Source organism: Lepidochelys olivacea (genome assembly GCF_965140295.1).
Source record: "Lepidochelys olivacea isolate rLepOli2 genome assembly, chromosome: 9".
Lineage (NCBI taxonomy): Eukaryota > Metazoa > Chordata > Testudines > Cheloniidae > Lepidochelys > Lepidochelys olivacea.
Window position 1 is genome coordinate 68,723,253 of NC_140419.1, and position 144,179 is coordinate 68,867,431.

Here is a 144,179-nt window from a genome sequence, read left to right on the forward strand (position 1 = left end):
TAAAGTAAATGGAAAGAGGAGGGTGAGCTCTTTCAGCAGAAGTGGGGTGAGTTATACTTCCCAACAATTTCCCTTCCCAACAATTTCCCTTCCCCTAACCTTTGACGCATGTAAGTATTATCCCCATTTTACAGGTAAGGAAACAGAGCCAAGATAGTTAACTGACTTGTCTGAGGCCCTAATGCAAATCCAAGATGAAAACTAAAATGTTTAGCTGCTGGTCCCATACTCAGTTCATCAGACAACGCTCTCTCTCAAATTATTTTCTTTTTAATTGCTATTTGTTCAGTTCTCTGAATGCAATAAGGAATGGAGGTGCCTCTTTGGCTAAAATCAACTTGAAACATCAGCCAAACCCCAAAGTGATTAGGCCTTTTTTGATGTATAAGAACTTTGCTGAACACTCTCCCTTATTCAGATCCCCTCCTGTTTACTTCATATAGAGCATGGTTTAGAAGTATCGAAAAACTGCCTGAGGTCTGTTCTGGCTTTTCTGTAGCTGAGACCAAGATACATATTGTCACCTGAAATGTCCACTATTTTTGTGAGTTTCAGAGACAGAGGTTTGGCTAGAATGAATTTCTTTGCCTATAACTTGTGAAAGCTCCTTTGTCATTTTCTTGAGAATTCATTTTGCTTTGTATTGTCCAATTGTTTGCTACAACAAAGAGTAACCTAGGGGTGGCTTAACACTTGGGGAAAGACAGGTCTGAGATGTTACTTGCCTGGATGTAGCAATTATAATAATATTGTAATCCTCGAACAGATGGCAGATAAGCTGGAAGGAGCTCCACATTTTAAGGACAAACCAGAAGGATGCTACAGACAAAGATGAGGCATATGGATGCTATGAGAAGGTAAGCTGAAATGCCATGGAGAACTGCTTGTTCCAAGGTCCCTCTCAAATGAACTTTGAAAAAAATCTCAATTTATTTGAAATGCTACAAGTTTGGAAAAGCCTGTGCTTATTTGAACATCCACATAGGCAACAGATGAACCAAAGGTGGGAAATAATCAGCAATATTGGCACAAACTAGAGGACTAAGGCTTCTTGTTGTTGTTTTAAGGTAATCAAGATCTCCCATCCATGAGTGCAGATTAAATACAATATAAACGTTTTGCGATCAGTCTGCTGAAGTCCGATGTTCATTGTAATGTATATATTGTGTAAGTGATATTACAGAATAAGCACAAGCTTTTTTTTAACAAAAACTCTTTCTAAAATAAAATAACTTCAGATTGGGTATAACAAGCTGGCTGCTTAAATTTGTCAGTCATCCTGGAAAAGTAGAATTGTGTTAACCTTAGCAAGAGAGTTTATATTAGTGTCATTAAGGTCCCAATCAAGAGTCCACTGAAGTCAAAGGGAGTCTTTCCAACGACTTCAGTGGTTCTAATATTCTATCATAGTATTAAAACCAACAATAAAATAACAATTCTGTGACTAATAAATCTCTCTATTAGAATACTACAACAAATAAAGTGCCTGAACAGCTTTGATCCTTACCTGTGGCCAGGCAGAGTGACCATACCTGAACTATGCCATTCCTGTGCACTTAAAATCCTGACACACGAAGCTTGAAAATTCACTACCATTTATTTGCTAGGATTCTAATGGAAAAACAAGCCTGAGAGCTGCCAATATTTATATATTTCCCTATGCAGATTATGATAGTGTGTGTGGGGGAACCAGTCAGTAAGACTTTTCTGAACCCAGACCCAAAATAGCACATTTAAAATCTCTTTTCTTCCTGGTAGATTGCTTAAGGGTTAAATTAATCTCTCCCTTGCCCTTGGCTTAAGTCACAAGCTTGGAGAAATTTGTAAAGAAAGAGGTTGTTTGTCAGGGGATTTTTTTTTCTTCCAAGATTTCAAATATCATTTTACTTAGGACAAAATGTCAGATTTGTTACAAGTGCATTAGTAAAAATGAAGCATGTGAAGATTTGTACGGGTAAGCTTTTGTTATACATAATGTAGTAGCACTTCTATTTTCAAAGTATCTTCCTTTTGCTGACAGTCAAAACAAAAATGACAAAGAATGCATAAGATTAAAAATAGAGACTGAAGACAAGGTAGTGGCATCTGGGCAAATGCAATTGAAAGATCAGGGCCTAAATATAAGATAACAGTTCTAACCACCTAGAAGACTTTTTACCGGGCTCTAGGCTTTGTTACTTTTTCATTTAAATCACATTGTGTGTTAAGCTCACTGAGGTCAATGGCAGTCTATTTCAGTGGGATTTGGATCTGGCCTTCAGTGACTGAGAAATGTGTTCTTTCTCAAACTGAAGAAATGGTAAGAAGATTCTCTAAACAAGTGCCCCCTAACAGTCCCCACTAGCCTTAAATCCTAGTTCTATATGTTAGATGTTCTTTTTCAGCCTTCATGGCTTTATCAAAGGAGTACATGCTTTTAAAACTAAATAGAAGACTTTCTCTTTAACACTGCTTTTATTCATTGTTTCACTATTTTTGTTCATGGCTCATTCAGCTTCCTTTTTCTAGTACAAAGGATCTTGGTTATGATTAAGGTGTTTATATAAATCTATTAACCCTTTTTGATCCAAGCGGTTGCCAACGTTGGGGGGCCTGTGGAGGAGTCAGGTGTCTTTTTGATGCATTCCTGCTTATTTACAGTGAACGTACAAAGTCCCATTTCCTTGAATTCAGGAGGAATCAAACAGGAGACAGTTTCTTTGCTCATAGCTCCTAAATTCCTTTCAGCCAGCATTTTGTCCCCAAAATGTTATCTCCTCACTTCTCTCACAGCCACATTCAAAGAGCTTGTTCGGGTTGTATCTGGTGCTTCTTTGCTGCCTTCTTTCTCATCTCCTCTAGTCTTTCTGCCTCTTCCACAGTCACAGAAACGTTCACAAAATAATAGCCAGTGTATCCCCTCCACCCACATGTGCCTTGCATGTGCGTTCAGGTATGTCTACACTGCAGCTAGGACGTGTGATTCCCAACACAGGTAGACATACGTGCAGTATTTCTGCTTAAGCTAGCATGCTAAAAATATCAGTGTGGTTGTTGCAGTCTGGCTCCTCTCCAAGTGTATACCCAGGATGTTGGGAGGCACTGTACTCGGGCAGCTAGCCTGAGCTGCCACCTCTACCACCAGGGCCACACTGCCATTTTTAGGCACTAGCTCAAGCAGAGCTACCATGTGCTGGTATACCCACACTGGGAATCACACCATCCCACTGCAGTGCAGACATACTCCTTGCCTTCGACAGAGACATATGCCAGTGTTTGGGGTGGAGGCCACTATTGTTTCAGCTACCTGGTTACATAAAAGAGCTTAATGGCTTCTTACGGCTCTCTTAAATGAAGGGCAGCCTCAGAGATGTGTAACCTAACACATAACAGTGTTACTCCAATATAGCCATCAGAAAGTTAGTTGAGAACTTTTCACTAAGCTCCCGAATTTGGTATTATCTGAGGACAGGTGTACAGTTTGGAATTATCTGATTCCTACACATGGTATTTCAATTATGTTGCTTACTTTAGTTTTTTTGTTCCTGTTTCGGATCAGCTGTCTGACCTGAAAATGATCCATGTTTAAAATGAAGGAAACTTGGAAAATTTGTTTTCTGGTGCATCTTAAATTTGAGGTTGGAGTTAATTTTCCAGTAAGCCAGTTAGGAACTTCCCATTGAATGTAGCACCAGAATGAAGTATTGAGGGTTTATATAATCTGTTACAAGGCAATCATTAAAATATTCAGACCAATATGCAGGGATTTTTATGGCTCTCTTGTTTTTGAAAGACAAATACGCAGTAATTTACTGTTATGGCACTGAACTGCCTGAGCTAAGGAAAATGCTCTGCTCCACCACTGAGATCCTGATGTTACTAGCCAATTGAAAATAAGTTAAACTGACTTAATTGTCATTGTAAATCATATGCAGAGCTGGTTAGTATGCTCACAAAAGCAGGACTACCATATTTTCTCCACTTAATGCATTTCTCCTATCAATAAAACATAGTTTTCCACATGAGATTGTATAACATCTCTGCATTTTCATGGAGAGGGTGGCACACACCTATGGAAGAAGTAGATTCTGACTGTGCTACGCTAATGCTAATAAATGTTGCTGTACAATTTAAAAGACACCTGTAAGTACTTTTCCAAAATGGATAATGTAGCTTCACTATACAGGTGACTCCACAAAGTCAGAGATTTCCTGTCTTCTCTACTTATATTATAGCATATGAAAAAGCATTCAGGGTGACCTCTTGAAATGAATTGTCATTATCTTTTTGGATCTGTCAGACTTTTAAGTCACAGGTTTTGGTTTTTTTTAATTTGTGCTTGAAATTAAAAAAGTCTTCACTGAAGTTAAAATTAGATGAAGTGACTGGGCAGAAAATCTATTATATACAACTCCACAGGTTAATCGTGTGTTACCTTAAATGAACACTTGAGCCTCAATCATTTTCACTTGAGAACAGTATTTCAAGCTAGAATGTGAGCAGAGATCAGCTCTGGTGGAACACCAGTTTCTTGCAGCTATGGGCATGTAGGACTAGTTTGTGCAGATAACAGTGAGGTATCTATGGTTTTGTGTGTGGTTTTTTGTTTTTCTTAAGATTGTAATATGTTGAAAAGCTAAACCAAATGTACAGGAAGACAGAACCATGCAAGGTTGGGTGGGGGCGGGGGAGGAGGTGGCAAGAAGAACTTTAGTCGACTTACATAATTTTACATGGATGCATGATGCAGGGTGTCAATGTTCCTTCCCCGCTCTGAACTCTAGGGTACAGATGTGGGGACCTGCATGAAAAAAACCCTAAGCTTATTTTTTCCAGCTTAGGTTGAAACTTCCCCAAGGTATAGACTATATTTTACCTTTTGTCCTTGGTCTTTTTTGCTGCCACCACCAAGCATCTAACAGATATATAACAGGGAAAGAGCCCACTTGGAAATGTCTTTTCCCCCCAAAATCCTCCCCAAACCCTACACCCCCTTTCCTGGGGAGGGCTTGATAAAAATCCTCACCAATTGGTACAAGTGAATACAGACCCAAACCGTTGGATCTTAAGAAGAATGAAAAATCTATCCGGTTCTTAAAAAAAGAATTTTATTTAAAGAAAAGGTAAAAGAATCATCTCTGTAAAATCAGGACAGTAAATACCTTACATGGTAATCAGATTCAAAACATTGAGAATCCTTCTAGGCAAAACCTTAAGTTACAAAAAGACACAAAAACAGGAATATACATTCCATTCAGCACAGCTTATTTCCTCAGCCATTTAAACAAAACAGAATCTAACGCATATCTAGTTAGATTACTTACTAAGTTCTAAGACTCCATTCCTGTTCTCTTCCTGGCAAAAGCATCACACAGACAGAGAGAGCCTTTGTTCCTTCCCCCCCCCAGCTTTGAAAGTATCTTGTCTCCTCATTGGTCATTTTGGTCAGGTGCCAGCGAGGTTATCCTAGCTTCTTAACCCTTTACAGGTGAAAGGGTTTTTCCTCTGGCCAGGAGGGATTTTAAAGGTGTTTACCCTTCCCTTTATATTTATGATACAGGGCATAGGGTAAGAAGCATTTGAATGTCCAACACTTCTCCAAGGCTCTACTCATCAGACATGGTCTCCATCCCTTCAGTGTATGCAATGGCTTAACAGGACTTGGAACAAATCCCTTACCCACTGCTGACTTGGAGTATTTAGCAGAAAATGAGTTGCTACATTAGAGATTTGATTAGTTAGGCAGGCTCTTCTCTTGGGAGTCAAAACCAGTACTGTAGAGAAGTGACAGTTGTGCTGTCAAGTTTAGGTAAATTACCTTCCCACACACCTGCTTACAACCTTGCCAACATACACCTGGGAATCTCTCCTTATGCAGCTCTTAATCCAGTTTTCTGGAGGCAGCAAAGAGCCCAGTCTGCTGCTTGTTATGGAGTGAAAAAGGAAGGCTAGGATAAAGCACACCATTTAAAAACATTTGTAACTGTCTTTCTTAAGTAATGAAGAGGTCGAGGGGACTTCTGATAAGAATTTATTCTCTCTCACATCCTAAGGGCCCAGCAAACCTGACCTTGAACTTTGAAAGTCAATAAGAGCTTTGCTATTGAATTAAGTGGTGCAGAACTGAGCCCTCAAAGAAAAGAGAAGACCCTCCAAAACCCAACAAGTCTCTGTTCCCCTCCTGCCTCCCTTTCCCCCATAACCTGTCACAACCTGAGCAGCCTTCACTCGGCCATATAAGGGGGCAAGGCATGGGGCCGTGCTGCCCTGCGTGGCCAAGTATGGGCTGCGACAATCCCCTCTGCAATGGGCAGATGCGTATTTTTGAGGTGGCACTCAAGGTTCACCTCGTAAAAATGGTTGCTAAATGTCTCTAGCAAATTACCTGGAGAAACAGAATTTCAGAGCAATCAGTAGCTCACTGCAAATAGACTGTAAAGCTTCATGACAAGTTAAGTGTGCTTCCATGGCAGCTCAGCAGCCTTATGCTACTGAATTACTGCATAGAAAAAGCTGCTCTTTCATTCTTGCACTACTCAGGCATCACAAACACACAAATCCACCCCTTTTAAAATATATTTTAATGGCCTTACCTTTATTATATCAAATGTTTATTTAACTCCAAGTGCTCAAAGTATTCCCTACCCCATAGACCATTGCTAGTGCCTTGAATGAGGTGTGAAAGGAAAAGGTTCTGTTAATAATAATGTAAAGGAACTACAATCTCTGACACTTATACACATATTGTAGTTGTAAGTTGTTAATATAAGTGCAATAACTATTAGCATCAGTGGTGGGAGATCGAAAATGATAGAGCTTTTCACTCCTGTATTACCAGTTCAGACCTGTTTATGTTGGCTTTTACCAGTGATGGTATCCAAAAGGTACTGTGGCTAGTGAAAAATGAGTCCTGATGGGTATGTATCAGCATCATTCAAAAGGATCTAATTAATGTTGTTGCTAATGGCATGAAGTCAAGGTTTGTATAGGCATAGATAATTTATGATCTTCCTGACTCTTGTGATTATCCTTTCAGAACAGGGATGAGGTACACGGGCAAAGGATGTGTCATGGGGTCTATACGCTTCCCATTGGTGCAGAAGCCAAAGGGTTAATGAAGCATCTGCCTTCTCAGCTGGAGCTGATTGGAAGGCTAACAGCTGATGTAAGGATAAAAGGGCTGCAAGGCAGGAGCGTGGGGTGGTTGCCAGAGACGCAGAGTGATTGCAGAGGGAATCCCCCCAGCAGGCTGGTGAGGAGCTGACAGACCAATCCAAAGAGGGAGAAGTAGGGAAAGAGGCTGGCGAAGCCTACAAAGGAGGGAAGGTAGAAAGCATCCCAAGGAGCAGTAAGGGACCGAGAAGGCCTGGCTCTGACTGTGCAAAACAAGGGCCCTGAGCGGGAACCCAGGGGAGAGGGCAAGCCTGGATTCCCTTACCTACTCTAGCCACAGGTTTTTGAGGAAGAAGGTCCTAAACCCAGGAGACCTAGGCTGAGTAGCCCTATGCTAAAACCATGGAACTTGGGACTCCCCATCACCCTGAAGGGAAGAGAGACTATTGAAAACCCAGCCAAGCAGGGTCAGATTATAACAAGGACTTAACAAACGTAGAATTGTGTGTGGCAGCATGAGGACTGAACCATATATATATATATATGAAAAGGTTTAATGGCAATGAAATCTTTTTAGTTTTATTTCTCTTTATTTAGCCTACCTTTAAAGAGTGCACTGCTGTGTAACTTGACCCTAGTGTTCAACTAGGATTTAACATTGTCTACCCTTTGTCTAAAAGCCTTGTAATCAGAACTCCTGCAATACCTAAGTCATAGTGGAATTCACTGAGGACTATGTAGCAGCTTTAAGGCTGATATTAATTATTCATAGTGTTTGTTACAAAACATGCATGCAATGATGAATTTGTGCATCCCCTCCCCCGAGCAGGGTGTACTTCAATAACAACCTTCTGTGGCTGTGAAAAGCCATGTTTGGCTCACATTAGAAATAAACTTTAAGGGGGGTACAGAGAGAAGTTTAATGATCTCCCTGTTTTCTAGCTGTGTATGGAAGGCCCTCAAGGAGGCAGGTAAGAAACAGTTCTGCACCATAAACACTTTTTTGTTCTGAAAAAAAACTGGGGATGAAATCTATTACCTGGGCTTCAGTGCAACATTTCTAATGAATACTAAAACACTGTATAATAAAGCCGTCTTGACAACTTGTGCCACCAACCTTTACTATACAGTTGACACAGATTTTTCCCTTGCCTCTAAAACAGTGTGCATATCAACATACTTTCAGGAGCATTGTCTCAATTCAATGAATTGTTTTTGCTCTGGTGGTGCCAGTACCAATAAGAGGAGTACTCTGCCTGCTGACTGGAATGGCAAATATAAAAAACACCTTGCCTGCCACAACTATCTTCCACCCTAAATAAGACAGCTGAATGCAAGAGAGAATCTAGGTCAACACTCCAGGAGAAGGAAGATGAGAGGATTCAGTGCAGATTGCTTGAAGAGTTGTTGTTTGCAGGAGGACAGACATTTGGTGGATAAGATGAGGAGATTGTTATGGGCACTGGGGCAGCATGATAAAGCATAAAGTTGAGAGTGAAACAGAATTGGGGAGATGACTAGGAGAGTCTAAAAGCCTACCAGGGAGTATGACACTGGAAAAAAGGGTATTTTCTGTACAAAATCCTCATGTAACTTACTTGTACATGCTTTCTGAGATTAGACACCTTTTAGGCATCCATTAATCAATTGTAAAACTTGCCCATTTGTATGATTAATCTTTATTTCTAAACATTAACTGATTAAATATTAAGATTCTCTTATACCATAATGCCATTTTGATATTTTGTTACAGGCTTTTTAATTGCTTGGGCTCCCATCCTAGCATCCTTGAAGTCTGGCACTTTTTGCTCTCACAGTCCAACTTTTCAGTTGGTCCAAATTTCTGGACAACTTCAAAACTGGGCAACATGTTCTCTCTGTTTTCTTCCCACTTTAACCTACCCCAATCTCCCAGTAGCTGGCATGCCTGGAAAAAAAGGATTTTGGAGCTGGATAAACCTCCATAGTGGAATCTCTCTAGGAAGTAATTACTCGATTGGAAATCATATTTCATCTTGAAAAGGCTGCCTGTTAAACTTGTGTAATCCAGAACAATTAGCTTTTTTTTAATTGGCATTACAGGTACAGGTACAGCTTTTTTTAACTGGCTTTACAGGTTCACGTACAGACAGTGGGGAGCATTTCAGAAACTATGGCAGCGTTTATACATGGATTTTAATTGATCAATATGTAGATTAGGATGCTTTCTAGAATCTGTTAATAGCCATGGGGACATAAAGCAGAGAGAGAGAGAGGACATTGTTACCATAGACACATTTTCTTATACCCTTCTCTAGTCAGTGCATTGACAGTGCATTTTCTAAAAAGTTCTTAGGAAACTGTGGACAGTCTGAAGACTGCCAGATATCATTGCTAACATAATTTAAACTAGTCTCAGAACTCTTACAGCTGCTAATTACTAAGAATAGATTGTCCCAGAAAGCTCCTGTCTAATATTTGTGTGAGCAAGAATAAGCTTAAGATCAGTTTTAAATTATGTTACATACAGAGAAGTTCCAGAACCAGGTTTGACAAAATAGGCTGATTTTATCCCAACAGAGGATTGGTGGGGGAAAAAATTAAGATCTAAAAGGAGAAGGCAGCCACAGAAGTTCTATGAGAATGAAAGAACCTTCATTTTTTAAAATGTAGACTACTTTTAAACATCTGATGGCAAGGCCGTGAGCCAGAATTCTAATTATTTTAAAGCCTGTTCTCTTTTGAGATGCCAACGTTGCTGCATAGGGGGTCAGAGAACAGAGAATTCTTTGTTAAACTATTGCACAGTAAACCTAGAAACCTCTCCACTGAAACTGGATACCAGTTGAGTCATTGAAAGAGAACCTCTTTCTTGATGCCATTTAACCCACTGAGGATCCTATGGGCCTTTCAAAATGCTCTTGATTGCAAAGTTACAAGAAGTAGGGAAATCTTGAGGGGAAGATTTCATTGTGGTTAATGTACAGAGGAGAAACAAGCAGGCTACAGTAACTGTAATTTACACAGCGTACTGTAACTTTAAAAACTTTGGTAACTAGAAGCTTGTAGGAATGTTATTGCTTAAGAGAACCCTGTCAACTCAATGTGTAAAGAGTTAGTACATAACTCAGTTAACTCTAATGGGAGCAGTTCAGCTAATCTCTGTGAAACTAGATTTTTGACATGCTCAGCTGTTCTTATGGGTAGAGTGGTCAGATAGCAAATGTCAAAAATTTAGAACACCTTTTTTCAGGGGGCATAGTTGCCCACAGAAAATAAAGCCCCTAATATCAGGATAGTCCCAATAATATCGGCATGTCTGTCTGGTCACAATATTTATGGCTGAGGGGATTATAGTAACTAAAATGGTTGCCTTATGGTGAAAGATGGTTTCTCAAAAATAGTAAGCAGAGATTTAATACAATATTTTTGTCTTAAAGAGTATTATCATTAGAAATGTTGTTCAGAAGCCCATGTAATAGATTTCACACTCACTACCTTTTCAGAAGAAATGCATCTGTCCTACAGAATTATTTCTTGGCTGCTTCCTTGAAGATCTTCAGCACATAAGCAAAAAGACAGGGGGTCATTAAATACATCTCTTTGTGCTCTGGTATTCTTTAAAGAATTTCATTTTTAACCTGAATTGAAAACAAGGTTTTCCACAGACACTGCTTTTTATCATCATTTAGGAAGAATACCCTGCTCTGAGCAGCAGTTGGTGATGGCATTGCCACTGGGTCTCAGCAAGAACAGATTGTTTTTCTATTCCCAGATGAGATTTTTATTGTGTTGGAAGCACATGCTTGATGCTAATTTTGTATATTATGTTTTGCCTAGTCCTACACATTCCCATGTATTAAGATGATGTGTTCATCTATAAAATGCTTCCTTTTCTATTAAGAGCAGAGGTGTCACCCAGATATAGGTTTCTCTAGTCCATGGCCTGTCAAATCGTTTCATACAGTGAACCACATCTTGATAGAGCATGTTAGTGGGGTAGTCCATTGAGCTATTGCATCCTACCTTCTCTCATGATTGTATAGCGTCATTATGCCATCTACAGCAACTGCCTATGTAAAGCAGTAATATTATTGAAGAAACTAATATAATTTTAGCTTCCTTTTTATGACTTAGCAGCTGGAAACATGAGACTAGACAGCTCTCCATAGATCATCAATAGCTCACAGGCCACTGTTTGGGAATTGCTGTTGTATCATGTTCAGAACCACCACATTAGTCAAAAGTCTGTCATTTGTGGTGGACATGCAATTCTGACATCACCCACCATTTCATCTTGTCACCCATTCTGGTAATCTTGTGCCAAAATAGAATTCCTGGTTAGTGGAAAGAAGAAATCCAAGGTTTGTGGCACTGAAAACTGACAGACTAGCTGTAATGCTTTTGAGAAACTTGGTAAATCCATCATGGCCTCGTGGGATGTCAAAATGTACATTCCCTTACGTCAAGGTACTGCCCTTAAGTGCTCTCTGGATGACTGAAAGCTCGCAGCAAACCAGTGTATGCACAAAGGAATCAAGGTGTTGGAAAGAATGTGTGATCTATGCAGTCACCCTGAGAATGCAAAAAGCAAAAGACGTGGCTAACGAGCCTCACTATTGTGCAGCTTCTTCCCTCGTAGAATAAAAGCAAAAGTTACACTTCATATAGGCTCATCAACAGATTCTGCTCGGTTACATGGGACTGAGTTATGCAGGGAAGAGAGTGAGAGCAGAAAACAGTTTCTTTTGCTCGATAGTAGATGCAGCTAAATTGGCAATGTGCAGGGGTTGACACAAGCAGTGTAGTTGAAAGAAATACAGGCGGTTCAGAGGTTTGGGTATTTATCTGGTGCTTTTTCTCCCTCAAGAGCAGGCTCTTATGAGACTTCCATTACATCCCTGTTCTCGGTATGTCTGAAGTACTGTGAGAATAGCTTTTTTTGCAATAATTCATTTACATTCTGTCCCATCTGACACCAGGACATTCAGAAATTCAGTTTAATTTCAGTGGTAAATGAATATTTCAGACTATTTTTTTTCTGAATTAGATTCTGCTTCTCGATGTGATTATCCTGCTCCAAATTCTATTCATACCTAGGAGAACCCTGAGAGTCATGAATTGAAAACATTTTCTTTCTGACCTGCATCTTGTTTTTTGTGGTGGTACTAGTGACTTTATGAGCACAATCCTGGGTGCAAGCAAGCATGGTCTCTTTAAATACTCCTTTCAGTCAACTTTTTAACTGGTAGGAGGTGACTTGTCTTGTTTTAGTTGTGCACGTGTATGCACTTTTGACAATCTGACCTGCTGAGCAACCTATTAGAGTTCCTCCTGCTATCTGCCTTTCAGGGATGAGTTCCTAAGGCATGATGGTATGAAACAAAGGTTGGTGTGATCTTGGCAAGGAGAAATGAAAACTGCAGATTTTGAAGTTGTTTGTAGAAATCCTCTCAAAACAGTTTTGTCTTGCAAGGTGTGGTGAAAAGGGGATGGGATTTTGTTGTGGTTGTGGTGGTGATAATGGGGAGTGTGTGCATGGTTTGTTTTTTGTGTGCTTGCTTTTAAAGTGGCTTATACAATTACAGGGCTACATGAATAGTTAATAGTGAAGCCCTGGGCCCTGTCAAATGCTCCCCAAACTTAGAGATGAAATATCGAATGTCAAGTAGAGGAGTAGACCTCAAATCTATGAATTACAATACATTTTTAATCTATATTGTTTCAGATATTATTTTAGAAGTGGTGTTTGAAGATTTGTCTATTTTAACAGAAGGATACGGTGTCATGGGTGTTGAAAGAGTGCTCTCTATCTGTTAATACAGTAGTTACTTAATAGATAAGGTGCCAGTATATGGCACTCGAATATGTAGTATGGTTCCTTAGACTTGTAGGACCAATTAAACTTCTGTTCTTCCATATGGTTCCTCTGTACAGCTCTTCACATCTGCTCTTTACACTGGAGGTAATAAACATAGGCTTTCAAGTTCAAGCTATCTAGACATAAGGTTATAAATGATTGCAATTTAAAATAAGTAAATCAGAACCATATGAATATATTTTAGAATCTCTAGAAAAATCATCTGTGGAGTAACTCCACTGACATTACTAGGGATAAACTTGACCTTCCTTGTTACCCATTTTTAATGCCTTAGTTTTAATTTGATCTTGTAGAGCCCTTACTTCTCTGTAGTTAAATGTGTGACTGTGCTGTGCTATCCTATATATTTTGTCAACTTGCTTTGATATTGGGTAGGAGATAATCAATGCTATTGGTTGCTATCGGTAGGTGCCTGCAAAAAAGAGGATATTAAATGGATTTTCCTTTTTTATTTCAAACTCGTGCATGTGTATTTGACAGTGTTTATTATTGACAACAGGGTTATTTACAGAAGTTCAGTCAAAATGTAACATCAGTCACGACATTTAGTTAATAACACTTAATAATCTAGATGTATTAGAAAATAAATGGATGACAGCTTGTGGCTGGCTATCAAGATGAAGGATTCAGAGGAGCAGGGAGAGTTGCAGAAATAACATGTAACATCTGTAGAAAATTTCTGTAGTGGAAGGAGGAACATGGGTGCTTACATACCATGGTGATGAGTGAAATATAAAAATGAATATAGATTTCCCCTCCATACAGGGCCACTACCTCAAGTTGCCCTAAGACAAATTGCAGGTCAACAGTTTGTTCCCACTAGTGTTTCAGTGGTTCCAGGAGATCAAAGGAGAAGAGAAAGTAAGTAATGAAGATGAGAGCATTGTCCTACAGGCACTATTGGAAAAAAGCGTATGAGACTAGATTGCATGGAGCTCATAGGAGGATTAGGACATTAGTGGCTATCAGTAAAGGTAGAGTGGGTACACCACAACACCGTATCTCAAGAGTCTGTCTGATCCCAGAAGATTCAGGTGCTCAAGTAGCCTCAATTTCCCTTTCTCCAGAGATTAATGTTTCACCCAGACAGGTTGTTAGTAGGATATTTGTGTCATATAAGAGTCATTTTTCAAGATTTGTAGAGACAGTCCTAGAAACATAGAAGTATTCAGCCTTCCTGCCTCTGGACGCCCTGCCCTGCACAATGGGTAAAGTTTTCAGTTTCAGTAACTGGCCTTTTTCCTCTGTATAGTAAAAGTTAATAAAATCTAGGGCCCAGCTGTGCATCTGCTGTTCCCATGGGTGAGTACTGAAAGTGGTTCCATTAAAGCCAACGCAGCTAGTTGTGAGAATAACTGCTCACCACTGGGAGCAACAGGGGCATAATCCTGCCCTTGGTAAAAGGTAGTGAAGTGCCATAATGATCCTGTGTCTATCTTCAGAGCTTTTCCTGGGCATCAGAGCAGGCTCAGATTAACCAGTGTGCACTCGAACAGGGACGTTGATCTTAGCAGGGTGTCATAAATATAAAGGGAAGGGTAAACCCCTTTGAAATCCCTCCTGGCCAGGGGAAAGCTCCTCTCACCTGTAAAGGGTTAAGAAGCTAAAGGTAACCTCGCTGGCACCTGACCAAAATGACCAATGAGGAGACAAGATACTTTCAAAAGCTGGGAGGAGGGAGAGAAACAAAGGGTTTGTGTGTCTGTCTGTAGTCGTCTTGGCCGGGGACAGAACAGGAATGGAGTCTTAGAACTTTTAGTAAGTAATCTAGCTAGGTATGTGTTAGATTATGATTTCTTTAAATGGCTGAGAAAAGAATTGTGCTGAATAGAATAACTATTTCTGTCTGTGTGTCTTTTTTGTAACTTAAGGTTTTGCCTAGAGGGGTTCTCTATGTTTTTTTAATCTAATTACCCTGTAAGATATATACCATCCTGATTTTACAGGGGGGATTTCTTTATTTCTATTTACTTCTATTTTTTATTAAAAGTCTTCTTGTAAAACACTGAATGCTTTTTCATTGTTCTCAGATCCAAGGGTTTGGGTTTGTGGTCACCTATGCAAATTGGTGAGGCTTTTTATCCAACATTTCCCAGGAAAGGGGGGGGTGCAAGTGTTGGGAGGATTGTTCATTGTTCTTAAGATCCAAGGGTCTGGGTCTGTGGTCACCTATGCAAATTGGTGAGGCTTTTTACCAAACCTTGTCCAGGAAGTGGGGTGCAAGGTTTTGTGAAGTATTTTGGGGGGAAGGACGCGTCCAAACAGCTCTTCCCCAGTAACCAGTATTAGTTTGGTGGTGGTAGCGGCCATTCCAAGGATAACGGGGGTAATATTTGTTACCTTGGGGAAGTTTTGACCTAAGCTGGTAAAGATAAGCTTAGGAGGTTTTTCATGCAGGTCCCCACATCTGTACCCTAGAGTTCAGAGTGGGGGAGGAACCTTGACATGGTGGCACAGTGGTGGGATTAACCTGAAATCATGTTGAGATCCAGTTGAGATTTTTTGAACTAGAAATACAGATTTTAAAAAGGAATTTTTAGGAAGTCCAGAAGGCAGCTTTGAAACTGAAAGCAGCTTGGTTTCTCTCTGCTTTGTGGCCAAGCAGAGACAAAAGGGGATTATCTTGTGAATTGCAGGTTTTCTTGCCTGGAGGCAGGGTACTTAACTCCTGCAGGGAAATTCACAGTCTTCCAACCCAGAGGTTTTTTTTTTCTTTTCTTCCTAAAAGTAAATAGGGGGTGTGTGCTCTACCCATTTGCCTGGAGACAAAAGTGGCAGGGTTTTTTTTTAGGATTTTGATTTTTTTTTCTGTTTTACAAGGAGCACAGGTTTGAAAAGAAATTTTTTTTTTCCTTTGGGCTGGGTAAGCAGTTTTCCAAGTAGTTGGAGGTTTTTTGCTTTAATTTGGGCCCAGAGCAGAGACAAGGGAATTGTCTTTTTCTGTAGGCTGACAATCACTATCAGAGAATAGGTACTCTATTCCAGCACAGCAAAAGTTTACAGCCAAGTTTTGTTTATTTCTAAACCTCGGGTGTAAAGTTAGTTAAAAACAGAGAGGTTAGAATGGCCAAATCCTCAGCTCGACTACAGCTGGAATTAGCCAAATTTCAGGCTGAGGAAAAACAAAGGGAACATGAAAGACAGATAGAACTCATGCGGCTGAAGGAGGAGGAGAAGGAAAAAGAGAGGAAGCATGTGGAGGAGATGGAGAGGATAAAGGCCCAGCAGAATATACCAACAAACCCTAGCAATCCTTCTCCAGGTACCACTTCCCATCCCAGAAAGTTCCCCACCTACAAGGCAGGTGATGATACTGAGGCCTTCTTAGAAAACTTCGAAAGGGCCTGCCTTGGGTACAACATCTCTACTGACCAATACATGGTAGAGCTGAGGCCGCAGCTCAGTGGACCCTTAGCTGAGGTGGCAGCTGAAATGCCTAAAGAACACATGAACAAGTATGAACTGTTTAAATCCAAGGCGAGAGTCAGAATGGGGATAACACCCGAGCAGTCTCGTCGGAGGTTCAGAGCCCTAAGGTGGAAACCAGACATGTCATTTACCCGACATGCCTACCACATTGTAAAACATTGGGATGCCTGGATATCAGGAGCAAGTGTTGAATCTCCAGTAAATTTGCCCTTCCTAATGCAAATGGAACAATTCTTAGAGGGTGTTCCTGAGGAAATAGAAAGATACATCCTAGATGGGAAACCCAAAACTGTAATTGAGGCAGGAGAGATTGGAGCCAGATGGGTGGAGGTGGCAGAGAAGAAGAAAACTGGTCGCAGTTGGAGCGGAGACCAGAAGGGACCACCCCAGACCACACCCTATTACCAGGGGCCGCCCAAAGCCCCACCTACCTCCCAAAGAACCCTCCAGACCCCTTATCGTCCCACCACCCCGTTCTCCAGCAACCCTCCTCGCCCCAGTGACCCGTCAGCTGGACGATGTTTTAAGTGTAACGAGCTGGGGCATGTAAAGGCCAACTGCCCCAAGAACCCCAACAGATTACAGTTCATTGCACCGGAATCACACCAGAGGTCCACAGGCCCAGATACCTCCCAGATACCCTTGGAGCGGAGGGAAACTGTGAGTGTGGGTGGGAAGAAGGTCACCGCGTGGAGGGACACCGGAGCACAAGTGTCAGCTATCCATGCTTCCTTAGTGGACCCCAATTTAATCAACCCAGAGATCCAAGTGACGATTCAACCCTTCAAGTCCAACTCTTTCAATTTGCCTACAGCCAAGTTGCCTGTCCAGTACAAGGGCTGGTCAGGAATGTGGACTTTTGCAGTCTATGATGATTATCCCATCCCCATGCTGTTGGGGGAAGACTTGGCCAATCATGTGAAGCAGGCCAAGAGGGTGGGAATGGTCACCCGCAACCAGGCTAAACAAGCCGTGAGGCCTAGCTCTGTTCCGGAAACTTCTATCAGGACCCAGTCAGAGGTGATGGACCTGGACCCCAGGCCAATGTCTGCAACAGCAGTAGTGGATCCAGTCCCAGAGACCCAGACGGAACCAGTCCCAGAACCGGAACCAGCCAAACAACCAACACCAGACCCCGTGTCAGCACTGAATCCAGTACTTGCAACCTCAACACCAGAGGGCCCCACCGAACCTGAACTGGCAGCAGCCGATAACCCTACACAAGAGGCTCAGCCGGAGCCTGAATCCCAACATAGTGCACCAGCGGAGAGCGGTTCACAGTCAACAGAAACAGCTCCATCCCCTATATCGCTTCCAGAGGGACCAAGCCTAGGTCCACAATCCCATGAGGAACTGATGTCTCCAGCATCAAGGGAACAGTTCCAGACCGAACAGGAAGCAGATGAAAGCCTCCAGAGAGCTTGGACGGCGGCACGGAGCAACCCACCGCCTCTCAGCTCTTCTAATCGATCCAGGTTTGTTGTAGAAAGAGGATTTTTATACAAGGAAACTCTTTCTGGGGGACACCAGGAAGACTGGCATCCTCAGAGACAGTTGGTAGTTCCAACTAAATACCGGGCCAAGCTCTTGAGCTTAGCCCATGATCACCCTAGTGGCCATGCTGGGGTGAACAGGACCAAAGACCGTTTGGGGGGGTCATTCCACTGGGAGGGAATGGGCAAGGATGTTTCTACCTATGTCCAGTCTTGTGAGGTGTGCCAAAGAGTGGGAAAACCCCAAGACCAGGTCAAAGCTCCTCTCCAGCCACTCCCCATTATTGAAGTTCCATTTCAGCGAGTAGCTGTGGATATTCTGGGTCCTTTTCCGAAAAAGACACCCAGAGGAAAGCAGTACATACTGACTTTCATGGATTTTGCCACCCGATGGCCGGAAGCAGTAGCTCTAAGCAACACCAGGGCTAAAAATGTGTGCCAGGCACTAGCAGACATTTTTGCCAGGGTAGGTTGGCCCTCCAACATCCTCACAGATGCAGGGACTAATTTCCTGGCAGGAACTATGAAAAACCTTTGGGAAGCTCATGGGGTAAATCACTTGGTTGCCACTCCTTACCATCATCAAACAAATGGCATGGTGGAGAAGTTTAATGGAACTTTGGGGGCCATGATACGTAAATTCGTAAATGAGCACTCCAATGATTGGGACCTAGTATTGCAGCAGTTGCTCTTTGCCTACAGAGCTGTACCACATCCCAGTTTAGGGTTTTCCCCATTTGAACTTGTATATGGCCGTGAGGTTAAGGGGCCATTGCAGTTGGTGAAGCAGCAATGGGAGGGATTTACACCTTCTCCAGGAACTAACATTCTGGACTTTGTAACCAACCTACAAAACACCCTCCGAACCTCTTTAGCCCTTGCTAGAGAAAACTTACAGGATGCTCAAAAAGAGCAAAAAGCCTGGTATGATAAACATGCCAGAGAGCGTTCCTTCAAAGTAGGAGACCAGGTCATGGTCTTAAAGGCGCTCCAGGCCCATAAAATGGAAGCATCGTGGGAAGGGCCATTCGTGGTCCAGGAGCGCCTGGGAGCTGTTAATTATCTCATAGCATTCCCCACCTCCAACCGGAAGCCTAAGGTGTACCATATTAATTCTCTAAAGCCCTTTTATTCCAGAGAATTAAAGGTTTGTCAGTTTACAGCCCAGGGAGGAGACGACGCTGAGTGGCCTGAAGGTGTCTACTACGAAGGGAAATGTGCTGGTGGTGTGGAAGAGGTGAACCTCTCCATGACCCTTGGGCGTATGCAGCGACAGCAGATCCAGGAGCTGTGCACTAGCTACGCGCCAACGTTCTCAGCCACCCCAGGACTGACTGAACGGGCATACCACTCCATTGACACAGGTAATGCTCACCCAATTAGGGTCCAACCTTACCGGGTGTCTCCTCAAGCTAAAACTGCTATAGAACGGGAGATCCAGGATATGTTACAGATGGGTGTAATCCGCCCCTCTGAAAGTGCATGGGCATCTCCAGTGGTTCTAGTTCCCAAACCAGATGGGGAAATACGTTTTTGCGTGGACTACCGTAAGCTAAATGCTGTAACTCGCCCAGACAACTATCCCATGCCACGCACAGATGAACTATTAGAGAAACTGGGACGGGCCCAGTTCATCTCTACCTTGGACTTAACCAAGGGGTACTGGCAGGTACCGCTAGATGAATCTGCCAAGGAAAGGTCAGCCTTCATCACACATCTCGGGCTGTATGAATTTAATGTACTCCCTTTCGGGCTGCGAAATGCACCCGCCACTTTCCAAAGACTTGTAGATGGTCTCCTAGCGGGATTAGGAGAATATGCAGTTGCCTACCTTGACGATGTGGCCATATTTTCGGATTCCTGGGCAGACCACCTGGAACATCTACAAAAAGTCCTTGAGCGCATAAGGGAGGCAGGACTAACTGTTAAGGCTAAGAAGTGTCAAATAGGCCTAAACAGAGTGACTTACCTTGGACACCAGGTGGGTCAAGGAACTATCAGCCCCCTACAGGCCAAAGTGGATGCTATCCAAAAGTGGCCTGTCCCAAAGTCAAAGAAACAGGTTCAATCCTTCTTAGGCTTGGCCGGTTATTACAGACGATTTGTACCGCACTACAGCCAAATCGCTGCCCCACTGACAGACCTAACCAAAAAGAAACAGCCAAATGCTGTTCAGTGGACCGGAAAGTGTCAGAAGGCCTTTAACAAGCTTAAAGCGACACTCATGTCTGACCCTGTACTAAGGGCCCCAGACTTTGACAAACCGTTCCTAGTAACCACAGATGCCTCCGAGCGTGGTGTGGGAGCAGTTTTAATGCAGAAAGGACCTGATCAAGAATTCCACCCTGTAGTGTTTCTCAGCAAAAAACTGTCTGAGAGGGAAAGCAACTGGTCAGTCACTGAAAAAGAATGTTATGCCATTGTCTACGCTCTGGAAAAGCTACGCCCATATGTTTGGGGACGGCGTTTCCACCTGCAAACCGACCATGCTGCACTTAAGTGGCTTCACACCGTCAAAGAAACTAACAAAAAACTTCTTCGGTGGAGTTTAGCTCTCCAAGATTTTGATTTCGACATCCAACACATCTCAGGAGCTTCTAACAAAGTGGCTGATGCACTCTCCCGTGAAAGTTTCCCAGAATCAACTGGTTAAAATCGGCCTTGAGATGTGGAAAATATTGTTAGTCTTTATGTACTTGGTAGTATATTTAGAGATGCATGTGTCTTATTAACTCTGTTTTCCTAGAGCTCCAGGAAGAAATCCCAGCCAGTGTTTCACCCTAGCTGAGATTTGGGGGGCGTGTCATAAATATAAAGGGAAGGGTAAACCCCTTTGAAATCCCTCCTGGCCAGGGGAAAGCTCCTCTCACCTGTAAAGGGTTAAGAAGCTAAAGGTAACCTCGCTGGCACCTGACCAAAATGACCAATGAGGAGACAAGATACTTTCAAAAGCTGGGAGGAGGGAGAGAAACAAAGGGTTTGTGTGTCTGTCTGTAGTCCTCTTGGCCGGGGACAGAACAGGAATGGAGTCTTAGAACTTTTAGTAAGTAATCTAGCTAGGTATGTGTTAGATTATGATTTCTTTAAATGGCTGAGAAAAGAATTGTGCTGAATAGAATAACTATTTCTGTCTGTGTATCTTTTTTGTAACTTAAGGTTTTGCCTAGAGGGGTTCTCTATGTTTTTTTAATCTAATTACCCTGTAAGATATATACCATCCTGATTTTACAGGGGGGATTTCTTTATTTCTATTTACTTCTATTTTTTATTAAAAGTCTTCTTGTAAAACACTGAATGCTTTTTCATTGTTCTCAGATCCAAGGGTTTGGGTTTGTGGTCACCTATGCAAATTGGTGAGGCTTTTTATCCAACATTTCCCAGGAAAGGGGGGGTGCAAGTGTTGGGAGGATTGTTCATTGTTCTTAAGATCCAAGGGTCTGGGTCTGTGGTCACCTATGCAAATTGGTGAGGCTTTTTACCAAACCTTGTCCAGGAAGTGGGGTGCAAGGTTTTGTGAAGTATTTTGGGGGGAAGGACGCGTCCAAACAGCTCTTCCCCAGTAACCAGTATTAGTTTGGTGGTGGTAGCGGCCATTCCAAGGATAACGGGGGTAATATTTGTTACCTTGGGGAAGTTTTGACCTAAGCTGGTAAAGATAAGCTTAGGAGGTTTTTCATGCAGGTCCCCACATCTGTACCCTAGAGTTCAGAGTGGGGGAGGAACCTTGACACAGGGCCTCTAACCAGGTTTGGGCCTAAGATTGCCACCTGACCAATCTTTAACTGGCCTGGCAGATTTTTTCCTTGTGTTCCTGGTTGCGATGTGCCAGTTATTTCTCCCCATTTGTAACTTACTTGTAAATTACAAGTGAAAAAATTCTGACACATTGCAACCGGCAACCATTGCTGTACGCATGCCCAGGGGCAACAGTGGCTGCTTCAGCTACAATGTGCAGGTTACATGGCTGCTGGGAATACTGCCAACCATTCTTGTGCCAGGCCCTCAACATGCTGATGTGGCATCTGATGCTCCTAATCCCATTTGTGCCAGAAAGCAGGACCTACCTAAGGCTTGCCAGCAGGAGCAGAGACCAGGGAGGGGGAAGCAGGAGCTCCTGTGAGGGACTCGTAAGGAAGCGCCCTGGGTTCAGGCTCCTGGTAGGGGGTGGGTGTAGGTGTAGGGGCTCTGGGGCAAAGGGGGCTAGGCTGGTGACAGGGATGCCTGGGAGGGGAAGAAGAGTCAGGCTGGTGTGGGTAGCAGTGTGGTTTTCCTGCCTCTCTGAGGTGGCAACCCTATTTTGTCCTCAACTAGGTTTGGCCCAGGTCCCCCACCTTTACCATCATGACTCATGACAATGGGGAGGATGAGCTAAATGTCAGTGGCATTGCGACTTGGCACATGGGGTAGCACCGCTGATGAGGTTTGGCACCTTAGGCATCTGGGCCTCTTCTTGGCAGCTGGGCCTCTTCTTGGTATCCTTGTGGATGGCTATGGCGATCAGAGCCATGTAAGAGGAGGGGTTTCTGTGGGGGGTCCAGTTTCTCTGGTCCCTTAAGGAAGGTGGGAGGAGCAATTTCTATACTGCTCAGGGCCCCAAACTTCTTTAATCTGGTCCTGCATCAGTGATACACCATGCGCTAATCATCCACACAATTTATGTCCCTTAGGTATAAAGACCTTCCTACTTCCTCCGACCATAGTCTCCTAACTACATTCTCTCCTTATACCTAGGACAGCGGGGGAAAGAGCACCTTGTCTTACAGCCAGATTTTGCCATTAAGTCACTGAGCTGGAGGCAGCCCATGGAGTTAAGCAATCCAAGGAGAAACACTGCAGGCTCTGCTGCTGGTACAGATACTTGTGCTGTCCTTTCCTCCCTTTGGGATACTTAGTGCCTCCAATGTTGGTAGCAGGAAGCAGTCCCAACGTGGGGGCCACAAGGTGTCTAAGGCTTCTTATGCCGTTTATCCTTGCAGGAACCCATGCTCATTCAACAACCAGATATACTTGGGCCTGTATATTGAATTGCACATATACTAGTGATGGGTTGCACCTTGTGTCTTTCACAACTGCTGTATTTCCACCATTTAGCCCCACGATATAGCATCACTAAAGTAAATAGCTTTTAAATTCCTTTCATCTAGAAAGAGATGAGTTTTGGAGAGCTTCTCTCCCTCCTCCCCGGGCACAAAGGACCTACAATTCTGGGCTTGCAACATACCTTCTGGTTGTGGTAAGAATTGGGTGGCATCAGTCTAATGCAGTACTCTTTGTGATAGAGATGTAATGCATTTCATTGGCATAAGTTTAATTTGAATAACACTGTTGGAATCATTAGTAGTTCTCTTATCCATACAAAGATAATTGATCTTTTTGAAGCTCTTTAAGTGCATTATGAAACTTTGATTGTTACATTCCATTGTGCTGTTTTCAGTGTTAAAATAGCAAAGCATTAAGTGGTACTGTATGTGACATTGACATTTAATAGTTTCATTTTTACAATACTCTTTCCTAGGCTCTGGTAGCCTATTATTTCAAAATGCAAGTAAGAAAAGCTGTCCTGAAAAGACAACTATAGTTATTGTTGTACACATTTCTGTGCAGTACCAGGAAAAACTGGCAGTAAGGTACCGAAACAGCTGCTGCTGTCCCTATTCTCACTATCTTCTTGGGGTGGCCCCCTGCCTGTTCTGGTACTAGTTCCTGTGCCTGGCAACACAAGAGTTAGGTGCCATGTTAGCCAGTACTCCTTCTGGTGGGCATTTCTGAGCTGACTCTTGTACTCTGGGATTGAAGATGCAGAGTGCCTTTCAATTTTACTGAGCATTATTTAGGGGAGGAAAAGTCTCAACCATCTGGCCCTGAAGAGGAAGATGGCCTTAGAGGAGTGAGAAAGCAAAGAATCTCCCCCCATGAAAGGATGGCAGAGGTGCAGAGAGTGCTGTCAAGTTCCATTGCCTGCTCATGCGATGCTGTGCGGCAGCCTCCTGGCTAGAGCTGGGCAAATCACAGATTTTTTATTATTATTATTTTATTTTTGTATTTTTTTTGTTCAGTGGCAATTCCAAAAAATCAAAAATAATTTTTTTATATATCTTGACTTTAGTAAAGATTTTGATACTGTCTTGCATGACCTTCTCATAAACAAACTAGGGAAATACAACCTAGATGGAGCTAGTATAAGGTGGGTGCAAAACTAGTTGGAAAACCTTTCCCAGAGAGTAGTTATCAGTGGTTCAGTCACGCTCGAAGGGCATAATGAGTGGGGTCCCGCAGGGATCAGTCCTCGGTCTGATTCTATTCAATATCTTCATCAATAATTTAGATAATGGTATAGAGAGTCCACACTTATAAAGTTTGTGGACAACACCAAGCTGAGAGGATGCAAGTACTTCGGAGGATAGGATTAAAATTCAAAATGATCTGGACAAACTGGAGAAACGGTCTGAAGTAAATAGGATGAAATTCAATAAGGACAAATGCAAAGTCCTCCACTTTGGAAGGAACAATCAGTTGCACATGTATAAAATGGGAAATGACTGCCTAGGAAGGAGTACTGCAGAAAGGGATCTGGGGGTCATAGTGGACCATAAGCTAAATATGAGTCAACAGTGTAACATTTTTTTGCAAAAAAAGCAAACATCATTCTGGGATATATTAGGAGGAGTATTGTAAGCAAGACATGAGAAGTAATTCTTCCACTCTACTCCACGCTGATTAGGCCTCAATTGGAGTACTGTATCCAGTTCTGGGCGCCACATTTCAGGAAAGATGTGGACAAATTGGAGAAAGTCCAGAGAAGAGCAACAAAAATGATTAAAGGTCTAGAACACATGACCTATGAGGGAAGATTGGAAAAAGTGGGTTTGTTTAGTCTGGAAAAGAGAAGACTGAGAGGGGACATAACAGTTTTCAATTACATAAAAGGTTGTTACAAGGAGGAGGGAGAAAAATGATTGTTTTTGACTTTTGAGGATAGGACAAGAAGAAATGGGCTTAAATTGCAGAAAGGGCAGTTTTGGTTGGACATTAGGAAAACTTCCAGTCAGGGTTGTTAAGCACTGGAATAAATTGCCTAGGGAGATTGCAGAATCTCCATCATTGGAGATTTTTAAGAGCAGGTTAGACAAACACCTGTCAGGAATGGTCTAGATAATACTTACTCCTGCCATGAGTGCAGGGGATTGGATTAGATGACTTCTCGAGGTCCCTTCCAGTCCTATGATTCTACGTTCAGCTCAGATTTTTTTGGTGAATTGAAAAAAAGTCCGTATCAGGGATTCACACCTGGGTGTCCCATATCCTAATCACTGGGATAAAAGTTATAAGAGTAGGCAGCAGCAATATCACCAACACCTCTCCCTCCTCTTCTGGCCACTTTTCTGAATGGCTGAAACCATTTGTGTCAAATTTCTGAATGGTTTTGCGTGGATCGAAACTGCCTTTTATGTCAAATAAACTATTTATCTGAAAATTTCATCCAGATCTGTCTAAGATGGCAGTTGTCCTGTGGGCAGTAAAGGAGCAGAGAATTCTAGCTCCCTCCCTTAGCCCTGGTCTACACTGGGGGGTGGGCGGATCGATCTAAGTTACGCAACTTCAGCTATGTGAATAATGTAGCTGAAGTCAACGTACTTAGATCAACTTACCGTGGTGTCTACTGCTGTCACTCCCCCATCGACTCTGCCTGTGCCTCTCGTGGTGCTGGAGTACAGGAGTCGACGGGAGAGCACTCAGGGGTCGATTTATCGCGTCTAAACTAGATGTGCTAAATCAATCCCCGCTGGATCGATCGCTGCCCACCGATCTGGCGGGTAGTGAAGACATACCCTTAGGAAAGAAGAGCCAAGTAGTGGGTTAGGCTCTGCTTCATTCTGGCACTGCTTGGTTGAGGTGCAGACTCCCAGCCCTGAAGACTTTCTTTAAATGTTTGATTTCTTAGAACACAGAACAAGAGGGTTCCATCCTTTGGTAACTCACACCTGTCATACAAAATCCCACATCTTTAAAACCTCTTCTTAAATATGCCATTGTGCATTAGCCAGGACAAACGGTGGATAGCAAAGAGAAAAGTTCTCTGAAATTTTCACAAAGGGACATCTGTAATAGGCAATTGCCAATCTTAGACCTTATTAATATCCTCAAGTTTGCCGTTGGTTTTGATTACCTACTTAATGGCTCAACTCTTTTAGGACACTGTTTTCTGGTTGCTTGTGCGGGTCTTTGGCTAGTAACACACTACAAGTTAAAGAGCTTGCATGCACAAGAATGCCCCTCCCCCAAGTATCCATTATCTTGTTTTAATTTGGGGAGGTAAAATAACTTATCCAGTCCATAAAATGAGCAGTTGAAAATGATGTTGGCATTCAAAATGCATGCTCTATAACCCAGAATGGATAGTGAAGGTGGGTGCCCCAGTGGCTGGGATAATTGATTGTTCCCAATCCCATGATTGTCATTGCCAGCCAGTATGAAGGACTGTAGCTAAACTCACTGGAATCGTCTTGAGAAAATGGAATTAAATCCATCCCAGCCTTCCTCTGTTAGGACAAAGTACTTCTTTCTTTACAGAGATGTGTGAAGATGGAGTTGTGAGACCCAATGATTGGCATAACAAGGTGAAGATAGGAAAGTGTTCCCCTCCACTAAAATGAATCCTTTATTTTATTTTTAAAAAGAAAGTTAGACGTCTTGGAAAACATGTGACTTTTTAATGCATCTTCTCTGGTGCATTATTTTAGAAATACACAACAGTAGTCTTCCTGGCAAAGAAGTCCCTTACCTAGAAGGTTTTATACAAGTGTGATTAAATATTGGAAGAAAGACAGACATAATAATAAACATCAGTTAAGGAAGAAGAATCAAAGCATGAGGGAAGAAGTCAAGGCAAAGTTGGATCTATTTTTTCACAAAGCGACATCATTGGAAGTATTTATTGTATATTTTGAAGCTCAGCTGTGTCTAAGACAAAGTGGCACATGGGAAATCCTGGCTCCACTGAAGTCAATGGGAGTTTTGCCATTGAATTTAATGAGGTCAGGATTCTACCCCCTGAATCTTAATCAATATCACTTTTAGGTGTGATTGTAACTGTCAAGATTATCTAATTAACCTATGGTTGAAAATACTGGGCCATTTTCTTCCTCGTCACACTGGTGTAAATTCTAACGTAATTCTAATGTAAATTCTTTCATTAATGAACCTACTGTGGAGTTAGACCAGTGTAGCAGAGGGAACAATTTAATCCACTGGGTTTTGTGTCTGTCAATGTCTACAGATGCAAGAAGTGGACATCTGTTTTAGCACGAGGGAATAGTGGCCAAGAGTTTGGCCTTTTTAGAAACTATTTTATATTTCATGACAGTTTTAAGCAAATACTAAATACAGAAATGTGCATACTATACTTTCATTGTAAATGTAATTCTCTATCAGAAATGTTTGTTTATATACCAATACAGCATAAATATGCAAATTTAAAGAGAGAATAGTTCCCAGGATTATAAAATATTATTTTTATTTCAGGAATACATATAATATTAATTCTGCCCTCAGATGTCACCATGCAGCTTTTCAGTGGCTATTATGCATATTTATATGCGACAGAATTTGGCTCTGTAATTTGACAACAGATTGTACTAAAAACGTATGCCATGGATTGTATTGTAAACTGCTCAGTAAGGTATCATATTTACAATAGCTTGCTTTAGTGGTGTGGACTCTGTGGCCATCCAAAGTAACTTGAAATCAGCCAGTTTTGTTCAAGCTTATTTTGGGTTAGATTATATACCCAGCTTTACCAATACAGGCCAGTGTGCAGTATCATGCTGCTGGGCTTTGTTATAAACAGAGAAGGTGGTAGTTATGGAGTGAGGTTTTGTTAAATGTTTATCAGTAGGAAAACAGAAGTGCCAATTGCTTTTAATTGCACAGTAATTTTATTATTCAAAAGATGGAATTTACAGGGAGCAGCTGCAGTTATAACATAACCAGCTCTTTTAATGTGCTTCTGATTTTTCCTGTATTATGACAGGTTTCAGAATAGCAGCCATGTTAGTCTGTATCCGCAAAAAGAAAAGGAGTACTTGTGGCACCTTAGAGACTAACAAATTTATTTGAGCATGAGCTTTTGTGAGCTACAGCTCACTTCATCGGATGCATCCCACTGACTGCACCCAATGAAGTGAGCTGTAGCTCACGAAAGCTTATGCTCAAATAAATGTGTTAGTCTCTAAGGTGCCACAAGTCCTCCTTTTCTTTTTTTCCTGTATTATGTTTTTTAACAGTGATAAATTGCCTGTTTTATTCAGTTTCTCATATACAGTAAGAGTATAATGTGGGGAGATCTGAGATTAAAAATGCAGTATGTTTGTTGAAAGAGACATTTGTGTATTTAGTGGCCCTGATCTGCATTTAGAATTCCTTACATTAAATCAAGTTTAATTCTTTGTGCTCTCTCAGTAAAGAATTTTAAGGCTTATCATGTGTTTTTAGTTGGATTTTCACCTGTTGTTTGTAAAGTCTCGCCTTTCTCCCTACCCCACTACTCCCGCACACGCAATTTTGCTATTTTGTATGCATGGGAATGCAGCCCTGCAATGAAGACACATTCTGAATTAATTAGCTATTTTCTATAAACTATGCAAATAGGTGATAGTGAGGACAAAATGGTAAGCAATAAGGACTCATAGACTCCAAGGACAGAAGGGACTATTGCGATCATTTAGTCTGACCTCCTGTATAACACAGGCCAGAGAACACAAAAGGCACTGAAATTTATAAAGGCCCTAATCCCATGAGGTGTTTACAGAGATTACAGATGCACTACACCATGGTACGGATGGACGCCAGACCGTCTTTATTTCCTGTTTATGTATCTTACCTCCGTGCTCTCTTCCCCTAAGTGGCCACAGCTAGCACTATGTGCCTCTTTCTGAAAAGATAAGTGTAATGAAATATTTATCCAAACTTTATATTAAACAGCAACATATAATAGTGAAATATCAACTCAAAGCTAGAATAAACAGCTCTATGAAGGACAAGGTATACTGGGGTTCTCAAACTTTATTGCTGCCCCCCACTTTTGAAATATTTCAGGCTGTGATCAACCCCCTCCCCAAAAACTGATAGCAAATTACTGTACATACTCATAGGAGCATACTTCTGCACAACTGCTGGCGGCAGCACTGTGCGGCCACAGTGCTGGCTGCTGCTGTACCACCATTCCCCCTTGAGAGTCTCCCTCCTCCCACAGCAATATTTTTTGTGACTTCATGACTCCCGCAAATTTTGAGAAATGCTGGGGTAGGCTGCCTGAACACTCGGCCTTGTGTCAGGGATTTATTCTTCTCTTTTGTCATTTGGCTACTAGTCTTCTGACTTTCTTGAATTCTCAAGATCTCATGCAATCCTCCAGGAAGGCAGGGGGACCAGATTGCAACAGAAGTGAAGTGAGATGCAGGGAGTTATTTACTGGGAAATGCCGTGTAGACAGGGAACACCCTCTGCATGGAGCTTCCAGTCTGCGCAAGCTTTCTTCACAGCAGGTTATAGGCCTTCCCAGGATGAGAAGGGGCTAAGCCTCAGTGGCTGAGCTTCACTGATGTCACTTCAAGCAAGTTACTTTTATGCACCAGACCCCCAAGTCTTTAGTGTGTATTTATTCTGAAGTAAAGTGTTCAGGGCAAAATGAGAAATGTTGCAAATTCCTTCTTTTCAGGGGGGCATTGATGCATGCTATTTGCTAGCTTGGAAATGATAGTGATTAGACTTTACTGAGCTAAGAACACTACCACGGTGATTTATTTGAATGATTTCCCTTGTATATTTGAGAAAGGTAAAGGTTATGTGCTGGATTCCTGAGCCAGCCTGTCTACATGACAGTTTAGCATAAAATATGGTTCCAAAGAGAAATGTCTGCTTTTGATAATTCATGCCAGATAGATATAATATGTTGTTGTAATTAAGTTTCTCTTTTAATTTGAATCATCTAATTAAACAAATATTTTTCCTTTGGAGAAAAAGTAAACAATTTGATGTTAATTGCTTCTATTTATTTCTCAGCACTGGCATATACCTAGTGTAAAAGCAGCTTAATACTTCCAGTACAGTACGGTACATACATAACTAACTTTCTTTGCTAGTTATGTTATTTGATGGGTAAATGGTAATTGGTATAAAGGAGAAAAGAAGCACTTGTGGGCAAGAGACTACTTAGGGGATTGAGAACCTAAAAGAGAACAATGATGTCAAATTTCTTCTTGAGTTGGGCTTTTTCTTTTCATATGTAAGCGGGGGAATAGTCCCACTCCTGTGGGAAACTTTCCTGGCTTCTGCACTCCCCTGGTGAAGTGGGCTAGCAAAAGGATCTGAGTCCTCGCTCCCACTTCCTTTACCCAGTGGCCTCCCTGCCCTTGAGGACTCCCCTTCCACTCTCCTGTCTGGCAGAGTCCTCGTAACCGCAACAAGGCTGGGCCCAGGATTCCTGGGAGGTTTGACCCCCAACCCTGCTGTGGTCACCTAGGACAGGGGCTAGGGTGTCCCCACTCCGACGTACTCTCTCTGCACTGGGCACTTCTCTGACCCACTGACCATTACATACGAGTTAAAGCAAATACAAGTTATTTAATCAACAATTAATTTTAAAGAGAATAAGGAAAATGGGAAAGGTTAAAGGAGACACATCAACCCGCTCTGTGGCAGGGAACATCACAAACAGTGTCTCTGGAACGTCAGGGCAGTTCACAGTCCGTTCCTTGTAGGTCCCAGGCCTCCTTGTCAGGCCCTGGCTGTGCCGCAGGGATGCTGTGGGTTGGACACTCGCTCTGGTGGTGGCCACATGCTCTCAGGCTCTAAGTGGTAGGACCCTTCTTCCCAGTGTCGCCCCCGCCCTGTCGGGGTTGTGATCCAAGCCTGGCCTGCAGAGCCCCTTGGCTGAGGCGTCTCCCCAGCTGCTCCCCGCACCCAGCTGCGGACTGCTCTAGACCCAGCTCCAGCACTCTGTCTCAGCGCTGCTGCTGCTCTGCTGCTTCTCTGGCCCCTCTGGCTCTGGTTGCTGCAGCTCCCCTCCCAGGACAGGTCTGCTCCGCAGGCTGCTGCTGCTCTGCTGCTTCTCTGGCCCCTCTGGCTCTGGTTGCTGCAGCTCCCCTCCCAGGACAGGTCTGCTCCGCAGGCTGCTGCTGCTCTGCTGCTTCTCTGGCCCCTCTGGCTCTGGTTGCTGCAGCTCCCCTCCCAGGACAGGTCTGCTCCGCAGGCTGCTTCTGTGACTCTGCTTTTCTGACCCCTCTGGCTCTGGTTGCTGCAGCTCCCCTCCCAGGACAGGTCTGCTCCGCAGGCTGCTTCTGTGACTCTGCTTTTCTGACCCCTCTGGCTCTGGTTGCTGCAGCTCCCCTCCCAGGACAGGTCTGCTCCGCAGGCTGCTGCTGCTCTGCTGCTTCTCTGGCCCCTCTGGCTCTGGTTGCTGCAGCTCCCCTCCCAGGACAGGTCTGCTCCGCAGGCTGCTTCTGTGACTCTGCTTTTCTGACCCCTCTGGCTGTGGTTGCTGCAGCTCTCCTCCCAGGACAGGTCTGCTCCGCAGGCTGCTTCTGTGACTCTGCTTTTCTGACCCCTCTGGCTCTGGTTGCTGCAGCTCTCCTCCCAGGACAGGTCTGCTCTCTCTGGGCTGTGCCTCTGGCTTTGGGGCTGCAGCTCTGCTCCCAGGACAGGTCTGCTCCGCAGGCTGCTTCTGTGACTCTGCTTTTCTGACCCCTCTGGCTCTGGTTGCTGCAGCTCCCCTCCCAGGACAGGTCTGCTCCGCAGGCTGCTGCTGCTCTGCTGCTTCTCTGGCCCCTCTGGCTCTGGTTGCTGCAGCTCCCCTCCCAGGACAGGTCTGCTCTCTCTGGGCTGTGCCTCTGGCTTTGGGGCTGCAGCTCTGCTCCCAGGACAGGGTCTGCTCTCTCTGGGCTGCTTTTCTGGTCCCTCTGGATCTGGCACAGCTCTGCTCCCCAGCTTAGCTTGGGCCCCACTCTGTCTGACCCAGGCAAAACCAGCTCACACCGAGGATGGGACCTCCCTGGCCTCCTGACTCTCTGATTAGCCTGCCCACCCTGTCATTCAGGCTGACCTGGAGCATTGGCCTCTCCCCATTGTTCCCCACTGTCAGTCTCAGGGTCCTGATTTCCCATAGACCCTTCCCCTTTTAGTACTGGGAGCTAGCCAAACAAAACACCCCACTGAATGTTAGTAAGGGGGCAACGGTCCCCATACACATAGGTGAAGTGCTTGTGAGTGACAGAGTTAATAGGAAGGGAAGTAAAGTGGGATTCAGATCAAACTCCCGATGCTTAATAGGCAAACTGCAAATCTATGAACTGTCTAATTCCTTTATAGTTTGTTCTCAGCATTCTCAGATGGTGCAGAGTTTAGTTTATAAAGATATTATCAGACAGGAAACTGACCCATTTAAAAAATAGGCTGAAAATTTGTGTTTGGGTGAACACCATGGAATGGATTCCAGTCATGGTGTCAGGGACAATCAGAAGAATTAGGCAGAAAAGGAAGGAAGGTGCTTTTGCAGCAGGACTGTATGTGGTGAAAGGTTTGCTTGGAGTGTTACTTGATAATCCTGGTTTTTGCTGCTGCAGGTCATCTTAGGGGACATTCTCCCACAAACACCTATTTCAAATAGCCAAGTTATTGGCCTCTGAGTAATATCTAAATATGGATGGCTAGCTATCTTCCCAATAGGTTAATATCAGCAGTGCATCTTTGGGCAATTACTTCATTGCCAGTGATGGCAGATAAGGTGCATAGTGCTATTTTGCAAGAGGCAATGGCCCATGTATGTATGCTGTGGCTTATTCACTAATTTGTGAGGAGGGCGGGGGGGCACTGATTTTGCAGGCTTCCAAAAAGAACTTCTGAGGTCAGGTCAAACTGGACAGTCTCTACGTAAAAGAATAAATGGACACAAATCAGATGTCAAGAATTATAACATTCATAAACCAGTTGGAGAACACTTCAATCTCTCTGGTCACGCGATTACAGACATGAAAGTTGCAATATTACAACAGAAAAACTTCAAATCCAGACTCCAGTGAGAGACTGCTGAATTGGAATTCATTTGCAAATTGGATACAATTAATTTAGGCTTGAATAGAGACTGGGAGTGGCTAAGTCATTATGCAAGGTAACCTATTTCCCCTTGTTTTCCTAACCTCCTCCCCCACCCCCCCTTCCTCAGACGTTCTCGTTAAACCCTGGATTTGTGCTGGAAATGGCCCACCTTGATTATCATACACATTGTAAGGAGAGTGATTACTTTACATAAGCTGTTACCAGCAGGAGAGTGGGGTGGGGGGAGACAAAACCTTTTGTAGTGATAAACACCCATTTTTTCATGATTTGTGTGTATAAAAACAAACATCTTCCGTATTTTCCACAATATGCATCCGATGAAGTGAGCTGTAGCTCACGAAAACTCATGCTCAAATAAATTTGTTAGTCTCTAAGGTGCCACAAGTACTCCTTTTCTTTTTGTGAATACAGACTAACACGGCTCCTACTCTGAAACCGCACAATACTGTGTCCCTCTAGCTGCATAATATTAGCAATAATTTCGCTGATTTAAGAGGAGCAACTAATCTATCCAGGGAAGGTCACTTCAGATATAATGCTACTGTTATAGAACAGGTACTTAGCTATCCATGGTGCCCTGTAGGATATAATACTAATTCTTATATAAACTATACATGGATGTTGCATTTGAAACTGATTTTTTTCTCTTTTAGCTGAGCAGTTTTTTAAATCAAACTCTTGTGACTGACATGCATACACAAAAACTGCAAACATCATGTACTATTGCAAAACCCAGTATTTGTGAACAAAAGCACCTCTGTACTCCTTTTTTTTTTTTTGCAAATATTGTCATCCCCCAACTTTTCAAAGTTTCATGTAGCAAAACTAGTATTTTCCCTCATCCAAATTGTGTACTACATGCTCAGGCAAAACTTCCATTGACTTAATCTGCTGCCGAAAAGAGGACTGATTTATCATTTTGGTGACCACTCATATGCAAGTATTTCAATATACAGATTTCTGTTTTGGATGAGTAAAATCTTTGACTAAGGAGTAAGCAAACACAGTAAGAAATCAGTCTCGATTCAAAATGTCCGTCTTCTGAAATTCTTTAAGAAAAACTGCAGTGCTCAAAACTTCCCTGATCTAATAACACCCACAACTATTAAGCTAATGTGCACACACGCACACACACCCTCTTCCCAAGTTGGCTTCTGTGGGCAAGTCTACACGACAAAATTAAGTTGAACTAAGTTATGTTGACGTACAGGCCAGCACAGTAATTGAGTTGGTTTTACATGCTCAAACTAAGCTCCTAGCATCAGTGGTGCACATCCTCATCAGTAGCTCTTGCACCAATTTGACTGCCAGTGCAGGGCATTGTGGGACAGTTTCTGAAAGGCAGCAACAGTTGATGTAAGTAATGCAGCATCTACACCGACACTGTGTTGACCTAACTACATTTATTTAACTCCACCTCTGTGAGAGGAATAGTGCTCAAGTCCAGTGTAGTGGGTGAGTTGCATCGGTGGGAGCACCATTTTAGTGTACATGCTTATCAACATGCTTAGATCAACATAAGCTGCCTTAAGTTGACCTAACTCTGTAGTGTAGACCAGGCCTGAGTAGAGATTCATTCAAAGTCAATGGTCATGCCAGTAGAAAACTCATTGTTCCAGTAGGGGAGAGATATTCGATGTTGATGGCCCTGGATGGCTCTGTCATAACTTCTCAGATGTTTTTCCACTAAGTGTTAAACCTCTGCTACAGAATGGATGCTGTAATCAACAAAGAAAGTTACAGTATAACATAAGGGTTACACTCTGAAATAGTTCCAAAACAAATCACAGCCTCTGAACCAAAACGGAATTCACCAAATAACATGGAGGCTACAAGTTAACAGACACATCCCCAATATATCACACGTGGCTCATTTTTTAAAAAACTCTTTACTATAAAATTGCATTTATCTTAAATAGTGACACTTACCCAACCCCAAAAAAACAGGACCTGAGAATTCATGCCCCCTAAACTGAGGCATTATTTCCATAACATAGCATGTTCAGGTCCTTCAGTCATTCATACTTCATAATTTTTATGAACACTGAGTAGACTTATAAAGTATTAGAAAGCTTTTTCTAATTAATTATTTTAAAAATATTGTTCAAATACCTTCAAAGTTTTGACTAAAAGGACATTCAGAGTTTAAGCTAAAACTGTACTCTTCCTCACAAGGTAACTGTGTAATATAAACACTTGCTTTTTTTTTTCTTCTTAACCAGACCACTGTTCAATAATACTATAGTTGAAAGTATTTTATCATCACCAACCCACTTCATTTCACAGCCCCTTGTTAAGTGAGACCACTTGGTCTTTTAAACACTCGTCTGCTTGACAATTTTCTAGTTTCCTAGTCACATAAGTAAATACCTAGCAGATGTGCAAGTGTACCTTGAGGTAAATAGATTATGGATACAGAGCCAGCAACATAACCCTCCCCATCCAATTTTTCACTTGCTTATGTAGCTTGTTATTTCATGCTCACAATTTCAAAGCCTTATAGCTCTGTTCTTTCAGCTAAGTGTTTTTTTTCCCTTCAAATCTTTACATGGCTTCTGTGTGCTTTTTAACAATCACTTTATCTTTTGGCTGATGAACCCCTTATGAATATAAATACTGAACTCTAAAAAATATATGCTAATAATTAAAGAATCACAGGTGTACCTTGCAGGCAGTTCTCTTTAAGTCCTGCTACCAGTATGCCTGAAAGCCTTTTTGTACTTCAGCCAAATTTGGAACAGCTAAATCACCCCACTACAGGTAAGAAACGAAACATTGTGAAAATGCAAGAACTCAAAATATTTGCAGTAAATCAGCACAGTTTTATTTAGAGTGAGTGTCTAGGTAACTGCATAGCTACAACTTCCACAGCCTCAACTTCCTATCATGGAAGAGGTGTGATAAAAGAGGACAGAGACAAAATTGTATTATTAAACATGGTGTTGTGTTATACTAGCAGACACACAGTAGAATCCAGTGTCCCAAAGGTACTTAGATATAAATCGCTATTGTCTTTCCCAATGGCTTCTCCTTAAGAATTAGTAGGGTGGTGTGTTGATTTGTGTATTGTTTGTTACAAAGCACTGACTTATGTGTCTACAGCAGATGATGACATCTTAATGTCCTTGATGCAGCATTTCCTTCCTGGGTACTGTTTTGTCTATCAGTGACAAAAAGCAGAAGAGCCTGTATTAACTAAGGCTTCAGACTGCTCCTCCATTCAGCATGCCCTGCTAAAGGAAATTAGTAGCCGGGTCTTTCTTTCTTTCGCCTCTTTTGTGATAGGATCTTATTCAGCACCACTCCTGAGTGTTTTCCTTAGACTAAGGAGGCCAAGCTAATTGCTCGTTCCTGCTTGTGGTGAATTTCCAGTGCAGATATGCCATAGGGAATGGACATGGTGATCAGATAAAATGAATTGATAAAGGATTTAAAGGAGGCATTCTTTAAAGGAGCAGAGAATGGTGTTTTGGGGCTCCCATGACAGGTACAGCAGGGAATTAACCAACCCTTCTTTATAGCCTCCCCCACGCCCTTTAACCGTCATGCGGGGGCAAGGTCCCAGGAATGGGTTGGCTGGGCCCTGAATGGGAAAGTGGGAGGGTTGATGGCAGCCGCTGGGTATATATTGAAATGATTATGGAATTACGTGCACTGTAGAATGTTATCTGCTGGGTACTCCTAGAAATTTAAGAATAAAGTTGCAGCCTAATTAAACCCCATCCAGTGCTTACTGTCCTTCTTCCTGCATAGCTAGATAACATCTCAGTGTTTAGTGTCCCTCAAGTGTATGTTTCAATATGGGTAATTTTCCGGTAGGCTATAAGAACAGTGGTTGGCTTGGGAATTGTTAGTTCTTTTTTACTTTGATATTTTATTTGCAGTTGTATTGTGTTATTATTTTTGAGGTTTTATGAATGGTTCATTTATAAACAGACAACACGTAACTGTGAAGTTGGAAGATTCGTGCACAAGAAACAAGCATACTGCCCTGAAGACATTAATAAACTCAATATAAATAGCTTTGAATGTGATGGAGAAGCAAAGGTAGAAATACATTCATCCCAATGCGTACATAGACTTGTATTACATAAGCTAAAAACTGTACTACCTAGATTAAGACATTGTTTCTATAATAAGTGTTTTTATATATAAAATATGAATGTATACCCTTCTCACTGTTTTAGATTCTTCTGTTAGTCTGGGAAATTTCACTGCAATAGGCATGAGATTAGGTTATAGAAACTAGACATTGAAAAGACTTAATAGCCTTTTTACAGTTGTTTCCTCCTCTTTTATTACTTCCTGTAGTCGTTTCATGCTGTACATTATTAAAGCTAATAACATGTAACTTGAGTTGCCAGGGATAAGCGGTATTATATGATTATTGTAGTGGGAAACCTGTACATTGTAATGAGGACTTTATTCTGTAAAAGAAATGCATTAGCAGTTGCATGCACTCGAATCAATAGGAAAACAGCAAATACTGACAGTGATGGTTGTGTCTTAAAGGATGTAAGATTAATCCAGAGATTATTGCATAGTGGTCAGAACAGAAGGAATGTGAGTCAGGACTCCTGGGTATTATTTAAGACTCTGCCACGCACTTGCTGTAGAACCTTGCAACAGATTCTACCTTTGGCTTCGAGGGCATGGTTCCCATTGTAAATTAAAGGAAGCAGCACATGTCTTGATGTGTGCAGAATTAGTATCTTCTTTTTAATATTAATAAAAGCTCCAATTGTAAGACTCTTCTTGGGTCGGCTAGCCTTGTCTGGTGCAGAAAACAGGTTGAGTATATCCGTGTTCTTTCTCAACCTCCCCTGTCTATTAGTGGCTAGTCAGTACAGCCTTTGTTTTTTGGGGAGCATGAGGACTCCAGTTGTGCCCTTCCCCTGCATGGCTAGATGGGGAAGGAGGCTCTTTATGCCTTCCCCCATCTTTTGAACCCACACAGGAGCCTGGTGCCACCTGGCCTTGCAGTAGGGGCTGAGACCCCCTGATTCAGCTAGCTACTTAAGAATGAGTGAATGAAAGAATGAAATTAAAGCACATAAGTAATTCCATGAAGTCTCTGGGACCATCCATGTGCTTAGACATGTCAGCTGCACTAAAGTCTTAACAAGTTGAGATTTGTTTTCTGCTTCATTTTAAAAAAAGCCGTCTGTAATCTGGGGTTTAAATTAAAGGTTTCAAATGATCATTTCAAAGTCTCATAAATGTTCCATATGTCATTTCCCCTGAAATTATAATCTATTATCTCGCTCAACTGGAATAATAAAGCTTTGAAAAACTAAATTTATCCCAGGTGCCTCAGCAGGTTGTTTCTTCATTATCAGTTAATCATTAATGGCAGCTTTCCATGGGGTGGCTGCCAGTTCTCGTGAGCACAGCTTTCAGAAATGATTTTTTAATCTTAAACATAGACACTGATTAACAACAAGAACAAGAGTGTTGGGGTGCGGAAGGGGGTATTTGTTCAACACTAACCTAAATTATGTATGTGTAAACTAGCTGGATATATGGTGTATTTCTCATGCTAGAGATGATTGCCGAATATTGATACATTTCAGCCTATAAACCTTATACTACGAAATAATTTTCTTCACACATAAGCATGTCTTGTTGGCTTAATGGAGTGGTTTTTGCTTTGGATTTAAAATGTTTTAGCTTCAAATCCCACACACGCTGTTGTTGAAACTGCAAAAATTATTGCCTCAGTTACTGTGAGAGTCATATAAATTCCTTGATAGTTGTTAGTTGTATCATTTATGATGTAAAGTGCTGAATAAGTTTCTAAATTCATGTTTCAGCAAATCATTTCAAGTTAATAGGACTTAAACATGTGCTTAAGAACTTTGCAGAATGGGGTAGACTTGAACGTGTGCTTAAGTGCTTTTTGCATTGGGTTTAAATGAAACAATTGATTTTTAAAGGCTATTGAATGCTTATTTTAAACTGACAGGAATCTCTAAAATTGTGTAATAATGTTTAATTGATGATTTGAGGGTTCTCTGAATTATGCTCCTCTGACTTTTTTTTATGACCAATTTATATCAGCTTCTTTAAGGTAAGTGACTATCCCTAACTCTTGGCTTTATTTTTCTGTTTAAGATAGACCACTAGCAGGATAAATTTCAAAAAATGCATGGATGGATCTGCCAGTACTAACCCACAATAATTCTTGCTGAGTATAATAATAGTGATGATGACCTCACCTTTGGGACCCTACATATCTCAACTCACCTTTACTGAAAATTTAAGCTTTGCAGATGAAAAAAAAAGTCAATAATTACGATTGCAAATGGTCATCACTATATTTTCAGAGTACAAATGCAACATATAGCCTACATCCTGAAGTGTGTTTACAAAAGAGCCTTATTTCAATGTTATTTTGTTAGAATATTTGTACAAAATAATGAAATTGTTGCTACAAAGAATTCTAAATTCGACTGTACATGTCAAAAATATCTTTGAGATGAGCTCGAGCCAATCCTGAATTTGGTGAATGTTGGAATTTGGATCAAGATCCAAACATTGTGGTAGGCACACTGTGTAAACACATAATAGGATGTAATCCCTTCCCCTCAGTGTTTACAATCTAAAATGGCAAGATAAAGGATGGGAGGAGACCAGTGTGTTATCAGTTTGCATATGACACCTTACATGATACCTTTTAGATAGGATGAGATGCTCTCTCACAGTTGGCATTGAGGGGCTCCTGGAATCACAATATGTTATATTTAGGAGACACTTCTCTATATCTTGATCTTATTGGTCAAGCTCCTGGCCAAGAGGCAGGCTGGATCATGACCCTCAGAGTGTGAATATAGAAATCACCCATCCAAATAGACAACAGAAATTTGGTATCTGATAGGAAATGACCAATTTGCATTTGTACTCTATGTACTTAGGAGTCAGGGAGTTAATCTGTCGCACATTGAAGATTGATTCTAATTTGGATATCCAGAAATGGCTGAAAGAATTTCTAGTATGAGAGCTAGGTGAATGCTCATGTGTGCTTCTGAGGTTCCTGTACCAGTAAGCCCATATGGGTAAAATATCAGTGTCTTGCAGATTATTTGTAGTGGACGCTTGAATGTAAGTTTGCGATAGGCGGAGGTGCAGAATGGTAAGGATTGTATTGTTTGTTTGTTTTTTCTTTTAAATAATCTAATTCATGCCTTTTTCAGATTCTCATAGTAAGTGCCATTTTTCCTCTTGGTATGTAATTAAACTGCTCACTGAAAAATCTCAATCAAACAATAGCAAAACTTCATTGTGAAATCTTGATTCAGGCTCATCTACCTTATGGGAGACAAGAGCTCAATGGAGACACTTGCGTGTGATACAAACAATGAGTTTTGATGCTTTGTTTTATATAACAGTGGGTTTTTATTTTATTTGTTTATTTTTGGGAAAATCACATATCCTCTGTTAAGGAAAGGGTTTTTTTATTAAGAGAAAAGGTAATATCAGTCAACTTCTGTGTTTGAGTTAGCCCCTGAGCTGGCTCATGTGTAAAGCAGTTAGAGTTTGCGACATTTCTACAGACATTGTAATGGTGGAAAGGCCATGGGCAGATGCAAACAGGAGCAGTGGTGTTGCTGAATTATTTGATAGGCATTTGGAGTACTCTGAATGTTCAGTAAAAGACACTAGCACAGAATGATGTTCTCCAAGTATCACAGTAATGGACACAATCTGTTGCTGTAAGATTTTGCTAAACTGCCAGTTAAAAGTGTTGTGTTTGCCTTATAAACTGGAAACTGAGCTTATCCTAAGAAATAGTAATTTGAAAAACAATAGCTTGTTTGCACGGCACATTTAATACCTTCACACAAAGTTGTCACTCGGCAGGTGGTGCAATGGGAAACTGGAGTGATTTGTTCCCCTCAGGACTATATTGCTGCCACACTTGTAGAGCACTGCAAGCATCTCTCTTCTTTCTTGCCACTTCTCTATTCAGCGTCAGTCACATTGATAGCATTCTTCCAAACCTCATGATCATATGCGAGGCTGTCATACAGATTGCTCTCTCTGAGCTCTGCTGATATCCAATCTGTGTACCAAATCTTTGTTATACACTTTGGTCATCTTCCATTCACCATCATTGCAAGAGCCATCCTTGCACTATAACTCTTGGGTCAATGTAGCCTAGCCACCCTCAACTTGTCTTCAGCTGGAGCAACCCATGTTAGACCCAATACAACATCATTTCATTTCCTGTCATGGAGTGTCCAACTGTTTGACCATCTCAACATCTTCATTTCTGTGGTGGAGAGCATATTGTTTTTCTTCCTTGTGGCTGGCCAAATCTCTATACGTGTGTTAAGTTGGGTCGAATTACAGTTTTATACACTCTACCGCTTAACTTTATCTTTTTGTCACAGAGAACTGGAGTTGTTTCCTCCATTTGAACCAAGCAGCTTTAGTATGATGCCCCGGCATCACTCAGGAGGGCAACCATTGTCAGCAATCATTGCTCTTAGATATTTAAATTCTTTCACTCTTCTAAGCTCTCCATCTGTGTTGTCCTTTATGCTAAGTCCTCCTCCCTCAGTTATCATAGTCTTGGTCTTACCAATGTTCACTGTAAGTCCAGCCCACTCAAAACTATGTTGCCACTGTTCAAAATTGCCAGGAGTACTAAAATAGTTATAGCACTGTAATAGTATTAGAAACAAAAATGTGGCACTGACCAAGTTGCTTTACTTAGTTCTGCTGAGCCTAGATTTGTAACCTTTTTTTTTTCTTTTTGGTTGTAGAATAGTGAAGGTGAAGAATAGAAAGGTGAAGTTGTTGTCGTATGAATTAGTGACTCTAGACTCTGTCTAGAGAACTTGATTAGTTTTACTACAGTCCCCAATTGTCTGTGATGTGATCTGGGCACTTTTACTTCAATTTGAATTGGAATGTACCTATTTCTGATTTGTCCTGTCAATCCATGGCAATGAATATCAGTGTCATAATGCTTCTTTCGCAGTCACAGTTCATGTACATAATGTGCATCTTTAGCGAATACTACACACAAAACTTTACTAAAATGTGGTATTTGGCTTAGAACTCAAGCAAGTGGTGTCACATTTCATGCACTAGAATAACATATTTTTAAATGTGTACATTGTGTGTAAGCGGTGGTGGTATCTGTGTCCCTGAGATGACAAATTGTGTAGATTTAAGGCAGGCAGAGCATCTGAACAGTGGGAAAGGCTTTTTGGTAACAGTGCCTTGGTTAGTAACAGGAGCCCTGCCCTGCCCTGCCTATGAAGTTTTTAGCACTCTTAGTCTGAGTTGTACTGATATTTAAGTATTGATTACTTCAGGATTTTCTCTGTATGCTTATGAAGTTAGTTTTGTTTGAGGTGATGTGAATTGGGTGGTGGTTCCTGTCGTTGTGGATGAGCACTGTCTGACTTCTGACATCAAGGGAGGCAGAACTGGGCCAGAATTAATAGGTTTATCTCTTGGTCTAAAACCAATAGAACTGCAGGATCCTTTCTCTAATTGTTCTGCAAGAAAGCTGATGTAGGCTAATGCTGACTGTGGTACATGTCCAGAAAGGGTTAAGCATCCTGCAGGACAAATGACCCAAATTCAACCTTTAGAGAGATATGGGTAGATAATGTTTGTGATTTTGTGGAAACCTATATATTGTTAGAGATGAACAGTTCCTGTGTATGCTGTACTCTGTTAATTCAGAAATCAAAAGGAGATCTTAACATTTAAATGAACTGTAAATATAGTGATAGCACTGTATTGATTTCTTTTTGAAGTATTGTCAGGGTTCCTTCCCCACTCTGAACTCTGGGGTACAGATGTGGGGACCTACATGAAAGGCCCCCTAGGCTTATTCTTACCAGCTTAAGTTAAAACTTCCCCAAGGCACAGATTCCTTTCTTGCCCTGGGATCGCTGCCACCACCAAGTGATTTAACAAACAATCAGGGAAAGGACCACTTGGAGTCCTAGTCCTCCAAAATATTCACCCAAGCCTATACCCCCTTTCCTGGGGAAGGTTTTGAGCATATATTGTTAGGGGGCTTATTCCTTCACCCACTTACTTCCCTGGTCCTTCTCGCATGAACAGAGAGCAACAATACCCGAAGTCCAAAGGTACAAACAATTCAATGTTTATTGGGGTGAACTTCCAGCAAGCATGATTCCAGTTTCCTTCCTTAGTGCCCCTCTTCCCAGCTCTGACACCACAGAGCCTTACCTGTGTCCCTGTTCCCATTTCTGCCCTTAGAAAAACATGATTCCAATTTTCCCACCCCCATTCCCTGTTCCCATTTCCCCCACCCACTTCCTGATTGACTGCAGACTATATAGTAAAACTTGAGTTCTGCTTAGCTATACCTTCACCAATTATTTTCCTGAAATTTAACTAACCAATCCTAACATATTGTAACATGATTATGTAACCAATTATATCCCACCACCTTAATTAGTTTACACCTAGCACAATTAATTATACAGCAGACAGAAACAATCACAGAACCAGACAGAGATTATACAGACAAACAATAGCAAAGTGGGAACTATAATGACAAAACAATACAGAAGTGAGGATTTCACATCCCAGCTATTGATAAGTGAGTTCTTGCCAGACAGGATGCTATCAAACTAAGTTTCCTTTTACATTTTCTAGGCACTTCCCTTTCTCTGGAGGTGATAGGCATTATCAGGACAGGACTGTATTCCTAACAGCCCAATAGCACCTTCATTCAATGTGACTAGTTTGGAATGTGAGGCTGTGATCGTTCGTGTCCCAGCTTATGGCTGCCTCTGCTGCTTAGCCAAAGGCCTTAGCCTAAGAACAGGGCCTCAGACTGTCACAGTAAGAGAAGGCCCTTACTCTGGCAGACAGTGATTTTGATTCTTTCTTTTATACCTCTATAACTAGCTAAGTGATAAGAATACAGCTAAATTCTTAGAGTATAGGCCTTTACAGACAGGCCTGAATATCTTTATCCTAACAGATATCCTCACCAGTTGGTTACAAAGAGACTACAGACCCAAACTCCTGGGTCTTAGAACAATGGAAAAATCAGTCAGGTTCTTAAAAGGAAGGATTTTATTTAAAGAGAAAAGGTAAAAGAATCACCTCTGTAAACTTAGGCTGGTAGTTAACCTTACAGAATAGCAGAAAATTAAGAGAACACAGAGGAACCCTCTCTAGCCTTAATTTCAAAGTTACAACAAAACAGGGAAAACCTTCCTCTGGCAAAGGGAAAATTCACAAGTTGAGAAAACAAAGATAAACTAATACGCCTTGCCTGGCTGTTACTTACAAGTTTGAAATAAGAGAGACTTGTTGAGAAAGATTTGGAGAACATGAATTGATGTCCAGTCCCTCTTAGTCCCAAGAGCGAATGGCCACAGAAACAAAGAATCCAAACCAAAACCTCCTCCCACCCCCACCAGATTTGAAAGTATCTTTTGTCCCCATTGGTTCCTTTGGTCAGGTGCCAACCAGGTTACTTGAGCTTCTTAACCCCTTACAGGTAAGGAGGAATTTAGGTTACCCCTATGGTTATGACAAGTTTATAGAATATCACCTGCAAATGGTGGAAAACAGGCAATTGCCTTATGTTAATCCATGTAGCTAATTACCAGTGATGCTTAGGCAATAGAATCATAGAACTGGAAGGAACCTTGAAAGGTCATCTAGTCCATTTCCCTGCACTCAAGGCGGGACTAAGTATTATCTAGACTGGGGTGGGCAAACTTTTTGGCTAGAAGGCCTTATTGGGGAATAGAAATTGTATGGCAGGCCATGAATGCTCACAAAATTCGGTTTGAGGTGCCGGAGGGGGTGCGGGCTCTGGGGTGGGGCTGGGGATGAGGATGAGGAGTTTGAGGTGTAGGAGGGTGCTCTGGGCTGTGATCGAGGAAAAGGATCAGGGCTGAGGCAGGGCTGAGGGGTTCAGAGGGTGAGAGGGGAATAAAGGCTTGTGCAGGGGTGCAGGTTATGGCTGGGGATGGTGTGGGCTCTGGGGTGGGACTGGTCATGAGGAGTTGGGGTTCAGGAGGGTGCTCCAGGCTGTGATTGAGGAAGAGGATCAGGGCTGAGGCAGGGGTTTGGGGCATGGGGAGAGGCTCAAGGGGTGCAGGCTCTGAGTGACACTTACCTCAAGCGGCTCCCAGAAGCAGTGGCATGTCCCTTCTCCGACTCCTATGTGGAGGCACAGCCTGGCTACTCTGCACGGTGCCCCATCCACAGGCACCCCCCTGCAGCTCCCAGTGGAGCACATAGGAGCTGGAGCGGGGCCATGCCACAGCTTCCGGGAGCCGCGTGGTGCGGCCCCTGACCCTGCGCCCCGGCTAGAGCGCTGTAATGGGACTGAGCCACGCGATGTGGCCCGACCCTGTGCCTTGGCCAGAGCAGGGCTGAGCCAGGTGGTGTGGCCCCCGAGCCCAGCACCCTGGCCGGAGCGGGGCTGAGCCAGGTGGTGCTGCTCGCGGGCCAGCTTAAAACAGCTTGCGGGCCATGCTCTGCCCACTACTGATCTAGACCATCCCTAACAGATGTTTGTCCAATATGCTCTTAAATATCCCCAATGATGGAGATTCCACAACCGCCCTAGGTGGTGTGCTTAATCACTCTGACAGTTAGGAAGTTTTTCCTAACGTCCAACCTAAATTGCCCTTGCTGCAATTTAAGCATTGCTTCTTGTCCTGTCCTCAGAGTTTAAGAAGAACATTTTTTCTCCCTCCTCCTTGTAACAACAACCTTTTACATACTTGAAAACTGTTATCATGTCCCCTCTTCGTCTTCTTTTTTCCAGACTAAACAAACCCCATTTTTTCAGTCTTCCCTCATAGGTCATGTTTTTGTTAGACCTTTAATCATTTTGTTGCTCTTCTCTGGACTTTCTCCAATTTGTCCACCTCTATCCTGAAATGTGGCATCCAGAACTGGACACACTAATCAGCACAGAATAGAGTGGAAGAATTACTTCTCGTGTCTTGCTTACAATACTCCTGCTAATATACCCCGGAATGATGTTTGCTTTTTTTGCAACAGTGTTACACTGTTGACTCATATTTAGCTTGTGATCCACTATGTCCCCCAGATCCCTTTCCTCAGTACTTCTTCCTAGGCAGTCATTTCCCATTTTGTGTGTGAGCAGCTGATTGTTCCTTCCAAAGTGGAGTACTTTGCATTTGTCCTTATTGAATTTCATCCTATTTACTTCAGACTATTTCTCCAGTTTGTCCAGATCATTTTGAATTTTACTCCTAATCTCCAAAGCACTTGCATCCCCTCCCAGCTTGGTATTGCCCAGAAACTTTATAAGTGTACTCTGTATGCCATTATCTAAATCACTGATGAAGATATTGAATAGAAGCGATCCAGAACTGAACCCTGTGGGACCCCACGCATTATGCCCTTCCAGCATGATTGTGAACCACTGATAACTACTCTCTGGGAACAATTTTCCAACCAGTTATTGTTTACTTAGGTCTACTTCAAAGTCAGGATGATTTCCTATTCTTGGCTAAGGACTCCGAACTGTCAAGAGAAGGCCTAGAACTGTATAAAAAACCCTTGGGTCCTGATCCTTTTTTATCTCAGATCTGCTTTATGCAGGGGAAGCTTGCGTCATAAGACTGAGATTTCCAGTCCCACCTGGATCACCCTGGATATGAACATTGGACTATAACCTATGGACTAATTCTGAAAGAACCCTTTGCAACTACAAAGCTCACCATCTCTGCTATGTAAATGATCTCAAAATTGTACTCATGTCTGTATGTATACTGATCTTTTAACCAATACTTTTTCTTTTTTCTTTTTTAAATAAATTTTAGTTTAGTTAATAAGAATTGACTATAAGTGTGTAGTTGGGTAAGATCTGGAATATTCATTAACTTGGGAGGTAATGTGTCCGATCCTTTGGGATTGGTAGAACTTTCATATTTGACTTGGCTGTCTGGGAGGCAGACCAAGGCTGCGTTGCTGTAAGGGAACTGTTTCTGGCTTCAGTGTAACCAGGTATTGTAGAAGCTGTTTTGTGCTGGCTTGGTAATCTAAATATTGGAATATCCACCAGCCTTGGGGATTGCCTGCCCTATTCTTTTGCAGTTTGCCCTAACTGAGTAACCTCAGTGTGCCCCCCACCCCCCTCGCACCCCGGGACCCTGGTCACACTGACGTATGGAGGAGGTAAGACTTCAAGGAGTTACAGGGTGTTAATATGAAAGACTGAGCTAGTTAGCCCTGTACATTTATTTCTGATTCATTTTGCAGTATCTTAATGTTCCCCTGTCTTATATCTTTTAAGATACAAGATGACCCCTATTGGCTTATTTTTTAATACACTGTATTGCTACTACATAGCAATTAGTCTCTTTGTTTTTTTACTATTCTATCAGTATGGGTTACTGGTTCCCATTTGTTATTCTGGACCATTATTTACCCTTTGTAAATGTCTTTTAATATGATGGCAATAGTACATTATGAAAAGAAATAAGCGGTTACAATCCATTTTGGAAGATTTCTGCACCATAGGGGATGATCTGCAGTGATCATGGAGGGCTACATTTCAGATAATCTTGTTCTCTGTGGGTGACTATTTATTTTCAGCCTCGTAATAGGTGGGGTATTTATCATTTTTAAAATGTTTCCATCATAGCAGTGTTCTCCTGCTGTTACTCTGACAGCCCAAGATGAAGCTTGTCCTGCATCTAAAGAAAACTATGCAGGATGTTAGGATATAGATATTCAGGCCTGTCTGTAAAGGCCTATACTCTAAGAATTTAGGTGTATTCTTATCACTTGGCTAGTGATAGAGGTATAAAAGAAAGAATCAAAACCACTGTCTGCCAGTGTAAGGGCCTTCTCTTACTGTGACAGTTTGTGGCCCTGTGCTTAGGCTCAGGCCTTTGGCTAAGCAGCAGAGGCAGCCATAAGCTGGGAAGTGAACGGTCACATCCTCGCATTCCAAACTAGTCACATTGAAATAAGGTGCTATTGGGCTGTTAGGCACTATCAGGACAGGATTGTATTCCTATCACCTCCAGAGAAAGGGAAGTGCCTAGAAAATGTAAAAGGAAACTTAGTTTGATAGCATCCTGTCTGGCAAGAACTCACTTATCAATAGCTGGGATGTGAAATCCTCACTTCTGTATTGTTTTGTCATTATAGTTCCCACTTTGCTGTTGTTTGTCTGTATAATCTCTGTCTGGTTCTGTGATTGTTCCTGTCTGCTGTATAATTAATTTTGCTGGGTGTAAACTAATTGAGGTGGTGGGATATAATTGGTTACATAATCATGTTACAATATGTTAGGATTGGTTAGTTAAATTTCAGGAGAATGATTGGTTAAGGTATAGCTAAGCAGAACTCAAGTTTTACTATATAATCTGTAGTCAATGAGGAAGTGACTGGGTGTGGGTGGGGATGGGCATGTGGGTGTGGGAGATGGGAACAGGGAATGGGGGTAAGAAAATTGGAATCATGTTTTGCTAAAGGGGGAAATGGGAACAGGGAATGGGAGTAAGAAAGTTGGAATCATGTTTGGCTAAGGGCAGGAATGGGAACAGGGACACAGGTGTAAGGCTTTGTGGTGTCAGAGCTGGGAAGGAGGATACTAAGGAAGGAAACTGGAATCATGCTTGCTGGAAGTTCACCCCAATAAACATCGAATTGTTTGCACCTTTGGACTTCGGGTATTGTTGCTCTCTGTTCATGCGAGAAGGACCAGGGAAGTAAGTGGGTGAAGGAATAAGCCCCCTAACATCTTGGTGCCGGTGACTCGGATGCATCGCATTGGATAGGTGAGTGGCAGCCTGTAAGTCCCCCTCCCCAACAGTCCGCGCAGCTGCTTGGAGAGGGTATCGCGAACTCTCGTGATGGTAGTTGCGGGTTCTGGCAAGCCAGGGTAAAGGATTTTTTGGATAAATGGATAAGGGAGGACCAGGGCCCATACCAGGTACAGGGGTCAACCTGGGATAAGATTAAAAAGGAAATGGAGGAAGTGTTAGGGGACCCAGAGGTATGGTGGGGTGGCTGAGGAGCCCACCCTCCTTGGTATATGGGTAGGGGAAGAAGGTCCCTGCCCATGGGGACTGAATGCCTCCCAGGGAAAAGAGGCACTTCAGTCTGCTTGAGAGGTTTGAAGTAAGGGCAGCATTATGGGAAGCTGCCAGAAATCTTTCAAGTTTGGTGCTGCTTCAGCAAGGGCTGCTGAAGGGTTGTAAATTAGTTAGGGATAGTGAAAGATGATTTGGCACAAAAGGGTTTAAGGTCAAAAGCAGAGTTAACAGACCACCTTTAAAGACTGTATCTGAGACTTGGTCCTAGGGGAGTGGAGGAGAAAAAAAATAAAAGTTTCAAAGTGCAACCTGCCTTTCCACACTCTTTTGTTTTTCTGAAGTTTTAATGGAGGGTACTTTGGATACTTATGTGAGATGTCAAGAAGGAAGTTTTTGTTTAATGATAAAACCCAGTTATATACATGTAACTGTATGTGCAACTCTGTGCAGTCACATTGGATGGAAGCTTGGTAATTAAATTATCCAAGGGGGTCAGGTAGAGTGGCTACTATCACCACTATGCTTCTGTCCACAGAAGCCTTTATAGCTATTCTGAGGGAAAATGGGCCCTTTTCCCACAGAAATGGTCTATAGGGGACTGCTGCAGGCAGCAGGCAGAGAGAGAATCTGATCAAAATTATTTGAATTTTGGGTAATGTAATCAAAATCACTAAAGGATGGAAGAGGTTTCTTTTGGAACTTAACTTGGCTGCCCCTAGTTGTGTCTAGTTGTACAAGATGGAAGTGTAATCGGGGTACAGTTGTGTAAAAAGAGTAATTACAGTGCAAGGGATGTTAGGCAAAACAGAATTTTGTGTGTATGTGTGCACAGGTAAAAGAAAAGGAAAAGGGGAGGAATGATGGGAACACTGAGCCTTGGGATGGCTCTGGGGGATCAGATTGTTGCTTTGGTGGGTTCTGCATGAAAACTTTGTAGGCATGGGGGAGGCAGTTATACCTTGTGTAAAATTAATTTGGCTAATATGATGTTATGGAGGTTAAACTATATGGAAGGAATTTGCATTTTCCCAGGACATGTGCAGTGTATATTGGAAAAGGAGTAAAAGAAATGCAAATAAAACATGGTACTTCATTAAAATCCTAATAGGGCTCCAAAAGGAGCCACAATAGGTTGTGCTTTCTTTTTCAGATCGCTGTGTTTTGGAGCAGGAGATGAAAGTGGAAAGTAATCAGAACTCTGGTGGAAGTAAAATGCTTCCCTTTTAAGACAGTGTCTGAGCTGCTAACAGCTTTGGATCCAAAAGCAAGCTAGTAAGCCTCTGTGTGTAAATGCAAATTACCTAGCTGATGGGCACAAAGGAGCTGCAAATAATGAATACATCCAGTCAGCAAACAAGCTACTAGAAGACTCAGATTATGGCCCTTCAGGAAAGGGAGGTGAAAAAAAAACACAAGTTAAGCCTGAAAATAAGGGGGACAGGTTAACCTTAAGGGGTGTGTGTGTGTGCGTGTGTGTGTGTACAGTGCTAAAATCTGAAGCTGTGTCTCAGCTATTACCTGAGAATAAACTTAAAGCTTGGTACAGCAGAGAAACTATTGCAAACTTGGTCTGTTATACAAGAGGGGAAACTGAGGTACACCATCTCATGAATTTCATAAATGACCAGTGAGTGAGGTAATTCACTAGCCTGACTATAGAACAAAATAAGGACAGTCTGGAGGTAATTCTTCTGTTTTTTCCTGCAAGTAGCAAGGACATTTGTAAAAGAAAGTGGTATTATTATTAAGCAATAATCTGTCCCCACCAGGGGGGTGGAAATTGTTTCTTTTGTTTTTCAGATACTCTACAAGCAAGCTGGTGCCAGCGGGAAAAATAACCCAGAATACCATGGATCTATGTTTTGTGTTGTTTGTCTGTGGTGTTTGTCTTGTTGCTAGCATTGTTGTGTTTTAATGAACAGAAAACCTCATGATGTGGGTGGGGGATGGCTTCCAAAGGCTGGCCTGGGGGGGGGAAGATGTGTATGGGAATGCAAATTCTCAACTAGGAGGCCAGCACCTGTGTAATAGCTACCGTGGTACCTGGAAATGGAATGGCAACTAAGGTGGCCCCCACAAGCCCTATGGAAATAATGAGAAGGGGAGGAGCTCACTGGAAATCAATGGGGGTGTGTGTAAAATAGTGTAAATTAATAGAAGATGTTTGGATGTGCCCCTCTCCTATGACTATAGAGGAGCGGGATCAATGGCGTATGCAAGGGGTGGACAATTGGGTGTACTGTGTATAAGGTGTTTTGCTGGGAATGTACATATTACTGGGGGCACAATTACACCAGCCCATAACCAAACTACACCCATCTACATGCTGCTATGTGGACTTTGGTGCACAAATGGATCTGTGAATCTTATTGCTGTGAATAAGCCAGGGCTTACTGCCTGATTCCATACCAAGTGGTCAAGCTGGTTTGGACAATATCCCATTTCTCTGTGAACATTCAATGGACTTGTGATATGGACAAAAGCATACAAAACTTGAAGGAGCAGCTTGTTGCAACTGCCAGCAACTGGACACAAGATCGTGACCCCATCGAAGGAGGAGAGGCAGTATTTTGGGGGTGTCTCGGATGTTGGACCATACTGCAGTGGTCAGAACTCGGTGTTGCTGTGGATTTTGTATTGTTAACGGTACTTGTGTTACGTTGCATAGGGAGATAACCTATTAGGAATGTAATAAGCCCTCCAAACCCTGCAGTGTACTAGACAACCCGGACCCAACCTTCTCAGGCCCACTCTAATGGGAAGTCTGGAACACTAATTGGAATAGGTGTGGTATGCCCGTATGAGAGAAGGTGCAGGGCACAATACTACACAAGGGGCAGTGGGACAAATGGAATATCGACACCTTCCACCTTGATGCCTGGCCCTATCAGGAAATGTGTCGCCATATGTCCTATGCTTTTCCAGGGATACACTTCGGGTATTATTGCTCTCTGTTCATGCGAGAAGGACCAGGGAAGTAAGTGGGTGAAGGAATAAGCCCCCTAACACAGGATAAGGAGGCAGATGTAAGAAGGCAGATAAGATTTGATAGTCCACTATGAAGAACTAGGCATAGTATAGCAATCTCCCTGATATTTTAATTTAAAAAAAAAAAGAAATTTCAAAACTTGGAAGACTCAGTTGAAGTTGTCAAGCTTGTAACCCTGTCAAAAATAGATTGGGTAATTCATAGAACCAATTTTTAATATACTTGAAATCTCTGTATGGAGTCTTTTAATTTACACTATCTATCCATTTGAATGGAGGTTGTTATATAGTGGAAATCAATGTATTTTATACATTGTTAGTTCTCTCTGCAATCAATGCACAGAGATTTATGAGGGTAACTATTATCAATGCTAATGGGAATTGACTTAAATCCCACATAGGGAAACTAGTTTCTAATGTGCATGTGTTTTTTTCCATGACACAAATATAATTATCCTTCCTGCATCATGGAAGAAATTCATCAGAGTTCCTTATGTAGTCAGCAAGACATAATCCTTTTCAAACCAATTTAGTCAAATGTATTTGTCACTATGTACCTAGCCCAGGGGTATTTATTCAGGCCTTACTTTCCAGAGGAAAACTTCTATTGCCTTTGAATAAAAGTAGAAAAAAACCCCCACTTTTTGAAAATCTGTATACATTCAAATTACCCTATGCTGGATTTTACTAACAGCACAATTTCATAAAACTAAAAGACTAGTCAAGATGTGGGTAGTAAATAAATAACATACTGTGAAAGGGAAATGCAACACTTAATTAAAACACTTGATGCTTACAAAAAAGAGACCTTTTTAATACCTCTTCTTAAATGTAATAAGACATCAGTGTTAATGACAACAGTGCTGTCCTGCACTAAACAATACACTGAACATCAGTTTTCAATAGATCATGCATTTCTCTACATCTTCTGAAATGCTTTCTAAAGTTGGTTTATATATTTCCTCACCACCCCACCTTATAATCCCATTTTGTGTTTGATATATTGTATGTGCTGTCATTGGGCAAGCAGATAAATTGTTCCTCTCTCTAACATTTTTATCTTCTTCTCCTCCATAGTTCTTTTCATTTTACTTATTCCCACTCTTATGATGAGTATCATTGCTCTTTCTTCCAATACCAGTGTCCTTTTTCTAACACAAGCATTGCTCCTCTGCTGAGCTGTAGCAGAATTCAAGGACCTGGCAAGTCGTCTTCTCTGTGGAGTTAAAATCAGTGATGTAGAGTCTGGGTATATTTCCAGTGTAACTTGTTTTATTTACACACGTACACCAGTCCTGGAACAGAAGCAGTCATAAACTGCAATCTCAGCCCAACACCAGTGTCTGATTGCTATCAAGCTGCTCTGACCCAAGAATTGACTCTAATTAAAGAGATTAAGGGAGAAAGCAAATTGTCTAGCTGCTCACCACAGCTCTCCCAAAGGACCCTTCCATAACCAGATTAACTACCATACAAGCATTTTTTTCAAAGTCTAAAAACCTACGTATTGGCCCTCTTAGATTAATATTTTAATTTTCACCTTCACCCACCCTGCAGAAATAGGTAGCTCTTTTGTATATGGTTCCCATTGGATTGTTTTTGTGTTTTGATTAATTTACATTGTACATTTTAAAATCACATGTTGTATTTCTCTAGGTCCATATCATCACATCTTAGATCCACAGGATATTTTGCTGAGGTAGGAGGCAAAAGCGGACAGCAGTCTGCTAGTCAGCAGTTTAGCATTTCACCACAGCTTTCCCATCTGTCTGTTCAACCAAAGAATAGAAACCAGTACACTATACTTCACTGAACAAAACCCACAATAGTCCCAACCTGTGAAGTAAAACCACAATGGACCATTCTAAACAAAGAAGCCCTAAATCTGAACTAGTGGAATAAACATTTAGAGACTTTCTGCCTTTAGATCTGAATTCATGACTCCCTCTGAGAATAGGAGTTTAGTCTTGAATAAATTGTGGAGATGTGATAAAGGATCAAAACATCCAACAGACACAAGAATTTTACAGCATCTAAGCCAAGAGAAATTCACAGGCTCTACATGGTATATACAGCACAACACTCCTTTCTGTACACGGGGAGAAAAATAGTAAGCTGTAGAATTAGAATCTTAAATCTTCCTTTCAACCAAAATTGTTAGCTGAACAAATATAAGTTGTCTTTGTCCAATAGATATAAACAGTAACCTCATAACATAACAAAATAGTGATAATCGACTGTCACAAATTAGCTGAAGTGGTAAGTGATGATCAAATAGGAGTGAACACTTTGTCACTGTAGGCTAGAGGCAAACCCAAAAGCTTTCTTTCTTTACCAGATTAATTTTTATATACTAATGAACTAGAACATAATATCAGAGGTAGGAATGTCTAAAACACAGTTCCCATGCATTAGATCCCTTGTCTCTGACCTCCTTAACTAAAAAGAAAGGTACTGTTAACCCTCAAGGTCCCTGCAAATTACAGAAAGCTTTTATATTGCATCTGGAAAGAGCAGAATTTGCAAAGTGGGTCAACTAGGAAATTTAATGCAGACATTTTGAGAGTGCCTTCTCAGTCCCAACCCCTGCCACTTCTATTGTTGGTTAATGTGTGTTATGGGACAAGGGAGTCAAGCTCATTTTGTGAAGAGGGCTGAATTCCATTTTTAATTATGGTCTGTGGGCCAGGTATACACTTAGATTCCATATTCCTCTTGATCCACAGTGCATTTGCCCCACAGACATCAGTGGGAAGTTAGCACAGAGATCAAAGGCGAAGTATGACTCTCTTGTAATAGCTATCTAGTTACTATCACTATCTGTTGTTTGTTCGGTGGCTAAGGATTCGTCTATGCAATAAAGTTGCACTGGTTTAGATAAAGTTTATTTCTTTTGACTGACATTAGTTAAACCAGTGCAAATCCCTGTAGGAACAGTCTTATTTGAATTTGAGCAGCTTATTTGGGTTTTGCTCAAATAGATTCCCAATCAGTATAAAATAAACTGAAATAAGTCTCTGCTTTTTACACTGGTTTAACTAAATGTGTTTAATATAACAGCTTGAATAAAACAAGTGTAACTTTCTTAGGTGGACAAGGCCTTATTGTAATATTGAGCATCACTGACTGGGAAAATATGCTGTCTTCTCCAGTCATTGCTGTTTCTGTCCACTGTTTCTTTTTTATGCCAAATTCCCTTTTTTCCTACTCTTCATCTTCCATTTCTTTGCATGTCTTCTCCCTCCTTTCTTCTGCATTTTTTTCCGTGTAGCAACTCTCATTTTCCAGACTCCATAAGTTTCATTTGCACACTCTTCACTATTTCATCTGTGAAATGATCTGCATAACCATGCAAATTGGCCCTTTAAGACAGAAGATGGAAGTTTCCAGGGTCATGCCACTCCATTCCTGGGGCTTTTCTGAAAACTGAAGAGGCAGCCACTAGGAGAGAAGTAGCCCCAGGGAGAGCAAGTTTATGATCTCAGGAGAGCCCAGGATGCTAATTCTCAAAGAGTAGATGAGGAAAAGCTCCTGCCTCTATCTCAGCCAGCCATAACGATGTGCTCTACAAGGGTAGCTGCAATTTATAGGCTTTCACACATGATCAGGTTATGAACAGCCTTTCTCGAACAAGGGAGGAAATTGTAGCTACTGCCAGAGACAGGGAGAACTTTACCTTGTTTGGACTTTGCCACATGACTTCTGTGCAGAGGGTTCTCTAAAGGAAAAAAACAACCTAACAAGTGGTCGTATTGTTTGTTTTTAGATAACTTAATGGATGTGGCCTTTGGCTAAGCTACATTCATCAATGAAGCAGTAAATTCTGTCGCTGTTGAAGTCTTTCAAGTTATTTCAGTTCTAGAATTCCAATAACTATCAAATGGCTCTTGATCTAGGTTTTTTTGTTTGCTTGCTTTTTGCCCAACTCTCGACCATTTAAAATACTGGAATGTCTTTATGTTGAACATTCTAGTAACAGCAGAAGCATCTGAAACTGCAAACCTTATAGCTGCATTTTTTGATTCAATCATGCTGAAAAGGTTAGTATGTGAGATGAACTTGGATAAGAGTATCCTTCTCCTCAAGTGTAACTATATGCAAACAGTGCTAGTCCTTATGAGATGCTCCCTTCTGCTGAGACTTCTTATTGAGCTGACTATGGGGGGAAAGGAATGGATTCCCTACCCCATATGGAATTGGGCAGTTTTCTGGCTATCCTCCAGTAGGCTTTTTATTTTGATTGAGGAAGGTAGTAGTCCCATCTAATTGCTTCCTCAGCCACAAATACTGAAGCAGCCAGCTGACACCTTCTTGAGAGTCAGGAGGCATTGAATAGGGTGGTGGTAACTCTTTCCCCTCCAAAAATGACTATGACATGGGGCATCATGAGAGCAAGTGGCATGTTTCCTTCAGGATCTGAGTTCTTGATATTCAAATAATAGAGTGAAGAGGAAGAGTTCAGTTCACAATCACTCATGAACTGAACTACTCCATCACAAACTGAATTCTGTTGTTTGCATGGCTCTGACTTTTAGGGGCAACTTTTGAGTAGGCCTCTTGCAAATGCACTCATTTGTACCTGCAAACCTCCCTCCCCCACCACCCATTTGTGACTTCAGCAAGTCTGCATTTACGCATCCACTCACAGATTTTGTGTATGCAAGTCTACATGGATACTCTTAAACTTTGCAGCCAAAGATGGAGGCCCACTTAAAATGTTTAGAAGTAACCATGACAGGGAATAAGACATGTCTCAGCTTGTGAAAAAAATGTTTGTCCATCAGGTGATTGTCCATAGCTATTCCATTCTTCATGTGCATGTGTCCCAGGCACTCAGATTGGAATCTTTTGGCCAGAAGTGGTCACCCATTTGCCCTAAATGTCCTTGTGCCCCATACTAATGGCATTAAGGATGGAGCAGGCCCAACCACCTCTCAGTTCCTCCTTAACACCTGTCTAAAATTCCTAAAAGAAATTGTACATAGTGTGTATATAAATAGTATTAGGATTAGCGATAATATAGTTAGAGTAGGTTTTCCTGCCAACTGGTAGTTTAAAATAATTTTATAGTCTTTGCTTTATTTTGGAAAAAAATTAGGCTCTTATGAAAAACCTTCAGTATACAATTTTCCACAAGAATAAGGTTATGCTTAGACCCCATCCATAAAGTAGTCTCTGATTTTCATTTGAATCAAGTGCTACACTAAGCAGTTTTCCTTCTCAAAGCACATACAAGTCAGGGAGAAGCTAGACTGCATGCCTTACATGTCCTTAGCACACTCCTGTTCTATTTAGATAGGGTGAGAGAGTCTTGAGAAGACTTTAAACAGTCAATATCATTTGCAGACAGGTTAAAGGGGCAAGCTATTTCAACCCAAAGGCTTTCAAATGGGTGTCCAGTTGCATTACACTATTATGAGCTAGCCAATTTAGATCCTCAGCCATCATCTTCTGCTTCCTTGAGAAGCATACCCATCTCACAAAAATGCAGAGCAGCAACTTGTGGTTCAGTCTAGACCTCTATGAAGCACTGTTCTCTAGTTGAAACAAACATGATCTGGTGCTTCTTTTGGCAGATTTACACTGCAATGTTTGTTTAGGTAGACTCAAACATCTACCTCCATGTTACCAGGTCACTGTTTGTGAGTCACCAAGAGTGGAATATATGGACAGTCATTCAAACAATAAGAAACAATTATTTGCCTTACAGTATCTGGTTCTTTGAGATGTGTTGTCCACATGGATTCCACAACCCATGAAGGGCAGTTGGGCCTGTTCCAAACTTTAAGCCCTTGGTACATGGCACAAGAACACTGAGAGCTCAAGCATGACCCCAACAAATATTCCGTCTAAAAGATTCTGATTTTAGGCATACAAGGCATGGAAGATTTTAGGCACAAGAGTGGAATCCATGTGGACAACACACCTCAAAAGAACCACACTTACTGTAAGGTAAGTCACCATTTCATTTTGTGTCTGTCAAATCATGCTGTTATGGAACATGATTGTGTATGTGAGGTATCATTACTGGCATGCTACTGTTAGCCATGCAAATGGATATTTGAAACTTAGCAGAATTTGTTTATGATGTTTCAAGCATGGAAGTAATTGTCTGAAGCATGAAAAGCAGTGACAGGTTGCAGCATGCGTATTGCTAGGAGTTGCCTAGCAATAATTCATTGCCATCAATGGCTTTGTAGAGCGGGTTCGTCGGGCTCGTCCCTCTCCGGGATGGTGGGGAACCACACAGCCTCCTTTAATCCTTGCATGGCCCCTTGGGGAATTGGTTGGGTCGCAGGAGTCCTGACTCAAGCCTTCTGGCAGGGGGCTCATACACACAGGTAACAATTAGCAGATAACCAGCCTAGGCCCTAGGTCAGTGTGGGGCAGCAAAGAATCACAGCTCAGGCCCTTGGTCAGGGGCTGAGCAAACACAGATAGCAGTTAGCAGTTAACAAGCCCAGGTCCTGGGTCAGGGTGGGTCAGCGATGAGTTCAGGGCTCAGGCCCTCAGGCAGAGGCTGAGCAAACACAGGTAAATAGCACACCCAGGCTTCAGGCTCCGAGGGCCTGGGAGAGGGGGAGACTGCCACCCGTGAGTTGGGTGGTGGGGGGGATGCAGGCCCTCCCACTACACTGCGTCCCAGTCTGGGGTCCTAGCAGTGGCCAAAGGACCGCTGTTGTGTCAGTGGGGATCCTGGCCACAACACATTGACATGCGTTCTGGCTGTGGTGCATCCAAACTCGGGTTGGCTGCCCCCGGGCTACTTCCCTACTCCCACTCTGGAGGTACCTGAGTCAAGGTGGAGTCCTCAAGGGGGTCGATCACCATTGGATCCTCGGGGTAGCTGGCGAGGGGTAGGCTCGGCAACTCTCCCACATGCTGATCCATGTTGAGTACTGGCCCGTCAGGCCAGTCTCCAGGTCCGCTGCTGGTTGCTGGAGTCTCCCCAGCTGGAGCTGGGCCGGAGGCATCTGGCCTCTCCAGCAGCTGTCTCCTGAATCAGCTCTGAGGCTGGGCTCTTATATTTCTTGTCTGGCTTCTGACTCTCTGGGGGGTGGGCTTGGAATGCTCTGGCTCTGCCCACTCTGGTGTCTGGTGGAGCTCATCCCTCTCCAGAGCACCGAGGAACCACACTGCCTCCTTACAGGCTTTTAAGGAAGTGAAGTGGGCATATAATAATAAAGCTCTCTTATATAGTGCTTTGTGGCAGCTGATCTCAAAGAGCTTTACAAAAGAGATGAGCATAATTATCCCCATCTGTCAAATGGGGATAAACGGAGGGGCAAATCACTTCAGCTCAGTGTGCATGGTACAAAGATAGAATAAAACATGGGATCATTAGAGAAATCCAATAAGTGTATCAAAGGAGAGAAGAGTAAGCAGGGGAAGGTCCCTGTATTTTATGGTAGGCACTATAAGGACAGAATAGTCCTAAGATTTGGATGCCCTTATGGCAACTACCAGTCAATAGAGTTGGATGAGCATAAGTGAGGGCAAAATTTTACCCAAAGCCTATATTGCAAAGTACAAATGTTTTCATATTCATGTTGGTTTTAGTAAAATGTACAGAATAGTAGAATAATGTTCATCTGTATTGTGAAAGTTAGTGCCTCATTTACAGGCATGAGAGAAGTTCATAATGTGTGAACATCTGTCTGTTTGTGTACCTTGCATATTATTTGGGTAGAATTAAGGTTATATGTGCCCTTTTGTAATATAGATTGAAGAATTAAGCATATGCATAGAGTTGCACAACTCCCATTATATCACTTTGTCACTGCGTCTTGCCTACCTAAATTCGCCCCATAGATTCAACTGTATACAATATAATGTTCACTTGTGGTGCTAAACTGTTGTTCTCTGATAAACAGCTGCTGCATTCCACCCCAGAGAGAGTTGCTTTTCCATGGTGAGGGAAGTGATATTTGTAAACGTAGCTGGTAAAGTGCATTGGGATCCTTCCAAACAAAATGTGACATATAAATATAAGACAATAATTAATAATTACTTCTAACTTAAGTAATAATCACCTTGTATTCACACACAGCCCCATGAGACCTATCTTCCTTTTCTATATATTGCAGCATGAGAGTTTGAAAACAAGGCTTTATTATGGAAACTGTTTAGCAACTGTAACTGTAGCAGTAGCTGCCAGTTCCATTGTAATGAAATAACATACAAAGGATAGTATTTTCAAGTTTTGAGAAACCTTACACGTAAAACTGGGTGACACAATGTGAATTTTCCTCCACAAAGCTCATTGTAGGACTTTGGCTTTAATTTGTGACCCTGGGGATATTTTAGCCAGGCAAATGATGTGACAAAATAAAACTCCGTAAGTGTCGTGTTTAAATAAAACCAATGGAGAGAAGTAGTCAAATAAACCTCTGTCCCACTATCCATTCTGGCACTATTTCTGACTCATTCCATAGCTCTTTGTTCTTCCCAAATCCTTGTTTCACTCTATAGTTGCCCTACTTCAAACATGTATAGGTCCCATAACCTTTTAGGGGTATTGAGTGCAAGTCACTTGACCCACATATACTGCCTGAGAGTGGCATTTTGATTGTTCCTCTGCTATAACTCCATTTGCTGAGCTGCTGCAATGCATTGGAATCAATGAAATTTGAGGATGTTTGTGGTACTTGGCACGTGGTACTTGGCCAGATCTTGTAATTACTTCCAGGTTGGCACAACAACCAAGTTGTTCTGTCACTTGTCACTGTATCTTCCTTGTATAGACTATCTGTGAAGAATAGTATTGCCTGTATTTTGGAATCATCCCCATATATCCATGTCCTAGTGCTGGTCCATTCATGCATAGATGCCCATATACATTAATTCCAAAGATTAATTTAAGCTGATGCTAAAACTCTCAATCAGAATGTGTTAAATTTCTGCCTATCTGTTGCAGATCACAGAAGGGGAGGGGTTGATATTCTCTGCTTTTAAGATAGATGGTTGACTTGTCCTTCACAGGAGGAGAAAAAATTTCCAATCATTTTGCACCACTGGAGTCTGGCTTAAGCTGCTGGAAGATAAATGCCATTGGAAGAAAGCAGATATGATACTTTTCAGTGTAGACAGACATCCCTGCTAAAACTGGGGACTAAAATGTGCAAAACACAAATCTAAAAATGGCATATCTGGAGAGTTTATCTACCTTTAAATTACTGTCACTGTTAAATTAGCAGGTGCACTGCTTTGCACATCTGATGAATATTTTCCCCCATTCTCTTTACACAGTGAAATCACTGTGTCACAAGAGCTTTGAAGTATATAATTACTTACTTATTTTCTTCCCACTGAGTTTTAGCATACCTCTCTCTTATCCAGAAATGTTCCCACTCATGATTTTATTTTAATAGCTCCATAAAGTTTTTGGGGTCAGAACAGAACAATTGTCACCAGGAAAGTAAAACAGAGAACTCAGCTCTAGAGCTGTATAGTTTCTCCAGTCCTTCTACTGTAGAGAGAACCCTGTACATATTGGGAGGCTGAGCATAGAGCACTGGTCTGGGGTTCAGGAAACAGTTCTGTCTGGGCCTTCTGGGTGACCTTGCACAAGTCACTTCAGCCTGTATCCCCTCTGTCAAATGGGGAGCCTCGCCTCTGTAAAGTGCTTTTCAGAGTTGCCGATGAAAAGTGCAATGTAAGAGTTTGGTAATATTCTTATAGAAGTTACTAAGGACAAGCATTGTATTATTGTGACCGAATGCAGCCCCATATTCACGCCATACAAACTATTGTAATAACCTTAGTGCAAAATATGTCTTGTGAGGTACCATTTGAAAACTGATAACTCACTAGTCAATAATAGTATGATGGAGTGTGTAGCAGCATTATATGTAAAGTTATAAATTCCCTTTAAATGATGATGGTAGCACATGTTCAAACCCATGTAGCCCAATTAGGCATGAGGGGTCAAGCAGGTCTTAAAGGAGTGCATGTTTACCTCAGTTTACATGTAAGTTGTAAACAGGGTCCTCAGACAGGGAGAAAGGGAAGATGGGTGACAAGGAAAATCTTCATTTTTTAGCAAACAAAGGTAAGAAGAAACAGCATGTAATTTCTTTCACCGCCAGACACCATGCCATTTTCTTTTACTGTTTGAATAAACTTGGGTTTGAGCAGTAACTTTCAGGAAAATTCATCTCCAAGAGGGACTGGACTATAAAAGTGAGAGGCAAAAACACCCCGAGATCTCTCTTTTCACCCAAAAAGACAAAAACAGCTGTTGGGAGCTGACCCTGGCCTGAGAGTTTGGTCAGCAATGTTACTGGAAACACGTGGTAAAGGACTTCCCCTTGAACCAAGTCTAGTTGGTTAAGCCCAGAAACTGTTTTATCTTTATTTCTCTTGTAACTATTTCTGACTTTGTCTTATGCTTGTACTCACTTGCAGTCTATCTCTTTTATAGTTAAATACACTTGTTTTAGTCTTTAATTAAAACTATTGCAGCATTGTAAATTGTTTGGGTAACTTTATTTCAGGTAACAGGCTGTTGTACACCGACCCGCTTAGTGAGGCAATGGACCTCACATATCTGGACTCTCTAGGAGAGGGCTTGACAGGGCAAAATGAGGAAAATCTGGGACTGGGAGTGTGTTGAGGTCACCCTGCAAGTTGTGCCAAGGCTGCTGGGGCCAGAGCTGCTGGAGCAGGGCTGTGGCTATACACTTACACTCAGGGTATGACCTTCATGCTGTTTGTCTGTGTGTGAGCAGCCCAGGTGGGAGATACAGTAGCAAAGCATTGTGAGGCACCCCAGGTTGCAGGGCAAGCATGATACAGTCCCTCACTGATCTGGATTGTACCCCAACATGTCATAATTGCAGACAGGAGAAAATTGTGGACTATTGGGACAGTTGCCTAGAAAGTTCAAAGATGTCTCTCGATTAATTCTTGTGGGTCAACATTTTCTTTGTGCTCCTCTTCATCATCCTTCCTTCCAGCCACTTATAGTTACACTTTGGCAAGGTGCAATGACACCACATACATAGTATTCTCCTGCTCCTAAATGGGAGGATATGTTTAGCTCTAAGATCAAGGCCTCTCCACATAGTGCTTTCTGTCATGCAACAGAAAGACACAAACTGGATCTACTTTTGTGTGACCCTTTTCAGTCTTCACAGTTCTAAAGAATCTAGGTCTTATAGCTTCTTTTAAATCCAAGTCTTCCACCATGCACCGTTGCTTAGATACAGAGGACAGTTAGAAATATTCTGAATAAAAGAAAATGGTGTGTCTTTTTCCAACTAGGTTCTCTGACCAAAGAAAAGAGAAAAAATCAGTATGAAATTAAGTTTGTTGTTTCTTTGGACACATGCACATTCAGTCTACCTAACTTTGCAACCTGGCTTTCAATTTAAGAAGTTTCTTTCTTTGATAGCAGATGAAGTCCTTAGTATGAGTGAATGGACAAAGACACCAATGATTACAAAATTGTCTGAGAGATTTTCTCAGCTGAAAAGCATGGAATACTCTTTAGAGAGCATATAACTGAATGTAAGGAAGATTTTTAAGAAACCCATGCTCTTTAATTTACTGAAGAGGGGGTTATCTATAAGGACCCAATTCTGAGGGGTCTTTAGAATCCTTGAACACAAGCAATGCAGGGTATGGCCTTACATGGCAAATGAATCTGACCACTATTACAGCCGTATTCCTGTGAACCACTTTTTAAACAGAGAATTAATTCAGTTTCCAAAAGCGCCTATGCAGCAGGTCTGTGTAACAATTTGTAATGTAGAGTATATAAATTTCAGTCAATTAATTGAAATTAATTTAACATATTGATGTGCAGGGTATTTGAAAGCTTCTGTGATTTTGATTATTTTGGTTTCTTTGCTTTGGAAGGAGCTTGACCTTTCTACAGAGAAATGTACCAGAGCAAACACAGAAGGTACTGTGGCACTGATTAAAGATTAGGTGTCCACCTTAATTTGAATCACTGGATTTTTTTCTAGTTTATGTCAACTTTAATGATAAAAATACATATATGGCTTGTTCTCACTTACCCTATGTTACTTGCGGATGTCTTTTCCTGTTTGTTAATTAGGTGTCAGGATTTCAGTCATTAATGTAAATCATTAATATGTTATGAATAAATGCTGTACATGTGTACAAGGGCACTTAATTGAATAATTCAAGCACTAACTGAAGCACCAAGCGCCTTAGAGTGGATAGGCAAGAGCTTCATTTTTTAAAAAAAAATTGATTGACATTGTGGACTATAATATCAATGACAATTTTACAACACTAATAGTGACTTGTGACAATAGAATGAAAGATGGTCACTTGGTTTCATCATTATTCAACAGAATTCAATGGATTTGATCTGTGTTTCAGTTGTGTACCAGTCTCTCTGTTAGCTCATCACTCAGCTGGATGAGATTGATGTAACAGAGGGGATTTGATGGCCTTGGGAACCTCTGTTGCTAAATGATGACCAAAGCAAATCTCTGCAACCTAACTCCTATTCTCTTCAGTGGGAGTGAAATTGCACCTAAACGTGGTAAAGGATGGAGGTATGGGGTGGAAAGAAAAATATTACAAGTGTGCATGCAACACTGAGAAAGAGTAAATGTTTAGGGTTTACTTGGTCCTGCCACAGCACAGGCCACTGGACTTGATGACTTCTCAAGATCCCTTCTAAGCCTACATTTCTATGATCCAATCATTCTATAAGGAGCTGTAACCAATATGTGAAGAAACTATGTTTCTCTGCTTTCTCAGCAGGTTACTGTGTTTTGGATCTCAATGGAAGAAATGTATCTGAGGCTGAAACCTGGACAAAATGGAGATAACTGTGGAAGAAGGGGTCCATGCAGAGGGACAGAGGAAGATTATGCCTGCATATTTCACTGGGCATGTAATTCTGCCTTTTTTCCCAAAAGGTAAGCCGTACCAATGTCTTACTGTTTACTTCCATCTTCTAGAACCCTGGGCTGCAGTGGTGGTTTGAATTTGTTTTTTTTTTTTTCCCTCACCTGACATGGCTGATGAAAGGTTATGATTATTCCTTGTGGCTCATGAACTTCATCATAGTAGTCAACTTTTTCACCTCTGGTTTATATTACTTTAATGAGAACTCCCTGTGGATGCCACGGATGAGCTTCCAGAAGCTCCAGCTAGCAGAATGTGCCTTCCACTCCTTGAATAGGATGGATGACCATGAGTCCATGTGGAACATTGCACTAGTGACATATCCAGTTCCAGTTGCATATTAAGGTCTTAGCTTCAAAACCCTATATGTTGGAGGACCCTTTCAGTTAAGAGATTGCTGTCCTCTTTATGCCTCATTTTGAAATAATCTGCTGGGGAGTCTCGGCTCTCTGTGTGTGATAAAATACTTGATTTTGTGAGCTCTCAATGGGGCATAGTTGTTCCAAGAGATCTGGGATTTTTCAAGCCTCAGATCATTTGGCAAAGTTATAGAAGGCAATAAAAAAGTTTTCATTACAAACCTGTCTCGAAGTTCCAAAGTCAGAGATGAATAGAATTTAATTAGTTTGTGACACTTTTCTGTTTTCCTGTAACTCAAACTTGACAACATGCAGGCCCTTCGCCCACAGTTTGAATTGGGTCCTCTTTATTTTACAATATTTAAACTAGGCATATATCCTGATCTTTGTTACTCTGTGAAACCTGACAACTTGTCATTGTGAGTCTACCTGCTTTCTTTTCACACTTGTAAATTAGACATGGAATTATTTCATTATAATTCTATTAGTCTATTTATTTTACAGTCAGTCATGAAAAAGCTCAGAGAACCACTTTTAGAACAAGACGTAAGAATACATTATAATGTGTTACAGGGTCAGGCCAGATGGCTACAAGAGAGTGCTTTTTTTGAAGCAGAAAAGAATTTTATTTGTGTAACACTTACAAAGAATCACCAAAAAGGATAAAGCAAAACTATGCAACAAAACAAAGGCAAACACAAGGTATAACACAGCAGCCTTCAGGAGGGAGAAGTGTTCAGGCTAGCCTGGGCCCAGAGCGGGGGGTCTTCCTCGACACTTGTGGTCTTCCACCCTCCTGAGTTACCTGGTGGCCTAGAGTGGGGGTGGCTTCCTCGACACTCATGGTCTTCCACCCCCTTGAGTTACCTAGTGCCACGCCCAGTGTCACCAATTATTCCTCTCCTGAGAGTGCCTGACAAGATGGGCATGGCTGCGGGGTGGGCGGTTTGGGGGTGGGGAGGGATGTACACCACGTGTGATAGGTGACAGTAATGATGGTATCCACAGCAGCAACGGCTGGGGCTGGGGTCTCTCGCTCTTCCCCTCAATCAAAGGGTCAGACGGAGGGAATTGGATGGGGTCACTGAGCAGAGAACCTCGGACAGCGCCCACCGCTCCTCAAAGGCATCAAGGAAGTAGGTGGACGCCACACAGAGGAACTCCGCCCGGATACGTGAATGTACTGAGGATTGGAAAACGGCCCTACAATCGCAGGACGCTTCATTAGCCAACCTCCTCTCTCTGGTTTTATAAATGGCTGTTTTAGCTAGGGCTAGGAGTAGGTTAACCAGGAGATCTCGCGATTTTGTGGGGCCACGGATGGGGAGTGTGTAAATAAAAAGGTGAGGGGAAAAGTGTAGCCAAAAGCATAATAAAATATTCGTGAGGAGCCGGAAAAGGGGCTGCAGCCTGGCACACTCTAAATATACGTGCGCCAGGGTTTCCCTCACATTGCAAAAAGGGCAAATATCCGGGACGGGGGTGAACCGTGTCAAAAACACGCCCGTGCTCACAGCTCTGTGAAGGAGCCGCCGACTAATGTCTCCGACGGGCCTCGGGACCAAGGTGGAATACAGGCTGGCCCACCGGGGTTGCTCACCCTCTAAAGGTGGCAGGAGGTCCCGCCACTTTGTATCAGGGCAGGACAGCAGAGTGTGGGTGTAAAGGGTGTGAAGCGTGAGTGTGTATAGATATTTCCATGGCGCGATTTGGAAGCTGACCAGCTGCAGTTCATGCAGCCGGCTCGCAGTGAAAGGGTGAGGGGTTTGTTGAGATCTACGGGGTAGGGGCCCAATTGAAAGATCCGGTGGGCCTGGGGTAGAGGGTGGGCAGGGTGCGCCCTCGCGCAGGGCTCGGTTGAGATAAGCCTGAGCAGCGGGCGTCAAGGCGGCCTTCACCTCCTGAAGTACGCGCCGGGGAGTACGAGGTCTGGAGAGCCCCATGCACCGAGCAAGCGTCACGGGATCCAGCCAGTCTCCCCAGTTGTAGTCCAGGAGGTCTCCGACTCTCGTGATTTCCGCCAGGACCAAACTCTGGCGCACCGAGAGGGACTCTGCCGCCTGCACACGGAGCTGGGGGTTGTGTAGCAGGGGCTCCACGAGGAGATCTGCTCCCACGGTGGCCGCCACGGACCTGGCCATTGAAAACCGTTTCCAGGTCCGGAGGAGGTCCTGGTAGAAGACCGGCAGCCTGGAGAGGTCTCGCGGAAAACCTCTCGGACAAAGATAAAAGAGCTGCCGGTCGTATCGGAGCCCTTGGAAGCTCCATGTTGAACTACCTGCACTATAAAGGAGTCTCCACAGGGCCTGGAGGCGGAAGACACAGACCTGAGTATGCAGACAGTTCAGGCCCTGCCCTCCTTCCTTCAGGGGTAGATGAAGAACCCCAACAGGCGCCCAGTGCGTTGCTGACCAAAAGAACTCTAGAATCGATGTCTGGAGGTTGGTCAGGAAACCCGGGGCCGGGACCAGGGTGTTGAGCCGGTACCAGAGCGTGGACAGGACTAGTTTGTTAAGCACCAGTGCTCTCCCTCGGAGGGAGAGACATCGGACTGGCCTCTTTCATTTCTGCTCTATCACCCCGCCCTCTAAATTTTGCCAGTTCTTCGGCGGGGAAGGGTGCGTGGCGGAAAGGTAAACGCCGAGATAGAGCAGTGGACCTGCACTCCACCAGATGGTCTGAAGTGCAGGTGGGAGGGAGCCTACCTGCTGCCAGTCCCCCACAACCAAGCCAGAGCTCTTGACCCAGTTGACTCAGGTGGAGGAGGCTGCCGAATAGATGGCCTGGCATGCCTCCACTCGCGCCAAGTTGCCCGGGTCCTGGACCACGAGGAATACATCATCGGCGTACGCTGACAGGACCAGCCGCAGCTCCGGCTCCCGCAGCACCAACCCTGTCATCCTCCTGCGGAGGAGACAGAGGAAAGGCTCGATCACCAGAGCGTACAACTGGCCCGAGAGGGGGCACCCCTGCTGCACTCCTCGCCCGAAGCTGACCGGTTCAGTCAGGGTCCAGTTGAGCCTAACCAAACACTCCGCGGAGGCATACAGCACCCGGAGAAAACTCACAAACTGAGGTCTGAATCCAAACGCCTGCAGAATGCTCAGGAGGTACCCATGGTCTACTCTATCGAACGCCTTCTCCTGATCAAGAGACAGGAGGGCGAACGACAGACCATCTCTCTGCTCGAGTTCCAGAAGGTCTCGGACTAGAAAGAGGTTGTCAAAAATGCTGCGACCCGGGACAGTATAGGTCTGGTCTGGGTGGATCACGTCCGCCATCATGGACCCTAGCCGCAGCGTGATTGCTTTCGCTACGATTTTGTAATCCGTGCTAAGGAGTGAGACGGGACACCAGTTTTGTAGATCGCGGAGGTCCCCCTTCTGCGGCAGCAAAGCGAGCACCGCTCACCTGCACGACAGAGGGAGGACCCCGCTCTGCAAGGACTCAGCCCAGACGGTGACTAGGTCTGGGCCGAGAATGTCCCAGAACGTGCGGTAAAACTCCACGGTCAGCCCGTCCATGCCCGGAGATTTATTGGTGGGCATGCGACGGAGGGCTTCCGAGAACTCGGCCAGGGTGAGAGGCAGCTGTAGTCGGTCTCGGTCGCCCACGCCAACCGTGGGAAGTTCCTCTCAGAGCACCCCACAAGCGCCTGGATCGGTCGGATCTGGGGAGAAAAGGCTTGTGTAGAAGTCACGGGCCCTCCCACACATCTCCTCTGGATCCATGAGGGGGGTGCCGTCTTCCGCAAGAAGGCAGGTGACGTGTTTCTTGGCCCCCCTCGTTTTCTCCAGGGCATAGAAGAAGCGGGAGCCACGGTCCATCTCCCGAAGGAGGCGGATGCGGGACCGAACGAAGGCACCTCGGGCCCCGTGGTCCTCAAGGGCCCGGAGCTCCTCCCGCTTCTCCCGGCACGCTCCGCAGAGGGACGGGTCCTCGGGATCGGCGGCCAGGCGCCTCTCCATCTCTAAGACCTCCCGTTCCAACTGCTCTATTGCCGCATTTCGCCGTCGGCTGGTGCCTCGAGTGTAGTCACGGCAGAAGAGCTTGGTGCGCACCTTCCTGAGATCCCACCATCACCGCACCGAGGGAAAGGCACGCCACTGCTCTCGCCAGGCCAGCCAAAACTCCCGGAAGGACATCACAAAGCTCTCGTCCTCCAACAGGCTGTTATTAAAGTGCCAATAGGCCGGCCCCGGTCTCTCTCTACGGAGGGAGACCGTTACGGTGACTAAATGATGATCGGAGAATGGGGCCGGCCGAATGGTGGAGGAGTGGGCCTGTGAAAGATGGAAACGGGATAAGTAAATATGGTCCAACTGAGAGTGGTGTGACCGATGGGCCTCCACCCGGACAAAGGTGAACGTGGAGGTGTCATCTGGGTGATGGTCACGCCAGATGTCCACTAGGGAGTGATGTTCAACTATCCCTTGGAGAATAGTCGCGGCGGCCGGGCTCGGTTCAGCCCCTGAGCGGTCCCGTTCCTCGAGGGTGGTGTTAAAGTCCCCTCCCAGGACCAGGCACTCATGCGAATCCAGGGTGCCGAGAAAGTCGGACACCTGCTGATAAAATTGTGGCCGCCTGGAGCTCATTTGCGGGGCATAGATGTTAACAAGATTAACCACGAGCCCTTCCATACGGACTCGAAGGTGCAGCAGGTGGCCCGGCACGGCCTCGTTGACCCCCAGCACCTCAGGCCGTAGGTTGGGGGAGAACAGGGTCGCCACTCCAGCTTGCCAGGTCGCGAAGTGGCTAAAGTATACCCCGTCCCCCCACTCCAGCCGCCACCTGTCCTCGGCGGCCAGGTCCCTATGGGTCTCCTGCAGGAAAACTACAGAGTACCCCCCTTCCCGAAGGTAAGAGAGCACCTGGGACCTGCGGAGAGCCATCCTACAGCCCCTGGTATTCAGGGTCGCAATAATAAGAGGCGTCATGCGGAGGGCTGGGGGGGTGGGGGTTTCGTGTTGGCGGGGGTGTTCAGGGCCCCTGGCGGGTTGCGCAGCAACCCGTGACCCATCCCGTGGGTGAGTAGATCGCGTCGGAAGCTGCGGGCTCGCTCGTAGGCCGCAGCACCGCGCCTTCCTTGCCCCCTGCCCTCCTTTATAAGGGCCCTTGTGGCCTGGAGGATTTGATCAAAGTCCCCCCCATAGCTGAAGAGCCAGCTGTGCCCTATTGTGGGCGCCACGGGTGTGCTCCAGGAACTTCCGTAGTGCATTCCGCAGCTCATGGGGGGGTGGGGTTACAATTCCCGAGGTGTTCCCTGGTGGGACTTTTAATACAGCTTCGTGGTCCGCTAAGGCGGGTAGACAGGGTGCGGACCACCGACGGGGCGTCTGACAGGCTGGGGTTATTAAATTCATTTCACGCCTTGGGGTGGAGGGGGATGGCAGGGGAAAAATTGCCACTCCTAATGGGTCGCGGCTAGAAAGTGCAAAGACTGCTCCCTGGGGGGAATCTGCAAGAGGCGGAAAGGAAATAACCCCAGGGGCGGCATTAACATTGCAGGAGGAGGGGACTTGGGCAGGGACAGGGGTGGGGGCAGGGGCAGGGGTAAGGCTCTGGGGTTCAGGAGGCAAGCAGCTAAAGGAAAGTGCCTCCTGAGCAGAGTCAAGGGTTAAGGGGTAAGGGAGGGGCTCCCAATAATGCTAGGCGCTGGCTCCATGGTGGTCTTAGCGGCCATAGCATCAGGTGGTGGACCACCTTCTGCAGGGTGCTCACCCGGGAAGGCAATTAGGGGGAGGGAGCATGGGGAAAGGGAGGCTGGGGTAAGGTTGCCCAGCTCGAGGCCAGCTGGCAGCAGATCATCCCCTCCCTGGGTGACCAGGGTCAAATCTAGGGCCTCAATCTCCGCATACATGGGGGAGAGGCCAGCTCCTGCCACCCCGGGGGCCTCTCCTCTAGGGCCCGCCTCAACGGTCGCATCGGGGTCCACGGGGGGTTCGGGTGGTATCCAGGCAGAAGGAGCATCCTCAGAAGTCTCGGAAGGGAGGGTCTCCCGTGGAAGGGGGATTCTGCCCTCCAATGCCAGTCCGTCTTCCCCTCCCGACACCAGCAGATGGATCTCGCTCGTGGCCATGGCGGGAGGCTCGATAGCAGTGCCCCCTTTCCTGGTCTTCCGGGGGGCTTCCGCGTCGGATGGATGCAGCGGAGCTCGAGCCTTCCACTTGCCTCGCTTCCCCTGGACTAGGGTCCAGCCCTCCATAGCATTATCTGGGGGTTGGTTAGCAGGGGTCGTGTCGGGGGGCAGAGGCGATTGTTCAGGGGTTCGGGGGGGTAGCGGTGAGGCAGCATGAGGGGCGGGGGTTTCTCCTTGGGGCGGGCCCTTTCCTATACCCGGTAATATCCTTGCCACACCCTCCTCCATGGGCTCTGTTGGATTGGTACTAACAAGGGTGGAACTCCCTTGCTCGCCCAGGTGTTGTAGGGAAGGTATTTCTTGGGCCCGGACAGGAGCAGCGATGGGTCGAGTAGGAGGAGAGTTGGTTTCAGGTGCCGGGCAGCCAGGGGCGTCGGCAGCGACAGGGCCGATGTCCTGCCGGGTCTCGGGGGTTTCGGGTGCCCCTCCCGCCCTGGGCCAAAGGGCAGTCTCTGCGGACATGTCCCACTGAGCGGCAGAGGTAGCACCGGGCCTCTCCGGTAGCGTAAAAGACCCGATAGCGGGCTCCCTGGTAGGGGACTAGAAAAGACGCCTCAAGCGCCTCTTCGTCACGCGCCCCTGCCGGTGGTAGAAGCTGCACTTGCCGGCGGAACGAAAAAATGTGATGGAGGGTGGGGTCCTTGCAGCACAACAGGAGAGAGCTAATGACAGAGACAAGTTTCCCCAGGGTGGAGAGAGCGGGTAACAGGGCAGCATTGGGTAAGAAGAGAGGAACAGAGGTAAGGACGAGGCGAACGCCCAGGTCTTCTAACGGTTCTAGGAGGACAAACACCCCCCCACCGTCAGGCCCCTCTCCACCGCCTCCTGGGCGGCATCCGCCAAAGCTAAGAAAAAAACGACCTTCCCATACATCTTGGAGGCCGCCACAATAGCCGTGGGGCCTACCACCTTCGCCAATGCCTGCACGTATGTCTCCACGTGGGGCGAGGCGGGTACCAGGAGGCAACGGACGCCGTGCCTCCTGGTCAAGGCGGGGAAAGGGCCCCGGCCGCTGGTGATGGTGGCGGAGGCGGGGGGGGGGCGAGATGACGAGGCGGCAGGCAAGGGGGAGTCCGTTGCCGCCCGGGCATACGTCCTGGGGGCCGGGGGAGGGACAATCGCAGAGCTGGTGGAGGGAAACGCAGGGAGGGGCGCCACGGTTGATGACGAGGCCACAGCGGTGGGGGCAGCCTCTGCCGTGGAGGTTTTAGCGGGGCCCTTTCCTTTCCTCCCTCCCTGGCCCTTCCGGCCAACCCTGGGGGGTTTTCTAGAATCTGGGGGGGCGGTGGGTGCAGCAGCAGCAGCGATCACCCCGGAGCCTCCTGCTGCCGGTGCCCCAGCAGGGGGGGTGGCAAGTATCTTGACAATAGTGGTGGTGGGGGGGCCTTGGGGGTCGGGCAGGGGTGGTGGTGGGGGAGGGACAACTAATTTTATTGAAACGGTCTCACCCCTCTCGTTCCCCGCCATTGTGAGCAGGGAGAGACAGGGAGACACCGGAAGGAAAAGGGGGGAGGGGAGAAGCGGAGCAGCCGCTCCTCCCTATGTGCTGCAGGCGGGGGGGTGGGGGAATGCTGAGGGGGTTGGACTGGGGGGGGGAACAAAATCGGGGTCTGGTAATAGGGGCAACCTGTGGGATAAGCAATCCGGCGGGGGGTGCAGACCCACACACGTTTGTCCAAAGAGTCTCGGGTGGTCGGCTGTTATGTCCGGTCTGGAAGGCAAAGTTCAAAGCGAACAGCAAAAGCAAAAGACGTTCCGTTTCCCAACAGGGAAGGTTTCAGAACAATCAAGAACTTTCTGGAAACAATTAAGGCAGATAGGCTGATTCGAACACCTGCAGCCAATCAAGAAGCTGCTAGAATCAATTAAGGCAGGCTAATCAGGGCACCTGGGTTTAAAAAGGGGCTCACTTCAGTTTGTGGCATGCGTGTGAGGAGCTGGGAGCAAGAGGCGCAAGAAGCTGAGATTGAGAAGGTGTATTAGTGGAAGACTGAGAAGTACCAAGCATTGTCAGACATCAGGAGGAAAGTCCTGTGGTGAGAATAAAGAAGGTGTTGGGAGGAGGCCATGGGGAAGTAGCACAGGGGGTTGTAGCTGTCATGAAGCTGTTACAGGAGCCACTGTAGACAGCTGCAATCCAGAGGGCCCTGGGCTGGAACCTGGAGTGGGCCCAGGTTCCCTCCATCCTCCAACTCCCTATTTGATACCTGAGAAGTTGACCTGGACTGTGGATTCCACCAGAGGGGAAGGTCTCTGGCCTGTTCACCGATCCACTAGGTGGATCAGCAGAGACTGTGGGGATTGTTCTTCTTCCTTTTCCCCATGCTGGTCGGTGATGAGGCTAACTGAGTGAACGGCAGATTTGAGCCACAAAAGTGGCCAAACTGAGAGCTGCTGTGAACCTCTGAGGCGAGCAAATCTGCCAGTAAGTGCAGGACCCACCAAGGCAGAGGAGGAACTTTGTCACAAATGTTTTAGATTAAGATAGTCCACAAACTTCGTCTCCATTATATTAAAGGCCATATCCTATTAACATAAAAACATAAGAACGGCCATACTGGGTCAGACCAAAGATCCATCAAGCCCAGTATCCTGTCCTCTGAGAGTGGCCAATGGCAGGTGCCCCAAAGGGAATGAGCTGATAGGTTACCATCAAGTGATCCATGCCCTGTCACCCAATCCCAGCTTCTGGCAAACAGAGGCTAGGGACACCATTCCTTCCCATCCTGGCTAATAGGCCCATCAATGGCTATTTTCCATGAATCTATCTAGCTCCCTTTTGAACCCCGTTATAGTATTGGCCTTCACAACACCCTCTGGCAAGGAGTTCCAGAGATTGACAGTGCGTTGCGTGAAAAAATACTTTCTTGTGTTTGTTTTAAACCTGCTACCTATTAATTTCATTTGGTGGCTCCTTGTTTTTGTATTATGAGAAGGAGTAAATAACACTTCCTTATTTACTTTCTCTATACCACTCATGATTTTATAGACCTCTATCAGATCCCCACTTAGTTGCCTCTTTTCCAATCTGAAAAGTCGCAGTGTTTTTAATTTCTCCTCATACGGAAGCCGTTCTATAACCCTAATAATTTTTGTTGCTCTTGTCTGAACCTTTTCCAATTCCAATATATCTTTTTTGAGATGGGGCGACCACATCTGCACACAGTATTCAAGGTGTGGGCATACCGTGGATTTATATAGAGGCCATATGATATTTTCTGTCATCTTATCTATCACTTTTTTGGCTGTTGCTGAATATTGAGTGGATTTTTCAGAGAACTATCCACAATGACTCCAAGATCTCTTTCTTGAGTGGTAACAGCTAATTTAGACCCCATCATTGTATATGTGTAGTTGGGATTATGTTTTCCAATGTGCATTACTTTGCATTTATCAACATTGAATTTCATCTGCCATTTTGTTGCCCAATCACCCAGTTTTGTGAGATCCTTTTGTAGCTCTTTACAGTCTGCCTGGATCTTAACTATCTTGACTAGTTTTGTATCATCTGCAAATTTTGCCACCTCACTGTTAACCCCTTTTCTCAGATCATTTCTGAATATGTTAAATAGGACTGGGCCCAGTGCAGATCCCTGGGGGACACCATTATTTACCTCTCTCCATTCTGAAAACTGATAATTTATTCCTACCCTTTGTTTCCTATCTTTTAACCAGTTACCAATCCATGAGAGAACCTTCCCTCTTATCCCATCACTGCTTATTTTGCTTAAGAGCCTTTGGTGAGGGACCTTGTCAAAGGTTTTCTGAAAATCTAAATATACTATATCCACTGGATCTCCTTTGTCTGCATGCTTGTTGACACCCTCAAAGAATTTTAGTAGATTGGTGAGGCATGATTTCTCCATACAAAAAACATGTTGACTATTTCCCAACAAACTATGTTCATCTGTGTGTCTGACAATTTTGTTCTTTTTGATTGTTTCAACCAGCTTGCCCGGTACTGAAGTGAGGCTTACTGGCCTGTAGTTGCCAGGGTCACCTCTGGAGCCCTTTTTAAAAATTGGCGTCACATTAGCTATCCTCCAGTCATTTGGTACAGAAGCTGATTTAAATGATAGGTTACAGATGACAGTTAGTAGTTCCTTCAGAACTCTTGGGTGAATACCATCAGGTCCTGGAGACTTATTACTGTTTATCAATTTGTTCCAAAACCTCCTCTAATGACACCTCAATTTGGGACAGTTCCTCAGATCTGTCACTCAGAAAGATTGGCTCAGGTTTGGGAATCTCCCTCACATCCTCAACAGTGAAGACGGATGCAAAGAATTCATTTAGTTTCTCCGCAATGGCCTTATCATCCATGAGTGCTCCTTTAGCATCTCGATCGTCCAGTGGCCCCACTGGTTGTTTAGCAGGCTTTCTGCTTCTGATGTATTTAAAAAAAAAGTGCTTCAAATTCTTTTTTGGTCTTTCTAATTATATTTTTATACTTCATTTGCTAGAGTTTATGCTCTTTTTTTAAAAATTTTCCTCATTAGGATTTATCTTCCACATTTTAAAGGATGCCTTTTTACCTCTCACTGCTTCTTTTACTTTGTTGTTTAACCGTGATGGTTCTTTTTTGGTTCTGTTACTATGTTTTTTAAATTGGGGTATACATTTAAGTTGAGCCTCTATTATGGTGTTTTTAAAAAGTTTCCACGCAGTTTGTAGGGATTTTATTTTTGGTACTGTACCTTTTAATTTCTGTTTCACTAACCTCATTTTTGTGTAGCTCCCCTTTCTGAAATTAAATGCTACAGTTTTCAGCGACTGTGGAGTTTTCCCTGACACAGGGATGTTAAATTTAATTATATTATGGTTACTATTACCAAGTGGACCAGCTATATTCACCTCTTGGACCTGATCCTCTGCTCCACTTAGACCTAAATCAAGAATTACCTCTCCTCTTGTGGGTTCCAGGACTAGCTACTCCAAGAAGCAGTCATTTAAGGTGTCAAACATTATCTCAGCATCCCTTCCTGAGTGATATGAACCCAGTCAATATGGGGATAGTTGAAATCCCCCATTATTATTATTGAGTTTTTTTTTATTTTAATAGCCTCTCTAATCTCCCTGAGCATTTCAGAGTCACTAACACCATCTTGGTCAGGTGGTCTGTAATATAGCCCTACTGCTATATTCTTATTTTTCAAGCATGGAATTACTATCCATAGAGATTCTATATTACAATTTAGTTCATTTAAGATTTTTACTTCATTTGCTTCTATGCTTTCTTTCTCATATAGTGCCACTCCCACACTAGCACAACCTGTTCTGTCCTTCCAATATATTTTTTTTCTGGTATTACCATGTATCATTGACTAACCTCATTCCACCAGGTTTCTGTGATACCTATTGTACCAATATCCTAATTTGATACTAGGCACTCTAGTTCGCCCATCTTATTATTTAGACTTCTAGCGTTGGTATATAAGCATTTTAAAAACTTGTCATTTTTTGGCTGTCCCCTATTGCATGACGTAATTGAATGGGATTTTTTTTCATTTGACTGTTTCTTATCAGATCCTCCCTGTATTTTATCATTTTCCATCCTTTCCTCCTTATTAGGACATAGGGAATCTCCATTTATAGATCCTCCCCTAAGGGATGTCTGAACCACATGCTCCTCTGCACCTGTCAGTTTTTCCCCAGCCCTTAGTTTAAAACCTGTCCTACGACCTTTTTAATTTTAAGCGCCAGCAATCTTGTTCAATTTTGATTTGGGTGGAGCCCATCCTTCCTGTATAGGCTCCATTATTGGTGGAAGCACAGCATGGATGAGCATGCAAGCAGGAATCTTATTGACTCTGGGCAGGATCATGGTGAGCAGTGGAGAACTAATTCCTAAGGTCTGTTCACTGTGTTAAGGGCCTGTTTGATCTATTTAAATTATTTCTGCAGTTTATTCTGTTTTAATTTCTACAACTGCTTCTGAATGGAACAATTTTTGGTGCCAAACCACATATTATCATCATAAAGAGGCTGTGATTTCTCAGGATGTTTGGTTTATAAAAGGTTGTTAAGAACAAGAAACAAAACCGGTCAATGTTGTTCAAACAAATTGATGGGTCAGAGCCTCAGATGTTGCAAATTGGCATTGTTCTATTGACTTTGGTGCTAAATATTTTTGAGGCCTTATTTACAGTGAGGATTTGCCCCAATTTCAGCCATTGGTGAACAGATGTGACAGAGTAGCTGCTCTGATGTAAACCCTTAGCATAGACAGGGTGCATTATGGTAAACTCCAATCTGTATTCAATCAGCTTACCCTTGTTTCAAGCCGGGGTAAGGTGCACTGGCAGAAGTAGCAGTTTTCCCTTCTCCATACTAAGGCTACACAAGTAGCTGGACTCTGATGGTTGAAATCAGGGCAAACTCCCAGTGTGGACAAAGCCTAAGGATAGGCTTACTTAGCCCCTCTAAAGGCAGTTTGGTGACTACTGCTACTAGCTTCATCTAATTCACAAGGAGTCTTGTGATGGACAGTCATAAGCAACTAATATTTAAATGCAAGAATAGTAGTGTAGATATATTTTTTGTCTTATTGCAGAGCAGCATTCCAAGCCTCTAAATGTGCTATGGCTGCCTCTTCGTTACAAGTAATCCCAAATTACAATGTTTCAATAACTGCAAAGATCCGTTTTTGAGTTTGTTTCCATCTGGCAAAACTCTATCCCCACCTGACTTTAACGCTTGAACAACAGTTTGAAATACCGGAACCAATGAACAGATTTGGAGATGTAAAATACTTTAATAGTCCTAGTTCAAGTATATAAAACAAGCTTCCCTAGAGAGGTTTTTTCATGTTAATTCATTTATTTATAAGATAACTGAAGCCATAGGTGTTCTGCTTTAATGAGGCATTAGTTAACAATTATATAAAACACTAAAAATAAGATGTTGCTGAGGCAAAACATGGAGAAGATGTACACAGAGTGAAAGAATATTTAACTACAAAACGATGCAGATTTAAAACGAAAAAGGGGAGTTCTAAAATAAAAGTGCAATTGACAGATAATAGGCATTACGTGTTTAAAAAGATTATGTTAAGAGAGACAAAACTATGTATTCTAGTATATGAAATGGGTAACAAAACCAGGAGTACTCATATGAAAGGTGGCACTAGGGATCATGCTGCTGGCTGTACTGATAAACAAGAACATTTTTGGTTTTGATTAAAATGTGTTTTAAAGTAGTGTGGAATGAGCCTTCCCCCTACTATGTAATTTTGCATTCCCTGTGATTTATGAAATCTCATTTTAATTGCAAACCAGTGGTTCTTCTCATGTATGTGCTTGAGCACTGTATAATTCCACAGACAGCTGAACTAGCACGGTTGCTAAAAGGAACAGAAGTGTTCAGAAAACAAGAGGTATTAAACCTGAAGAATTGATGACATTGAAAAAAAGCATTCCAGCTCTCATGTTACGATGAAACTGTCACTCATTTGTTGGAATGAAGTTTCCAATAAAAAAAATACTAACACACCCTAACTAGCCTTGGAAGCAATATTCTGTTTTATGAGCGTGAGATCTAAAAGTTAGGGTAGATGTTCTCACACTTCCTCGTAAGATGTTGTCTTGTGGACACCTCTAAGCATTTGGAATAACTCTCGAGCATATGGAGCACCTTTCCTTCACTCCATCATTCGATAGTGTAACACTGCCAGCCCTGGGTCGTTTGTGGACAGGATCGAACTGGGGACCTTACTCTATGAACCTCTACAGCATGAACTAAAAGGCAACTGGCTATTCGCTAAGGCTGAAGAGCAGGCTCATTTTAGCTCTGTCTCTCTTTACCTGATCTCAGTGCCACTAGATAGGACAGAACACCACACCCACAACCATTAATCAATTAAGAGACTATGTTTTAAGCTAGCTAGCAAGGAACTGTTCAGTTCTCTCAGACTATCTCATGTCTTTTCCTATAAAGACGTCACATATAAATAAATTAACTTGTGAAATTAATTAATCAATCCATGTTGGATACTTACCATGTTGTGAAATGGATGTGGCCAGTATTTCAATTTTACTTGTTACTTCAAATAAGCACAACTTCAAATGTCACAATCCAATAGATTTTTTCCTCTGTAAACTATTAATTTTTATATTTCTGGTCAAGCACATACTGTTTCCATTATAAACAGGGTTTTTTTCCATGCCCATTATTGCAAAAAAAATTGCTTTGGGGTCTGTTTTGCATGTGTGTGTGCACGCGTGTGTACGCATGCACACACATGCATGCTTGGTCTCTGCCTAAAACATGTGTCTTTTGGTTTGTCTATTTATTTATTTAAGTACATTCAGTGCCATCAGCTGTTTCTTTGCAATTGGAGAATGGATCAAAGCACACATTTCCCATTGTAAAAAGCAAAGTTTTAACCACATTAGGCTGATTTAATCATGAACATAGACCTCATTAAGGACTAATACTCTGACCCATGTATTACTTTTCTGTTCCTGTTTTTCTTTAACTATGTATGTAACTGGACTACTTGTATTGCAAAGTGTACATTAGTAAATATACCCAATTTTCAGTGTGGCTGGGTTTCTATTGCTATTGGAACCTTAAATTTTGCAACTTCAGACTTTCCGTAACCCTACATGTTGCAATTAGAGTTTTCTGAAGCTAATAATACATATGATTTGTTTATTATGCCTCAGGACTTGGATACCTTGCCTCTGGCCAGCAATTAATTTGCTGGTGAACATTGCAGAAACATACAAAACCCACAAGCACAGCAAATGCAATTAGAAATTTACACACAGTGCCGTTTGGTGTGAAGTATGACTGAAGAGTACTTAGGAATCTGGGACACTTGAGGAAACTAGTTGTTCAAGGAGTTAGCTGACTCCTAACCTATTCAATGCAGATGGAAATATTTTTGTATTAGTGCTTCAAATGTTGCTACCAGTGATTGTGTAATGGTGGGTAACTTGAAGAAAAAAGTTTGTGCAGACCAGAATTTAGTGACTGATGCAGCTGATCACCTTGAGCAACATTATAAGGAATAATCTTAACAATTAGATAACAAGGCTCTGGTGAGATACCTCTGTTTCTTTGTTGTACCTTGTGCTTCATTTACAAATTAAAAAAACAAACAAAAAAAAACCCTAAAAAACCCACCAAAACCCCAGCCTCTGCGTACTGCTTTCTGAAATAGAAAACTAACAAATGCATTTTACACATAAGCACATCAGTATTTGTCCCAGACATGTGGGAAGAAAGGCTAGATGTGAGCAATGTGATTTAATTTGTCCACAACTTTATTATTTAATTAATCTGGTAATAACTAATATAGTGCGGATTATGATTCCTTCCGTAACTGTTTTCACCTTTTGGAGGGCTGACATCAACTCCCCACCTCTCCATAGCTAGTCCCTGTCCTATTGCCCTCCCCTCATACAAAGGTTAAGGGACTGTGGAAAGGAGGCTGTCTGACACTAGGAGCTCTTTCCCCATTTTCCAGCTTCTTTAGAGGATGCCTTCCCCTAAATCCACTTTCAATTCCAGTTTATTAGGGAACCAGATCCTTTCTGAAATTATTACATTAGACACCTGCCATGCAGAGGTGCCAGCAATTAGCTTGGCTGCTTCCCCGCATCCCAGCCAGCTTCTCAGATAGTTAACAATTCCCTCCAGGACATCAGCCAAAAGTCCATCTGCTCCCCAGCTGGAGATGTGTACCTCACCATCCCTGAAAACTCAGGTACTAAATATGATCTCTTTGGTGGATAGTTACCAATCCTCCACAATCCAGATGCATCACATGTCTCCTGGCCTTATGAATCCGTGGAGGCCCTCAGGCTTCCTACTATATCCTCCACTCGGCATTCAAGCTCAGTTTATTGTCACCCCCCAGGAAAAGGTTCTGGATCTGCCCTAAATCTCTCTGTGTCCTGATGATTAAGTCAACCTACATACAATCTCAATTTGTTTTCAGGCTGATGCAGAATAATCATTTCAGGTGGATGCTTCCTGGCTGCCAAAAAGTTCTAAAAGGGGCCTGAGAGTTCCCCCACTTTGCCATGTCAGTTCAGATTTGTCTCACTATTGAGGCCCAGATATGAACTTCCATGAAAACTGGCTATATGCCTGTGGGCCCAATACCTGCAGACCCAAACATGACCCATTCTCCTATTCTCCATATAGTGCCCCTCCATATCTTTCATTAACAGAGTGAAGATGAATGCAGGTTAGTTCAACAAGTTGAACTTAATTGAACCTTATGGACTGCTCTGTCAACGTAGCAGAGTTTCCTCCTGCCTAACTCCACATGTTCCCTTTCCCATCAATAACAGTCCCTCCAGGGAACACGGGTCTTCCGACTCCAGTCCACTGTCCTCATACATCTTCCCTATTTTACAAACATTTTATTATGAACATTAGCAAATGGACAACTAGATACCCACCCCATGTCCTGTCAGTCAAAAGTTACCAGCAAGTAGCTGAGCTGGAATGTGGTTTGTACCACATACTCAGCTACAGTTGTATAATCTTTGAGAAAGTTTAGTCTCTTCAACAGGTAACATCTCTGGGAGTGACCTATCTCTGTCGCCTCTCTCCAAGTCTAGTAAACTTTCTCTTTCTGTGGGTCTCCTCCCTCCCTGTGGTGTTGGCTTCTGGGTCATTCTCTGTTGGCTCTGTGAGTGTTGCGTCTGCTGACTCTTAAGTGTCCCCTGTTCCGTCGGCTCACTTGTCCCTCTTGTGTAGTTGTCTCATATGACCTGGTGCTACTACACCATTGACAACTCCTTTAGGCTGGAGCCTCATAGGAGTGCCTGTCAAAGTAGTCTTTGACTAACCTGTTGTACTCTAGTGCCTGCTTTCTCTGATTGTTATCCATCTCCTCATAGCAGATTCCCCATCTTTCTGATAGCAGTTCTCCCCCTATTGATAACGGGTTTTGGTCCCTCATCCCATAGTGCCTAAATTAACTGTTTTGGAACCCAGTGATTCATGTGTGCCAAAAATGCTAACAAGGGATCTGAACCAGAAGAAACAGCCTTGTGTAATAATCTCTTTGTGTTTTCACTGCTGATTCCACCTTACCACTACTCTGTGAGTAAACTGTGGAGGATGTATGGTGGTCAAACTCCTATTTGCATGCAAATTCCTTTAATTCTTCCATGGCTAATTGGAGACCATTTTTGGTAAATACAGTGTCCAGAATGCCATATCACACAAAGTGGGCCCTCATTTTGCCAATCACTGACGTATTAATTGTATCAGGCACAGCATCAACCTCCCAAAAGATAGAATATTAGTCTATTATAATCAAGTACTACTTTTCCTTGAATGTAATTAAGTCCCCCCCCACCTTTTTCCAATGGTCAGGTGGGCTGCTTATGTGGTAACAGAGTCTTTTTGTGAGTGATTATAACCTGACTGGCAGGAGTCACACCCTTATATCAAGGAGCAAAGCTGTGTATTTGTTCTTGGACAATAAATACATTCTCAGACCCATCTAGACAGCAGTCTACGCCCAGAAGGGAGAAATGTTTTTTTGTGCAACATCCTTATGTATTGAGGGAGGAGGACAACGGCTCTCTGTCCTCAAAAGATGATTCAAACATCTTCTAATCTTGTACACTCAGATCATCTTTGATTTGAAAATATGGTTCTAGCCCTACTGATACTTGGCTTTTGTCACTGTGTCAGTATCACTCTCTTGTCTTCCTGTAGGTTGATGTCCCTTTCTGTAGCCTCTTTGATTTCCATCAGCGTCACTGTTGAAACTGGAAGATTGAATTCATTAGCATGCTGCACTATGTCCCAATCTCCTGCCCCTAGCTCACTGACATTGGGCATATATGCGCTAATCAGGGTTTCAGCTAGGATCAGTAACCATCCTGGACAAATCTGACGTCTACCTGGAAGCACATCAAACTGCTCTGCAATCTCTTTGGAGCACTGAAAAAGGAGCTTTGCTATGATTGTCTCTAGGGTTCTGTGGTCTTATTGCACTATTACTGGATGCCCATAGATGTACTAATGGAATCGCTCCACTCCAAATAGAGGAGCTAGAGGCTCTTTTTCTATTTGGGCATACCCCTGTTCAGTCTCTGCTGGCATAAGTGAGACTGAACAGGCTCTGCTGGCATAAGTGACTGTCTGCCTCTGCCCAAGAGGTGCACCCAGTCCTTTCTCCAGTCCATCACACGGGAATGTCCATGACTCTCCTGGCTGGCAGTACTTTGGGACAGGGGCATCCATTATAATTTCTTTCTGCATATCAAATGTTTTATGTTGGGGACCTACACAGCCCACTCAACATCCTGCCTTGTGAAATGACAGGTTTCAGAGTAACAGCCATGTTAGTCTGTATTCGCAAAAAGAAAAGGAGTACTTGTGGCACCTTAGAGACGAACCAATTTATTTGAGCGTAAGCTTTCGTGAGCTACAGCTCACTTCATCGGATGCATATGAAGTGAGCTGTAGCTCATGAAGTGAGCTGTAGCTCATGAAAGCTTATGCTCAAATAAATTGGTTAGTCTCTAAGGTGCCACAAGTACTCCTTTTCTCCTTGTGAAATGGTTTATAGGTTCATTTATTGCAGCCAGGTGTGGGCAGAACTTTGTCAGGAAATTTATAATTCCTGTGCAGTGCTGTACCCCTTTCACATCCACTGGAGCTGGCAGGTTTCTGATTGTATTTGGATCTGCTTTCAGTCCCTCTGTTGTGAGCAGATGTCCAGTGTATGTCACCTCATGTTCTTTGTGTCAGATTTTGAGGGGAGAGGGTTCAGTTTTATGTTCTTGTCCCTGTATCACTATAGAATAGCTTGTTGTTTTCTGACATGGTCTCATTCAGCTTCTGTATCATTGCTCCCTTCATCTACAATGAAGATATCTTCTGCAATTATTTTCACCCCAGGCAGACTTTCCAGTGCTTGGGTGAGACTTCTCTGGAACACCTCTGGTTGATGGGCTTATGTCTATGAATGTGCACAGCCAACTGTAGTGACCAAATGATATTGCAAAGGTTGTCAGCATGCTGGACTCCTCACCCAGGGTGTGTGCCAAAACCTGGTCCTCCCATCACAGACCATAAAGATTCTGCCTTTGGAAAGTTCTGGCAAGATGTCATCAATTACGGGCAATTCATAATGACATCTTTTCAGTGATTGGTTCAGTGGCATTGGGGCTATGCAGATGAGAATGTAAACATCAGATAATTTAATCTCCACCATGCTGCTGGGCTGTACTAGCCTCTACAAGTGATCCCAGACCCCTGCTCTGCAGACATATTAGCCCCTTGCGTACTGGATTATGTAGTGTCACTGGAATTTTCCATCACGATAAACATACAGATTCCACTGTGGGGTCTATTTTTAGGCACAGTTTTCATTCAAGGCAACAATCACCTTTGAAAACACCACCCACATGATTTTAAAATGGAGAGGCCTTTGCTCTATAGCTATACAATTTTGATGCTGCCCCCGATCAGATCTGTGGCTTTCATATCTGTATTCCCAAAGAGGAGTCTCTGGTCCTTACTCACCAGAACTAAAAACTTCAGTTGGTGCCATTTATTACTTTTTTAGGTTAGTTACTACGAGGTCACATTTTCCTAGAGGCTACATTATGCTCTCATTGTACATTATTAGAGCGTGCCTGCTTTTTGTAATGGGTCTGTTAGGGTCCAGTTCACCCTGAGGAATCACACTGGAGGCCTTGCTATCCATCTGAAATCACACAGGGCATTTGCCTATTAACATTGTTGCATACACAGAGGTTGGTATTGTTCCTTGTTGCTTCCCTGTCCCAGTAGCCTGAACCTGATGTGCTTCAGAGTCAAGGAGAGAATCATGATCTGCCATCCCCTTACTGTTACAAATTTGACTGAATCTTGCTGGGACTTTCCTTTCCTCTTGCGCATATTGGTAAAATGATTCAAATTGCTATATTCCTTGCAATGCTGTCCTTGTTCAGGGCACTTTTTTACCTGCTCATGCTGTCTCTCACAATAAATGCATCTCACAATAGGTATGGGACCTGGCCACATCCCCCCCCTTTGCTATTATCTCATGGACTGTATTTTTGGGGGTGTTGAAAACCCTCAGAGGCACATCCTTTCTCTTGAGGCTTCTGGTACAAGCGTCTCTCCCCCACCATCTAATGAAACTGTTTATTGTGAGATCACCTTCCCAGACCAGCCATTCCTGTAGGTGGTGATCCCAAAGCCACAGACTATCATGTTCCAAATCAAGGAGTCTTGCAAATCCCCAAAATTGCATGTAGCAGTCAGTGTGTGTAAGGCAGGAACATTTCCTGCTGTGTCGTACTCCTGTATGGCCAGATCTGTGTACAGTCCAAACTCCTCATTCTACCACGTTCATTGATTGGATTAGGTTTGTGTCTGCAAAATCCAGAGTTCTGGGGGCTTTAGACCAAGTTGCATGGCTCATGCTGCCAACTGCTGCACTTCACCAGTCACCAACTCCTGTGTCCCTGAAGGAACGGATAAGCAAGAAGCATTTAGCACATAAACTACTGAATTGTGTCGTCCCGAGCAGGGGTCTCCATACCCGACTATGCAGTCGGATGACACTGATCGGCCTAACCTGTTGGGCTCCCATTGCAAGCCATGCTGTGGATGTAACCAATCCAACCCTGAACAAATAGGATCCCATGTCATCAGAGGAACCTCAACAATACAGGCTTTTTGACATTGTCATGAACTGAAATTTTCTTTTTTTTCAGGTAACTCCCTTCCCCAGGAAGAAAGAGTGGAGCCTACCCTTGGCAAATTGGTACTGCTTTGACGGGGCAAATCCTAGCCTCTTCACATTTTGGTGGTAGTATGATTCACCTTACTACCGTCCATCCCCCCTCTTTTATTGCACTGAGTCTGGGTTTCAGATCCCTCTCCGCTTTCTGCCATTTCAGAGCCCTAAACTGGAAACACCTTTTTTGCTGAGCCTCTGATTAGTCCTGATAGAGAGAGCCCATTCAATAGGCAAGGCACCACAGATAGTAGTGTCAAATTCTGAGCGAGCTCATCTCTGCCCTTGAGTGCAGTAATTTCCCAACTCCCAACATGCATCTGACTGTACAAGATGCTAGTTACTTTACACTATGGCAAAACTGATCAGTCCAGAACCAACCTTCTGGAGGTCCAACTGCACTGAATGACCATCTCACGGGCTCCCAGAACCAACTCTCAAATTCCACCCCTCCCATACGCTGAGTGTCTTGATGAACTGGCAGTTACCAGTGTGGATCCCTGACTTCATTCTTGTATGTAGACACTACCATGATGATGGGAAAGAGCTTTTATAGGGTTGTGTTTCCATCCCCTCCCAGATCCAAGCAGCACCACTTGCCCTGATGGAAATCCCAGACTCAATGTTCCCAGTCCCTCTTCACTGGATTCAGATCAACTTTCAGGTCCAACTCTGGCAATCCTCCCTTCAAGGAAGCCCTGCTGCACTGATTGAGGGATTGTCCAGTGCTCAATAAATCCTCCATCTCTTAATTTTCTCTTAATAAATTAGCTCTGGCCACGAGTGAGGTAGTAGCTGACTGCCCAAGTGCAAAATACCCATCCCAAAGGCACCACCTGGCATGTGAAATTGAAGATGTCCAAGCTTGTAGTTTATGAGAAATAATTTTCTTGGATGATGCAGCCCTCTTAGCCAACTCCTGCAATCCTATTAACAGCATGTAGAGCTACTCACCTGTTTCTTATTCAGTCTCCAGTCAAGCCCGCCTAGGGGGGACAGGGCAGGGCAAGGAGGACTCTGTTTTTTCATTTGCTGGCAGTACTCTAACCTACCAGACAACATGTAATGAAGTCAAGAGACTTGTATTGTCCGTTGAATCCACTCTTGCTGCAGATAAGGGTATCCAGCTGTCCCACTAACTATGCACTGGGTTTTAACCAAGATGTAACAGTAGGTCTGTAGCTACCTAGTGTCAGGTGGGGAAGAGATTCATGACATATATATTCTCTGGGGTCTGTTTCCATCTCTGGGCTGTGTGCGAATATTAGGAACGATCTCCCCTTTATGGATTAACCAGGTGCTCCATTCCCTAAGACAAGTTCCTCTCTCTGTCCAATCTCCATGCAGGCTGCTAGTCAAGGTATCTATAGCCATCCTGTGTAAAGGGTCTTCTGTTGTAGGCAGTGGCCTTAAGACAGTTGCACATGTATCTTGGACTCTTCCCACTCTCTCGTAGGAATTGAATATCATGCAGTACTCAACTGACTCAGCTGTCTCTTTCCACTGAGGTCCTAGTCATTAGCATCACTGAACCATTCCCCAATATCAGCTCTGATCTTTGCTGCACCAACACTGAGCTGTGCTTCAGGTCCAGCTGGGATCTTAGCTGCAACAACATGGAGCTGTTGGCTGGCGTCTTAGCACAGCAATATTAAACTGTGTCTCAGTGTCCCCCAAAGCAAAAGCATTTGGTGCACATCTATGGGGATGGGGGTAGGGCTCCAAACTCCCTCTGCAGAGCCATCTGCATGAAGCAGCCTCTCCTTTAAACTCACTGAAGACAGACTGTTACCTACAATGGAGCTCATCACACTGTATGCCTTCTCCTTGCAGGGGTAGCACTCCCAGGGCTAGTCTACACTACCATGCTACATTGGCGCAGCTGCACCAATGCTGCTGTGCCGATGTAGCACATCTGGTGAAGATGTGCTATGCTGATGGGCGAGTGTGTCCTGCCAATGTTGTGCTAGTGTGGACAGTGCTTAGGTCGATGTAACTTGTGACACTCAGAGGGGCGGCTTTTTCACACCCCTGAGCAATGTAAATTACGTAGACTTAAGCAGTAGTATAGACAAGCACTCAGTGTCCCCTAGCCCCTGTTCCTTCCTTCCCTCTGCAAGTTGGATCAAAGGAGTTGGATCTATAACATTCCGCCTGCTGGGGAGAATTACACTTGATTGGCTGCTGCCACCACTCTCATCCTGCACCGCTGCCTGGCCTGCAGGGAGCCAGTGGAGTTGCTTGTCTACCCCTTAACATCTGGACACTAGGAGCTGGGAGATTCTGGGTCAGAAATTCCAAGACACAAGATGGAGCTTAGGCTGGTGGCATTATGTTGATATATCTTCCCCGAGGCGCACACGGGCCAATGGCTTACCTGAGCCCCGCTGGCCTGGCCCGCAGCTCAGATGATGCCTTCCTCCTCCTACTGAGAAAGTGTGTGGGACTATCACTATTTCTTTCCCACCAGTCCAGACAAAGGCCTCCCCCCATCTTGAGTTTGTGGGGATTGTATTCTGGCCCACCCAGAAGCAGATGACTACCAGAAATCTTTTGTTAGAGTGTGTTTTCATGAGATTTCCAAGGTCCTTTTGGTACCCAAGATTTTACCACAAATGGGTGCAGAATCCAGACTTAGAATTGTTCCTCTAAACCTTTTTTTTTTATTTCCCCCATCATTACCAATCCCCCATGAAGACTAATTCCCCTTTTAAAAGTCTCCATCCTATGAGGATAAACTGAAAAAAGGACACATTATGAGGCCAAGTTAGTTTTACAGTATCAATAGGACACCAAACTGCCATCGGCTACATTCAATGAGCCAAATTTTTCACAGGAGTAGCTTCACTGGAGTTACACCCAAGATGAATTTGATCTAGTTCATTTTGTGTTAATTCATTTAGCATGTTTTGTGAGAGTTCTCTTGTTGTGGATTGGGCTTTTCCCCAAGATGAGCTAAAGCCTTATCACTAGTTTAAATCAGTTGGGAAACAAGACCAGTGTTCCTCTCCCTAGTGGTTACATTAGTCAGCTAATCAATTAGTAGGCACTCAGATTAATTAAAAGTCCTCCTGTCTTTTTTGGGGCACAGAGAAGTACTAGTGCAATAATGCCTTTAACTGAGCTCTATGGGATAACACTTGTTCACATTAATTCAGAATGACATGCTCCTGGAACATTATTTATGTCTTCTCACTGTTGTATGACACTTTTTTTTATATTTACATGTTAAAATCGATGCTATTGATTTGACAAATGCCAACCTTTCCCTGTGTTATAAATCCTGAAAAGAGCTTTAATTGACACATGGTATTCTTGCCAAAATCAACCTAATGAAAACATTGATGGAGTTTATTAGTCAAAGATTATTAATATCAGTTTCAGTACTAACTGACCTGGCAGGAGGCTTGATAAAATAGAGAACAGTATTTCTCAAAAGAAAAAAAAAAAACGCTTAAAAAACCCTCCACAGTAGGCACTGTACAGATATAGCTGACAGGTTTGATGTGGCAACCATATTAATTTTTTTCCTTGAAGGAAAGGTCACTGACTTTGGCATGCCAGTTTTCCTAGAGCAATAAAAGTTCTAGTTCTCTCAGTACAAATATTTTGTCTTCTAATTTGACACATCATTTCTTCTTAACAGGGAAGGGCACATTCTTATATCCTCTTTGCATCATATTTGCAATACATTGTTCTATTTAGATACTGAAAATGACAGTGCTGTGTTGCTATACATGTTTGCTCAATGGATTATTCATAAATTTATCTTATTAGTCATACAGGGGATATTATATGTGTTAGAGGGAGGAAGTGCGTGTAGCACTATGTGAAATTAAAAATAATTCCAGCCTACGTACATTTTATCTAGTATTAGCCATGGCATATTACTTTGTATTTATATGACATATAATGACTTATTGTTGTCTTCTAATACAAGTGAACTGCAAAGTAGATTGCAAAAGATCAATAAGAAGTAATGAAGAAATAAAAAAAAATCTTAAACGATTTTAGGAAGTATTTGTGAGTGTGTGTGAGTGTGTGTGTGTGTGGGGGGTGTTTGTGTGATAGAGGCTGTAATGGGCTACAGCTCCTTTAAGGCTGCAGGAAGTATTTTGAGAGACTAGTTACCCTATGTTGTGTGTCCAAAGAGAATAGATAAAGCCAAAAGAAATAAATGAAGCCATCATTGGGACAAAGGCAAATGGTCCCAGGGAACAGTAGCCCCTGATCCACAAAACTTAGGTTTTAGAGTCCACTGAGGTCCACAAATTTCCTGGTAAATCCTGTAGGCAACTCACCTGGCACGTAAGTTTTCAGGGTAAAAGTTCCCGTGGAGCCTATGTTCCTGTCTCTGGGCACACATACTGCTGCCTCCCTTTCGTCATCCAGATGACCAGGGCCAGCTCCAGGCACCAGCGTTCCAAACAGGTGCTTGGGGCGGCAATCTGCAATGGGCGGCAGTCTGTGTGCCGTTAGGGTGCTGTTAGGCAGCAATTCTGCAGCAGCCTCTCTCTTCTGCCACCCTCGGCGGCAAATCAGTGGCAGCTTCTATCACTTCAGCCGCTCACGGCGGCAGCAATTCAGTGCGCTGCTTGGGGAGACAAAAAGGGTAGAGCCGGCTCTGCAGATGACTGTCTCCTTCCTAAGCCCCTGAGTCAGTCAGTCAGTCCATGAACTGGAGGGAGGTAGGCGTGTGCCTGCTTAACTCATGTGTGGGGATCAAGCTGGTAGGTGTGCTCAGTGGCCGCCTATCAGATTGGGTCCGATTCAAAATCTGGGAGGAGGAAGATTTGCCTAGTAGCTAGCACACTCACCTGGGGTGTGGGAGACCCAGGTTCAATATCCCCTTCTGATGGGAACAAAGGATTTAAACAGGGGTCTTCTACCTCTTTGGAGAAGTGCATTAAGCACTGAGCTGTGGGGAATTCTGATGTGGACTCTGCTTCATCTGTTGGAGCTGCTCCACTGTGGATGGACAATTAAAGAACAATTGGACCCAGGGGACTGGACTCTGGGTCTCCCACTTCCCAGGTGGGTGCCCTAACTATCTGGCTACAGAGTCGTATTCTCTCTCTCTCTCTCTGGCCCCAACAGTCATTGAGTCAAAGAGACAGTGAGAGCGCATGAGAGAGAGCAGGGCTGTGATAGGAGCAGAAAAAGCTATACTGCCAGAAACCCTACCAAGGAGTTGTTTTGGATATCCCTTTTAAAGTGATATACTGAGGTCTCGACAGTTGATCTTTCTCTGTTTTAATCTCTTGTGCAGTGAAGGCAGAGGTCATATGGGAGCTGCAAATAAACCCATCCACACTCATGCCTTTTCTATTTAAAGTTTTAGTTGTTTGTTTTTGCTAAGGGAATGAAGAATGGGTTTGTCAGATTGAAAAATGGTGCATGAACAACGCAGTTGAGACATGTTATGCAATTCAAAACATCCTAACAAGAATTTCCTTTACAAGACTAGGAGTCTCCACTAAGTAAAATGAAACCATGCCATCCAAAATCTCTAACTTTTCATGACAAAATCTTAGGACCTAAACTCAGTGTGCACCTTTCTTGACGTTTCTTTTGCCTTCAGTACGCTCATGTTTGGCTCTCTGATATTTTGTCTTCCCTTATCTTTATTTCACTCTGGTTTGTTGTGGTTCTCCCTGAGACTGTCCTTTCAGTGTCTCATCTGGCAGTTCCTTCTCTTCCTCAATCACCCTCCTCATTGGAGAGCTTGGTCCTTGGCCCAGTGTTACCAACTTTTGTGACTTTGATCACAAATCTCATGGTATTGGGTGTGTTTCTTAAAGTCCCGGTTCCTGGAATCTTGTGCCTACATGAGAATTGCTGCTTTAATTTTAAAAATGAAAGTAACTTTGTAGCCCTCATGGCTGTGGAGAAGATCACCTTATTTACTTAGGAGTCTAGGTTCTGTTTTCTGAAGAGACGTAAGTGCCTAATTCCCTCTCTTCCCAGGAGACTTAGCTCCTAAGTCATGTTAGAAAATGGTACTTAGGCTTTTGGTGGTTTAGATGATTTTGAAAATGTTTCTCTTGAGTTTGAAAATATGACCTAAAGGCTCAAAAGCCAGCTGAAAAATAAAAATGAGTATTTTAAAAATCTTGTGGTTTATACACCAATTATTGGAAAGCCAACTCCTTCTCTTATGGGTTCAATCCTGATGCATTGAATGCTGATACAATGAGGGCTCCTTCTCCTAACTGGACCTTGTTCTTGCTGTTCAGTCTCTCATGGTCTCACAGTTTGGGACATTGCACTGCTTGATCGTATTTTCATAGGGGGCTGTGAAGACCAACATGAGTGACCCCTCAGTATCTCATTCCCTTGTTTAGCAGGACCTCAGCGCTTCTGCTGTTAGGGACTTCTTCCCATTAAACTTTTTCTGATATCCTTGTACTTTTATTCACCCCACTCAGCAGAGAGATGTTGTACAATATTCTCCAGTACTAAGTAAAGTGGTGGACATTTATATTACTGGCCAGTCATAACTGTTTTACTTCCACACAAATCGTGTCTGCTAGCTAATCACCTCTTCATCTTCTGCCACCTGCTCACCTTTTCAAGAAGGCAGAGGACATCTTTTGTTAGTAACACCTTGCAAAGAATACACTTACATATGAAGTGGAAGTAATACTACCATGCTGCAGAGAGCAATGTTTTTCAAGGAGGTGACCTTAGTCTTTTAAAACAACAGGATAGCTCATCTGAAAAGTTGATATATGGCATGCTGGGTGCCAACAAGCTAGGGCTGTCTCTTTAATTAGCATCACATTTTTTTATTTCTCTCCATGACTAACAGTCTGTCAGTTGGTAAATAAATATTTTACATAAATGTAATCAGTAACTTCGGCATTTACACGTTGTAGGGCAGTAATAATATTGGGAAATTAGATTGTTCTAAGGCCCGTGAAAGCCTTGATTTTCAATCCTTCACAAAGCTAAGGTAGGGCCAGACACATTTTAAAAGATTTATACTACAACAGTGCATTTAGTAATAAACTGAGTAAATATTAATATTTCACTGTAATGTGCATTTGGAAGCGGGCATGAGTTAATCAGTCACCGAGTAAAGTAAACCCACATGGATATCAAGACACAGGAGCTCTGAATTGATCTTACTTTTAAACATAGTATTAAAATTAATAAACCAAATTATGTTTTATATTCCCAAATAGTAATATAAATTCATGAAGAGTAGGAGAAGTCTTTAAGAGCACAACACTTAAATTATTTTCCTTAGTATCATTAATATTCTGTATGGGACTGGTCTGGAGCAAAGGGGAGATGTGTCATTGACTTCAATTGGTTCTGCATCCAGTCCTGCTTCCCTCATGTTTAGACTTTGAATGTTTCATTTGGATACTTTGTTTACATAAAGTTTTCTGCTATTCAGCCAGCTCTATGAATGATTGAAAACTATTTTGCAAATAATTTAGCGTAAGATTTTAGTTTCAATTTTCAAATCATTTATTTGTAATTTTTTTTCATTACTCAGCCCATTTGATTCCCTACCATGATGCCAAGAACTACATAATACTTATTGCTTTTAGCTTGAAATGCATGTATTTTTCAGTCTGCCAGCTGAAGGTAAAATTAATAACTGCTTAACACTTGCAGTTTACATAGGAATACCTTTAATATAGATATTTCTGTTTCCAATATTTCCCTTTATTTTCAGGCTCCATCCGTTCCTTTGAGAAATCTACAGCTAAATTGAAGATGGTTATGTTTTGTTTAGAGGACCCGGGTTTACTGATGTGTGCATTTAAAGAGCGTCCCTTCAGATCCTGCTGTGCCAGGTGACTTTTGCCATTACTGTGTTACTGCTTTTCAGGACTTTCCCCCAGGTTTTATTTATACAAATGCCTCCAAACAATATTTTCCTTTAGTGAAATAGATACATTAAAGCTTGCTACCCTCCTCACTACCTGGGGAAGTGAAGCCGTAGAGACTGGACAATGACTCCAAGTTCTTTGAGGCAGGAACTGGATCTTCCTGTATGTGTGGAAAGTTCCTAGCACAAGATGGGCACTGTTGAGATAAAATAATACATGCAGTGCCAGCTAGAATTGCTGTAGGGAAATAAAATATGCACAATATTTGTTAAAGGACTAGTGAGTTGTCAGTCCAACACAACTCAAGGGCCCTACAATATATTTTACAAATAAAATAAAATTCTGTAGATGTTTAACTCTCTCTCCTTTTGGAATGAATACCACTCATGCAATCAGAGCCCAGCTTTGGAAACCTGAATGAGAAGTATTTCACCAAACTCTTTTCTTTAAAGAGATAAAGATGATTGATTTTAAGAAAATTAGCTTTTTTATGTGGCAATGCTGCAAATGGATACATTTCTTAGACTCTTGTTATCACAGATGGGTGAGGAGAATGATTAGAGTCTTGGGAAAATTCTCATGAGAAGTGATATTGAAAAGATTGGGATTGTTTATCTTAGAGAGGTTTCAGAGTAACAGCCGTGTTAGTCTGTATTCGCAAAAAGAAAAGGAGTACTTGTGGCACCTTAGAGACTAACCAATTTATTTGTGCATGAGCTTTCGTGAGCTACAGCTCACTTCATCAGATGCGTGAGCTGTAGCTCACGAAAGCTCATGCTCAAATAAAATGGTTAGTCTCTAAGGTGCCACAAGTACTCCTTATCTTAGAGAGGAAACAAATAAGAAGGGACATTGTAACAGTATCCAAAATAGCAAATAGTAGGAGGAAAAAGATTAGGGATATTTGAATAAATTTGAAAGGTGGCAAATCTGAATAAATTTGAAAGGTGATAAAAGGAAATTGTTTTTTTCCACATAACTCTCATTTAAACTATAAAACTCATTGCCACAAAATACCAGTACGGCCAATATTTTAGGATTAAAAAAAGGATTACGTATTTATATGGTAACAAGAACATACAGAGTTATAACTGTGTATTATAAAATGAACAATGATTTTGGAAGGAATATAAACCCACAGACTTCAAGCATAAGCCAACATCTGATTGTTGGGGTTTGGTAGACAGTATCCCTGGGGCAGGTTATCCCACAACTTCCTTTTCTAGGACTTGTTGCACCTTGTTTGGAAAAGATGGAGCAGAAAAGAGGCAGAACAAGAATAGAGAGATAATAGCACAGACAAGAACAACACTGGCATTTCATATATCCTATTCGGTGAATGCTTGGTAAAATATTAAGTAGTTCAACTGATATAAAAAATAGGGTCAAGCATGTTCTGATTCCCATCAAATCCTGCAGTGGTGGGATCTTTCTTATAAAAAGCAAATTAAAAGAAGCAGAACAGGAACATGCTGCTAGAGTCAATGTAGGTAGATTGCCATGGCATTTCTCTTGCTGAAAGTTTCATCACAGACATCCTCTTTCTATTCACTTTTCCTCCTTTTGTGTTTTTTTAAAATGGTTAGCAGTCAAGTTTTATTCCCATCCTGTGACTTATATGGTATTTTAGAGACAAGCAATAATCCTTCTTGTGTGGTGTTTTATGTTGTTGATTGCACACGCTATATCTCAGCATGGCAATATTTTTGTCTTCTGAATAGCTATTGTGAACAATTATGCACCTACTCATTAATTGTCTTCATTAAGCTACTTTTTCATTAGTTCTTTTTATTGATGGTTTTATAGTGGCTAAATGTGTGCAGTGATACCACCAGTGACTGAATCCTAATAGTATCTTTGACTAGTAAACCTTAAACATGTCTCACTCCATCTCCACCTCCCAAACTGAAGGCTTTGTGTTTCACAGAACATTTTTGTAGTTGGTGAATTACCTCACTTGTTAAACAAATGGTGAAGTCTACAGCAGAGTCATAATATTTTTCAGGATGGTTCTTCAGCTCAGCAAAAATAAATACAATAATTCAGCAGGAAACCAGAATGTCCAGCCTTCATAAATCAGAATCCTTCTGAGTGAGTTCACCAATGCATTGGGAGTCTGCTATACAAGACAGTAGAGGTAAATGCTAGTGATGGGCAAATACCACCACAAATTTTCCAAGCACGGACCCATATTTAAAAATGAATTCCATATAGCTGTGATTACTTCACTTTTATGTTCAATTTCCATTAACATTAAAGTGAACAGGTTTTACTTGCTTATATAGTTATGGAAAGGGTGTTTTCAGCCTTATGTTCCAGTACAGAGATGTGAGATAATACCTTTTATGTTCCAGTAGTCATACCAGAAATGGTATATTTTATATCAAACACTGCTGGACACTTCAGTGGTTCCCATCTTACTGCAGCCCTTTGAAAAATTAGGGGGGCAATTTTTAATTGTGCCCTGAAATGAATGGGATGATGAGATTGTGCTTCTTTTAACATATTGGAAGGAAGGCAGCAGTATTCTGCATATTCCAAGTGTTTGAAAGCATGAGCATGGGTTACGGTAATGACAATGTTAAGCCAAGTGGTGCCAAGGTAGACTATGTCAGGGTCAAGGTCAAGTTTTGGGTTTTTTTTGGTTCTGTAATTAGTAACCTATGATGAACAGGTTTTCACTTTGTATATGGACATTTCCCTATACAAGGTATACGGAAAATCCTAGAAGACTTTCTTGTGCAATAACTTCGGATTGGAATACATCATTATGAATTACACATGTCTATGGGATTCTTTCAGTATAGGTGCTAGACATGCCTGTTAAAAATTGTTATGGTATACTAGGGTAAATATATTGGTGCTTAGCTAACGTGGGCATAGATGTCTTATAAATAGCTGAGTAAGAGCTCCAAATTTGTGACATGATAGCAAGGACCTGCGTGTTGGAGCATTAATATAGAATAAAGTACCTTTTTAATATAAGGATAAGAAGTGGGATGTAAACACAAAAGAATAAAGAATTAAGCAGCAAATGCCAATTAAAACCGAGGTTGGATATGACTTGGCAAATTAATGATAAATTTGAACGCTTGGCTGATGATAAAATGTGTCTCTTGCCTTTTGGCAGCATGTGAGGGATAATCCTTTATGGACTGTTCTTTGAACAGCTTCTTCAAACAAACTTTCCAGTAGTCTCAGACCTACATTCACAACCCGTTTTGTTTGTTTTTTGTTTTGTTTTTGTAGGAAGAAAAACAATGGCTGTCTCTTATACAAAGAAAAAACACGATTTGTGTTCCATGTTTTCTTACAGTTTTAAGAGGTGGGTGGGGTGCGAATCATCATCCACACCTCAGTCATTTCTGCCTGCTTAATCTGTTGTCATTGAGCCACTGGTAGCATATAATGACATTCTGCATACATTATTTAATCCTTTGGGGAATTTAATAGATTTCCCATTTACAAAGATCACCTTTCTTTCCATACCATCATACATAGTAGTCCCATCTTAAAAATAAACCAGGCATTTACCAACAAATACCCCCACATTGATATCTAACATACCAGTTATATGGCCATTTTTGGCAAATGTTGACTTCAGTGGCCACTGCTATCTAGGATGCCATGGGAAGATTCAAAGACCATGTGTTATGCAGTGCTAATCCTGGTGAATCTTGAAAGCAATCAGGACTAGCAGGAAGAGAGAACCTGCCAGAATAAATGCAGTAGAATGGTATGAGTAAGTTTACTTACACGGATCCATAAACCAGCCATTACCTTTGCATTATGAACCCAGACACCAATACCGCAAGATGCTGAGAGCATCCTGCAAGGGGCTGAATGACTTCAACTCCCTTGACCTCAATAAGAGTTGAGGTTAGCTCAGCATCCATCTAGATTAGGACTCAAGTCAGTGAATACAGACCATTTACAGTACATTTGGATACATGCAATTTCCTTAATAGTCAAAAATGAGGAACTGCTTATCCCCAAATCTTTAATCACATTGTTAATATATGATGAACTTCCCAGAAATACTGAACAGCACTGTTTTTTTTATAAAATGTGTACATCTAATCCACTAGTATGCTATGTGGTTCTTTATGTCCAAATAGTCCCACGATCAAACAAACTATAATATACCAATAAGTGTTCAGCAGCATAACTGCTGGCGAGGTTGAGTTGGGCAGGGGAATAGCCTGATCCAAAGTGACTTAAGATCCTGTTGCAAATAATGTACTATGGGTTCTTGGCCCATCCTTTTCCTACATTAATTACATTCATTGGCTGCATATTAGTTATCTGCTGAACCTGCAGCACAGTCAGCAGCTCTGTCTTTTGCAAGTGGTCACACAGAGTCAAATTTAATTGTCGTACACATGATAATTATGTGTCCAATACCCATCATTATCAATGAGGTAATTTCTGTAACATGCTATGCACCTTGCTGAAAAATTGCACCTTGATATCATATTAACAAAGATCTGCGATGGGTGAGTCTTTTAGACTCTGTGTGTGATGTTTTGTTAAATTAAATTTTGTATTTCAGCATGAAGTTAATTGGCACATACTGACACTAAACACCAATTATTACTGAAGTTCCTGTTGTGTGTTAGTTCCTTATCAGCTTTCCAGAGAGTAAGAAAATTTGCAATTAGTTTTGTAAATGGCACAGTCCATTTCTTAGCTTGAACAGTATGAAACAAACAAAAAAAAACCAAACCAAATTAAGCAGAAAGTAGTGTCTTCTGTTCAATTTTAGTAGCTCTAACAAAATCGTAGAAGATTAGGGTTGGAAGAGACCTCAGGAGGTCATCTAGTCCAACCCGCTGCTCAAAGCACCAACACCAACTACATTTTCCCAGCCAGGGCTTTGTCAAGCTGGGTCTTAAAAGCCTCTAAGGATGGAGATTCCACCACCTCCCTAAGTAACCCATTCCAGTGCTTCACCACCCTCCTAGTGAAATATTTTTCCTAATATCCAATCTAGACCTCCCCCACTGCAACTTGAGACCATTGTTCCTTGTCATCTGCCACCACTGAGAACAGCCCAGCCCCATCCTCTTTGGAACTCCCCTTCTGGTAGTTGAAGGCTGCTATCAAATCCCCCCACTCTTCTCTTGTGCAGACTAAACAAGCCCAGTTCCCTCAGCCTCTCCTTGTAAGTCACGTGCCCCAGCCCCCTGATCATTTTCATTGCCCTCCGCTGAACTCTCGCCAATTTATCCACATCCTTTCTGTAGTGGGGGCCCCAAAACTGGACACAATACTCCGGATGTGGCCTCACCAGGGCTGAATAGAGGGGAATAATCGCTTCCCTCGATTTGTTGGCATCGTTCCTACTAATGCAGCCCTATATGCAGTTAGTCTTCTTGGCAACAAGAGCACACTGCTGACTCATATCCAGTTTCTCATCCACTGTAATCCCCAGTTCCTTTTCTGCAGAACTGCTTTTTAGCCAGTTGGTCCCCAGCCTGTCATGGTGCATGGGATTCTTCCTTCCTAAGTGCAGAACTCTGCACTTGTCCTTGTTGAACCTCATCAGATTTCTTTTGGTCCAATCCTCCAATTTGTCTAGGTCTCTCTGGACCCTATCCCTACCCTCCAGCATATCTACCTCTCCCCCCAGCTTAGTGTCATCTGCAAATTTGCTGAGGGCGCAATCCATCACATCATTCAGATAATTAATAAAGAAGTTGAACAAAACTGGCGCCAGGACTGACCCCTGGGGAACTCCGCTTGATATCGGCTGCCATTGATCACTACCCGTTGAGTCCGACAATCTAGCCAGCTTTTTATCCACCTTATAGTCCATTCATCCATTCCATACTTTTTTAATTTGCTGGCACGAATACTGTAGGAGACCATATCAAAAGCTTTGCTAAAGTCAAGATATATCGCATCCGCTGCTTTCCCCATAGCCACAGAGCCAGTTATTTCATCATAGAAGGGAATCAGGTTGGTCAGGCATGACTTGCCCTTGGTGAATACATGTTGACTCTTCCTGATCACCTTCCTCTCCTCCAAGTGCTTCAAAATGGTTTCCTTGAGGACCTGCTCCACGATTTTTCCAGGGACTGAGGTGAGGCTGACCGGTCTGTAGTTCCCTGGGTTCTCCTCCTTCCCTTTTTTAAAGATGGGCATTCTATTTGCCTTTTTCCAAACATCTGGGAACTCCCCCTGATCACCATGAGTTTTCAAATATAATGCCCAATGGCTCTGCAATCACATCAGCCAATTTCCTCAGCACCCTCGAATGCATTAGATCTGGACCCATGGACTTGTGCATGAAAAGCTTTTCTATATAGTCCTTAACCTCTTTTTTCACCACTGTGGGCTGCTCATCTCCTCCCCATACTGTGTTGCCCAGGACAGCAGTGTGGGAGTTGACCTTGTCTGTGAAGATTGAGGCAAAAAAAGGCAGTGAGTATTTCAGCTTTTTCTACATCATCTGTCACTAGGTAGCCTCCCCCATTCATTAAGGGTCCTACACTTCCCCTGACCTTTTTCTTGTTGCTAACATACCTGTAGAAACTCTTCTTGTTACCCTTCACATCCCTTGCCAGCTGCAACTCCAGTTGTGTTTTGGCCTTCCTGATTATACCCCTGCATGCTCGAGCAATATTTTATACTCCTCCCTAGTCATCTGTCCATGTTTCCACTTCTTGTAAGCTTCCTTTTTGTGTTTAAGTTCACCAAAGAGTTCACTGTTAAGCCAAGCTGGTCATCTGCCATGTTTGCGAATCTTTCTGCACTTTGGGATGGTTTGTTCCTGTGCCTTCAATAAGGCTTCTTCAGCCAGCTCTCCTGGACTCCTTACCCCTTCATATTAGCCTCCCACAGGTTCCTGCCCATCAGTTCCCTGAGGTAGCCAGAGTCTGCTTTTTTGAAGTCCAGGGTCCGTATTTTGCTACTCTCCTTTCTTTCTTTTCTGAGGATCCTGAACTCAACCATCTCATGGTCGCTGTTGCCCAGGTTGCCACCCACTTCTACTTCCCCTACCAATTCTTCCCTTATTGTGAGCAGCAGGTCAAGAGAACAGCCCTTAGTTGGTTCCTCCAGTAGTTGCACCAGGAAGTTGTACCCAAAACTCTCCAAAAACTTCCTGGATTTTCTTTGCACTGCTGTATTGCTCTCCCAGCAGATGTCAGGGTGATTGAAGTCCTCATTAGAACCAGGGCACGTGTTCTGGAAACTTCAGTTATCCGAAGAAAGCCTCATCTATCTTATCCTCCTGGTCCAGCGGTCTATAGCACACGCCCACCATGACATTACACTTGTTGCTCTTGCTTCTAAACTTAAACAAAAACTCTCAACAGGCTTTTTTACAGTTTCATACTGGAGCTCGGAGCAATCATACTGCTCTCTTACATACAGTGTAACTCCTCCACCTTTCCTCCCCTGCCTGTCCTTCCTGAACCGTTTATATCCATCCATGACAGTGCTCCAGTCATGTGAGCTACCCCACCAAGTCTCTGTTATTCCAGTCACATCATAGTTCTTTGACTATGGCAGGACTTCCAATTCTTCCTGCTTGTTTCTCAGGCTTCTGGCATTTGTGTACATGCACCTAAGATAACTAGCCGATTGCCCTGCTTTCTCAGTATGAATCAGGAGGTCCCTCCTGTTGTACTCTCCTCCTTGTGTTTCCTCCCAGTATCCCACTTCCCCACTTACCTCAGGGCTTAGGTCACTGTGCCCCGGTGAACCTAGTTTAAAGCCCTCCTCATTCGGTTAGCAAGCCTGCCTGCGAGGATACTCTTCCCTCTCTTTGTTAGGTGGATCTCATCTCTTCCTAGCAATTCTAGCAAAAGTATGTGGGAGTATTGAATATTGCTTGTAATGTTTTCTTTTGCTTGGCAGTAAGTGGCACAACAGGGTAAACTACAGTACAGTGGCAGGCTTTGTATCAATTTTAGCTTTCAATCATATGGTGGTAAAATTAGACAAATATATTGCTGCCATAAAAATGATAAATAATTAAGTCAGTGACCTATTGTAAATTTATTCATGTCAAAACATGAATACATAGATATTTTTGGGTACTTGTAATTTGCTGACCAAGCAAACACACAGTATATTGAATGAGTTAACTTGTTCTGTCCTGTTTAGGAATCCTATGTAAAATGTCTTCCTGTTTCTGAGGAATGTATTTTTGTTGAGAAGAGAGACATACGTGTGTGAATAAAAAATTATCGCAATCTTCTTGCTGTAGTTCTGCCTCTAGTTTACTAGATTTGACAATTGCTGCAGTGGCCTCATGTATTATATCCAACTCTGAATTTTTTTTTGTCTTGCCATACACAGGAGAGAAGAGGCATAATTTCTTAACACAGAAATCATTGTATGTAACTTACTTATTACACTGCAAGCATTCCTACAGGTGGGGAAGGGATGTCTGCCCTGAAATAATATATTTAAAAATAAGCAGCATTTTAGTACAGATGTGGAAATTACATCTTACGAGTGAAAATACATACAGACGAGGAAAATGTATGGGTTTCTCTTCCTAATGCCTGGTAGCACTCTTGCCTAATTTTGTCACATTTCATAGCAATTGTTTGAGAAATTTTCACTCACTGTTACCAGAAGCTTCCTTAAAAATCCAAAATAATTGGTGTTTTTCACTCTTTACTGCTGATCAAGAGTGTGGGTTGGGTCTGTACATCTTATTCTTCAGTACTACGTAGATGGGAAAATAAGCAGTAGTGTCTCCTCTTCTACATCTAAAACAAAACAACTACCAGAGTTTCTAAGTGGTCAGGAAAGCTTTGGACTATGGAGGTGGATTACCATTTCATTTGTGGCAAATGAGTTGGTAGTCTAGGAATTCAATAACTTGTTTCTTTTATTGACAAGTATGTACAGTTTTGAGCAGGTCTATCAAAGGCTTTAGTGGGCTGGCCACTCTCCCTTTGCCCCTTCATGGTCTAGGGTTACATTGCAGGTAACTGCTCAGTTTCCCTCTTGAACTGCTCACAAAACTCAAAAAACCTCTTTTGTCCATTTGCATCCCTTCCCAGGTTCTACTTTATTAAATTAACAAACCTTCAAAATACAGTTTTCAAGTCCATCCAAAAGTCTGCACAAACAAAAGTTTCTCCTCCTCCTCCTCCTCCTCTGCCTTTCTGCCTGGGCCTTTCCTCCTTTGGCAGGCTATTCCCAGGCCCTACCTGGCTGGAGTGTCAGTCCCAACTCCCTGGGCTCTCTGCTAAAGCCTGGTTGCTTTTAGTGGTCTCTGATCCCGGCACATTTCCCCCACTTCATTACAGCCTCCTGCTGCTCATTATAGGGCAGTCGCCCTGATCCTCTTCAGGAGGGTGAGCCACCCTGTTATGGATTCCAAAAGCAAAGTGCAGCTAATACACTGAATCACAGGGATTTCAGCACAGCACTTCCACAAGCAGCTGCGTGCAAACGTTCAGCCCCTTCTGCTGCTTTTATCTATTTACCAGTCTTTCCTCACGTTTTAGGAGGGCAAAGTCTATTCCACTTGGTGAAAAAATGAATTTCACTTAAAACCGTGGAGCAAAGTGATGTTATTTTAGTTTTTTGATGGAACATATAGAAAAAGGTAATGTTACTTTTGCATTTTTCCTTGTTAGGACCACATCTGAACACCTGTAGCTCTGGGATAATCAGCATCAAAACATTTCATAGCTCCTTTGTGTTCAACTCTTCCTTTTTCCTGTGCTTCATGTCCACTGCAGCCCTCATGTTGACTTCCCTTCAAACTGAGCAATGGCTTAATGACCAATCTTGTATTCACTCACTGTACATCTTAAGTGCTGGTGGTCAACTCAGTCCATCAGCTGCTTTTGCCCTTTGTATCTTGTCAGCATTAAAGTCAGTCAGAAGTTCACCTCCCAGTCTCTCAGGAATCAGGTGCCCTCTATCAACACTGCTGATCTTTCAGTTTTAGTCATTGCATTTTTTGCAGTAAGTAGGAGTGAGTTTGTCAAGTCCCCTGTTTTGTCTTGTCTTTGAGTTAAAATTAATATTTGCTCAGGTGCGCTCATCTTCCCCAATACAACAGCCATTATGTTTCTCCAGATGCATTCAGTATTATATCTAGCTCTCCCTCCTAGGTATTTATTTGTCCTCCTAACAGTATCTGAGTGTCTCACACTATTTAGTATGTCTATCCTCACCACACGCTGCTCAGGCAGGTAGGTAGTGTTGTTCCCATTTTACTCTGGGGTACTGAGGCAAAAAGAAACTAAGTGATTTGGCCAAGGTCACTGTGGTGGGGCAGTGTCCCACCCCCAGGCCAGATTGGGCTACAGCAGGTCAGAGCGGCTGCGCAGACAGGCAGCCAATCAGAGAGGGCCTGCGGGGAGCCAATCAAGGCTGAGCAAGAGGCAGCCAATCAGGGCCAGGCTAGGCCCTATATAAAGGCTGCCCAGGCGAGAGGCAGGGAATCTCTCTCCCAGGCCTTCAAAGGGTGAGGGTCTGTCTCCTGCATGAGGAGACTAGCACCAGGAACAGCGCTGTACTGGGCAGACGCGGGGAGGAGAAGGGAACTCCAGCATGGTACCTGCCAGGCTGCAGGCCCTGAGGAAAGGGCCTAGCCCATGCAAAGGGGCCGAAGGGGAAATGGCCCAGGGAGAGAGACGGAGAAAGGGAGAGAAGGAGGGCAGGCAGGAAGGCTGCCGCCAAAGGGTCCCTGGGTCGGGGGGACCCAGAGTAGAGCGTGGGCCTGGGTCCCCCCCTCCCCCCTTGCACTTACACCTGGCCATTAGGAGTGGCCATCATGGACTGCACCAGACCTGCCAAAAGGGGTTAGACTTTGGAGTGTGGTTGGCCATTGTGGCTGGGGCAAAGAGAAGAACTGCTGATAAAACCGCCTCCGGAAGGGGATGAGCTTGGACTAGGGGCACTGCCGGAGGGCAGTGTCCTGAAGAGGACGCTGCGAGAAGGGAGCAACCTGGGTCCAGATGCCAACAGAGGGCGAGAGATGGATGAGACACCACCAGTGGAGGGTGCTCCACATGGACTGAGCTAATACCCAGAGATGCCAACAGGAGGTGCTGCGCTGGTGAGTCCCAACCCTGTCACAGTCACATAAGTATCCTTCACAAAGTAAGGGATTATCCCAGGTTTCCTGAGTCAAAGGCTAGCTGCTCAACCACTGGACCGTCCTTCATCTCTGGAGAGGTGTTTTTTGATTAAACCAGGTGACATCAATCCTTGTCTCTTCCTAGGATAATATCAAAAGCTTCTTTGAATGTACAGAGGTATCTACTAACCATGCATATACTTTCGTGGCAGATGGTAAAGGTCATTTGTATATCAGTTCTGTCCTAGTCAAAACTAACCTCTTTTGCCCCACTGCCACCCCTCTCAGACATCTGTCTTTTCTGGCTGCAATCCTTTTGGATCCTAATTAGGCTTCCAATTGCTTGGCTCAGGGTCTTACCTTAAGCAAGTTGTCATTCTCTCTCTCCCTGGGACATTCATTTAAAGGGCCAGTACCTGAATATTTCCACATTAGCTACAATTTCCAATCTCTGTCAAACATGAAACCTTGACAGATGGAGTCCCATCTGTCACAGTAAGTTAGCATATTTCTCTTGTGTTTGAGTGTATCTATTCTTTATTGCATAGAGAAATGCAGAAGAGCTGTAAAGCGGTATATTTTAGTTAATGTATTAGAAGTAGCTGATACAATTGTCCACGTCTGAAGAGAAAGTGGTTTATGTATTACTAGGAAGCTGATTATTTTTTCCTGACAGATAAGAGGGGTGATAGCATGCAGCACAATGGGAACAGATGTAATGAGCAGAAATGCAACATGATCCAATACCTGTCTCCTGAATACTCTGACGCTGACCAGCAATGAATTCAAGGGAACATTCTGCCCTCTGCCAATATGCCCCTGTTCCAATGAATCAGTGGGCATGGTGGCTCTTGAAGCACATTCTGGAGCGAAAATGCATTTTAAAAAATTACTCTGCCAGTGTGCCGGGCCAATCAATCATGTGTTAATGATGGATCATGAAACCCATTTGTTGACAGATAAAACCTTTTGTGCTGCGCCAGTGAAATGAATTGAGCCACCGCTCTTCCAATTGCCAACGCTGAAATATTATTCGCAAACATGTAATTTATGGATGGAAAGAGCTAGTAGTGCATTTAGCCTATTCCGCTGCCTTATAGCAGGTGCATCTTGCTCTTCATTACACATGCCCTCAGCCGTGTGGATTCTAAATGTACAATCCATTTTTGCTTTAAATTCATTAACGCTGGCTGGCCCTATTACATCGTATAGTAGTGACCAATAACTCTGCAGGAGGGTATGGACCAAAGACCAAATAAACATGCTAACCCAGTTAGATCTCACACAGTTACTTATAATACTGTGGGCCATGAGGACTTGCTGACGTGGCTCCGGAACCTACAAGGAATAATAAATAGATTATTTTCCCTCTGTGAGGAGATAGAGTTGGGTAATGATGTCTGTGCCCAAAAGGTTCTCCAGTGTGAAACAGTACCAGACTCCATTCTGTCACTCATCCTGTTCAGTGTCTACATAAGGCTTATGGGTGGATAGTCAGTTTTTCCTGCGGTGCCATCAATATGCAGATAATACTTTGTTTTACACTGACTTCACATTCTCTGCTTTCCCAGTGCCAAGCCAATACTGTGGCCTGGATGAAGCATAACTGACAGAACCTCAGTCCAGACAGGACCAGCTTGATGCTGGCCATTGTGGCTGGGGAAACAGCTCTCCTGAAACTCTGCTTTTGTGTGAGAGGGAGAAATTCTAGCATCTGTGCTTTCCCATGGAGGACTGATAAGGGAGTTAGGAGCAGAAAGAAAGGAAGGTGAAGCTTCTACCACTTTCTTTCTCCCCTTAGGAAGGGCTGAAGATGCTGCCTACAGCAAAATGAATTTCTCTTTGCTGGTACCTAAGTGATTCTATTGGGGAAAAAATCCCTGGAAAGGAGAGGGTGGATGCCTGGTATGTAGGGGTCTGGAGATGGATGCTCTTCTCTGGAATGGACAGATGGCGTGTCCCCCAGAAATTCCCTTTCCCTTGCACCTTTCACAGGCTGAGTAGTGTTAAATTTTTCATCCAAAAATGTTTGGCAAAAACATTCAGATTTGACAACACTGAAACATTTCATAATTTTATGCTGATTTCACCAATTTGTTCATGTCAGGGAGGAAAAAAAATGGCAAATTTTTACCATCACCTCTCTGTGATGCAACTTTCCAGGTACCTTATTTGATAAGATGAGCAGCCTTGAATGACTCTTTGGTGGGGTCACAATCCATTTGCCCTCGTTCAGTTGCCGACTGGCCTGTTTTCCTAAAATCCACACCTGTTTCCTAGCACTCCGGCGGTCTCTTGGGTTTTGGTCACACTCAGACTGTCGTATGCTGCTGCAGTGTATATTTTACACAGTGCTTCATGGCCCATTTCTCTCTCGCACACACAATTTCTTATGCAGCCCCATTCGGAGCCCTGGTACATCATGTTCCCTGGGGACCCATCCATTCCCATTTCATTTTATTGACACAGACATTGCAGACATTTCAGAGGGTTCCGCCCTCCCCCACGAGCTTAGGGTCCCAGACCCACCCTGAGCTTGGGGCTCCAGTAAAGTTGTTCCCCCTTCCACCTCCCTCTCATCAGCCCTGCTCTTATGTTAGAGCAACAGCTCCCCAATCATTTACAAGCTCATAAAAACAGTTCAGCAGCATCCGCTTGCCCAGCAGACCAGGGAAATGGTTCAGAAATGAAAGCCAAGGAAAACAATAACTCGCAGCAAACAAACAAAGAGACAACTACAGCAATCATATTAGATTGTGCAGAAGAACCTTTTCCAACAACACAGATATTCCATTAAGCATAGAATAACAAAGCAGCATAGATGACTGTTATCTTTTTTAACTCTTTCAGGCACTTAATTCTGGAGGCAGTGAGTGTGGGGGAGAGAAGTGATGTGTAGCTGCAAGTCTGGGGGCCAGGAATTCCTAAATGAAATCCTGGCTCTTCCACTACTTCCTCTGTGGTTTTTATGTCCTTAGGACCTTAAGAAGTGTACTCACTCTCGGCCCTTGCTAGGGCAGAAGGAAAAATTCCTAAAGTATGGTCCATTCCTCATTTTAGTATAGTTCTTCAGGGTAATTTAATGAAATGTACCTCCACTTATGGGCAGGTAACCAGCTTCTCTTCCTTGCTTTTCACCATGAAATGACTTTAGATTCCATTCCAGCAGGCCACATCCTCAGCCTCTCTTGTAGACATACTATACCTGCTCCTCTTTTCTCTAGGGCTACGATACAGGATGGGTTCTATCAGCATGTGGAAGAGCATCTCATTGAGGGGGAGATCTGGGATAGGAAAGGAGGCAGGAAGGGTGGGATTTGCTGTGGGAAAGAGTCCTACACAAGCCCTTTCCTTCTCAAGCTGCAGATCCTCCTCCCTCCCCGGCATACTGCTCTCTTGTGGCCTTGTCAGAACAAGAAATAAGTCCAGCTAGAGCTATGGGTTTAGCTCCTTGCAGCTGTTTTAAGTCACAAGGGAGATGCAAGGTTAAATTGGTTAGTGCTTGTGCAAAATTTTGTGGCTATAAAGTGCTATCTAAGTGGCCACCATCCGCGAAGCCAAGATTGGTCTTTGTTGTCAGATCATCTTCCCCCCTTCTACTTTCCCCTCTCCCTTCATTTTTCAAAACTGGAATCTCATTTTTTCTTCAGTCCACATTTGATGCTGTTTTGTGACAACCCACTGTGCACAACATCAAAACTGCACCAGAACTATTCCAACATCATGTTCTTTCTCTAACTGCCATAGAGCAGCACCACACCCACACAGTGGACTAGTTGGACAATCAAAGAAACTGGTAGCCTCCACTACAAGTAGGAGACAGGCTGGGCAACAGGCCTCTATTCCCTACTGGCTGACACGCTAGTCACCCTGCCAGTAACTATGGCAAATTAAGAGAGATAGGACATGGTCTTAACCTTCCCAGTCACATTGTGATTGTCCTGAAGAGCGTGGGAGAGTCTCTTTGAGTCTTTAGTCCACATGCACTGCTGGGGTTGGCAACAATCTAGCCCCATATGTCTGAACTCTTGTTATTGAAATGTTATATGGTTTTGGCCACACTGCTATGTGGTATTTTTATATTTGACTCCTGGGGAGAAGTACCTGATCAAATTAAAACTTGGTCAAGACTGGTATAATGGACTTCACTGCTGATAATTGTGCCTGTAACAATATAGATCATGCATGATAAATCCTTTGAGAATACATTGGTCCTCACTGCACAAAGAAATGATGAGCAGCAGAAAATCTAACCATAATGAAAGGTCACAAAGCCCTGGTCTACACTACGAGGTTAGGTCGAGTTTAGCCACGTTGGATCTATTTTATAAGCAATGCGTCTACACAACCAACCCCATTCCGTTGACCTAAAGGGCTCTTAAAATGGACTGCTGTACTCCTCCCCGGCGAGGGGTGTAGCGCTAAAATCGACCTTGCTGGGTCAAATTTGGGGTAGTGCAGATGCAATTCAATGGTACTGGCCTCTGGGAGCTATCCCAGAGTGCTCCAATGTGACCGCTCTGGACAGCACTTTCAATTCTGATACACTAGCCAGGTACACAGGAAAAGCCCCAGGAAATTTTGAATTTCATTTCCTGTTTGGTCAGCGTGGCGAGCTCAGCAGCACAGGTGACCATGCAGTCCCAGAATTACAAACAAGCTCCAGCATGGATCGAACGGGAGACACTGGATCTGATTGCTGTATGGGGAGAAGAATCTGTGCAGGCCAAACTCCGATCAAAAAGAAGAAATGCTACTATACATGCCAAAATTGCACAGGGCGTGTTGGAGCGAGGCTACAACAGGGACACACAGCAGTGCTGCGTGAAAATTAAGGAGCTCAGGCAAGCCTACCAAAAGACAAAGGAAGCAAACATTCGCTCCGGATCAGAGCCCCATACACGCCACTTCTATGATCAACTTCATGGCATTCTAGAGGGGGGACCCTGCCACTACCCCACCACTGTCCGTGGACACCTGCAAGGGGGGAGTCTCATGCAACAGGGAGGAGGATTTTGTGGATGAGGAAGAGGAGAATGTGCAGCAGGCAAGCAGAGAATCCATTCTCCTCAGCAGCCAGGACCTTTTCATCACCCTGAGCCAATACCCTCCCAAGGCAGATTCCCGGACCCTGAAGTGGGAGACAGCACCTCTGGTGAGTGCACATTTGTAACTACACTACAGGGTTTAAAAGCAATAGTGTTAAATGTTTGATTTACCCTGAAGAATCGGGATGCATTCACGGCCAGTACAGTTACTGGAAAAGTCTGTTAACGTGTCTAGGGAATCCTCCAGGGACATCTCCATGAAGGTTTCCTGGAGGTACTCTGAAAGCCTTTGCAGAAGGTTTCTGGGGAGGGCTGCCTTATTTCGTCCTCCACGGTAGGACACTTTACCACGCCAAACCAGTAGCAAGTAGTCTGGAATCATTGCAGCACAAAGCATGGCAGCAAATGGTCCTGGGTTTTGGTCACATTCAAGCAACATTCAGTCTTTATCTTTCTGTGTTAGCCTCAGGAGAGTGATATCATTCATGGTCACCTGGTTGAAATAGGGGAATTTTTGTAAGGGAACAGTAAAAGGACCCCATTCATGTTGGGCTGTTTGCGCTTGGCTAAAAGGGATCATCCCAGAGAATAGCCATGCGGTGGGGTGGGGGGAGGGGTGTGCTGCACATCCACCCAAAAACCGCAGCCCCTCCTTTTAACTGTCAAACCCAATCGGCATTGCTTACTATGAGAAAGGAGGGTGCTGCAGTTGAAAACATTCCCACATGTTATGAAGGCATTAGAAGCCAAACCCGCGAACTCTTTGTCTTACCATGGCTGCTTGGAAACCGAATTCTGTTGCCCAGCCATGTGTGATGTGTCACCATACCGGCAGGTACTCAATAAAAAAGGCAAAATGCGACCTTGTACCTAAAGCACATGTGCTGTCTGCTGTGAATTGCTTGATCTGCTGTGAAAGAGTCTCCCTTTTGTTCTCAGAAATGTATCTTTCTAAATTCTACTCTCCCTTTTTAGCCCCCTGCAGGTGCATAGGAGTTTCTATGCTCCCCCTATCATCTCCATCCCTGAGGTTATTGTAGACTAGAAGGTGACAATTAAGTACTCGCAATGACATGTTTTCCGAGCTAATGCAATCCTCCCGCACTGATAGGGCACAGCTGATTGCATGGAGGCATACAGTGACAGAGGCCAGGAAAGCATTAAGTGAGCGTGATGAGAAGAGGCAGGAGGCGATGCTGAGGCTAATGGGGGAGCAAACGGACATGCTCAGGCATCTTATGGAGCTGCGGGAAAGACAACAAGAGCATAGACTGCCACTGCATCCACTGTATAACTGCTTGCCCTCCTCACCCAGACGCCGAAAAATGCAGGGGATGATGACCCTTGGAGCACCGAGCCACTCCACTCCAGAGGATGGCCCAAGCAACAGAAGGCTGTCTTCAAACAGTTTTGATTTGTACTGTAGCTACAAATGAAAAATGTGGCCTTGTCCTGCCCTTCTCCCCCACCCAACCAGGGCTCCCTTGTCAGTTATCTCACATTTTTTTTTTCAATTAATAAAGAAAGAATTCGTGGTTTCAAAACAATAATGACTTTATTTCCTTTGCCAGAAGTGATTGAACTGGGGACGGTGGTTGGCTTACAGGAAATTAAAATCAACAAAGGGGGTGGGTTTGCATCAAGGAGAAACAAACACCACTGTCACACCGTAGCCTGGCCAGTCATGAAACTGCTTTTCAAAGCCTCTCTGATGCGCAGCATGCCTAGCTGTACTCTTCTAATTGCCCTGGTGCTCGGCTGCTTAAAATCGGCTGCCAGGTGATTTGCCTCAACCTCCCACCCCGCCATAAGTCTCCCCCTTTCTCTCCTAGATATTATGGAGCACACAGCAAGCAGGAATAACAATGGGAATGTTGGTTGCACTGAGGTCTAACCTAGTCAGCAAACAGCACCAGCGAGCTTTTAAATGTCCAAAGGTACATTCTACCACCATTCTGCACTTGTGTAGCCTATAGTTGAACTGCTCCTTACTACTGTCCAGGCTGCCTGTGTATGGCTTCATGAGCCATGGGCGCAAGGGGTAGACTGGGTCCACAAGGATAACTATTGGCTTTACAACATCCCCAATGGCAATTTTCTGGTCTGGGAAGTAAGTCCCTTTTTGCAACTGTTTGAACAGCCCTGAGTTCATAAAGATGCGAGCGTCATGCACCTTTCCTAGCCATCCCACATTGATGTCAGTGAAACGTCCCTTGTGATCCACCAGTTCTTGCAGCACCATTGAGAAGTACCCCTTGCGGTTTATGTACTGGTTGGCAAGGTGGTCCAGTGACAAGATAGGGATATGCGTTCTGTCTATCACCCCACCCCAGTTAGGGAAACCCAGTGCAGCAAAGCCATCCAGTATGACCTGCACATTTCCCAGAGTCACTACCCTTGTTAGCAGAAGGTCAGTGATTGCACTGGCTACTTGGATCACAGCAGCCTCCACAGTAGATTTGCCCACTCCAGATTGATTCCCGACTGACCGGTAACAATCAGGCCTTGCAAGCTTCCACAGGGCTATCACCACTCTCTTCTCAACTGTCAGGACAGCTCTCATCTCGGTATTTCTGTGCTTCAGGGCAGGGGAAAGCAATTCACAAAGTACCAGGAAAGTGGCCTTACACATGAGAAAGTTTCGCAGCCACTGGGAATCATCCCATACCTGCAACACTATATGGTCCCACCAGTCTGTGCTGGTTTGCCAGGCCCAGAATCGGCATTCCACTGTATCAACCTGCCCCACTACATCATGATGTCCCAATTGCCACATCCCATGCTTTCAGGAACATCTGTGTCCAGGTCCTCCTCACAATCGTCCTCATGCTGGTGGCTCCTAGCCAGGTTCCGCACATACTGTAGGATAATGCATTAGGTGTTTACAATGCTCACAACAGCAGCGGTGAGCTAAGTGGACTCCATGCTTGCTGTGCTATGGCATCTGCATGGGTAACCCAGGAAAAAAGGTGCAAAAAGATTGTCTGCCGTTGCTTTCATGGAGGGAGGGAGGGGAGTCTGATGACATGTACCCCAAACCACCCGCGTCAACGTTTTTGCCCCATCAAGTATTGGGAGCTTAACCCAGAATTCCAATGGGCAGCAAAGACTGCGGGGACTGTGGGATAGCTACCCACAGTGCACCACTCCGTGAGTCGATGCTAGCTACCGTACTGAGGACACACTCTGCAGACTTAATGCGCTTAGTGGGGACATACACAATCGACTGTATAAAATCGACCTAATTTCGTAGTGTAGATACAACCCAAAGTGTTGTATGTCACTGGATGTTGGTCAAGTATTACCCGAAAGGCATAGACTGGAAGTCGTTGAAACACACATGATGAACCAGCAGATCTATGAAACTGTTCAAATAAAAATTTGTTTCCTTACCACAAAGTGTTCTTACAATCTCTGAAAGGCAATTTGGAGGTTGGGGTTTTGGAACATCCACTGCTGCTCAGATAAATACACTGCATCTTTATTAAACTCTTTGAATGCGCATCTTCACAGGCCATGATCAGTATCTTTCCTTTTTGTTGGAAGATCTGTGGATGTTTCCATCATTCAGTCAAAGCAAATGAGCATTTCAAACATTTTCAGTCAAAGAACAGTTTCCCTGGTGCTGCACATGATGTTTCCATGTAATATTTTACATCAATTGTTTGTGAAGAAAATTGCTTTTCATGCCATGGTTTTTGAGCTGCCCATTTGCTTTCAGCACTGTAAACAGCAGACCATAATGATGGCATTAGTAGGGTTTGTTAAGGCAGTTTTGGCTGGCAGTTCAAGTTTCACTGTTAAACAAGTTTCAAGGAGCCAGATCACCCTCTTGCTATGCATGCAATTAACTAATTAGATATTAAACAAACAGCTCACCAGCAGAAGAAAAGTTCAATATTATTGCAGCACTTGTTGAATTGTATTAAAGGCAAAACAAGAACTCCATGTATGGCAAAATGCAAGAGTCACACCTGAATTATTCTGTCATACACTGAGGAAATATTAAGAGTATGCAGAGTTCAGTTGGTCACATGGCAGCATGTGCTGAAAAGCAGTATAGTCTGGATTGGTTTTGTTGCACATATCACAGAATAGGTTTTATGGTTGGCTGCACATTGTCTGATTGGCATAGTACACTGGCTTAGTCACAGATAGTCTACCTTTATGTATGATTCATTGTTTATGAAAAATGGGGTTACCATGGCATCAGTGATTCCTGCAACAGTTTAGGCTTTGGTGGCCAGAGAAGGATTTTTGTTTTTTTGTATTTTGCAGCTCTTGGTCTGTACATTACACACCAGTTCAAAATAGACAGTTTGAAAGTAAATATATTAACACTCAAAACCTTGAGCTTCAGGAACCAACTAGGGCTGATCTGCTGAAGATGCTACATGCTTCTGTGTAACACTACAGCTATCAAAAGTGTTTTAGTTCACTCACTGAACTGTTCCATCTATTATATATACAAACAGGGTGGGGGTTTTTTGCAATATATATACACATATGCCAAGAAAACTGTTTGTATAGAAAGGTACTTATATCTATTAAGGATCTCAAAGGACATTGAATATTTGTAATAGGATATGGGACTGACTCTTAAAATTCAGATCTGGATCCTTTCCTCTGAAGATCTCAAAATGCTTTGTAAACATGCATGAACTAGGCTTCACAACACATCTGTGAGGACAGGAACTATTCTTCCCTATTGTACATGAAAAGAGTGAGACATAGAAAAGTAAAGTTCCTTACCCAAGGTCACAGAGCCCATCAATTGCAGAGATGGGGAACAGAACCCCAACTCGGTGGTAGAATAAGAGAACTAACTCATAGCGATTCATGCAGCCTCCCTTCCCGTTTTATATACAAATATTAAAGCTATAGTCAACTTTTGAGTTTGCTAAGAACATAATGTCTATCTTGTCATTAAAAATATGATTTTATTTTAAATTATCTGCAGCATATATGTAGTGAGAAGTAACGTAAAGTATGGTGCACAGTATAAAAACTTGTAAAAAAACAACAACCCAGAATCCTATGGCATGCATGTTTTCTTGTATATTCTGCAAATAAACTTCTTGAGTACAGATATATTCTGTAACAAGTCTTTTTTACTTCTCTTGTTTCCTAGCCCAGTTATTTTTAGGCCACATTACTTTTGATAAAAAGTTTTCCAGGGTAGACAACTTCTTTTCTGAGTACTTGATAAATAGCATCACAGATCTGTGACCATTTGCAAACTGAACATCTCCATCCTAAGCACTTAGCAAATGTTACTGTCCATCAATCCGGTGCAGGTGCCTGTGGATTCTGACACTCTGCAGCAATTACGCTATGGCCCACCAGGTAGAGGAATTAAAGTAATATATTTTGGGGGAAATTTTGCTATCTTAGATTTATTTGTTTTGTAGGAGCAAATAGGCTGAATTTCTGTACTGGAGGAAAGAATAGAGGAAAGACTGGGACTAGTGAGAAGTATGAGTTTGTGTAATACTGAGCTGATGATTTTAGACTTAGAATTTATGTTACTCCATTTTCCCCAACCTCAGATTTATTCTGAGGGTGCATGCCCTATGCAGCTCCTTTTCAGTTTTTGTGATTGTGTTTGTTGTGATGTGGACTTTTGTTTTCAGATGACTTCAATTTTTTCCCATAGGTCATTCAGTCCCTTAACACTTTGGGTTTTTGTTAAATTGTTGTGTCAATTATTTAAGCTGTGTCCTGCTAGTTTCTCTTTAGCAACTAGATGTCTCTCTTCCCTCTGTTATTGAAAAGTATTACAGTAGCTTTGGTTGTCTTTGGAAAACACTCTTTGCCCTGTGTCATCTCTGCACTTTAGTGGCAAATTTAAGATTTGAATTTTGCCATAAATCTGTATCCCAGGGAGCAAGTGACTTTATTTTGCAGTTCCTTTTTTGAGATCATTGATTGTTTCCCTCTGTTAATCTGCCTTTGCCTGAGGCTGACCTACTTATAGGTAGAATCTGCTTGCCCTTTCATATTCCTCTGTGTTTTCCAAGCAGGTTTGTTGATTGAGATAGTTTTTTCCCATTGTGACTCTCCTTTTCCCCTTTCTTAATCCCTGTCCCTTTCCACCTGAGGCAATGGACTGATTTTACTCACTTTTTTTCAAGCTGGAAATGTTGTCCGATTGAAAGGATCTACTGACCTTGTGTGCTGTGCACGCTATGGAGAGCGAGGCATTCCTTCCGGAATGCTGACTGTGTAATGAGGTGGTTTAAGGCACCCAGTGTGGGGGAAAGGAGCTGAATCAGGGATGAGTGCTTAGTATATGCTTCTGAGCCATTAACAGTCTTACTCACTGTTACCACAGGTTCTGATGAGGTCAAGGCAGATATGTGATATTATACGGCCACTTGTAGGAGGGTGGGGTCTGGGCCTGGCATTGTTGTTCATACTGCGGAAGTCTGTTTCTTTGAAGCAGGATATATCTAAATCTCCTCTGTGCTTTATCTCAACTTCCATTCAATTGTCCTCCAGCTGCTGCCTTTCCTTTGGGGGAATTCTAACTATTGGCCTCCTCAGCGTGGGCTGAGCTGACCATTAATCCAGGGTAAGTTTTGTGACTCAGTCGGCCCCGCGTTGAGTAGGGATTAATACGCCTGGTACCTTTTCCTTTTAAATCTTTCTTCTGAGGCCAAAGTATCTCGATCCCTTTTGCTCTTCAGACGAGTAATCACAGTCAACAAACACTCTCACTTCATAGAACATTTGACTTGTCCTCTATGCTGTCCTGATGCGTTAATACTCTTCTGAACCTTCTGGAAATCTTGGGGAGGGGGATTATGTAACTTCTCATGTTGCTAAATGGTATGTATTAGAAATAAGCACAAGAAGAATTACTACTTTTAAAACAGATACTGGGGATTTAGTGAAATGCTTTGGAAACCGTCACAGCGATCAGAGAAGAAAAGTTTCTGCTTTAAGGCCTGGTTTTAGGGAGATCAAAATGAGTTTACTAAAGGTCTCTATGTGTTGTTCCTTTTGTATGTACTGTTTATTAAAGACATGCAGAGAATAACCTCTTTGTGAATGCAAATTATACCTAACACACCAGGAAAAATATAGGACTTGAAGGAAATTCTTAAAATTGACGTTGATGGCATTCAAGATTGGTTGAAGAAGAACTGTCTTCTTTTCAATGTTAAAAAAGCACAATTATTTTTAAAGCACAGGAAGGCTGAATATAATGATAATGATCACTGCTGATTGTACCATGCTGGAAACAGCTAGAGTAGTTTAGTTGCTGGAAACAGTTAAAGTATCTTAGCTTTATCAAACTCTTTTTTAAAAACACTTGGGTTAATTATATTAAGTAGATACATTTCAAAGTTGGAAGATGATCTAGGACAAACACAAGAGGTGTGCAAATGTTGCTGCTTGTATAAGATTATACGGTTTTAGTCTAAAAATGGTATTACTAACACGACTTACTGTGAAATGAGAGTAGAGCAATCAATAGTTTCACTATGGACAGTATGCATGTTGTGTCCATGAAGAAAATGTTGTATGTATTCCAGTTCAGAATATTATATTATATTACCATTTCCGAGGTAACATCCCCCTTTCTTTGTAATATGGCTGTATATATTAAACTGTTAGGCTCCAATACTGCAAGTACGCACAGACCCATTAATTTAAACAAATATGTAAATTTGACTTCAGTTGGACTAGGCATAAGGGTTTGTATCAGGGTCTAAGGGTTTAACATAACCTGTTGTGTTTCAGAACATGGGACACATGTAACTTGGCCACTCTGAAATACAATTTATTAGCAATGAGTCTTGTCAATTTCTATCCATACAATTTTATAATGTATTCAATGATGTATACCAATACTATCCATACTATCCACTTCTCACAGGTGTGTTGTAAGATCAGGGGTTTACTATGTAATTCCATATTGAGTGGAAAACACATATCTTATCAACACCCTGTCATTGGTTTAGTATGAATTATATCTAGGTACTGAAAACTCTTCACTTTCAAATTGTTGTCTAGATGGCAGTAAGCCTGTTCAGTAGCAAGGGACTATGGAGTTTAGCTCCTGATCTTATTTTTTTTAATGAGCAAGTTCTAATCCTTAATTAATATCTGAACAAAAGTTAAAATGTTGAGTAGAATATTAGTTATCTTCAAATATCAGATTTGCTACTGAGAGTGTAAGCTCAGAAAGCAAGTTATTAAATCTCAAAGTCCACTAATAAATAAAGGACCCAATCTGTGCAGGCAAACCCTCACTGTCGCTAAATTTAAAAAGTGCAGTGCAGAAAAAAAATCTGTTAAAAATTCCTCAAAGTACAAATTAGAACTTCAAGAATTTAAAGGTATTTCTCCTGGATTAACTCCATGTTATAAAATTCTTCATGTTTAGTTTTGCTGAGGGCAGAAGACACGGCGGGTTTTTGTTTTGTTTTTTTTAGAAAAGTTGGTTAGGTGACAAGTACAAAACCATTCCACTGACAGGGCTTGTCAAGATTCCTCCCCCACTCTGAACGCTAGGGTACAGATGTGGGGACCTGCATGAAAAACCTCCTAAGCTTATCTTTACCAGCTTAGGTCAAAACTTCCCCAAGGTACAAAATATTCCACCCTTTGTCCTTGGATTGGCTGCTACCACCACCAAACAAATACTGGTTACTGGGGAAGAGCTGTTTGGAAACGTCTTTCCCCGCAAAATACTTCCCAAAACCTTGCACCCCACTTCCTGGACAAGGTTTGATAAAAAGCCTCACCAATTTGCCTAGGTGACTACAGACCCAGACCCTTGGATCTTAAGAACAATGAACAATCCTCCCAACACTTGCACCCCCCCTTTCCTGGGAAATGTTGGATAAAAAGCCTCACCAATTTGCATAGGTGACCACAGACCCAAACCCTTGGATCTGAGAACAATGAAAAAGCATTCAGTTTTCTTACAAGAAGACTTTTAATAGAAATAGAAGTCAATAGAAATCACCTCTGTAAAATCAGGATGGTATATACCTTACAGGGTAGTTAGATTCAAAACATAGAGAACCCCTCTAGGCAAAATCTTAAGTTACAAAAAAGATACACAGACAGAAATAGTTATTCTATTCAGCACAATTCTTTTCTCAGCCATTTAAAGAAATCATAATCTAACACATACCTAGCTAGATTACTTACTAAAAGTTCTAAGACTCCATTCCTGGTCTATCCCCGGCAGAAACCAGCATATAGACAAACTGAGACCCTTTGTTTCTCTCCCTCCTCCCAGCTTTTGAAAGTATCTTGTCTCCTCATTGGTCATTTTGGTCAGGTGCCAGCGAGGTTACCTTTAGCTTCTTAACCCTTTACAGGTGAAAGGAGCTTTCCCCTGGCCAGGAGGGATTTCAAAGGGGTTTACCCTTCCCTTTATATTTATGACAGGGCTCTTTTTAGAACAGAAACCCCTACCTCCCACCTGCTTAACTCCCATTAATAGCTGGAGACTGAATTCTCTCCTGCTGGCTTTCTTTCCAGAACAATGTTCCACTGAATGTAGTCTGAGTAGAACTTCTTTCACTCACACTTCACTAATCTGTGTGCAAAGTAATTTATATACACAACATAGTAGCTTTGCCACCCTTTTCCAGGAAATATTATGACAAAGTGCTGCTTTGAGATTACTAAAGCACCTATTCTTCAAGGAAAACTGTCAGACGTCTGCACTTCCTAGAGTCTCATCCAATGGGGCTTTCCAGGGGCACTGGGATTCCCTCTAAGACACTTTTACTTCTACAAAATACAGTAGAAAACATTCATGAGTATGTGCAATGCAGTATAAGCAATTATTAAAAGTAAAGTGTACTTGTCACATACAGTACATTTTTTGAAGCATTATTCTAGCATTTTAATTGGTTAGCTGTCAAGTTAAAAAACAATCATTTACGGAAATAAGTACATTTCTACTTTATTTACTTTGGGGGAGGAGACATCTAGGCACTTTGTTAATAAATTACCAGGATTTATCTAAACTTTATTAGGGAAAATGTATCCACCTTAAGGGTAGTTTAACAGTTTAAACTCAAACACTTGAGTTTGGCGCTGAGCTTTGGGTCAGTTCTTACCTCCTCTGAACAAGTTTGCTTATTCCTGTCAAATGCACAATTTCCCATTTTTTAGGGAACTATTATTTTTCTTCTTTCATACAGCTTGGGTAGGTAGCAATGCCTACAAATTATATCCAGGTTTGATAGCCAGCACATTGCCTCAGTTGTGAGCTAGGGAGCTATAAGCACTCAGGACAAAGGGTTTTGTGTGTGTGTCTGTGTCTGTGTTTTGTTTTGGTTTTTTTTGTTTTTCTAAGAAGTCTAAAGTTAGGCTCCCAAAACCATATCATATTTAGGACACTAAAGAAGTGTCCAGAATTTCAAAAGTGCTGGGCATCAATAGTTCATTGAAATAAGTCACTGGCTGTGAACATGGTGGACAGATTTTCAAAAACACAAATGGGAGTTAAGTTCTCAGCTTCCATTGACTGTCACTTCATGTTAGACAAATAACCCACCTCTGTTCCTATGAAAATTTTTCTAGCGTCTCCCACCTGCTTTCAGAGCAAGCTACAAAGGTGACTCATTCATCAAGTTCTGCCCCTCCTAAGACAGAGGAGTCCCTTTATTATTGCTTTCATTTGTAATAATTTATTTTACACTTTACAATGTTATTGATTTATGAAATGGCTTGTTAAAGTAACCCGTATCTAAATCATTCCATTAGATGCTTTAAATTAAGTTATACTTATTTCTGACTTGGTATACTGTAGAATTTAATGGTTTCCAATTGTGCATCAAATAATGAAAATCAATCCCTATTTTATTAAAGAATTAAAAAAAAAACTGCTAGTAAGTTATTTTTTACTTCATCAAGAGACATGCTCAAAAGGAGAATAAATCATTTAATCGAACAAATTTTTAAAAAGACTGCCACAGAGCACCTCTTGTACACTAGCGAGGTCATTATGAAGTGGCCCAAGCTGCATAAGACAGTATTAACTGCATCAGCATTAGCTTGAAACAGAATGACCAGTGTGTCTGGGGGTGAGTGGAGGAGAATGAGTACCATGGAGAATACCCCCACACCCCCCCACGCTCCTCTTCATATGAGGAATCTGAGCCATGTGATGCAACCATGGGAGATGGGGCAGAGTCGTAGAGTTTAAGGCACAAGAGACCACCAGATCATCTAGCCCGACCTCCTGTCTATCACAGGCCACCAACACCATCCAGCACATGCACACTAAACCCAAAAGCCGAACTCAGACCACAGTATTACAGCCCACAGGAGACTAGACAGGCAGAGAATGGGAGGGACTGAGACGCACCAGTGCCTGAGGCCCTGGCAATGGCAGGGAAACAATTAAGTGAGAGATACCCAGGTAATTCTGTCACCCAAATGCTGTGGAGGAAGGCAAAAAACAAAAACAAAAAAACCCCTCTAGATCACTGCAAATCTAGGATATATCTTGCAGAGCTGCAGTTTCTTCCAACCTTCCATGCTTCCTATCTGGATCCTCTCTGCTCATAGAAGGAAAGGAATCAAATCAGCCCAATAGTTTTTAAAAAAATCCTACAAGTCCAAAAGTCCATTCACAACATGTTTTTGGGTTTTTACACATCCTACATTTCTGTTAATCAGAGTAACTTTTTCTTATCATGTGTAATCCTATCATATCATATATACTACTATATAACTGTTTTTGTAACACAGCTGTTTCAGAGAGTGAAAAATCTTCTTGCCTTCACCCTCAATTTTTTACCAAAATTAGGAGGAAAAAATTTTTGGAGCAACACAGTCACCAGAAGTTAATGGGCAGGGGTGAGATTTTCAAAAGCACCTCAGTGAGTTAGGAACAAGAATCCTACTGACTTTCAGAGGGGCCTGTCCTCTAAAGTCACTTAGCTGCTTCTGAAAATCCAAATAATGATTCTTTGGTTTTAGACGGAGAGAGAAAAACAAAGCGTAGTCAAAAACTCAGAGTAAATTTGGAATGACCTGTAATTCTTTTGAGTGGTTTGAGTTTTCTTCAAAGTTTGCAGAAACATTTTCCTTTGTCTTCTGAGTAAATTGGACTGGAAAGTTTATTTGGCCTGAAAATTTCCAGAGTCATGAGGATGCTACTATAGAGCTGGTTAGATCCTAAAGAGATCTCACTTCCTCTCCATAATTTCTTCTCTGTTTTCTATTGCACCTGTTAGTTTAAAATATATGTTAGCAGAGGGTGTTTTTTTGTTCATTTGGACTTCATTTGTTTGTTTGTTCTTTCCAGAAGTCTTCTCAAAACAAAGTGTATGTCTTGAATCATCCTTTTTTTTTCCACCTTGGGCTTCATTCCTGAAACCATCATCTGCTGTTTTGAAAGCTGTACAGGAGAGTCCACTGCCACTCTCACACTCCAGATGTTCATTTCAATACTCTTTTAAACTGACGGACAGTTTTTAATTCTCAGTCTATCCAATATGCAAGAAAAATAGGAATTTAAGTCAGTAGCTACACAATGACCATTTCTTATTGCTGTATCATAAGTCTATATATTGAAGAGTCGAAGAAGGAAGGAAACTGTCAAAGATGTGAACTTTCTTAAAGGGAACGCAGTGATAATGCTGTTGTCTCTTTTGTGCGTTTAGTGCAAATGTTAAAAGTCTGCCTGCTGGGATCAGAGGATTCAGGATGGAGGCTTTTTTGAAGGGAGGTACCCTTTACTTTCTCTCTTACAAAGGTTTTATATTTCTCCTATATTGGTTTTGTTGTTTTCCTAAATCTAAAAATGTTATCCCAGCTGAAGGAATCTGTTTTGTACTGTCTATGAAAAACAGAACACTCATTTTCCTTCTGTAACTGATCTTTGTAAAAAGGGACAGAATTGTTCAGCAAATACAGCACGCAGGAAGGATTTTATTACTCTGCAGATTGATATGATTGCAGTGAACCTAATACATATAAAGGGTTTGGAAATCTGGATTGCTCACTTAAACTTTTACTTTATGATGGAGTGAGAACAAAATGGTGCATTAGTGTAGAGGAAAGTGAACAGTGGTCAATTTAGATCATCTACAAGAGTTTTCTCCATTCTTGCTCACAGCTGTATCTATAAGAGTTGGTCTCAAATGACTTTCAGATTGTACGTTGTATGTTTGCATTAAAGATGCAACATAACCCTCACAGCAATGACGGTTGCATTTTCTTCACCTGCTTACGTGGTGCACTTTTGTGTACTGTATTGACAATGCATGTGGTTATTTTGGAGTAAAATCCAAGTTCCAAACCTGAGATGAAATCCAGCCCCCCATTGATTTCAGTGGATCCAGGATTTCACCTGGCTTCCTATATTTGTTGCAGAGTATATACACATCAAAGGGGTTTTTGCTTTGTTTATAACTAAAATACCAGATTTGTAAAAAATATTGTAAAAAGAAAAATGTATTTAAACATATTAAAATTAAAATTGAATTATGAAACCTATATAAGTTAAACTTAGCATAAACCTAAACTTACTATTACTTTTAATATCTTTTTTTTAAAAAATCAGGTAGTACATGTTTGAAGATGAAGTTTTAAAGAAAGTAAAAGCAGTGAACTGATGGAAGTCATCTAGGCACCTTGAGCCAGTGTTTGTTGAGGTGCAAACCAGGTTTTGCCACCAGTAGCCTCTTCTGTGGGTGCAGACAGAATATTTTCTTCATTTCAGTTTATTCAACTAGTTCAGTTCAATGACTAATTCATTTAAAGTTGAGAAACTACTGGGAGTTCAAAAAACAGGAAAGTTTGTTTCCTCTTTCTATCTACGAAAAAAAGCAAAATGTGAAAGGGTGAGATCATAGAATCATAGAATCATAGAATATCAGGGTTGGAAGGGACCCCAGAAGGTCATCTAGTCCAACCCCCTGCTCAAAGCAGGACCAATTCCCAGTTAAATCATCCCAGCCAGGGCTTTGTCAAGCCTGACCTTAAAAACCTCTAAGGAAGGAGATTCTACCACCTCCCTAGGTAACGCATTCCAGTGTTTCACCACCCTCTTAGTGAAAAAGTTTTTCCTAATATCCAATCTAAACCTCCCCCACTGCAACTTGAGACCATTACTCCTCGTTCTGTCATCTGCTACCATTGAGAACAGTCTAGAGCCATCCTCTTTGGAACCCCCTTTCAGGTAGTTGAAAGCAGCTATCACATCCCCCCTCATTCTTCTCTTCTGCAGGCTAAACAATCCCAGCTCCCTCAGCCTCTCCTCATAAGTCATGTGTTCTAGACCCCTAATCATTTTTGTTGCCCTTCGCTGGACTCTCTCCAATTTATCCACATCCTTCTTGTAGTGTGGGGCCCAAAACTGGACACAGTACTCCAGATGAGGCCTCACCAATGTCGAATAGAGGGGAACGATCACGTCCCTCGATCTGCTCGCTATGCCCCTACTTATACATCCCAAAATGCCATTGGCCTTCTTGGCAACAAGGGCACACTGCTGACTCATATCCAGCTTCTCGTCCACTGTCACCCCTAGGTCCTTTTCCGCAGAACTGCTGCCTAGCCATTCGGCCCCTAGTCTGTAGCGGTGCATTGGATTCTTCCGTCCTAAGTGCAGGACCCTGCACTTATCCTTATTGAACCTCATCAGATTTCTTTTGGCCCAATCCTCCAATTTGTCTAGGTCCTTCTGTATCCTATCCCTCCCCTCCAGCGTATCTACCACTCCTCCCAGTTTAGTATCATCCGCAAATTTGCTGAGAGTGCAATCCACACCATCCTCCAGATCATTTATGAAGAATATTGAACAAGACCGGCCCCAGGACTGACCCTTGGGGCACTCCACTTGATACCAGCTACCAACTAGACATGGAGCCATTGATCACTACCCGTTGAGCCCGACAATCTAGCCAGCTTTCTACACACCTTATAGTGCATTCATCCAGCCCATACTTCCTTAACTTGCTGACAAGAATACTGTGGGAGACCGTGTCAAAAGCTTTGCTAAAGTCAAGAAACAATACATCCACTGCTTTCCCTTCATCCACAGAACCAGTAATCTCATCATAAAAGGCGATTAGATTAGTCAGGCATGACGTTCCCTTGGTGAATCCATGCTGGCTGTTCCTGATCACTTTCCTCTCATGCAAGTGCATCAGGATTGATTCTTTGAGGACCTGCTCCATGATTTTTCCAGGGACTGAGGTGAGGCTGACTGGCCTGTAGTTCCCAGGATCCTCCTTCTTCCCTTTTTTAAAGATTGGCACTACATTAGCCTTTTTCCAGTCATCCGGGACTTCCCCGGTTCGCCACGAGTTTTCAAAGATAATGGCCAATGGCTCTGCAATCACAGCCGCCAATTCCTTCAGCACTCTCGGATGCAACTCATCTGGCCCCATAGACTTGTGCACGTCCAGCTTTTCTAAATAGTCCCTACTATCTACTAGTTCTGAAATATTGAAGGGCATGGTGCCCAAATACAATCAGTTCAATTAACTGATTACAGATAATTGACTTCAATGAGTGTCATGATTTCATCAAGTGCCTCCAACCACCTCTGACTCCTTCCCACTTCCTAGCATATCTCGGCACCAAAAGAGGCATAATAAGCCCTAAATTGATATTGCTGTCATTCTGATGAGTTCTACCGTAATGCCATGCTTCTTCCTCTGTTCTTGTTTCTTTGCTTGTTTCCAACAGTAGCTTCAGCGCTCTTTTTACAATTTTCCTCCCTGTTCCCTTTAGAATTGGTAGTCATACTGAGCCGCCGCTTCCCCTTTGTCAACAATGTGACAGGCCTAACATCTTTAATGTTTTTGAACAATGAAGAGCCTTGAATTTCTATATTGTTCTGGTTACCCATTGCTGGACTGTCAGTGTTTGTGGCTTATTGGGTTTTTTAAATAATTAGATGCCCTGAACTCTACAAAGTATTCCAAAAGCTCCTTTATGGTTATTAGAATAATATATTCTTCATACTTCTATTTGGTATTATTTATCTATCTCAGAAATTTGACCTTTTTTATTCATAGTAAACACTTTTCCAAGGGTATGTCTTTTACCCACTGACAACAACTCCTACTCTCTTCCAGTACTGTATAGCATGCGGCTTTACATTATACCATCTGGTAAACCATACCACATCTTGTATCTTCCCATCTTTTTATCTAATCCAAGATTATCTGGCCTGTATTGTCCATCTCTTGTGTACATCCCTTCTTGTATAAAAAGTAGTTAGATACCCAAGTCCCAGTTTTGTCTTCACTGAAATACACAACATTCCTGCTGACCAGTCTAGGGACCTAAACTTACTTGGCCCCTAAGTTTTTGCAGTAGACGTTCCCTACCTTCTGTGTCTGCCTTTCGGCATATGCACTCCTGACTCCCTCTAGGTGTCCAAGAGCCTAGCTTCTACCTAAGCCCCAGAGTGATTCATAGACTAAGGGAAGATAGGCAGCCAGATATCTAAGTTGCATGAGGAGCCCGATCTGGCTGGGCCTTCTGAGCACAGCTACTAGATTGGGTCCCTCAGGCAAAGTCACACAAAACAGCTGGAGGAGGCACCCTCATAACTTTTAGCCCAGTGGTTAGGTTACTCACCTGGGATGTGTGAGATCCCCAGTTCAAGTCCCCACTCCAGCTGAGCAGGAGAAGTGATCCGCCACCTCTCTGGCAAGTGCTCCAACCTCTGGGCTATGGGCCATTCTGATGTTGGGCACTCTGTATCTCCTGTTGAAGCTGTTGTACTCTGGATAAATAATTGACGAGTGATTAGAGAGGGGGACTGGACCCTTGGTGTCCCACATCCTGGCTAAGTGCTGTAACCACCAAGCTGGAGTCATTCTCATGTTGTGTGCATATGCACTTGCACTCTCTCGTGCTCTCTGTCGGGCCCAAATGACTCTCTAATTCAAGTTGCTTTTTCCCCCTCAGGTGGAGAGGGGGACTTGCAATGGGGGTCTCCCACATCCTATGTGAGTACTCGAGTACACTGGGCTAAAAGTTAAGAGGGCAGTCATCCTCCTCTTCCTCACAAAGATGGTGTAGGCACCTATCTCTGTGATGGGGTGGGGCTTAGCTCACCCTCCCCACCACCTCTGTCCTGTTAGCATCTCCCATGGTTTATCTTAAGCAGCTCCCTGCCTAGTGTGCTGGCTTTTGTGAATATAATTCTAAGGTTCCTATCTCTCCCTGTTCAGTGTATAGGGCACTTAACTGAGGCTTTGTGAATTGCTGTGATTCTATAGGCACCTAAAAATTAGGAGCTGTAAGCATTACCATGCCTTATTCTTTTTGTGCATCCAGGCCTAGGTGTCTATTTCCCTATCTTTAACTAGTCTCTTCAGCATGTCACCCCCAGAGCAATAGTTCAGCTTGTAGTCAAATTTCAGGAAGAAAAAAATATCTTCCTACATTTTATGATGTAAAAGATTCCGTCTTTCAGTGCTTTTCCTCCACAGGTGATATCCCATCACCAGTGCTGACCTGTTTCTGCTGTTTGCAATGCTGTGCTCTTCAGCCAGTCAAGCTTTGTCATCATATCGATTTTGGGGCAGTCACCTCAGTGTCATTGATAGGCCTCAGTCCTAGCAATGACTGGAAGAACAGCATAAAGAGGCACCAAGAGCATTCTCATCTTTGGTTCACTATTTAGCTGAATACTTCAGTTCCATTAGCTTCTCATGGTTCTGCCCTGCCTGTAGTGATATTGTGGGGTTCTTTGTTATTTACTGGGAGCTGACACTATTTTGTCTAAATCTGAGATCTACCTTTACTGACAGCATTAGAAAGTGATAGGTAAAAAAGTCATCTGTTTTCAAAAACGCCTTCTAGATTTATAATTGTCAGTGTTCATCCACTGGTGAAGGGGAGTTGGGATGAAGGAATTAATCAGAGAAAAAAGGGATCCAAATTGCTTGTTTATTTTTTCTGTTTATTAACTCAGTCTGTTTATACTGCCTGTCCCAATTCCATCTTCTTTCTTGCTACACTGGAGGGAGAAGAATGAATAATGTGGGTGTCACAAAAACCAAATCAACTTTTTGCCTTGCACAAAGAAGCAGTTTTGTGAGTATTGCACCCTCATTTGCCTACAGGACATTAGTGCCAGTTCTTCTAGTGGGTGGAGTAGCAGTAATTCAACCAAGTTAAATTAAACCAAAATGTGTTTAGTCTTACAGACTCATCAGCAGCTGTCATTGCTAAGTGCTAATTCCTTTCCTGCTGGCAGAAGGAGGGAGGGTGAAACAATGCCGTCAATTGCACAAATTAAGTCACAGCAGCAGAAACACGACAGAAAGAAACAGAGGAAAACAATACAAAGAAAACCAGACAGATTGTCACTGTTACACAAACCTTCCTGCCAAGCCTGAGGGCTGGAGAAAGAGAAAATAATGACTTGGTGGGTGTCGGCTTTTACCTTGAGGGCTCTTTCAAAACAGAAAAAAAAAGTGTAAGGTCTCAGGAGAAAGTTGGGACAAGATGGGCAAATAACTCTTGCTGTACACCCTGAAAGAGGAAAAGGGTTTGGCGGTAATAGAAGGGGAGTCCTATAGCAGAAGAGACAGAAACATCAGAGCTCAATATAACTGCAGCTATTGACAGCCACAGAGAGCTGATGATTTCTCCAAAAGAGAGTACAAATATGAAACAGGAGTGTAAGTGTAATAGAGTGTTCTTACTATCACTGACTGCCATAATGCTTTGTAGCATCAGGATTTATGTAGACCAATGTCCAAAATTCCTTCATGCATAAAAATAAATCCCCTCTAACAAAAATTTCTAAATGTTCCCTTTTATCTCTCACAACATGGAAGGAAAAGTATGTTTTCTCTCACTTTATCAGATTATTACCTTGTGGGGGAAAGAGGTTTGTGGATATTTTCAATCACTCTTATCTTTAATCATCATGGTCCTATACATTAAAGTTATCCAACAAATTAAAGATTTGTTTTAGATGTTAACAGTATTGTTTTTTCCCTACATACTCTCATTTCTTTATTATTTCTCTAGCCCAACTGTTTTCAGGGAGCTCTGTTATAGTGCAGTAAATAGACATTGAAAATAGAAAACATATCAAAGTAAAGGAATTAAACACATGTCCCACTAATAAAAATCTATATTAAGAACAGATGCTTCCAGCAACAGGGGATTGAAAAATTGTTATGGATCAACCGTAATTCTTATAATATTTTAAAAGCCCACAATTTCTAAAATACAATATTAATTATCTGTTTCCCTCCTACGCTAATTTAATCTACCTACCCAGAGTTTAAAATAATACATCTAAAATCCATTATCCAGAACAATCTTATTACTTGCTAACTAGATACATACTTCACTAGGCACAACAAATGTTTGGCCTATAACCAGCACTCAAAACTGACAGGAACACAAAGGAATGGAATCTTAGCACTTCATACAAAGGGAAAAGGCACTTCCAAGAGAGAGGCCTTGCACCATATCCACTAGGTTCATGTCAGATCTTACTCATAAACACCGCTATTAAAATCAGTATTTGAAATGGGAGAACTCCCAAGGTATATCTATTACGGGAAGGCTGGCTAGTAAGCAGAGGGCAATTTTTTATGAATCTTTATTGAACTGTATGCTACAGCATGGTAGTATCAGATGCTGGTGCTGCAGGTGCCCGCATCTTCTGGATGTGACCAATTTTTGTACTGTTTTGTTTCTTTTTCCTTGTGGCTTCTGAAGATCCTATGCCCTGAGCATGGCTGAGAAGGTCATTGCTTCTTCACTGGTTGGAAGGGGTCACTCCTTCAGAGCACCAGCTGCTAGCTGACAGACTTCTAAAGCCGGAACTGTAAGGCTTGATTTTTCAGAACCTCTATGTACCCAGAAGTTCCTGAAGCACCTCCAACTCCTTTAGCTGCCTTTGTTGAAAGAAATATTGAAAGAAATGATTTGCTCCAGCTTGTAACATTTTTTTTTCCAAATACAGAAACTGGGAGAATCCTGAAAAAAGAAAAGGAGTACTTATGGCATCTTAGAGACTAACCAATTTATTTGAGCATAAGCTTTCGTGAGCTACAGGTCACTTCATCGGATGCATACTCTGAAACCTGGGAGAATCCTCTGCTTCAGGTGGTATGGTGGGTATTAATTTTCAGGGCACACTAAACTACTCTCTTTTGAGTCATTTCCTACCCATTCCTAGAGACTCTGGTTCTTTTGTGCCTCTGGAGTTCTCAAATGTGCACCAGGGATTTCAGAGCTGATTAGCCCTTGCCTTCCAAAGATCCATGGAAGGGCACTGAAGTTAGCAGGTGGGAAGAAGGCCACTGAGAGCTTTGAAAAAAGGAGGAGAAGCTTAGGGATGGTTATGGGGTAGCTTTTGGTGTGCGGAAGGGGGAGCAGCCAGATAGCTGGTTGAAGGTGAGATTTTTCCATCAAATATTTTACCATGGTACAAATTTCCACCCTTTGAAATGTATCAGATCTGGCATATGGGCTCTGCCTGCGCAAGTTGAAGGTTAGATGCAATTACTTTGCTCAGCTTGACTCAGAATAAGATTCTGCAGTCAGGAGGGGGCACACATAGGGAGGAAAATGAAGTCCATGAGTGATATATGGAGGAGACAAGAGTATGGTATTTCAGACTTATAAAATACTGCTCATAGGACAGGAGCTTACCCAGCAGGAACAGAAAATATCTCAGAAGTTTGCCTCCCTACTTCCCACCAGGTACTTGAGCGTGTATTTCAGAGCTATAATAAACTAACTTCAGGGGTTTTTTTAAAAAATTCATACTGTGTGGTTTTTTGGTTTTGTTTTTTGTTTAGTGCTATAAATACTTTGTTACTGGAACATCATATCTTTTGTGATTTATTTCTGTAGTGACATTGTTTACTTGACTCATTATTTTGGCATCAGGAAGGCATAAGTCGGTTTAATTAACCATAATTTGATCAAATTAAATAAGAAAAATGCCTGCCATTATAAGTTCATACAAGAAACTGATAAATAAGCATGAAATTTGTTACCTGCTGTCATAAATATAAAGGGAAGGGTAACCACCTTTCTGTATGCAGTGCTATAAAATCCCTCCTGGCCAGAGGCAAAATCCTTTCACCTGTAAAGGGTTAAGAAGCTTAGGTAAACTGGCTGGCACCTGACCCAAAATGACCAATGAGGGGACAAGATACTTTCAAATCTGGAGGCGGGGGGGAGGCAAAGGCTTTTGTCTGTCTGTGTGATACCTTTGCTGGGAACAGATCAAGGATGCAAGCCCTCCAACTCCTGTAAAGGTAGTAAGTAATCTAGCTAGAAAATGCATTAGGTTTTCTTTGTTTTGGCTTGTGAAATTCACTGTGCTGGAGGAAATGTGTATTCCTGTTTTTGTGTCTTTTTGTAACTTAAGGTTTTGCCTAGAGGGATTCTCTATGTTTTGAATCTGATTACCCTGTAAAGTATTTACCATCCTGATTTTACAGAGGTGATTCTTTTACCTTTTCTTTAAATAAAATTCTTCTTTTAAGAAGCTGATTGATTTTTCATTGTTCTTAAGATCCAAGGGTTTGGGTCTGTGTTCACCTGTACCAATTGGTGAGGATATTATTATCAAGCCTTCCCAAGGAAAGGGGGTCTAGGGCTTGGGGGAATATTTGGGGGGAATAGGACTCCAAGTGGTCCTTTCCCTGTTCTTTGTCTAAATCACTTAGTGGTGGCAGCATACTGTTCAAGCACAAGGCGGAATTTGTGCCTTGGGAAAGTTTTTAATGTAAGCCGATAAAAATAAGCTTAGGGGGTCTTTCATGCAGGTCCCCACATCTGTACCCTAGAGTTCAGAGTGGGGAGGAAACCTTGACACCTGCTCATACTGATTCAAGAGAGATTGAAAAGCTAGTACTCTTGTCAGAAGATGAAGGCTTATTAATTGTTGTAGAATGGAGCTCATCAAATAAAATATAATTATTCACTGGTGGGGAAAAATGGGTTGGATTTGATCATGCTCATGGCTGTTTTATGTTTTTGCTTTCTGCAAACATTTAAACAGATCTTTACTAGCATAAATATTTATGAAAAGTGAAATTTAACCTTGACTATTTTAAATCAGTTTTTGTATTAGATTACAATATTCTAAGTTGATGTTGATGTTGATGATGTTATTCATGAAATCAGTAAAAAGAAATCCATGACTTAAGTAAACAATTAAGAGCAAATTTTGTCATTTAAATATTATTTTAATGACCTTTTCACCTTCACTTCCACTTTCACTTCACTTCACTGGGACTAGAATTGAGAAGCAATTAAAATCATTTTGATTAAATATGAGTATTTTATACACATCCTGTAAATAGAGTGAAGTAAAATTCAGTGAAATAAATAAATTATTCCAAATTATTCACTTATCTTTGCTGTAGAACACAAGAGATTTCCTCAAAGATATTGAAAATCAGGCAACAGAACCAAATGGCTTTACTCTGAATTAAGTTAGATTGACCTGGAAAATGTGTGTGTATATGCATGCAATCGGTAATAACAGTATATTAGTAAATACTTCTCTACTCACTGATAATCAGAAATTGATAAAAAATGTCAAAATTAAGCAGATCCCTGGGAATTAATATAATCATTCCATTAAATTCATTTGAATACTTTTCATATTTTTATCTTTAATACATGCCTTTAAATTTGGGACTGTCAATTAAGAAATTAATTAAGAAGCACTGTCTGAGATTGAAATGGTCATGATCCAGCATGTAGCGAGACACAGAGAAATTAATTCTCAGTGCAACATCTTATATATTAAGACAGAAAATATATCTGCTGTAGAGGCTGTAAAATGCCATTGAATCAGAGATAAAAACTTATACCCAGAAACTGAACCACAAATAGTGGCAGCTCTTGCCCGCATATGACAGTAATATACACATATTTGTGAAGAATACACTATAGGCCCATAGGGATTCCCTTCCCCACACTTTTGTTTGGAAGAAACTCTGCCAAGAATCCTGTTTGTCAAATATAAATTAGAAGGCCAGGCTTCTGATCAACATTTTTGTTGATAATTAGTAAATTTAAAACCTGTGAGAAGTGGGTGATTTTTCATATCAGAACATGATTTACTTTGGCAGATGTTTTACTACCCCCGCGTCTCTAGTTTTATCATTAGAGTGTGGCACATAAATCTCAAGAGAGAATGAGCAATAACTTATTACTAAATAGAAAGAAAGCAGTGTGAACATTTCTTAGCATCAACAATTCCCCAGTCAGCAACAACCATCCTATGTGCCCAAACTATCAGTGTATCCTAGCATGAGAAAGACAAATTAAAATGTTTGTGGGGGTGGCTGAGAAATACGGTCACCCCCAAGTGTTGTAGTCTCCCAGTCAGCTAGCCAATCAATTTTCAACAAGCTATAGCTTTACACCACATTGTTCAGGTCAATAAATATGATTCTAAGGGTTGGTTCAAACAAATCTGGGGCTTCATTTGAAGTTGTTTGATTGGTACCCTGTTGTGGGGAGAGGGAAAAGGAGTATCTTATAGGGCAGTGTTTCCCAAACTTGGGATGCTGCTTGTCCAGGGAAAGCCCCTGGCGGGCCGGGCCGGTTTGTTTATCTGCCATGTCTGCAGGTTCGGCTGATTGCGGCTCTCACTGGCGGCGGTTCGCTGTGCCCAGCCAATGGGGGCTGTGGGAAGTGGCGGCCAATATGTCCAGCAGCCCGCGCCGCTTCCTGTTGCCCCCATTGGCCAGGCACAGCAAACCGTGGCCAGTGGGAGGCATCCCAAGTTTGGGAAACACTGCTATAGGGTTACAGTAGGGGAGAGACTTAGTAATAAAATGTCTACAGAATTTGAGGACAATATTATGGGAGTAGTCAGTGGATTTTCCCATTAAAGAGGAGGAAGATTGAGAACTCATGCAGCTGGGGCCTTCTTTCATTCTCTAGGTCAATCATGGTGTTTCCCAAAATTCTCAGTCAACATGAAGCAACTTATAATGAACATCGCATGGCTGTTAGAGCACAAGCAATAAATCTCACTGAATGAGGTGGTGTCTCTGTGACAGGAGGAGGAGTTTGGAGGGCCAGTGGCTTCAGGTTTTAGTAGCACAACCCTATCAAAATGTAAAGCAGAGAATTCTGAAGAGGACTGAGAAGGATGGTAATTTGTGCTCAGCTATTGAAGCTGATAGGCAATGGAGAGATGTACAAATGAATTGGCTCCCATGTTCATTTTGTAGGTGACGGGCAGAGAAGTTTTAGACTGGAAGGTCAGAGCTTCCATGTCTGGTAGAGTTCATCTTCTGCTGGATCACTGCAGTCAGGAAACACTCCTTACTACCTGATAAAAAGATTTTGAAGAGCTAATTTGTTCTTTTGGAATGCATCAGCTTGCACAAAAAGATGTGTGTGTTTTACATAAAGGCTTCTAGGAAGGCAATACCTTCAAATCCCCTTAAAGCATGTTTTCTGTTTTACATTCTTCTGCAATTATTTAATTGGATGAATGGTCTGTGGGGCCTGCAAGTTGGATGGAGAGAACAGCCCGGCAAAATAAAAAATACATAAAAAAACCTTGTGCAGTTTCACATGACATTAGAATAAATTGAACATAAAAAAAAGCCTATTTAAAGAATGTCCATGAATGTTTTAGTAGAATTCACTTCAAACCTGGTATGTCCTACATAAGTCTCTTTCCCTTATGGGAAAGCAATATACTTGAAGTTGACTAAGTACAGATCTTTTTCATAAGTATTTAAAGGAATAGGCATTGGTAATACAACAACACTGTTGTTCTGAACACAGAATAGCAATATAGTACCATAAGGCTAATTAACATCCTGTAGTCCCATTGCATTCCCTGAAGAGAATCATGGTTTTAAATGATAAGCACATATATTGAGACATTATTAATCTAGGCAAGTACCTGTAGTGCAGTAAAGCATACTTCCAGTTACAGAGTAACTGGAAGAATACAAATTTCATACAGGGAAGTACATTTTAGTTAAAATACATGGTTCACTGCACTTAGTTAAACTGATGTATTCACTCAACTTTAGAAGGGGACAACATAGTGTGTAATATTTGTAACTTTGTGTATGTAGTTTCCTGTATTTTAAGAATTTTTGATTTAAGATTGACCTACATTTTGGAAGTGTTCTTGGGGCACTGCTTGGTGATTCATCCATTATGGGGAAAGTCCTGTAGAAATTACGAAGATTAAAACCTATAGGTGTCTATAGAAAAGACAATAGATGTAAATAGAATATTCTATCCTTTCTGTAGTTTCTGCCCCCAAACTTCCTAAAATTCTGTAGAGATGTCTGGACATGGAGAGTGAACTTCTCTTTATATGGTCCCCCATCCAAAGTCAGGATCATGTGACAGGGTCAGGCCAGATGGCTGCAAAAGAGTGGTCGAAGGTAGATACATTAGTTCCAGGTTAATCAGGTCCCTTTTCCCTGGGTAAAATAACAGGGACTATTCCAGAACACTCAGGAACTTTCTAGAACTAATTAATGCAGGCAGGCTAATTCAGACACCTGTGGCCAATTGGGAAGCTACTAGAATTAATTAAGGCTAATCAGGACATCTGGTTTAAAAAGGCTCTCACTCCAGTTAGTGAGGGACACGCAAGGAGCTGAGAGTGAGAGGGCATGTGCCTGGAGGACTGAGGAGTACAAACGCTATCTAGCATCAGAAGGAAGGTCCTGTGGTGAGGATACAGAGGGTGTTGGGAGGAGGCCATGGAGAAGTAGCCCAGGGAGTTGTAGCTGTCACACAGGTGTTACACAAAACACTCTAGACAGCTGTGATCCAGAGGGCCCTGGGCTGGAACCCAGAGTAGGGGGCGGGTCCGGGTTCCCCCCATCCTCCCAACTCCCTATTGGATACAGGAGGAGTTGACTTGGACTGTGGGTCCCACCAGAGGGGAAGGTCCCCGGCCTGTCCCCCGACCCACTTGGTAGACCAGCAGAGACTGTGGGGATTGTTCTCCTTTCTTTTCCCCATGCTGGCCAGTGATGAGGTTATCTGAGTGAATGGCAGATTTGAGCCACGAAAGTGGCCAAACTGAGGGCTACTGTGAATCTCTGAGGCGAGCAAAATCTGCCAATAAGTGAAGGACCCACCAAGGTAGAGGAGGAACTTTGTCACCATAGATAGAGGCACACTACTGGGTTGTTGTGAGCACTTGTCCCCTGGAGTGGGACAATGCCTTTCCTTTTGTCAGTCATTGTACAGTTGTTAGGTACCTATGGATTTTGATTATTGCAAACCAGGGCCAGAATTGAACACTGACCTAGAGTTTCAAGTGTCTCCAAATCCCAGCTAACCTCTTGAGCCATTTATGATTTTACCCAAAACTAGCCAAGAGGATTTTTCTCAAAATATGTAAGGAAACAAATGACTACCCTAGTGTGCATGCGGTGCATGTGTGTGTATCCCACATTATAATGTAAAGATCTGTTATAACAACATATTCCCCTGCCCCAGCCTTGTGTATTAGAATTGCAGAGGCTGGTGATACAAGTTTCTGGATAACTCCTGCGGACTGGCCACACAGTATTTGCAGCTTTTGCAGTTAACCTTCAGAAGCTTCTCTTTACACTTCCATTGCTTAGGGATTATATTTCTCTATCATTTGAACTGTTTATCAGTTTGCCCATTTTTTTTTCATAGAGGAGTACCCTGCATTTATGTTGGGTTATAAAATGATCACTTTTAGTTCATAGGGGTTCTACCAGAAAAAGCAATGGAGAAAAGCAGAAATCCACATGTCTGAGTGATTTGTTCTTGATTATGGAGAGGAATTTGTGTGAACTCAGGGAAGAACAACATTGGCTGAAGAAGATATTATTAAGGAGTTTGACCCAAATATTTTAAATGGGGAAAAACACAGAATAATTTAATATGTCTCAGAAATTTACTCAAGTTTGTCAGACCACCACAAATGTCAACGGAACGCACAATGGTATGGATGGGATCCTGGGAGAAGAAATGCATTGGCAAACTGCTATAAAACATTGATAGACTTGTGGAGTCATGGTTCAAACCTCTGAAGTTGGGCAGATCACAACTTAAAAGTTTGAGAGGGTCTGTAGCAATGGAGACAAAATATTTATGTGGTGCATTGTTTTTTGCTTTGCAAATATTTCACAATGCCAAAGAGGATGAGAAGTTTCACTGAGCTACGAGGGACAGATTACATTAAAACATCTCTAGTTAAGCGAACAAACAAATTATTACCACCCAGTATAAGAAACTATCTGCTAAATTACAGCTCATGGAAGACTTAACACATGCTGGAAGATCCTCAGTGGGTGTAAACTGTCATATCTTCACTAAAGTCAATGCAACTATGATGATTTATGCCTGCTATAGATCTGCCCTCTTGGCAAGAACTTCATAATATGTCTGAGCTAAAACTCACTAAATTCAGGGCCAAAAATTCCATTGACTTTAATGGAGCAGGATCAAGCCCACTGAGATGCATATTACTTCTACAAGGCACAAAAATCCACTCAAATACCCTGTCAGTTTAGCTTAATCTTCTTTATAATCATCACCAGTAGAAGATTTAAAATTTCTCCCTCCACTAAAAAACAACTACTCAGCAAATGAAAAAGTTCCCCAAAAGTTGCAAACGTCTTTGTAGTATGTGAAACTTCTTCTGTTTCTTTAACCAAATTAGTCATTAGTTTTTAAATATTACTTTTGCTTTTCCCATTGAGTTAACAGACTTAATGTAATTTGTTCTATTGCTCTGAAGGCTAAAGGATTTTTATAACAAAACATGGAAGAGTGAAAAAGTAATATTTTATTAGACATAAAAAAATTCATGTGTTTTGAATTATGTGCATAATGTTTCCTATGCCTTCTTCGCTACATTTAAGAGATTCTTCAGAAGGCTAAAAGTGGAGAACAGCCTTTATTGCAGGGATCACTGGTACTAGATGGTCATAAGAACAAGTATTACCACCTCTTTCACGTCCTGTTTTCGGTACAGCAGATCTTAGTATTTTGCACTTTAAGGGAAAAAATAGGCTTAGGTTTCATAGCTGGTTGTCCATAGTGTTCAGCACTATATCTTGCCTTTCCCACACAGCCAAATTGTATTGGTCTGGATGCACTGGTAGGTGTGAAAACAACATGTGTTGTTTACCAACCTGGGTCCAGGTTTTTCACTGCTCTGTTGTTGTTGTTCTTATTTATTACATCCTTCTGATGCCAATGTTGGTGCACAGGGTAGAAATTAGTCTTTTCCATTCCTCTCTGTCATTAGCTGCTGCTTCCATCTGCTCTGTGGTGTTGATATTGACTGTTCTTCCCTGACTGCTAAGGCTTCTTCTTAAGGTTTCTCTTTGGCACCCTCATTTCCTCACACCAGTTGGTTTCCACCTGCAGCTTCGTGTGGGAATCTGTGTATCGGCACCCAGAGTATTGGCCCCAAAGATGTCCAAAGCTTCCTTCTAATTTTCATGGAGGGAAGCTGCTGGTTCATAATATCTCAGATCTCTTCAATGAAATGTCTTGAACTAATGCCCAGAAGCCTTCACAGGGTCTTTGTTTCAAAGGCATCTAGATCTCCTGATCTTGTAGTCTTATGTTAGCACTGAGATTACATTTGAGTTGAAAATTCTCAGGTTTTTTTGGTATTAATATCTTTGATTTGATGTTGCAGAGTTTAGTGAAAGCTGTGGATGCCTTCCCTATCCCTGATGTCACTTCTTGCTTGAAAACTCTGTTGGTTAGTATGGTGCTGCTCAGGTAAATGAACTGTCTCACTTTTTGTCTTTGATGTTTTTGTCTTCTAATATGATGATACAGCTTGATGGCTGGATATTTGTTTTGGAGTAACTGATTTGTGAGTCCTACTTGGCCTGCTGCTGTTGCCATGGTGTCTGTCTTTGTAGCCTTTTCAGCAGTGTTGCTCAATAGCATGGTGACATCGTCAAAGTCTAGTTCTTTGAGGTACTTGCGGACTGCTCATGTTATGACAGTGTTTGGCATTGCCACAGAATGTATAACGAAGAAGTCTGTTAGCAACACAAACAACAGAGGAGATAGAATGCAGCCCGATTTTATGCCAGTGTCCATATTTATTCACCCTGCAATGCTGTATTGTAAATAGAGCTGGGTGAACTTTTTTGGACAAATGGTTTATTCACTGAAAAATTTAGTTTTGGTCAGCCCAAAGCTATTAACAAATCTAACACAAAATGTTTTGGTTGACTTCAAAGCTACTTTTAGATTACTTTTTTGATTCACTGAAAATTCAAAAAAGTTCAGATTCGGTTTGACCTGACCATTTTTTTTTTCCAGAACCATCAGCAGTCTGGAACATTTTGTTATTTGTTGAGCTCTAATTGTAAACATTGCTTAGGGATCTAATTGTAAACACAGAAAATAGTGCTGAACTAAATTAGGACTGATCTACATGTTAGTGGGAGATGTGATGTGGATTTTTTAGCTGACTTCAAGCAGAAGGTTGAATCCCTGTTTTCAGACTGTCTACTCAAACAGTGCCTCGGATGCTTGCTTTGTTGTAGCTGTTTCTTTGAAAAATCAGCTTTTTTCCTCAATGTGTAACGTTTGTTCTATGATTCATTCTGGAACATATTTTGGGAATTCACAGGATTATCACCAGGGCTACTGCTATCAGTCCGAACACATGCATGTCTTATTATCTCATCCAACATTTCCTGTGCACATTCAGTTAGTAGAGAGGATGAGAAATGCTGCCATCACTACTGGCAGTGCTCAATAAATATTATGACTGTCTTTTCAGTGCTGCAGCAGCCAGTTCTAAGACTATAATTCAAAATTTATAGTCTTTTTTCCCCCTATTGGACTGTATCCTGGCCCTGAACAACCCTAAAACCCCAAAGAGGGAACATGTTACTCAAACATAAACTGAGCAGATTAACCAAATGAATTTTCAGGACCTGTGAAATGTGTACATGTGGTGGTAGCCAATGTTCTCTTTTTGTGACCTTAAATATTAATTTTTGAGACTTTTATCTGGGAAGATAAGACAGATGCATAAAAAAGAATGAAAAATTTAAATTACATCTGTCAAGGAAACTGGTGAAATTAATTTTCTAGTATTTCTAAAAACATCCGACTGAATTTTTTTAGCATTTTTAAATTAATTTATACCAAATAAAAAATAAGATGTTGTAAACCTGATGTTTTCTGTTCCCATCATAGGTCCTGTGGACAGCTGTGGAAAAAACATAGGAGATGTCATAATCAAATATACATTTGCTGGAGCAACAAACCTATTCAGGAAAGAAGAGGTAGCTTTCTGATACAGTGAAATTTAACCCAGGCCCCATACGATTAGATAGTACTGGTATGACTAGAGTGTTAGTTCACCATAAAAATTCACCTCTGTGAAGTCCACACTCATTCTCCTGCACAGGCCTCCTCTTCTAATGTAAGTAGTTATTAGGGATGGGCTTACTCAGAGGTTGAGAACTACTTCTGGTATGTCTGCAATGTAATTGGGAGGTGTAATTTGCAGCACAGGTAAGCATACCCATGCTAGCTTTGATGTAGATAGCTCACTAAGAATAGCAATGAAGTTGCAACAGCCTGGGTGGCAGCACAGGCTAGCCATCCAAGTCTGTACCCAGGCTCTGGTTGCAGTTTAGAGATACCCTGTGGAGAAAGCCTACTGGCCAGTATGACTAAGACTCCCTGTGTTGGGGTGTACTGGGCCCTTTGATGACCCTTGCTGAAAGACTTGCGGTCCTACCACACGCCACCCCAGAAAAGGAGCAGTGAAGGTGGGTCCTCCAGGCCTGCCTCGAGAAGCTGCAGGGAAACAGCCAGTCCGAGCACAGCAGGCCCAGTTGAAAAGGAGCTACAGGGCCTGAGCAGATCAGTTGCTGGCTGGGACCAGAAGGGTGAGGAAGGACTGGAAAACAGTGAAACTATCCAGGTGAGGAGGCCTTCCTCAAGCAGGAAACAGACAGAGAACCCTGAGGTTAGGGTGAAGAGGGAGGGGTGATGTGGGAAGTGGCCCAGGGAATAGCAGCAGAAACTATTATAGCAAGCAGAACATGGCTGATATTTTTAGGGTCCCTGGGTCAGGACCTGGGGTAGTGGGTGGGCCTGGGTCCCCTAACCAGCCACTGGCAGGGTTGTCTAAGCCCCAAGAGGAGATAAGGCTTGATTAGAGGCCAAAGTGAAGGGTAGGACCTAGAGTCTCCAGGGAGGAAGCCCTGGGGTCACTGCTCTATACCTGGACAGACACAGACTTAAAGCTAGCCCAGAAGGGGCTGAGGACTGAGTCCAGAGACCGGGGTAAATGGTAATGGGCACAGGCCCCGTTGGACCTTTTACCACAGAAGTGCTTCCTTCAGGTGTTTAGAAAATGGGTAACTTAGTCAAAGGGCTGAGCCAATGAAGACCCGCCTGATGTGGGCAATTGCCAACAAGAGGTGACAGAAAAGGAAAGAGTGCAGGTTTGCACCCAGCCAACAGGAAGCACTCATGAGAGGTGTGTTCCCCCAGTCACACCCCTCCAGAATTAAAAGGAGTAAAACAGTAGTGTAGTTTCAGTTGTGTATGTAGCACCATTAAAGGTTAGTGCTAGGTCTGTATCCTAACCAGCTTCTGCACAAGTGTGCTAGTTGGAGAAGAGGTTCCCAGAACACACACACTCCTCTCTCTTTCCACCCATAGCAGTGCTTTTGTACAAGATAGACCTGAAAATGAGCTGGAAGATTTAAGAGTTGAGTTTTTATATCTTTACTATCCTTCCCACTTTGTGGAAGTTTTTATCTCTCAGTCACAGAGAAACTGGAATTATTGCTGAAAATTAAAAAATAAATCTGAGAATAGGGTTGGGTCTAGACAATAGTCCTCTACAGCCAGCTGGGACAAGTCTAAACTACCTTTCCTGTGAATTCATGGGTATGCTCCGAATTCATTACTCACCATAACCCTCTATGCTATGAAGTACCTGAACTCTTCAGATCCAGCTGTGCCCATCTCTGTTTATGCTTTTTTCTCTTGTTATGAACCTCCTCATTGGTCTTTAAATCTAGGATGATGTTTGCTGAGAAACAACCCCGTTATTCGAGGAACATATGTTCATAACTATTACAAGTCAGGAACATTTGAATAGTCTCCATCTGGCACAAATCAATGTAGAATCATAATAAATGAGAATTGTTAATACTGAGAACTTTGTCTGGAATTGTAGATGTAGCCATTGTTTAAAGTAATTTGTAAAGAACTCTGAAGTTTCAGGATTAGTTCATCCATAAAGGTTTTGCTTGGTCTGTACTTTTTATTTTCAATAATGTATAGAAAATTATAAATTGGCATACCAAAGCAGATCATGTTCTGCCACTTACAGTAACCATATGCTTCTAAGAATGGTGCAAGAAATCCTCAATGGACAATTATGGAATAATCTGCCTGTGAGGAAAAGTTACTTCGAAATCGCTGGGTGTGTTTTAATCCACTGAAAGTTGCCTTTAGAGAAAGTAAAAATAACAAACACAAAATTAGAATATACTTCAGTAAAAACAGGCAATACTCATACACCAAATCAGCATTATTTGTAAACATATACTGTAAAACCCTCACTGTCCCTTGAGTATACAAGATGCATCCAACATCCATGAGGCCATATGGAGACGCTGCATTCATTTAAACAACTAGTGCACAATAAAATTATGTTGTCCTCTGAGTGCAAATTGTTTATTGAGGAGAGTTACACCTTTTTTTTTCTAAATTAAAATAAAAATACAGTCACTTTGCTACACTGAGATTTTTTTCATACAGTATCTCAGAGAACCATTGGTATCTCCCATAGCTGTCAACAAATAGAAATTCTGAAAAAAGATAAACTCTTTCTGTGATAGTTTAGCCAGTGTTCTTTGGGGTTCACTACTAGTCATTCCATAAGAAGTAGAAAATGTAAGGGATGCAAACTCTCGTGCTTGTTCTGACTCTGTTTGAGCATATTAAAGCTTTGCTGTGAAAGTGTTTCTAAGCCTTCCAAGAGTTTCCTTGGGTGTATTTCTAGTTTATATTGAGATGCATGCAATACTTTGAATGCATGGGAGGGGGAATGCAAAAATGAAGATAATTACAGAAGCTGGTCCGTTTTTATCATTTTATCATGAGTTATAGTTGTACTGGTACATTCTTTCCAAACACCGGGTTGGTATTGCTGTTTTCTAGTTAACTCTCCTTTCCCCATTTTATTTAACTTATAGTAGAATTTCATCTGACATTTGGACTGCAGGGATTTCACTTCTTGAATTACCCTTCCCACTCAGTCTCAAGGGGGATCATTTTTAACAAGAGAAAGATGCCATCTTTGGTGAGGGGTGCGTGCGGGGAGGGTGCAGGAGGCAAAAGGTCAGAATTACAGAGTAAAATCGTATAATGTTCACTATGAAAATTGCATAGATGAGTTCTGGGTGGCTGACCAAGTTGGTGATGCAATACAGAGCCTTTCATTTCTAAGTTACAGCTTCCAATACAGTCTATTGTATTCCAATACAGTCTATTTCAGCAGTGATCCAAGCCATTGGGTGTTTGGTCTGTGTGAGTTCAGTGGTGTAAGTTCTTGCGGGACATATGCCTGTTCAAGTGACCCACCATCACAACTGGTACTAATTACAAGTCTTGGAACAGAGATCAAATGGGCATGGAGACTTAGCTACTCTTTTACCCCTTGAGGTCCATCTAAGACTGGGTAGATAGCCACTGGTGGGCTATTCTGGGAAAGAATACACTACTGCTCTTCATGCTGTAACTGTGGATACAAGCAGGACTTCAGTCTCCAGCCCTCTCAGACCCTGACCTTTCATAAGCACTATGCTGAGGAAGTTTAAAAGAAGGGGACAAAAATGAATCTTACATGTAATTTGACAATTTGTCCTTGTGTGATCTCTACTTGCTCTACTTTCTTAGTTCTGCCACATATAGTTGATATGTTTTCTTATTTCTAGAATCCTAAAGGTATCTCAGTTTGACTTGTCATCTCATTAATTTCTTTCATCTACTTTAGACAGAGAATGTTCTCTAACTTGGCCTTGTTATGTGTCTCTCAATTTTAAATTGCTACTTTTTGGATTGTTTTGATTTAGTTCCTGTATGCTGCAA